The sequence below is a fragment of the Tachypleus tridentatus genome, chromosome 13 (assembly GCF_004210375.1).
Source record: "Tachypleus tridentatus isolate NWPU-2018 chromosome 13, ASM421037v1, whole genome shotgun sequence".
NCBI classification, from domain to species: Eukaryota; Metazoa; Arthropoda; class Merostomata; order Xiphosura; family Limulidae; genus Tachypleus; species Tachypleus tridentatus.
The window spans coordinates 214,960,598-215,104,776 of record NC_134837.1 but is presented as its reverse complement, the minus strand read 5'-3'; the positions used below and the strand labels follow the sequence as shown (position 1 = coordinate 215,104,776).

The 144,179-nt window shown below is 34.3% G+C and overlaps 3 protein-coding genes across 6 annotated transcripts in view; 2 read left to right on the top strand and 1 right to left on the bottom strand.

Moving 5' to 3' along the window:
* Positions 1–41,440: 41,440 nt before the first annotated feature.
* LOC143239415 (uncharacterized) lies at positions 41,441–45,850 on the bottom strand. Of its 2 annotated transcripts, none has more exons than XM_076480445.1 (3): positions 45,632–45,850; positions 41,967–42,281; positions 41,441–41,611 (listed from the first exon to the last, which is right to left on the bottom strand). In XM_076480445.1, exon 2 carries the CDS (start codon positions 42,240–42,242, stop codon positions 42,012–42,014), a length of 231 nt encoding a protein of 76 aa, XP_076336560.1. In that variant the 5' UTR covers positions 42,243–42,281; positions 45,632–45,850; the 3' UTR covers positions 41,441–41,611; positions 41,967–42,011. The 2 variants fall into 2 exon arrangements, with proteins under 2 accessions (XP_076336560.1, XP_076336559.1); XM_076480444.1 differs by lacking the exon at positions 45,632–45,850 and adding an exon at positions 42,536–43,195.
* Positions 45,851–50,110: 4,260 nt separating this feature from the next.
* Positions 50,111–127,287, top strand: LOC143236918 (guanine nucleotide-binding protein G(o) subunit alpha-like). Of its 3 annotated transcripts, XR_013019802.1 has the most exons (9): positions 50,111–50,881; positions 51,204–51,246; positions 64,488–64,629; positions 98,763–98,923; positions 115,287–115,415; positions 119,458–119,587; positions 124,677–124,830; positions 125,089–126,739; positions 126,789–127,287. XR_013019802.1 is itself a non-coding variant. In XM_076475601.1 (8 exons), exons 1-8 carry the CDS (start codon positions 50,764–50,766, stop codon positions 125,274–125,276), a joined length of 1,065 nt encoding a protein of 354 aa, XP_076331716.1. In that variant the 5' UTR covers positions 50,111–50,763; the 3' UTR covers positions 125,277–127,287. The 3 variants fall into 3 exon arrangements, 2 of the variants coding, with proteins under 2 accessions (XP_076331716.1, XP_076331717.1); XM_076475601.1 differs by having other exon boundaries at positions 125,089–127,287; XM_076475602.1 differs by lacking the exons at positions 50,111–50,881; positions 51,204–51,246; positions 64,488–64,629 and adding an exon at positions 86,163–86,279 and having other exon boundaries at positions 125,089–127,287.
* Positions 127,288–136,727: 9,440 nt separating this feature from the next.
* Positions 136,728–144,179, top strand: part of Tmx3 (Thioredoxin-related transmembrane protein 3) — a 25,423-nt gene continuing 17,971 nt past the window's right edge. The window contains exons 1-5 of the mRNA XM_076482750.1: positions 136,728–136,811; positions 137,801–137,864; positions 139,100–139,139; positions 141,156–141,319; positions 142,855–142,935. Coding sequence (XP_076338865.1) covers positions 136,781–136,811; positions 137,801–137,864; positions 139,100–139,139; positions 141,156–141,319; positions 142,855–142,935 — 380 coding nt within the window. The 5' untranslated portion in view covers positions 136,728–136,780. The remainder of the gene's footprint in view (positions 136,812–137,800; positions 137,865–139,099; positions 139,140–141,155; positions 141,320–142,854; positions 142,936–144,179) is intronic.

Genomic DNA, 144,179 nt, shown 5'->3' with positions numbered 1-144,179 from the left:
ACTGAAATGAAAATCATCTTTTAGGTGAAGTAATAGAAAAAAATCAAAGTTTAATATCGTATTTCTTTACAACTACATACTTTGATGAACATTATTGTCAAACTTCAAACAATTTCACCCAGTAGTTTTTTTATTTTGCAATAAAGTACGATGAAATTGACAATACGTTCTGTTAAAACCTAGCCAAGATAAAAACTGCTAACAGTTTTGTTAAAGTCAAAATGCAAAGAACTCAATGACTTGCAAAAGGAACAAGATGAATTTAGACCATCAACTGACCTGTTGCATTCAATCAGACATTTGCGGACTCACACAGTGTAACATCAATCTAACCAACAGTAAGAAAGACAAGGAAAAGAAGACCAGCTACAACAAGAAACTAGATCAGCTAAGGTGTCAAGAAGACCTGCTACAACAAGAAACTAGATCAGCTAAGGTGTCAAGAAGACCTGCTACAACAAGAAACTAGATCAGCTAAGGTGTCAAGAAGACCTGCTACAACAAGAAACTAGATCAGCTAAGGTGTGCCAACAAACAAAATGATGCTGACACGAGAAACTATGAACCAACACCATAATTAACTGATATGACCAACAATTGAACACTGAAGAGATACATATGCTTAAAAAAGGACGGAATTTTGCATGCAATAACACCATGAAGTAATCCATCCATCAAAATCAAAGCCTGTCTAGAAGGCTAAGCCAGAAGACTAATGATCTATTCTATAGAAACTGAAAACACCAACATAAGAACATAAAAAGCCACGACAAAGAAGAAAGGTTTGACCGCAATTTCATTGACAATCAAAGGTAGTGCAAGTTATAATGAACGCAAATCAGTACATTAAAAGAACGAATAACATCTCGTTAGATACAAACAAATATAAGCCAATACACACAAAACACAAGAAAACCAACTATACAAAATGCAATCTATAATGTCAGCCTGTGAATCATTCAACTACAACTTCACTAAATAGATATCATGGACATTACCCAAGTATGTAACATGAGCTGGCTTTTTTTTAAAAGACCCTTTTAACTTTAAACATATTATTGATCAACTAACCCATAAAGCTTTAATGGACAGTTTTGATATAATCTCTTTGTAATAATCAGATGGTCTTAACTTATATCTCCCCATTAACTTAAACTGGAATACCTTATACAGCTGTCTTAATACAGAATTGAACAGTTTAAAGCAAAAGATCAAATATAGAATGAGTGGCATCTTAAATTTAAATTCTTCGTTATAAATGTTAGAATAACAACTGATTACGCAGTAGTTTCTACAACAACAATGAATAAATCACTAGCACTAACATAAAATACTTGGACTTATTTGCTATGTAGTTTGTTATAATCAATTAAAACATACTAGTACACAATTGAGTTAAATAATGTAATTCAGATTTCTCAGAAGTCTAACATATTTAGACATCATTTCAAATGGGCAACAAACAGCAAGGACCAAATACATTAGTACTGTAAACAACGTGAAACCATAAAGTTAGTTTGAAGCTTTTAAGCTTCTTGCTTTATTGATATTTAAAGTAAGAAATACAAACTGTCAAACCTATCCTTTAAATCACATCCTGTCTTTCAAAAAAGTAGTTATCGTGTAGATTTACTTTTGTTATTTATAACCAGCAGAAGAGAAGTATTGTTTCTACTGAACTAACTAGACTAGCTTGTTTAAATAACAGGTTTGAAATACTGTTATATACGACTTTTTGTTTTGAAAGAAAAAAGATTCTTTAAACAGTTTCACTAATAGCACCTCACAATACTGAAAGTAGTTCTTATTATTCCATCATAAACAGATTATCTACATCCATCGTTTCCTGTATTAACAGACATAAAGGGTAAAATGAAATGACCAGTGTTTTGTTCTATTTTAAACTAATTCTTTATAGACTGCTGGCTAAAATCTTAAGGCCAATAAACATAAAGAAAAAATACGTATTTTACGTTGTTAGACTCAATCACTTATTTGAGTTGAGCTTCGAAAGATGAAAATAAGAAAACGGAAAATAAAAATAAAAAACTATTTAACATTTAACAGGGAAATTGTGAACACTATGAAACTAGCCTAAATACTAGCTGGTCAAACGTTTAAGACCATACAAAAAAAGGTTCTAAACAGGGTAGGAAATGCCCAACAAGAGGTCTCAGTCGTGAGTTGCACGGCCGTCATTGCGAATAACAGCAAACATTCGCTTTGGCACGGTCGATATAAACGTTTGCAGAAGACTGGGTGGAAAATTATACCAAGAGGTGAAGATGACTTGACGAAAATCATGCACTGTTTGGAATTGACGTCCATTTCTAGAGACTTCCCTTGCCATCCACCGCAAAACATTTTCGGTCGAAGACGCTGTATGGTCTAAAATAATCAAGTTATTCGCCATGAAAATGTCCTTTGTCCCACGGACATTTTGGATTGCAGCGTTGTCCTGTTGAAAGATCCAATCATTTCTACACAAGCGAGGGCTTTTAGGCTAATTTCGTAGTGTTCACATTTTCCCAATTAATTACTAAAAAAGTTATTATTTTCCCTTTTCTTATTTTCATTTTTCGAAGCTCAACTCAAATAAGTGGTTGAGTCTAACAACGCAAAATGAATTTTTTTTTTCATTGGCCTTAACATTTAGTCCAGCTGTGTTTGCATTACTACTATTCTATCTGAGTTTGTATTAACATCACCTGTAGGTATCTATAATAATGAAATGCGCAAACGTCACAACTGAATTTTTAAATTTTGTGGTATCTGTAGTTGAGGGTTGCTTCTTTTAATCTCTGATACTTCTTTCTGAATCCTCGCTCTTTCAGCCATGGGGGCGTTATAATGTGACGGTCAATCCCACTATTCGTTGCTAAAAGAGTAGCCAAAGATTTGAGGACGGGTGATGAAGTCTAACTGCCTTCCCTCTAGTTTTACACTGTTAAATTAGGGAAGGTCAGCGCAGATGGCTCTTGTGTAGCTTTGTGCGAATTAAAAAAACAACGATCAAGCACACCTAGCGTACTATTTAGAACTGTTAATAAGCAATAACTGTTATCTCTTAATATTCTTTCTCGACAGAACAATGGTGGGTTACCGGCAATGGTAAAACCAGGGATTCGATTTCCCACGTTGGACATAGCCAGTAGCCCAATATATATTTGAACTAAAAACCAAAACAGCTTCTTGAAAAGTCTAATTTATTTTTTCACCTTCAGGCTTGAAACTTCACTAGAATAATATATTATTACAATCGTTTTTAAGAATGTTTCTTCTCTAAAAATCTTGTTTATATAATCACCAGCAATTTCTTTCTTTTTATGTATACAACTTTTATTGAAAAACAAAATATTCTAATACGTAGGAATATCAAAATAGTGTTGTTTCTTTCACTAATTTTCTTTTTTATGTTCATCTATCACGTAATGAATATTTTCGAAAGTTGCATATTCAGAAGAAGATGATATATACATCAATATTTGAATAAAACATGTTTTATTTATTTGTTTTTTAATTTTATTTCTTTGCTATGATTTGTAACACATTATCTTGGGGTAATGTTCAACAACAATTGTATTATATCTCTATTCTGTTATATTCCTTCAAAATTTGATGTGAAAATGTATGTACTTAAATTTGTAATAAACGTTTAGATTCGTCTCTATAAGTTGTACGTCATTCTTTCTTTTATCACTACAAGTTCAAATGACTAGACACCTGATTTTAATTTTAATTTGTATGTACACTACTGTTCCTAATAAATAATTGTTAGAGATCAGTACTTCTGAACAATTTACAACATCTAAATGTTTTCTATGGTATCGTAGGTTTAAATTATACTGCACTAAAACTCTACAGCCAATTAAGACACAAGCAGATTTATGTTTTCATTTAAATTTATACTCATTCTCAGTAATACATCATAAACCACTCTCTTAAAGACAAGTTTTAAATCAATTTTGCTTCATTTAGTGAATACTGTTTATTAAAATTGCAATATCTATTCTCGTATTTAATTTGTATACTTCAGAAGAGATGTCCAGTTATTATTTCTTCCCTATACGGTGTTTCTACAAAGACAAAAGCTATTCTGATTTATGGCCTAAAAATGTGCCAGTGAAATATTATTCCTGATATTTTTGGTGTAAGAGTTTCTATTCTAATTTTGTAAATTATTTAATTTTATTCTACCTACCTTAACGAGTTGTGTATTAGAAACTCTCCTTCATAACTCTTTGGTAGTTCAACCATTTTCTTTTCAAAGAACTGCCAGGCAAGTTCACGCCTTCCTTTTGTCATTGGTGAAGAAATTATCACAAACATTGTATCCTGTGATCTTATTTCATCCTAAATAAGAATGAAATACATTTCTAAGGTTATTTATAGAAGATTAAAATGCAAATGAAACTAATTTAAGTGTTAAACTATTCTGGACAAAGTAATAAAACATTGTAACATCATACCATAATTAAACTCTTGCTTATATGTATGATACTGGAAAAAAGCTTTTTTATTTCCGGATGTGCAACCTTCAAAATGTAAATGTTTATCCTGTGTGTATGTAGATTTGCAATAGGGGGTCACCATTTTGCTGTTTTCCCTCCGTTTCCAATAACGGATAACTTTACTTTTCTGCATTTAAATGTACAGAACAAGTATTGGCATCTGAATTTGCTGCGTGTTGTGGAGCAAAACAAAGGTGAAGAGGTCAAACGTAAATTTGATGTTTACAGAGTTATAAAGTGATGAATAGCGTCAGAAGTAATTCCGTATTATCAGTTTTTCATGTGTCTACCGAGTATTCAAGTGAAAAACTGTCATTTGTGGCCAGAAATTGAGAAAAAATTTCGAAGCCGTGCTATTTGTTTACAAACACTGGAAGTACAAGTATGACGTCATGAAACGTTATACGCGGATTAACTTCTTATCCATAATTTACAGTGTGTGTCTGTTTCCTTACAGCAAAGCCACATCGGGCTATCTGCTGAGCCCACCGAGGGGAATCGAACCCTTGATTTTAGCGTTGTAAATCCGGAGACAAACCGCTGTATTTGCGGGGTTGTAATTTACAGAAAAACTACTAAAAGTTATGTTAAACTCGAAATATAAAAAAATAAATGATGTGCAGAAACAAAGCAATGCTACAGTTATAAAGAACACAAATGAATATATTCAAAAATTTAACATCTTATCAAATACAAACAAATTTAAACTAATAAACACAAATCCAACAAAAACTCATTAAAACCAATTTAAAAAAATACTACTGCAGATGAAATAAGACCAATACAATTTCAGAACACTTTATTCTTACTAACGAAAGAGATAATCACGCACACCAAAAATATATGGCACCACAAATCTCACAAACCCTAGGCTGTCCAGGTGATTTAAGGCATTCGAGACACGTTATCGAAGGGTAGCGGGTTCGAATAACCGTCGCACAAAACATGCTCGCCTTTTCAGCCGTGGGGGCGTTATAATGTATAGCCAATCCCACTATTCGTTGGTAAAAGAGTAGCCCAAGAGTTAGCGGTTAGTGGTGATGACTAGTTGGTAAATTAGTGATAGCCTACGTATAGTTTTGCCCCAAATTTATAAACAAACAAACACAAGCCCGATTGTCCATTATGATTCATAATATCAACCTATGAATCATTTAACTACAACCTCGGTAAATATATAGAGTGGTCATTTTCAAAATATATAACATCAGCCGGCTCCTTTTTAAAATAATTTTTTAACATTAAAAATATTCTTAATCAACTAAATCATAAAGCCTTAATGGCCAGTTTTCTTCCTCTTCACAAAAGTCCCAACGACTGAAGCCTGCAAGATAACTATAAAGCTTTATATCCAAGACTTCAACTCGTTGATACACATCTCCAGCAAACAGTTAGCAACCCTTATAGAATTCATTACCACCCAAACTATCTTTATGTTCATGACCAAAACTACCTACAAATAAATAGCCTAAGTATGGGGAATCCCGTGTCACCAGTTCAAGCTAACATTTTTCTGACACAGATTGGATCTGAAGCTATCAATTCAGCCTAACACTCACCACTATACTGGTACAGATATGTTGATGACATAACTGCAGGATTCACCTCTACAGAACACACACTTAGCTTTTGCAACCACATTAAATCGATATACCCCAGCATTAAGTTCACCTGTGAACAGGAAAAACTAGCCAAATAACATTTTTTTACCTCAAAATCACTAGAATTGATACACAATTCAAAACACAAATCAACAGAAACATCACGCATACTGGATTATACATTCCCTGGGACTCAGCACATGAAACAAAACAAAAACTCAATATTAAGAAACGAAATAAATACAGCCACAAAACAATGTTCACCAGGTAAATGTAACGATGAAATAACACAAATTAAACAACACTTCATTAACATCAACAAATTTCCTCCAAAACCGTGCAAAATATTATACGCACACACCTAGACCAACAACAAACAAACAACAATAAATCCCAAGATTCAACAAACTACAAAACCTTATACTGTTGCATACCATATGTTCCTGACATCAGTGAAAAAATTATCAACATTTGAAAATACTTATAACAAAACACAACATTCCAGTAAACACCAAATGTATTCAGAAACCAGGAACTTAAGTTCGTATTATGTAAAAACTACACTGACAAACACAACACCAACATAATTTATAAAATACAATGTTACAGCTGCCACTGCTTGTACATTGGAAAATGAAACAGAAAAATGGAAACTAGATTCAAAACACACACACACAAAAGAAACACCTTCGCAGGTTTTTGAACACTTCAAATAAAATAAACACAACATAACCGTAGAAAACTCCCAGATACTAAGTAGGGAAACAAATGTACATGTATAAACAAAGGGAAAATCAAAGAAGCCCTATTTATACAACAACTAAAAATCAAAATTAAATCAATATAAAGGAACACCTTTAAACCTATACTAATTAATAACCTAACATCCAAGTGCAACGTCCCCTACAATTCCGTACTAGTTTATACTTTCGTTCCTCAGAAATGCGTGACGGTCATTTGCAAACTCTCTCTTTATTAACTTGAAACATTGTTCTCTGCTTATCAATAAAAGTGTTAATACCAATACCAGCCTTCTGAGATACAAAATTCTACAGCACTTGGAGTTAATGGGTTAAAAAAGAAGTGTTTCTTGCGAGTGCTGTTTGATGTTAAATGCTTATTGTGTAGGAAAATTGTTTTGTGTGCAGGGTTTCTGTTAAAGGATTTCTTGCTTGTGTTTTTCTGTGGTAATTAAAAGTTAGATATTTTAATATTTCGCTGATTAATTGCATGCTGCGTGTTTTTTGTATGTAATTTTTATTGGCAAGTGTAAATTTTGGAAACCGTAAAGCCAATTTTAAATTCCTGTTTTCTACAAGTTGAAACTTCTTGATTGTTCTGCTGGACATATTATAGGTGTCATGTCACCCATATTTGATTGAGGGGCGTATATAAGCTAAGTATAGTTTGATATTGATGGCTGAGTTGCATCCTATGTTTTGTACTGCAAGTAGTTTTAGATAAGCGATTCGTTTTGATAATCAAATTGTTGATGTTTCTGATGTGTTCGGCCTATTGGTATATAACGTGTTTTCTTCAGAGCTAATTATTACTAAGTTCGAGCGTTCCGGAATAACTTATGTCATTTTCAGCAAAATCTTAAAATGGTAGTATAAAGATGATTAATACTAAATTATAATATAATAATTTAATCTTAAGTTTACTTAGTTATTAAGAAAAGCAGTAAATGGACGGATAAAACAATGCTGTATATATATATATATACACTCAATTAAATATGAAAATTGAAAAAAAGATCTAGAGAGCTTTATGAAATGTCAAGAGCTTCGCGGTCTTCAGCTATCAACAGACGTTATTTAACGTTTATTTCAAGATCTGAAGATCCTGTGGTGATGTAAGAGAAATTGTTAAATGAACTATTATGACCTACGGTTTCAGAATCTGTACGAATGGTTAAGTGGCTGGTTTTAAGTAGTGGATATTTGGTTCTGCCAAATACTTGTAAATGTTCACAGGCTCAAGTTTTTAAATGTCGTCTCGTTTTGTCCATGAACGAAGAAGTTTAGGTGCTTGATCTTTGTACCGAAATAGGTGTTTAACGCGGAGTCTAGATTTGTATATCATTCTAAGCTGTATTTCAAGAATGTAGTATTTTATTAGGGAATAGAGTTGGTTTTCAATTGGTAGCGAACCCATAAAAAGGAAATGAGATAATGAGAGGAAAGTAAGAACCTCAGACAATTGACGATCTTTAGATTTAATATTGTTTTACATTTTCAAACTTAACTCGGCTGTTGTGTAATATATATAAACATTGTTTTATCTGTCCATTACCGCTTTTCTTCATAACTAAGTAATTTAATTATTATAATTTTAGTAATAATCATCTTTGTAACAATGTTTTCAGGTTTCTCTGAAGATAAGTTATTCCAAACCTTGTAAATAAAATGTTTCATGTTTTACCAACCATCTTTATCTTCACAATTAAACTTCGGTTTTCAGTATCCATTGTTAATTGTTATTGATTTATACCAATAAATGACACTACTGTATGAACATTTTATATTTCAATCAGCTGATAATCCAGTGTAAAGGCGGAGCCTGTGTATAGTGCCATCCGTTTTACATTGATAAGCTTTCACGTGACATGCATGTAATTAATTCTCCATTTATAAGTCCTACGATTTTTTCTTACACGATTAGTCAAGCTAATATTTATGAATGCATGCAAGCCAGTCGAAACATAAAATTAATAAGAGTAAATATCAGGTCATTCCACAAGCAAGGTCCGAAATTTTAATACAGAAAGTGCATCATCATTTATGTCTTTGTAGAAAGCTTTAATGACTAAAATATGTAGTAGGACGTATACAAAAATGTTCAGACAAATAAAAGAATCTAATTCAACTCCACTTTTTACATTATTAATCAAATAAACCCTTATGAAGAAGAATGTGTCTGAGGAGTACATTAGGTATATATTGCTTTATAAGTTTAAAAAAGGTAATACTGCAGTAGAAACTACACGTAACATTCAAGATGTTTATGATACAGACTTCTCAATGAAAAAAAATATCAAAAGTGGTTTCAGAAGTTCAGATCGGGTGACCACAGCTTAAGTGATGCGCCACGTTCAGGTCGTCCCGTCGAATTTAATGATGACTTGCTGCTGGCTTCACTTGAAGATTGTTCTGTAACAGTTGAAGAGCTAGCACAGAAGCTTAATTCAACCCACAACAGTTCATCGTCATCTGCAACAACTTGGAAAGGTGTCAAAACTTGGAAAATGGGTCCTCCATCATTTTACAGAAGCCAACCTCAGAGCAAAAGTGGACATTTGCACTTCTCTGCATTCTCGTTAACGTAACTCACTTTTTTCGGCAGGTTAGTGACTGGGAATGAAAAGTGGATATTTTATGAAATTGTTAAGTGCCGCAGACAATGGATCAGGTCAGGTACACTGGCTAAAGCTCAGCTCAAAATGGATCTCCACCCTAGGAAAGTCTTGTTAAGCATTTGGTGGGATATTATTGGTGTGATTCACTTTGAGAAGCTTGTGCATCGTTGGCAAGAAGTAATTAATAATAATAGAAAATATATTATTGATTAAATAACATTATAAGCATTTCAAATCTTTTATAATAATGGAAGATATATTATTGATTAAATAACATTACAAGCATTTGAAATCTTTTATCTTTTTCTGAAACTGAAATCAGACATTACTTAAGGGATGCCTGATATATTTTTCTGTTAATAATCAACACAGAAAGATTGCTAATATTCAAATTTATTAACAAGCTACAGAGAACTGTTGTGGAATATTTGTTATTCTTGAATTCATAACATTATGGCCTTATTATCTTAAGTGTAATTTGAGTTGTTTTACAGATTTATCTTTGTAGTGTATTGTTCTTTATGATAGATGTACCCCACAAGCAAATTAAATATTCTATGGTAAAGATATTTTTGGGCTTTATATACCAAATATAAATGAAGTAAAAATAGATGAATCTTGTTCAAATTTGAAACATTGTGATGAAATTACATGCAGAATCAATTGTATCAATTTCAAAGTACATTTATTTCTGACTTCGTTATGGCAACACTGATCTTAGGTCAGCGTGGCATTGTATGACGATAAAACTCAAGTGCTCGAGCGAGTTTTCATAAAAATGCTATTCTGTGTCCGTGAAAATACTTTTGGAGTGCCAAAGATATAAGAATACGTTTATAGACAAATTAATAATTGGTTGTCACCCTTATAATGGATAAATGGCTGAATAACAGTAATAAATCTGATACGAAAAAAAAAATATTCCTAGGCCTAGGTCTAATATCAATTCATCTGCGTTTCCCTCTTGTACAAGGACTTTAATGCAGGATGATGTAAGAAGTACCGAAACAAGAAAGAAAATAAAGTATGATGAAAGTTTTATTGGATATGGTTTTACATGGACAGGTAATGAAGATGAACCTAGTGGATTGTATGTTGAATGTAGAACAGTGTTGAGTAACAGTAGTTTACATCCAGCAAAGTTAAAACGACATCTAGAAACCAAACACTCCCAATTAAAAAAATCCAGCTTCCAAGTATTTCAAAATAAAGTGTTCATAATTAAATGCAAGAAAAGCTACATTTCATTCGTTTGACTATCAGGACAACAAAGGTCCACTTATTGCTTCATATCGCATTAGTTACCGTATTGCAAGAGCAGGTAAAGCTCATAAAATTGCAGGAGATTTGATAAAACTATGTGCAAAAGTAGAGTGCATGATTGATGAAAGATTTCTTAAAAACATTATCTCTATGCACGTTTCTGACAACTCGGTTTCTCGAAAAATCAAGGATGTATCAGCAAATTGCTCAATGGAGTTAATAAGGCGAGTAAACGCGAGTCCAACTTTTTCGCTTCAGATGGATGAATCAACAGATGTCGCAGGTTATTCGATGTTGCTTGTGTTTGTTCGCTATATTCACGAAGCTGGTTTTGAAGAAGACATGATAATTTGCAAATCTTTGCCGACTCAAACACAGGCGAAGAAATATTTAAACTGCTCGATTTATTTATAGAAGAACATGAGATCTATTGGCACCTTTGCTAAAGTATTTGCACTGATGGGACTGCAGCTATGATTGGAAAATTTTCAGATGCACTAATAAAAAAGAAAAACACGAATATCGGGTTAATAGCATCCACTGCTATCTTCATTGTCATGTACTTGCAATGAAACGAAAGGCAGAAGACTTAAACGAGGTATGGATGATGTCATAAAAATAGTTAATTTTACAAAATCAAGACCACTCAATATGATGATCTTCAGTTTACCCGGTGAGGATATGGGAAGTTTGTATAAAAATTTGCTGCTTCATGTTGAAGTCAGATGACTTTTTCGAGAAAAGTGCTTGCTCGGTTTTACGAACTGAGTGAGGAGATAGATTTCCTGTAAGCTATATGCCATTTTGAACTTGCACACAAATTAAAGAACAAATGCTGAATAAAGAGGGTGGCTTACCTTTCCATCGTATTTGCCTATCTGAATGAAGTGAATGCTGCAATGCAGGGTAACAGGGTAACATACTTTAAAGCTCAAAGTAAAATGGAAGCGCTTTAAAGTAAGCTAAGATTTTGGGATGAATGTATACTTATGGAAGAACTTTATCGCTTTGAAAATCTCAGTGATTTTTTTTACTTATGAATGAAGTTTCCTTGAGTGAAGATGCAAAAATTTCAGTCTTGCTGCACATATCTGATTCGTGCACAACTATTGAGGAGACTTTCCTCCTCATTTAAATAAAAATTACTGAGTATTCAAAGTCTCTATTTTAACTTTGCAAATATTAACGATTTGCCTTTGAAAGAGAAAGAACAGCTTAAAGAGATTTCAACTGATTACACACTAATTTATTGTGTCGCAATAACCAAATGAACTGTCCAGGATATAGGGTGTACAAAGTTGGTTTGGTTTGCTTTTGAATTTTGCGCAAAGCTACGCGAGGGCTATCTGTGCTAGCTGTCCCTAATTTAGTAGTGTAAGACTAGAGGGAAGGCAGCTAGTCATCACCACCCACCGCCAACTCTTGGGCTACTTTTTTACCAACGAATAGTGGGATTGACCGTCACATAATAACGCCCCTTTGGCTGAAAGGGGTGAGCATATTTGGTGTGACAGGGATTCGAACCCGCGACCATCGGGCCTATAGCGAAAAAGCAAATATTTTTGTAACTTTTATTTACACTAAAAACATTTGATTTTTACTGGAAAAACAACAACAAACATTAATATTTTAAAGGATGATTGATGATATAATTAGATAAAAAATAATTTGTTTGACGGTAAACACACAATGTAAAACGGAAATTATAAGGGCAATGATATCTCAAACAAAACATGACAAATATAAAAACATAGGTTCAAAGAAACCTTTCAGAAAACTGAATTTCTTTGTTTTCTGTTCGATTTCACCTTTCTTTTGGCCTCAAGAACATAGTTTGATTCTAGTAAAACCGTGCTCCTTTTCATTCTTGGATCTATTTATTTCTCTGCAAATAAAACCGATCCAGTTTAGGGAGCATTTTATCGTTTCAAAAATTCCATCTCGAGGGATTCGTTCGATACTTATGTCGATAGATGTATAAATAACTAAATCACAAAATATTTTACCAGTTATATGAAGTTGACCGTGCACTTGGTTATAGTATGTATGTGTATCTTTAAGTTTCAAAGTATTATCAAGTTAAGTAGATCAGAAATCTTTAACTGACAGTGCAGCCTGTAAGGGAGTCATTCTCTTAGTTTTTAGTGGGCAATTGACTTCAATATCATTATCAAACCCTAGAACAGCAGATGGAACGGCTACTAAGTATTTTTTCTCCATATCCACTGATGGGCCACACTCCTCTAGTTTATTCCAGGTTTAGTAGAGTAATCAAGTCGTGCCCTTCTGTTACCGTACTCCATTGTAAGTGTAGAGAAAGAACTGAATGAAATTATCTTCACGTACCATAAATCTTATAAAGTACCACAAAAAATAATAAATATAGTACCTTATCTACCTTTATGAAGCTTCACAGAAGCAAATCGACATGTTTGTGTACTTACAACGCCAAAACTCTGGTTTTAATGACCGCGTTGGTCCGTTGTGTAGCTTTGTGCTTAATTCTAGAAACAACAACAATTCATAAACAACAGAGCCCCGCAACTACGTTTATTTGTGAATTTCAAACAAAGCTACTCTATGATTATGTGCGATAGCTGGTAAACAGTACCCATCGCCAACTCTTGGGTTACTCTTTAATCAACGAATATTGGAATTTTCCATCACACCATAGTCGAGTTCCTTAACCATCAGGTTCATAACACAACATAGAAGAATTAATCTAATAATGTATGTTTTCACCGTATGTTTCAATATAAATAGTGAGACTTGCGTACACAGGAATAACATTGCTCACTTGTGTAATAGGCCTGGCATGGCCAAGCGCGTAAAGCGTGCGACTCGTAATCCGATGGTCGCGGGTTCGAATCCCTGTCACACCAAATATGCTCACCCCTTTCAGCCATAGGGGCGTTATAATGTGACGGTCAATCCCACTATTCGTTGGTAAAAGAGTAGCCCAAGAGTTGGCAGAGGGTGGTGATGACTAGCTGCCTTCCCTCTAGTCTTACACTGCTAAATTAGGAACGGCCAGCACAGATAGCCCTCGAGTAGCTTTGTGCGAAATTCCCAAACAAACAAACAGTTGTTTAATAATACAGTAAACAATAAAAAAAGTTAACAAAGAAACAATACACATTGTTTAACTGGAACTTTTGCTTTAAAATTATTATTTATGATAAAAGTGCAGCTTTCAGTTTGGCCAATTTTGATTCACTTCCTTTCAAGTAGCACGTTCATTCCTTTTTTTGTCCACACTTTTTTCACACCTAAGGTGTTTTTGATGAAATACAACTGTATCAATTAGAAATAAACATGGCGGTTTTCATGTGAAAATATTGAAACATCTCATCACACATTCACTAAAATGTTGTTTCATCAATAACAGATACAAACTGTATTAGTTCACATTAATAAGATTTTTTCCAAAGCTTGAAATAATATTCGTAGAAGAAAGAATATCAGTAAATTCTAACTTTTCAAACAGATCTTGTAATCATAGTTCACAAATCAAATATGGCGTCATGAAGAACTGGAAATCTGATTTCTGAAACGTTGTACATGTGTGGCTTGTAAGTCATAGCAATATTATGTGTGGTTGACAAATGGAGAGATATGTTTTTAGGGTCCCAAGTTTGAGATCTTCATTTCTCGGTTCAATAAAAATGTTATAAGAAGAAGACAACGTAGAAGAAGTAACCTTTAAAGAAGCCTAAATCTTTAACATAGATGTTTGGTTTATATAGAAATGACATGAAACTACAACTAATAGTTTGTACTGTATGTGACTGGTACTTTATTAATTAGAACAATACCACATCGGATGATTACAGACGTTTTGTTTTATTAAATAAATATTATAAAATTTTGCAAACTAAGGATCAAAACATAAAGTATCTCTTTTTTATGTTATTTTTTTTAATCATCTTTAAACAACAAACAAAAATATTACAATATAGAAACGTTTTAAGTAGAACAATGTTGTATTGGTTAAATGGAAGATATTAAACAAATTAAAACCTAAGAACTATTTACACAAGCAATAAAATCTTTAAACAAAATATCAGATAAATAACAAATTAAACAGGAAACTTGAAGCATTTTACGATATTTAAAGAACGAAACTGTTTTTTTTATCTTAATAATATTCAATCAAATAATAATCAAAGCTATATAATGGCCACCTGCACTCTGTTCACCACGAGGAATAGAACTCTGTATTTTATCGCTTGAAGTCATTATGATTACCGTTAACCGATTAGAGAGCAAAGTTTCTAATGATTTGTTTATTTTTAGTTAAGCACAGCCAACACGATAGTCATATGTAGTATCTGCTACGGATATTGTTATCTTATTTATAGCTTACAAATCCACAGATTTACCTCTGTCCCACTGAGTGGTGGGAAAGGTTGAGTAACTGTAATTTAAAAATTAATTCTTTTACAGAAACACATTCCAATAATAGGCTTTTATATACAAAGACCTAAAGAGCAAATTAAGAAAAACGGTAAGAAATTTAAAACTTTACAGGTATTGTTATATAAAAACTATAATTGTAAGATGAACGTGGTTATGAATTTTAAATATTTGCACAAAAACAAAAGTCAGATGCGTAACTTATGTTGGTCGCGGTTTCACCCATATTAATACCTTACCAGCTGAAATGTCACTTGTCGACCTTTCTCTTGCTGTCAAGGGTCACGGTAGTCGGGATCAGAACTTGATTTCTTCAGCACACACACGTTCGAGTTCTGAACTAAAGTAAATACTTCAGTTTTTGTTTCACAGCTTAAGAGAATATCCATATTCTGTTTGTATATATATATATATGTTTCTACGATTACGTCTCTAAGCTGTAATTGTTACTCTAGCCATACCTATGCGCAGAGTAGATTAATAGCTCACATAAACGACGAAATTAATTCATTCATTTATTGTAGTGCTATCTATTGAAAAACAAACCAAACGCTATTAATCCAAAATAGATGGAAATAATTTGACACATCGAAATGTTTCGAGATGAAAAAGATTACATATATGTTAACATTTTTTCTTGCTGTTGTACGTCATATAGTACTATAAATTATAACCTTCTTTACAGGGTGTGTGAGCTGTGTAAACTTTCTGTTTTACGGAATAATTTTTTAAGTTAATTTTTCTGTACGACAATTAGGTGATATTAAGCAATTGATATTCTGGGGCAAAGGTTTAGATTCTTTGACCCCTGTATCATTAAAGTTTGATCTTTTTTCTACATTTAGAATGATGTGTAAAACAGGACGGTTCTATATGTTACCTCCCAAGACGATTGGTAAAAATGTTAAAATATCTCTTTTACTTCTCGTTCAGTTGATACAAGTGAGTCAAGTATACAACTCAACTTTTATTACACTTCTTCTTCTTCATGTGTCAAATCTGCGGCAGACATCGACGACCATGGCATGCCAGACTTCTCTGTTGTCAATCCTCCTTATCAACTCGATGTTGCTCATTGAGTTCTTGGTGACATAGTTATTGAGGCTGTCGATATATTTAGTTCTTTGACACCCTCTGCTTTTCCTCCCTTCTATTTTTCCACATAGCAACTGTTTCTCTATCCCATTCTTCCTACAGATGTGTCCTAGAAATTCCATTTGTCTCTTTCTTATAGTTTTCACGTGGGACCTTTTGTATCCTGCCAGTTCTATGACCTCTACATTTGTTTTTCTTCCAGTCCATGATATTTTTATCATCCTTCTAAGGAACCACATTTCAGCAGCTTCTAATCTCTTCTCTGTATCTTTGTTCAGTGTCCAGCTCTTACAGCCATATAAGAGAACAGACCATACATATGATTTCAAGGTGTTAATTTTAGTGACATTTGTTATGTTCCTGTTTGTGAATATGGACTTTATTTTATAGAAAGTATCCTTGGACATTGCAATTCTTTTCTTTATTTCTGTGTCACTCTTTGCATTTGATATTATAGTATATCCAAGATATTTGAAGCTTTCGACTTGTTTTATTCTCACGTCCTTGCCGGTTATGCTACATGTGGGTGTAATTGATTGTTTTGAGATAACCATGCACTCTGATTTCTTTGAGTTTAACTGCAAGCCTTTTTCTTCACTCACGACTACTGTTTTTACAAGGAGAGTCTGTAGATTTCGTTCGGAGTCCGCAATAAGGACTGTGTCATCAGCATAGCGCAAGTTGTTGATATTGCATCCGCCTATATTGACTCCCTGATGTTCATTGATGTTTCGTAGGATTATTTAGCTGTATAAGTTAAAAAGATCTGGTGAAAATACACATCCCTGCCTCACCCCTCTTTCAATTGGTCTATTTTCACTCAATTAATTTTCAATTTTGACAGCTGCCATTTGCTGCCAGTAAAGGTTTCTAAGGATTCCTCGATATTTAGCATCGATGTTCAGGTCTGACAACATGTCGAATAGGTCACCATGTCTAACTTTGTCAAAGGCTTTAGAATTATCGATAAAACATAGATATAAATCCTTTTGTACTTTCAGTGATATTTCCATGAGCATGTTTAGAGCGAAAATTGCATTTCTAGTGCCTTTATCGCCGTTTAATCCAAACTAAGTATCAGAAATATCTGGTCTTATCTTATTCCTCATTCTAGACATAAGCACTCTTAAAAGAACCTTAGTAAGATGACTCATTAGACTAATTATCCTGTGCTGTTCACAGTCAGTTGTTCCGGCCTTTTTCGGCAATGCAATAAAGACTGATTTTTTAAAATCTTCCGGTATTTCACCCGTGTCATAAATAGTGTTCAGTAGTTTTGTCACTTCCTGGATTCCCACTTCTTTTAGGGCTTATAAACGTTCAATTGGTATGTCGTCTGGACACTAATGTACACGAAACTCGGATCTACTAATCGATCATGAGGCATGTTTTCTTACATGGAAGACTTCTATTACTTCACTGATGCTGTGTTAAGACAGACATTTGTCTTTTCTTTCGGTGAATTTGGTAATGGCCCAGGACTTCAACATACCCTTGGCTGGATATGATATGTCTCTGTGCGAAGTGCAGTGTGTGAGTAATTTAACCATGTTTATATTAATCTAGTTTAGTATTTAAAGTTAAATTGATTGAGCTTCCATTATTTTACAAGTAGTATTCCAAGTTTCTTTTGCTGAGTTCTGATGATACTTTTATGACTTTCATTTTATTATTTTGCTTGTTTTAACTGTATACGTTAGCTGTCTTATTTTAAGCTTACAATGCTGGTATTTTAACATTTTTACTTCGTTTTAATTTTACCAATATCCATAATAACAGTTTTTATCACAGAAGTAACATAACACAGCTCAACAAAAATTGTCAACACGATTGTTTGAACTGTTTATTAAATATGAATAAATATTTTGATGTTTTACATACGGAGAAATAGATGTCCTAAAACCACCCATACAGCGAAAGTATTTGTAATATGTAACTTTCTGTACTCGGTGTAGTTATGTCTTCTCATGTGCTAGAAGTTATACTGCATCAAATTATTCACCAGTTCAGAAACAGTATGCAACAAACGGCAATTACCGGAACCAGTTGGGTACCCCAATATACTGTAACCTGAATCCTGAAATCTCATTGAACTAAAGAAACGTTTTACAAGGAAATTCTATGATATGACCGTGTTTTGATCATGCTAACACATCAAAGTCGAAACAAGTCTTGCAACATCTTACAACGGGAATGGTATGAACATATTCATTCCAGGATGGCTCCAGTGGTACAGCAGTATGACCGCGGACTTACAATGCTCAACATCAGTGTTGGATACCCGTGGTGGGCGGAGCGCAAATAGTCTGTTTTGTCGCTTTGTGCTTATTTCAAAACAACAACATTGTAGGGTATACAGATTAATAGTGAATAGAAGACTAAGCAAACAATATGCTTTTTCAAAAAGGGCTATCTACAAACTGATATTAACCAGAAGTCACTGCTATTATAGTATTACAATCACATCCTGTGGAATGGCTGTCCACTTAGCCTGCAAAGCTGCTGCAAGCTGAGGTAGAGTCTGCGGTTGAGGTTGTCGCCCTCGCAGACGTCGGTCCAACTCGTCCCAAAGATGTTCGATGGAGTTTAAATCTGGTGATATGGAGGGCCAGGGAAGAACGTTGATGTTGTGGTGTCTAAAGAAGACAGTGGTGAGTCGGGCTGTGTGAGGACGGGCGTTGTCATGTTGAAAAACGTCGTTGACGTTCACCATGATGGGTTGCACATGGGGCCTAAGAATCTCGTAGACGGTTGCATACAGTCTGATCGGAAATCCTACGCAGCCTAGGCAGTAGACGTTGCAGTGGTGGTCCTATCCCAAAGGTGACGTAACCGGATGTAGCGATCTTGTGCGGGCGTGATCACACGAGGTCTGCCAGATCGTGGACGGTCACGAGTTGATCCATGTTGTTGGTGACGATTCCATATCTTGTGATGGTGCTTGGGTGGACATTCACAGCTCTGGCAACATCTGATCGAGATTCGCTTGCTTCCAAGCGACCAATGGCGTTGTTCCGTTGTGCTTCAGTCAGTCTTGGCGTAACTGTATTGCGTGTCGGTGGCTTAACACTGAGCTATGGAAACCGAGAACCCGTCACTTTTATAGGGATTTTGCACATGTTGCACTTGCAGAACATGAAGATCTCTCAAACAAATTTATTGGACGCGAAATATCCGATGTTTTTCTCCGTTTTCAATTTGCCCAACTTTTATTGTCATTTTAGCCTGTCAAGCAGTGCCTTAACACGTGTAACATCACATACTCTGAGCTTGTAACGTTATTACATATATTTCTCTTTAAAATAACAAAAATATTCCTTTAGCGTTTCTTTTTTTGATAAGTATATATACTAGGACAAGATTTGACAGCAGCTTTGTGTTTCTGGATGACAATGCCACTGTCTGAAGTGCATGTAATGTACAGGGTTATCTCTACCAGAGATGTTATCTCTAACATTTCCATAGCCAGAGAAAACTTCAAGAAAAGAGCCGAAATATTGCTAATCACAACCTTAAATCAGATACTGCAGCTGAGTTACGGCGCCTTCTGGTGGCCACTTTCGATAAAATCTCGCTGTATTTCCTCTATAACATTATGGACAGCATACCACACTGCTTTGCGGAGGTTATTAAAGTACTTAATGTTTAATATGAATTGATATAAAGGTGTAGGCTTTAGTCACAATAATTTGATGTTATATTTTGGCATTATTTGTGTTTTGGTGAGGGTTTTTTTTTTTCTGATACGTGCAATGCTGGATCACACATCTTTCTACAAGTGTCTCATAAAATTGTTTTCTGTTTATTTCTGATCTCCAGAATATCGTCTAATTATACAAATTACTCGAGTAGATGATTAATATGATGTGCTTTTTCCAGTTTGATAACTTGTTAGAATAACAATTTTATGATTTTAGATTATAAATTAATTTATTTAAGAGAAAAACCCTTTTGTACTCTGTGAAAAACCAAAATGCGATTCTTGGTGCAAACATGTGGTTCACGTATTCTGTCGTTCTCTATTAAGATAAAAAGAATATGTTTTAGAAAATCAAAATTAAATTGATGTGTGTTGTTTTTTCTTTTCTTATAGCAAAGACACAATGGGGTGTCTGCTGAGTCTACCTAGAGGAATCTAACCCCTTATTTTAGCATTGTAAATCCATAGACTTACCGGTGTACCAGCGGGGGGAGAAAGATGGTGAAGGATGTGATATTTGATAAAGGTGTATATCTTCACTGTCGTGTTCATCCAACTGTACCAGATACATTCTATCTTTAATCCTATTAAGTTGTGTGTAGTAAATTATAGTATTTCTTTGTATTAGTGATAATATTTAAATGAACATTTCGCACATATACAGTCATGTGAAAAAGTTATGACACCCGATGAAATCCTGTGCATTTTTGTAACATCCTTGGATATATAGATATATAATCTCAATTTCAACAATACTGAGAGATTATAGGAATATAACTAAACAATTAAAACTGGAGAAAATGCTTTTCAAGATCTTCTGTAAATTTCGCACATATACATACACAATTTATATAAATACCTAATTCTTGCAATTTTCTATAGTTATTATTGTGTCCGCTCGGAGGCACCAGAAGATAGTGATGCAGTTATCAAAGAAAGTTTCGAAGGTAGGTCTATGTGTTCTCAAAGGCAAATACAAATATTTATGATGGTTTAGATGTACAGTAATCTAATTTCTGCCCATGCGTAAGAACAATTGTTTTATTTTCTAATCGTTACGGTGAGTGCTCTACTTCAATAGTTATGTTAGATTCTTTGTTTCTAACCACAAACCTACAGTTGGTTATCTGTGTGTTGTACGAAATTAGTTTTACATGAGGTTTATGGTAATCACGTACATGTACTGTTTACATTGTGTTCGTAACGTAGAAACAGGACCATTCCAACAATGGCTGTCTTTTAGTTTCTTGTTACTTTAAAGTTAATGTAACTGAAAAGAAACTTGCGTCAGAAGTAATCGAATCAAAGCCATTTATTATTACCTGATAATACAGCTTAGATCTGAGATGTAGAATTCTGATTCTAATAATAACACACTTTATCTAAAACTAACTTAATAATATGTTATTTACCTGAATATTGAATTATTTTATTTTCAAATTTTGACAGCCTAATTTTCGTGCTTTCTTAACGACACTTTTAATTCCATATTTTTAGTTAGTATTTGTATGTGAGAATAAAGTGAATTACCCTTAAAATATAGTATGCTTTATACAATGAAACAAGACATGTAATAACACTGTTGAAAAGAAAACCAATAGAACACAAGTATTGTATTGTATTTTGAATTTCGCACAAAGCTACTCGAGGGCTATCTGTGCTAGCCGTCCCTAATTTAGCAGTGTAAGACTAGAGGGAAGGCAGCTAGTCATCACCACCCTCTGCCAACTCTTGGGCTACTCTTTTACCAACGAATAGTGGGATTGACCGTCACATTATAACTCCCCACGGCTGAAAGGGCGATCATGTTTGGCGCGACGGGGATGCGAACCCGCGCCCTTCAGATTACGAGTCGCGCGCCTTAATACGCTTGGCCATGCCGAGCCCAGAACACAAGAGTAAGGTAGAGAAATTAAAAATTAGCATGACCATTGTTAAGGAAAACCAAATTACATTGTTAGAAGTTTATTTTGATATTTATAAATGAAATTCATTTGTAACGTACGACCTTCCAGGGGCTCAGCGATATATCTGCGGACTTACAACGCTGAAAACCGGGTTTGAATACCTGTGGTGGGCAGAGTACGGATAACCCATTGTGTAACTTTGTGCTTAATTCAAAAGAAGAACATATTCCTTTTAATTTGTCCATCTGGGATTCTACATAAAACATGTGCAAAAACAGATAATAAAACATGTGTAAAACAGAATATCAAATATACATCTTGTCTCCTTCAAACTAACTGCAGGTTACGTGATTTTTATCACAAATTTAGATTTCTTTAAAAACTAATAAACAAAAACCTGACTCTTTAACCAAGTACTCATAAGCAACCCTTAATGTTTTAAATTATAGTGTTTTGTTGTACAAGGATTCTAATAGGAAGTTTTATATTTTCAACCTGGTTGATGTAAAGCTACAGACTAGACCTAATAACTAATTATCCATTTCTTCAGAGGAGTCTATCAAAGATGATGATGAAGAAAGTTGTAAAAATTCCATGGGTAATCAAGGAAAGAGTAAAGTCCAGAAGAACTGGAGCCTAAATGTTTGTTTAAGTAATTCGTCAGTGGTGTCTAGAATCTGCAGAAGAGAAAAAGATTATGTAGATTGAAACAAATGTTTGTTTGATAGAAAATTTTGTTTTATACTCTAAACAGATGTTTGAAATTAAAGACTTTTTTCTGGACTTCAGAAAAATAAGGTTGCAGTTAAACTTTGTGTTGTGTTATTGGAAACCATATTAAGGAGCACTTTCCCCACTCTGTACCCTTCAGGTGATACAGTGATAATCTTGGATCTTCTAAACTCTAAATATTCGTTATGGCTATCATGGGCACATCACAGATTGCCCTTAGTGTAGCATCGAGCTTAACAAGAATCATACAGCTTCGTCAGTATTATTTTGTTTGTCAACTAACTCTATGTTATTCATGAGATTCTAAAAGAAAAGTTACTTTCTGTTTCATTTGTGTTACAATTAAGGGTAGACGTGCACCTAATATCCAGTTATAAACTACGTTAAATGATCTATGTTTCAAAATGGTTAGAGTTTTGATTATAATTTTTTGTATATTAACACAATCATTTCTCTAAAGTTCAATATTGAACAGTTCTAGAAAAAAAACAAAAAACTTTAATTCATTACATACATTTACAAAAAAAAATTAGTCTTATATGTTGAAAATGTTATTGTTAATAGTAAACATCATTTATTCAGATATTAAAAGTTTTTTTTCTACTAATTAATAATATTTTTTACAAAAAATATAGGATGTTTGATGCTGAAATTAAAAAAATCAAACATTAATATTAAGGTTTTGATGAAATGTAGTAAAATCCATCTAATATCTTGCACATTAAACACACATTGAGTTTTTCAACCTCAACTTATTTTCTTCAGTGTTTTATACAAGCCAGCAATTTTATCACTAAACTAGAACCTTCATAGATTCGTCTGGAGACAAAAAACTTTCAACCAATGGTTCAAAAGTGTCATAGAAATCTGTTGTTCTTCTCTGGAAAAATTTACATGTTTAACAACGGGCTTTATTGCATGGACGATGCAATTTATTTTTGTGTGAACAAGGATATATTTTAGAGTTCTGTTTTTTCTGTCATGACAGAAAAATATTGTTAAAAGTAAACACGATATATTCGGGTATGAAAAAAGTGTGTTTTTTTTCGACTAATTAATAATAGTTTCCACAAATAATGTCGGATGTTTCATGTTGAAATAAGAAAAGTTAATAATTGATAATAAGGTTTTGATGAAGTATAACAAAATGTATTTTGTTTGTTTGCTTTTTGAATTTCGCGCAAAGCCACTCGAGTGCTATGTGCGTTAGGGAAAGCAGCTAATCATCGCCATCCACCGCCAACTCCGAATAATGGGTTCTGATAAGCTCTTGTAAAACGGTTCTACGTCCCTAAAGCGCTGGAGGAGATTTATCAAGAACCACGACAGCAGTTCAGAGTAGGGATCGTCCAGGAATTTCACAAAAGTTATAATAGAACAACCACGCAAAACACAATAAAACAGAATTGTCCTTGAAACAGCATTCCGTACGTGCTACCATAATGGCCAAGACTCGATAAAATATTTATAATAGCAAAAAAAAAAAGAAAAAAGATTTTCCACTTGCTAGACAAACTCCATCTATGAGTATTATTTTTGTTTCGCAAGACCGCTGAATGAACAGCTATGAATAATTTATTCAAACCTGGACAAACCTACTAAAACAATTACCGTGTAGTTCATTGGATTATTTTTATGTTGATTCTTGAAAAAGAAGGAAAGATTGTATGAATTCATTTGTGGCCAAATTTCTCTTCGAAACCATTAAAGCACTAAAGTCCACAACACAAACGAGTTGGTGTTTTGCACCCACACGTTTTATAGAACACTAAAAAGGGTATTGAACAGGTTGAATGGTGAATTAAAAGTAGATTTGTTTATTCTGTATTTTACTTCAGCTAAAAATCTTCATAGTTATAGTATAAACGATGTTATCATAGCCACTTGTAGTTGTTTTTGTACAAAAAAGAAAAACACCTGGTGTTCATTTAAAAAGCTTAAGTACGTGGTGAAACAGAATTGTAAGCCAGTAATATATGAACATCAGGTGTCTCTTTATATATATATAACTATAATTTAATTTCTTGCAAGTGGCTCAAAAGTTTAGACGCAACGGCAGTGTGAACAGTGAATGTAAGCGATCGACCACATTTTGTAACGAAAAGAGCTGAATATATATTTCAATAGTTATATTAACCCCGGTGTCTCATTGAAAGTTTTGTGGACTTATACGCTTAAATTTGGTTTCGATTCCTCTAGCTAGCAGAAGAAAGATAGCATCAAAACAAATAAAAAACAGATTCGTGACAGGAATTCGGGTTTGATACCTTTAAAACCTCAAATTGGTGTTCAAAAATTTTAATTCCTTTCCACCGAGCGCGAAATATATTGTTGATTAAAGTCACACTAATTTGGATGGGAAGTGGACATACGTTACGTAGAGCACGATGTTCGAGGCGCATGGCTGCGTAACAGATGTCGACTCAAGCTGTGAAAAACTCTGGATGGAAGCCGTATATTTCTTGACACACTTGGAGATGACATCAGGCAGTAGTCAGAATCCTAGATGAGAGAAAGCGATTGTGTTTTATTCGCAGAGCAAAGCCGCATCGAGCTGTCTGCTGAGATCACCGAGGGGATTCGAATCCCTGATTTCAGTGTTGTAAATCCCTAGACATAAAAACTGATGAAGATGATTTAGTGTCGTGGTATGAATATATAAATTCATGTTTTCGTTATGGAATGACACCAGCCAAACCGTCAGACGAAGAAACAGCGAAGTTTCTAATGGACTTCGCCAACAGGACGATAACGAATAACAACTCAGTATGGCTTGGTCTGTCTCAAGAAGAGACAGTAAATTCCTCAGCTTTTAGTAATCTTTGGCGTGAGTTCCAACCACAAACAGTAAAACGTGGAGTGGTCAGAATGAGCAATGAAGACGGTTTTAGATGGGAAATAGCCGATCCGGGAACCAATGGTGGGACGTTCTGCGTAATTCCCAGAGATATTATCTCCTGATATACTTAAGGTATCTTTACGTGATTCGAGTGGAAACAGAACTGATAACATACTTAGATAATTCTAGACAGTCTTTAGTTTAGTTCATTGTTTAATCAATATTTTTGTTACATAGAGTATTGTATTAAATTACACTGTTAGTTTTATACACGAGATTTATGCTAATCATATACCTGTAGTGTTTATACTGTGTTTATAAGTCATAAATAGGATTGTTTTGTTTGTTTTAATTTCACGCAAAGCTACTGGAGGGCTATCTGGGCTCACCGTCTCTAATTTAGTAGTGTAACACTAGAGGGAAGGCAGCTAGTCATCACCACCCATCGCCAACTTTTTACCAACGAATAGTGGGATTGACCATCTCTTATAACGCACCCACGGTTGAGAGGGCGAGCATGTTTGGTGAGACCGAGAGTCGAACCCGCGACTCTCGAATTATGAGTCGAACGCCTAAATATGCTTGACCATGCCGGGCCTATAAACAGGATCGTTTCAACATTTGTTAACTCTTACTTTCTTGTTATCTTGAGGTTTGAGATTCACGTGAGTGTAAAGAAGTATGTTTCAAAATTAATCGAATGAATTTGTTATTAAATGTTACTACAATTTAGATTTAAAATGTAGGCTTCAGGTTCTAATAATAACACAATTCTTCTAAATGTAACTGATATAATGAGTTACAGCTCTAATGGACAGAGACCGGAATGTAATCGGTAATCGTGATGAGTGGCTTTTCAGGAAAGGAGGTTTTAGCATCTATCAGACGTGTGTTATGTTAAAATCAGGTAAACCTTACCCAGGATACTGTGATATAAAGTTCCAGTATCCTCTGTGTGAGAGTCCAGTCCCAGGTAAGATCCCAGTTTGATCTACAGTAACCCCCGTATAAAAATCCATATTCAGGAAAGAGTTAGTTTGAACTACAGTATCCTCTGTGTGAGATATTCAGATAAGGTCGGTATGAACTACAAAATCTTCTGTGTGTGAGCTCAGCCCCTGGTTAAAGTTAGTTTAAACTATATAATTTTCGACTGTAATTCTATTTTAGTGATACAGTTTATTTAAACATACATTAAACGTGGTCACTATATTACTTTGGAATTATAATTAAATATTATGTTAGTAATTGAAATTATTTTAAATCCATTTGAAGTAGGACAATTTTTCTGAGGAGGCTTGTTGTTTCAATAAGTGTATGAGTGTGAAAATAAAATAAAATAACCTGAAAATAACATATACTTTATACAATCAACAATAAGATATGTAAAAACATGGTTGAAAAGTAAACCAGTAGAATAGAAGAATAAGGTAGAAAAAATAGAAAAACAAACAATACCATTGTTATGTTAAGGTAAAGTAAATTTATTAGAAGTTTGATTTGGTATTTATAAAAAATGATCAATAACACATTTCTGTTAATTTTTCCATCTGAAATTTGATATAAAACGTGTAAAAATGGAATATAACATAATCACTTTGTCTCCTACAAGCTACCTGCAGTTTACTTGAATTTTTGTCACAAATTTAGATTTGCGCTAAAATAAATAAACAGTCACCTGACTCTTTATTCAAGTGCTCATGAGGAAGCGTCCATATTTTAAAGTATATTGTTTCGTTTCTCTAAGAATTTTAATGCAAAGTTGTATATTTTAAAGCTGGTTGAATGTGAAACTAGAGACCGGATATAACGAATTATTATCCATTTCATATTACATCACACCAGATGAACCGACTGAAAATAATGATAAATAAAGTTGTAAAAAACCCAAAGGTTGTCGTGGAAACGTAAAGGCCGGAAGGGCTGGTTACGTAGATATCGCAAAGGTTGGTGGAAGAAATTCGTCAGTTATGTTCAGAATCTCCAGAAGAAATATAGGAGTTGAGACATTTGGTAAGATTTTTTGTTTTGTATTCTAAAGAGATATTTGAAACTAGAGATTGTATTTGAACTTTAAAAAAAAGTGCTTAATAGGTGAACTTTTCGTTATTGCTAATAGAAACGCATCTTTCGATAATACAATGATAAACTTGAGTACTTATAAACTAAATGTTCGAAATCGCCGTGATGGACACACCACAGATTGCTCATTGTGTAGCTTGGGGCTTAACAAGAAGCAAACAGCTTCGTCAGTTTTATTTGGTTCGTCAATCAACTCCAAGTTATCCCTAAGATTGTAAAATAATAACTACTTTCTGTTTCATTAATACTACAGTTCTAAAGTAGGTAAAGCAATCTGTATTATAAATACATTAGAGTGTTAATTATAGTTTTAGATATTTTTAGGATGATTATAACTGTATAATTCAATGTTTAAGAGTTATATAAACATAAACAAATGTCGGTTCTTGAAATTTGAAGCACTTATTTTACAAATACATTTCAGTATTAGTTGTTAGAAATAGCATGAAAGTTGAGTGTTGTTAATAGTAAATATAATTTATTGAGGTATTAAATTTTTTTTGTTGTTGTTGTTGTTAAGGTTATAGTAATATTTCATAACCATAACAGCATGGTTAATGTTAACAATAGAAAATTTAAAGATTTATATTAAGGTTTTGATGTAATATTACAAAATATGACAACAAAGGTCATCTTAATTCTTTCATGATAACGACATATTTTGTTTATCATCCTATTTATTTCTTATAGTGTTTTGCATGCTAAAAATGGAAAACTGTAACCTTCATACTTTCGTTTTGGGACAATAATCTATCAACCGAAGTGAGGAAAGATAGCTCAAAGATATCGTAAAAATCTATTCTTCTTCTCTGGAGGCGGGAATTTATTTGTCAACTTTTAGTGTTAAATAAAAGAATTTTAAAAATGATTATTTGTTCATGAATATATTTATTTTATTGTTACCAATAACTGTTCTTTTTTATGGGACATTATTTGCGTTTTAATTGCAATTATATATCAATACTTGTTTTGTTTGGTCAGAGAACCAAGAAATTATAAAGAGCTAAGGTATTGTAAAACCAGTTTTTAATGAAATAAATCCCTTTGCTTTTAGTTTCACTGAAAGTTTCAATTATATATTTTAACCCTAACTTTGATAATTTTATTTTGTTATTTAACATAATGAATATCAGTTCAATTATGATTTTCTAAATTTCACCATTATTTCAAAAATAAAACACAATCTAGTAGCACCATCTTTCATTTAGTATGTAAAGTAGCTTTTGTTTCCAACAGGTAAAAAATGTTTTTTGAATGAAACCATATAATTATTTCCCTTACATTTAACAATCATAGATTAACTAAATTCCTATTGGTATATTTCGTGGTACACACTTCACTACAGACATAAACAAATTATGTTAAAAAATCTAGATCGTCAAAACATTTTGAGTGAAAATATACAAAGGATCAGTTTGTATGTTGCTATTGTCAGAACCCATATAAATAATGATTTATTTGTGTTTATTTTTACAAGATTAACACTACGTAGAAAGTGTACGTGATTTAACTCTAGAGAGCAGAGTTGTTAATATTTATTGAGTTTAGTACAAGACTACTGGATAGCAGCACTAATGGAATGTAATTGTTAAGTTAAAGATTATAGAAAAAGGAACTAATCAACAACATACAACGCCAGTTCTTGATACATTCTAATTGGGTGTTGAGTATTAACAGTTACTCATATAACGATATCACATCTCCAAACGAAACGCGATTTATCATGAACCATAGATCGCTTAGGAACTTCAAAAAATTTCCGATAGGACATACAGGCAAAAACATTTAAAAAAGTAGACTTGTTGAAACAGCACTCTTGGCGTTTATAATAAATAACGTAGCTGTAGTATAATAGCAAAAACAGTCGGTTTACCGATTGTTGGATAAACGTTATCCACGTGTTCTTCATATTATTATTATTGTAATTCATATTATTCTTATTTCACTAGTTTACAAAAAAACTGGTATAATCAGTTTATTTAAACCTACTGAAATAACTCCTGCACAGGTCATAGAACTATTTTTATGATAATTTTTCAAAGATAATGGGTGATTTTTATGAGTTCTGATAATAAAATTTCTGTTTCAAGTACTGAAACTTAGAACAAAAACAGCTTGATGTCTTACACCCAAAGAAACCTCTTGTAGAATACTACATAAGGTACTGTAAAAGTTGTGGGGATTTGACTGTTTCATTCTGTATTTTCATAAGCTAGAAAACATTACAATCCTATTTTTAACTTTTATCATTACCCCTTGAAGTTGCTTTTTTACAAATGCATGATATTTTTAAAGAACTTAAGTACAGTGTTTGAACAGGAAATACCAGACAATAATAAATGATCATTAGGTAACTATAACATGGACATACTTAATGCTTTGTACAGTATACAATAGGTGTCTTTAGGAAGTCAACTCCCATATAATTAATCACGATATTGTATCATAATAATAGTAGCATAGAAAAGTCAGCAAACAAGATGAATTAAAAACTGGAAAAGGGATTGTAATATACGTAAGGAAATGATACTGGGGATAATTTAGGTATTAGCTACAAGGTAACAGCATGGAGCCAAAATAAGGACAAGTAAACATAAATAATAATGTCTACAGTATCTCCAGGCTCGTTTCATTATTTTATTTACGATCATTATTTGCAGGTTTTTTTAAAGTTCCAGTTTTTTATTTATTTATATGTGTGCATAAATAAATGTTTGTACGAATGATGCTTACAAGAAAACAAACAAAACAGAACATTGTGATCTTGTACAACTAAACAAACCTAAGAAAAATTAATATCTATACGTACAGGATGTTTCTATTTATTATGAATTTCTGTTTATGTTTTTCTCTTTTTTTTTTTTTTCATGTAACAACTTTTGATTTCAATGATGATTATATTGATAGACATTTCTTGCTCAGTGAGAGAACCAACAAGTCTCCAGGAGCTCAAATAAGAAATATATATTGTAATTCGATTTTTTAAATTGATGAAATGTCTTGCTTATTTTCAATAAAGTCCGACTTCTCTCCCTTAACCTTAAATTTTGTAAGATAATTTTGTTATTTAAATATCAATATCAATTTATTTATAATTCTCTAAAACACATACATATTATCTCAATAAATAAAGACAGAATAAGTGAACCTTCTTAGTGGCGCCATCTTTTAGGTAGTTAGTTTTTTACACAGTAGAAAAAGAGTTTTTATCTTAAATCAATTGACTTATAACTTGAAATAATAAAATTGTTATTCTCACAAAAAGATCAGTAGAATATTATACCAATTACTTGACGTAAATTTTACAATTATAGATTAAATAAGGTGGAATTCTAGCAACAAATTTTTAAGCAACAACACAATGTACGTAAATGTAATAATACTTCAGTGTTAATCAGAAGTAATAATACACCAATACAGTTCACTAAACAACAAAAGTTCCAGTTAAACAATGTACATTGCTTTTTCACCTCTGTTGCTTTATGTATTATTAAACAAGTGAGCAATAATATCACTGCGTATATAAGTTTTACAACTTATAATGAAACATGCGATGAAAAAATATACGGATTATGACATTAATTCTCTATACTGTGTTATGAACTTAGTGATTCAAGCACTCAACTGCAATGTGATAGTAATTCTCAATATTTGTTGGTCGAAAAGTAGCCCAAGAGTTGGCGGTGGGTACTGTTAACCCGATGTCGTAGATAGTCATCGAATAGCTATCTGTTAATTTCAACAAACACACACGTGTAGTTGTAGTGCTCTATATACATCATATCCGTGTAAACTGTTTCATAACGAAAGACAAATTCATATCCTTAGTATTGTTTGTGATACTTTGTAAGATTTGTGGTACGTATGATACCTGAAATATTTGTTTTATATTCACTGCTGACCAAAATCTTAAGGCCAATGAACATAAAGAAAAAATACGTATTTTGCGTTGTTAAACTCAACCACTTATTTGAGTAGAGCTTCGAAAGATGAAAATAAGAAAAGGGAAAATAAAAATAGCATTTAATAGGGAAAATGTGAACACTATAAAGTTAGCCTAAATACTGGCTGGTCAAAAGTTTAAGATCATACCAAAAATAAGTCCTAAACAGGGTAGGAAATGCTCAACAAGACGCAACTCGGTAGTGAGTTGCACGGCCGTCATTGTGAATAACTGGTCTTATCCCCATCCTATCGTTTTGTTTACTTTTAATGTATTTAAATAATATGTTACTATAGATCCATTTGAATGTTCTAATTTCCTTTTTTCTAACTTTTTTGGTCTCCTATTGTCTTCTAAATCTCCTGTCATTACCATTAAATTAAACTTCTTAACGTTATGATGCTTTTCTTTAATTTTATTTGTAAAATTCTTTGTCAGTCACCTGTTTTTTTGCTTACTGATACTGTTTTCTTTCTATAAGGAATATATTTAGCTTAAATATTTTTTAAAACATCTTTAAAGATTTTCCACATTTCCTCAGTGTCTCTAGTAATTCAGATGTCCAATTCATAACAGATAATTCTTATGGCGTCCCTGCAAAATTTGATTTTTTTAAATTTGTAACCAAATATCATTATTATTTATTTCTATATGCAGCAAAACATATAACCTTATAGAACAGCGATCAGTCTTCTTACTCTCCCATGTTCAAATTCTACATCTACCTTTTTCTTAGAAGCTACCAAATCTCACAATATCACTTCTATCATTCAATGTACATAATCAAAAACTCACTTATTGTCTCACAGTGATCCTTCAAGTTCTGCTAGAGGACTAAACAAAAATTCCACAACTAACAACATTTGGTTTAGTTATGCTTCTGTTATATCCAAAAATACACCAAATCACTACCACCCCACACGTTATATTCCACAGTCTTCACTAGACGATAAATCACTTGTAAAATTACCTTCATCAGAACAAAGCAGTCTTTTTTCTGCTACCATTAACTCTGAGCAATAAACCCCCACACTCTGAAAGAGATAGGTACTTCCTTCCTCCTTCTCTTACACCAATACTGACCAACATTCAACATGAATCAAGTGACGAACCTCCCTCTATCTCCAACCGAACAAACCAAAAACACCCTGTAATCTAATACGCATAAACATTCTCAAACTAACAAATCTGTTAAAAATAACAGCAACCACTAAAAACGTGCAAATAACAATAAACAATCACTAAATATCTCTAATGTTGTTAATCTCTCAAACATAACTCACTCTGAAGCAAACTCAGTCTCCTTAGTAAAGATCTCAACTTCTGCCCAAATAACATCCATATTAATGAGTCTGAACTTCTTTCTGACCTCCATGAATTCTCCAGGAAATTAAGACTTCACGAATTTTTTTACAACAAACCTCACTTCTTTGTGTCTTTGAAACGTCTTCCCTAAGCTGTCTGAGGCAAAGGTCAAAGCTGGTGTCTACGTTAGGCCACAAATAAAAGAGATCCTGGAGTGCACAGAATTCCCCAAAAAACTCAGTGTGAAGGAAAAAAAAGTTTGGGGCAGCTTTGTCGCAGTGGTTTGGAGCTCCTTGAGCAATCACAAGGCCGAAAATTATGTGGAACTGGTTGAGACTCTGGTGCGGAACTACGGCAAAATGGGCTGCATAATGTCCCTGAAAGTTCATATCCTTGACGCTCATCTTGGTAAATTCAAAAAGAACATGTGAGCATGCTCAGAGAAGCAAGGCGAGCTCTTCTACCAAGATATACTGAACTTTGAACGCCACTACGAAGAAGCGTATAATGAAAATATGATGGGAGACTATCTTTGTGGTCTGATATGTGAAATTGATTTATATTACAGTCTCAAGTCTTGAAAAACTACTCACTTCTAAACATTTTTGGTCATTTTTGTATAACTTTAGTATAAAAACACGTAAATCTTAATTCATATATCCAGGAACAAAATTTGTGTTACCTAGTGTTATTTGTGTGTTAAGGTTAGGTGAACTTCACCCAGGTTACTGCGCTGAAAAGTTCTAGTACCCTCTGTGTGTAAGACCAGCACCAGGTTAGACTTAGTTACAGAATACTGCTGTTTTATTGATATATTTTATTTAAACTTTCATTAAACTTGATCACTATCTATTACTTTAGAATGATAATTAAATATTAGGAAAATAACTGGATTTATTTTAAATATCTTTGAAGCGGGACATTTTTTCTGACAAGGCTTAATGTTTCAATCATTGTATGTATGTCAAAATAATGTGAAATTACCCAGAAATAAAATATACTTTATACAATAAAACAATAGGATATGTAGTAACATGGTTGAAAAGAAAACCAATAAAAAAGAAGAATAAGGAAGCGAAATTCAAAAACAAACAATGCTATTGTTAAATAAAGCCAAAGTACATTGTTAGAAGTTTGATTTGATATTTATAAGAGAAATATATCAAGAACATATTACTCTTAGTTGTCCATGTGGGATTCCAAATAAAATTTTACGTAAAAATGAAATACATTTTGTCTCTTACAAGCTATCTGTAGTTTACTTGATTTGTTATCACAAAGTTAAATTTGTGCTAAAACAAATAAAAAAAAACACCTGACTGTTTAACCCACGTGCTCATAACAAACTATTCATATTTTAAATCATATTGTGCTGTTTTTTAAGAAGTCTAATCGGAAGTTAGATATTTCAAAGCTGGTTGGATGTGAAACAAAAGACTGGACATAACGATTGATCACCCATTTTATAATTGTATCACACCAGAAGAACCTGTTAAATACGATGATAAAAAAGGTAAAAAGTCTAAAAGTTGTCGTGGGAAACGTAAAGACTAAAATAACTAGGGACGTAGATGTCACAAAAGTGGCTGGAGAAATTCGGTCGTGTTGTCTTGTGTTTCCAGAAGAAAGACAGGGGTTGAGACAATTAGTTCATTGGTAAGATTTTTTGCTTTATATTCTAAACATCTATTCAAAACTAAACATTGCATTTAAACATTTGAAAAACAATATTTAGTAGTTCAGCTTTGCGTTAAGTTGCTGGCAACCATGTTAATGAGCCTCGTCACACACCCCTCTTTGGAAGATACTTTGATAAGAATGAAGACATCAATAATAAATATTCGATATTGGTGAGGTGGACACACCACAGGTTGTCCATTGTGTAGTTTTTGGCTTAACAAAAAGCAAACAGCTTCGTCAGTTTTATTTTATTCTTCATTCAACTGCAAGTTATCCATAAGATTGTAATAACTATTTTCTGTTCCATTAATATTGCAGTTCTAAATATGTAAAGTAAAATGTGTTATAAAGACATGAGATCGTTGATTATAATTTTCGATATTTTAAAACGGTTATTACTGTATATTTCAATGTTTAACAGTTATATAAGCATAAAAATGTCGATTCATGAAATTTGAAGTACTTATTTTACAAATAAATTTTAGTATTACTTGTTAGAAATAGTATGAAAGCAAAGTGTTGTTAATAGTAAACATAATTTATTGGGGTAAAACAAATTGTTTGTTTTTTCTACTAATGTAAAAATAATATTTCATTAACTTTGTGGCATGTTTAATGTTGACATTGTAAAATTTAGAAATTAATATTAGGGTTTTGATGTGATATTATAAAATATCATAACGAAAGTGATTTTAAATCTTTCACGATAACAAAATGTTTTGTTTATCAGTCTGTTTATATTTTACAGTGGATTGCGTGGAAATAGTGAAATTGCTAAACTATAACCTTCATACTTTCATCTTGAGATAATAATCTGTTAAACGAACTGAGAAAATATGGTTTAAAGATGTCGCAAAAATTAATTATTCTTCTCTGGAGGCGGGAAATTATTTGTCAACTTTCATTATTAAATAAAAGCGTTTAAAATCATTACTTTGTGTAGTAATGAATATCTATTCTTTATTTGTTGTGAATGGCTGGTTGTTGTTTTTTTTCATGGAACATGTTCTTCTTTTAATCATAATTAAATTTAAACTTTTTTTGTGTTTGATCAAGGAACCAAAAAGTTTCAAAGTGCTAAAGTATCGTAACACCAGTTTTTAATCAAGTAAATCTCTTTGCTTCTAGTTTCACTTAAAGTTTGAATTGTATATTTTGACCCTAACTTTGATATTATTGTTTTGTTATTTAATATCATCAATATCAGATCAATTATGATTTTCTAAACTTCACACATCTTATTTCAAAATAAAATGGCAGCCTAAGAAAGCACAATATGGTAGCGCCATCTTGTATTTAGTAAGTATAATATGAATTTGTTTCCACCGAGTACAAAATTAGTTCCTCTTGTTGTTGGCATACCTTTTGCAATTACAAATTAAAAAAATTGGTATTTGAACGTATTTGGGCATACACGTCACTAGAGGCTTAAACTTACAAATTTTATTTCGAAAAGAAAAAATTAGGTCCTTACAAAATTTTGAAAAAGATACAAAAGTTCACTTTGTATGTTACTATTTTTAGAAACCACATAAATAACTATTTTTTTTCTGATAATTTTTACAATATTTCTACTAGATAGAAGGTACACAAGGGGCAGAGTTGTTAATATTTATAGAGTTTCGCACAAGAGTATTGGATGGCAACACTAAAGGTAATTAATTGTTGTGTCAAAGATTATAGAAAAAGAGACCAATCAACATGATGCAATGCCAGTTCTTGATATATTTTAATCGGATAGTGGGTTTTCATAGTTACTCATTTAACGATCTTTCGTCCCAAAACACGGAACGCCATTTATTATGAACCAAAAATCGCTTAAGAACTTCACAAAATTTCCAGTTGGACTTAGGAGCAAAAACAAATTTAAAAAGGAGACTTGTTATTGAAACAGTACTCTAGACCTTCATAATAAATAACGTAGTTATAGTATTGATAACAGCAAATATAGCCGGTTTACTGATTATTAGACAAACGTCATCCACGTGTTCTTCATATTATTATTATTGCAATTCATATTATACTTATTTCACAAGCCTGCAGGAAAAAACTGTTATGTTATTTTACTTAAACCTACACAACTCATACTTGCGCAGGTCATATATCTATTTTTATATTATTTCTTGAAGGAGAAGGAGTGATCTTATCGGTTTTTTATTGTCAAATTTCTCTTACAAGCCATTCGAGCCTCAAGCTTGGTAACTTGCACACGAACAAACCTCTTGTAGAATATTTCACAAGGTACTGTGAAAGTTGTGGTGGTATTAATTGGTTCATTCTGTTTCATAAGCTAGAAAATATTAGAATTCTATTTTTAACTTTTATCATTACCCCTTAAAGTTGCTGTTTCTACAAATTCTGATATTTTTAAAGACCTTAAGTACAGTATTAGACAGTCAATAATAAACGATCATAAGGTGACTATAACATAGACATACTTGATGTTTTACACACTGTACAATAGGTGTCTTTAGGGAGTTAACCCTTATATCACTAATCACGATATTGGTTTATAATAATAGGAGCTTAGAAAACCCTTGAAATAAGATTAATTAGAAATTGAAAAAGAAATTGTAATGAACGTAAGGAAACGATACTAGAGATAATTTAGGTATTAGCTACAAGGTAACAGTATGGAGCCAAAATAAGGACTTGTAAAAGTAAACATAAATAGTAAATAATAATGTCTACAGTATCTCCAGCCTCGTTTCATTATCTTATTTACGATTGCTATTTGCAAGTTTTTAAAGTTTCAGTTTTTCTTTTTTCTTGTGTGTATATATGTATGTACATATTATGCTCATAAGAAAACAAACGAACAAAATAATACATTGTTATCTTGCACAAACTCAGAAAACGTAAGATAAATCGATACGAAGACGTAATCATGTTTTTATTTATTGTGATTTTCTGTATATGTTTTCTCTTTTTGGTTTTTATAGAACGTATTCGGGTTTTAATGATAATTATAACACATTTCTTTGTTTTATCCCAAATTAAACTTTCTTCATCGTTCATTCCGACCACTCTACGTTCCACTGTGTGTGGTTGGTTACTTAAAGTTGACAAAGTTACTGTCTCTTCTCTAGACAGCCCAAGCCATACTGGGTAGTTGTTCGTTATCGTCCTGACGGTTTGGCTTGTGTCATTCCATTACGAAGACATGAGGAATATATATACTGATGCCACGATACTAAATCATCTCTATCAGTTTTTATGTTGTAGCACTTAGTGTTTGTGTAGTCCAAGGCTGTTGGAGGGAAAGAAATAAGTTCGTAGTACAATTTTTTAAACATCACTAGAAGGATTTGAATAAGAATAAATATATTTTATTAATAATAAAATTTAAATAATGAAGTTTTTTGAAGATAAAACAACTTTTCTTACTATGGATAGAAATTAGTTTACTGTATATCTAAACCACTATACGAAATAAAAGTTTTTCCAACATGACAAATAGCTGCCCAAGCATGTACTTCACCACCTTTTATATCTTGTCTATTATAGAGACAGCCTGTCTTCAGCTGTTTTCCAGACAAGTGATTAAAGAAATGTTTACGTGTATTTGACGAACAAAGGCCCAAAACAACTTATACAAATCAGAATAACAGCTCGCACATACGCTACCATCTCTATTACCACACGAGCACTTACTCAACAACTATTTCAGACACTTACACAATAACGTTAACATAGAACAATTTGGAATCATTTCGGCCAGAACTGTATAAATAAAGTGAAACAGTAAATTGTATACTAAATTGATTGATATAATATGAGATATCACGGTGAAATTTCCATATTTTTCAGACGATGTTAATAAAAAGCAAGTTATACAAATTAAGTATAGGAATCTATGTTGCAGTATGTTAAGTGTTTACTAAATTATAAAATAATCTACTGTAGAATAATAATATAACTGTTCTCTTCTTCAGTATTTATACAAACTAAACATTGAATATGAATAAATCCTTTCAGGACAGATAAAAGTGTGAACAGTAAATTACTTGCTATGCACCAATATGCCTTATTCAAATAATGAACGAATTAAGACAGTATGTGTGTCTGTGTAATACCCTATGCTATAATAGTTATCTTTTAAAATATTGGGTTTACTTGTAGCTTTGTAGGACACGTAAGTAAATCTACATATTAATGACATGACAACATGTCAGGAAACACTGAAACTCCTCCTCTTACTATAGCAACGTCCTCTAATGTTAGCTCGCGGAGTTATGACGTAACGTAGTAACAAGCCTTCTGGTGCTACTTCATGAACGTCATGGCTCTCTAGTATCTATTACGTAGGGCTCGGCATGGCCAAGCTATCTGCGCTAGCCGTCCATAATTTAGCAGTGTAAAATTAGAGGGAAGGCAGCTAGTCATCACCACCCACCGCCAACTCTTGGGCTACTCTTTTACCAACGAATAGTGGAATTGACCGTAACATTATAACGCCCACACGGCTGAAAGGCGAGCATGTTTGGTGAAATCGGGATCCGAACCCGCGACCCTCGGATTACGAGTCGAACGCCTTAACACGCTTGGCCATGCCGGGCCCCATTCCTATTAAAAAGAGCTTTATCTATATATACAGGTTTAAATGAGGTTTGAGCCCATACCTCTACCTGTCTACCACAAACTTTCTTTGGTAAACAAAACGTATTTCTTCTGTAAAGTACACGTGTATTCAACATTCAGAACAACCATAAGACTAAAGTAAGTAAAGTTTGTAACATTTGTCACAAATGAAATACAGTTGTTAAAGTAAAGGACTTCTGTATCAGCAGCTCTAAATTAATTGCCCCAGTTTGTTTACTTTGCCAGCTAATAATGTAATGTAGTGTAGTATAAGAATTACCTATTTCCTGCTACGCCCCCAATAGTACAGCGGTATGTATACGGATTTACAACCCTAAAATTAGGGGTTTGATTCCCCTCGGTGGGCTCTACAGATAGCCCGATATGGCTTTGCTATGAGAATACACACACATCTCTTGGTGGAGCTCTACTGGGTATAAACGTAAACATCTGACTGCACGTGTTTTTCAGGTGGTTCCGAATAATACTTCCGACATTTGCCTTAACATTTTATCTACTGTATACTGTTCAACTTTACAGTTAAGGTTTTTTTCTTTTTTAATACCTGTTTCATCATGCACGACCACGGTTCTGTAGAATTAAAACATACATTCTGGTACCTTAGTTTGTTGCTAGCTTCAAATTACAAACTCTTGTCACTAGAACGTAGTACATTTATTCTGATATTAATTAAATATCTATCACATTTAAAAATACATTTGTTCTATTTCTTTCATTCAAGTCTTCCGATGGGTCAGCGGTAGGTTTGCGCAGTTAAAATCCTGGGTTAGATTTCTCTTGGTGAAGAGTTAATTAACGATAGGGATTTGCGCTTGAGCCATAACAATTGCTTCTGGAGGATCATCGTTAAGTTTCTTGTGCTAAGAACAGTGAAAATCAGTTTTCGCTACACGCTATGGAAAGAGCATGGATTAGCAATTTTTGCAGCTTTTAAATTAACAACAAAACAAACAAACAAACTATACACAATACATCTAACATTAAGAATCATTAACTTTTTATGTATAATAAAAACATACTGTTAGTTTATATTTACATTTCTGATTGTAATCGTCAAGATGTTTTATATATATGTTCTTGAATGACGTATTTTAGTCTTACCTGATGGCGTCAGCGTTATGAAACCTATAATCATGATTACATTTAGATAAATATATAACAATTGTTTCAGATATCACATGTACCATAAATATTATAAAGTATTACAAACTATACTTAATATAATATTTTATCTTCCTTTTGAAATATTTTACAAGAATATGATAACCAGAGAGCACTGGAACTACGTTTGTTTGTTTATTTGTCACTTGGACTTCACAAAATATACTCGATGACTATCTGCGATAGCTGGTAAACATTACCCAACACCAACTCTCGAACTACCATTTAATCAACGAATATTAGGCCTTACCTTCACACCGGAATCGAGTTCCTTAACCACCAGGTTCATAACACAAATAGAAGAATTAAACTAATAATCTTTATATATTTCACCGTATGTTTCTTACGAGTAGTGAAACTTGTATACACAGTAATATTATTGCTTACTTGTTGAATAATACAACAAAGGTGACAATGAATTGTTTAACTGAAATTTTTGTTGTTTAGTGTACTGTTCTGGTTTATTATTACTTGTGATTAACACTGAAGTTTTATGGCATTCACGTATATTGTACTTATTTAGAAGTTTGACGCTGACTATTGTTTAGGGTCTCCATTATCCTGTAGTATTTGTTGTACGTAACAGTACTTTAAATAATTTAGATTTACAGAGAAACGTTTCTCAAAGTTAACTAACGGAGACATGTCGATTTTTTCATAACTACTGATTCTTTATTGTTTGATGCTGCTGTATCAACTAGTGATAAACACGTCACACATATATTAATGTTCACACAACTGATTGAAATGCTGTTTAGTCAACAAAAGACACAAACCATAGTAGTTCACATGAATCTAATTATTATCAATTATTATACATACAATACTTTACCAAATAACAACCAGATTTATCTGTTATTTTTGGTCTAATCCGAAAACAAGATATTACCACAAAACAACCAAAGTTCACTGTTTATCTTGCTTATAGGATATAAGGTTTGTTTAAGCACAAAGTTACACAATGGGCTATCTATGCTCTGCCCACCAAGGGAATCGTACCACAGTTTTCAGCGTTGTCCTAAGACCTACCGCCATGATACTTGGGACGTTTCTTTTGGCCTAAGCAGGTTTTTGGACGTTAACAAAAACAACCAAATTTGTATTTTTTTGCTTTTGTTTGTTCTTTGTATTGAGTGTTGTTAGAATAAATAGCTTAAACCTAATGTAATGTAATTTTGGAGTTAAACTAGGAACATCCGTTTAAATACAGTCTGTATGTTAATATCAGGAGAGATAAAGATAATACACAAGCAATTAAAATTTATTGAAAATCTGAAAAAATACAGAGATATTTTTCCTTATAACAACAACTTTCATAAGTAATATTAATCTCTATTAAGAAACACGTATTTTGTCTCTCTCACGTGACGTAAAGTTCATATGCAGCCTGCACTGTTCTTCACTCGTGAACGGAACCTTTAAGAAAAAAACATGAAAACCTCTATCACCAAGAACAATGTATGGTTAACAAACAATAGTTGATGAAATGACAACAAGAAGATAAACAATGTTATTAAACTTTAACATGAATAATTATAGCATGATAGTATTGTAAAATTAATTGTATTATGTTCGTACGTTCACGCTTTCTCTGATATATAGATATATTGAAAATCGATTAAACCACTTCTTACAAAAACGGTAGTACTTGAAGTTATTTCAAAATATCAGATAATATACTGATTTACAAACAGTAATGTTGGCGCCTGTATACAAAACCTTTGTGAGCAAAACTGGAAGAGATAAAGTGACGCGTCCGTACATGTCTTACCTTATACGTTTGTATTTTTAATACCCGATTAAATCTATTGGTTCTTTAGTGATAACCATAGCCACCACCATGTCTCCCGTATCCACCGTAGCCTCCATAACCGTGTCCGCCATAACCTCCATATCCCCGTCCACCATAACCTCCATAGCCATGTCCACCATAACCTCCATAACTACGTCCACCATAACCACCATAACCACGTCCACCATGACCTCCATAACCACGTCCACCATAACCTCCATAACCTCCGTATCCGCCACGTATATAACCTGCCATGACGGATGCCACAGCCAACAAAAATAGAACAGCAACGAACTAGAAAAGTGTCAAAGTAAAATTATTAAACGTCTTCATAGAATAATAAAGACAAGTATTTATATTATCTAAATACTAATACTCCAAGTCATATATTTTAGTGGAATTTATTTTTAAAGTTGACAAAAAGACGACCGACAAGGAAACTAATTTTCTAAAACAATTATTAAAGAAATAACGTATCAATAAACGCTCGTGCTTTGCAAATACGCTGGTAAAAGACATGTATACGAATAGTGTATTTGAGGACTTACCACAGCCTTCATCGTGTCTTAGCTAGAGAACAAACTCGGAGAAACTTTTGTACGATGATTTTCACTTTAATATCCCAGCACTGGTTTGATATGGTCTCTGGCCGACATCACTTTTATATACACAACCAGAAAGGTGTGGTCTGTGTGAGCACACACGCTTGTTTTGTGTGCCAGTAATTAGATTAAATAAAAACGAATAATTGAAGCCCACTAAGAACTCGAATTTAAGCGAAACGGATTGTCAGCCTTGGGTAAACAGTGAGTGAATGGCACCGACAAAATAGTGAGGGATCTCTCCGAATAACCGTAAACAAGTTTGTCATTAGCCGAGTCTAGTAGTTTCGTAACTGAGAACTTCGTACCAACGTCGATGTCGCTCTAATCCTCACAACGCCTCTGGTGACGATGGAAACCCGTATTTGTAAAGTTTGTGACCAATCAGTGGCTATTATCAGCTTGATTTCATTCTTTCTTATTTAATATCTTCTGTCATAGTGTCGCGTATCAAAAAAGCAAAATCGTGTCGGTGTTACAGGCGAGATTTATTATAATTTAACGTTCTCAGTAGTTCAACGATAAGCATTAACACTTACAACACTAGAAACATTTGAGGTGTTGATCTGTACAATAAACACGTCACAGTGAGCCCTTTATGTAACCTTTAAATAAAATGCGAACATTTTGTTTTTCAAGACGTGCGTGCACGTTTCTCCACAGTTTTGGATAAAATTTATATAAAAGTTTATGTTCTTCCAAGTGAAATACGTCAAACGTCAAACTGCGTGAGTAATTCATTGTATCTGTTTGTTGAAGGTTTGTTTGTTTGTTTCAGATATTAGTGGAACTTGATAGTTATTCTTATTACGCATCAACGGCTTCAAACTGCGTAAAGTGATCATTCTTCAAGTTAACCGTACAGGAACCATGATTAATAAATACATAAACGTTACTGTGTACTAAGTGATACATTCCAAGTGACACCGAAGGGAAAATAACTTTAGATTGTAACAACTTTCCTGTTTTACATACACGAACTGTTCTTATAAATAAACTTAAACTTTTATTATTTTGCATAGTTATCTTAATACACCGATTTAGGCTTAACTGTAAGCTGACAGATCTTCATGGAGTATTATTGAAATTGTGGTCAAAAACGTTATAACAATCATTTGATGATTCAGTACGTTCTAATCAGCATAAGTAAGAGTTTTGACTTAAATCGAGGAAGGAGAAAATTGTTGATTTACCTGTTGGGAATGTGTGGCGTGTATGGAATCCAAAAGACAAAAAAACAAGAAAGTGGGGCAACTGTTCCTTCTTACCTCCCCTGCTCTCGTAACCTCACTTATAATAAATAATTATAGGTTTTACTGATTTATTTAGAACATTTCAGTCCTTTAAGAACCTGAAACAGAGATAAACAGTAATACGCACAAAAGCTTATAAAGGTAATACTGTTTTAAACCTATGAAAAAGAAAGTGAAACAAGACATAGTGAAATATAGGAAAGTAGGTTACAACAGTTATGTGTAGGACTAAAGATATATGAAGATTCTTTCTCAATACGACCAGACCTGTCAACTCATCACTGCTTCATTTATAAGTTATCTAAATCTTGAGCTTGGATCTCAAAACTGTAAACAGAAAATTTTGAAATGCTTGTATAAACTCCTGTGAAATAAAAAACAAACTAAAAACATTTTGTTTCAAGAATAAATAAAACTATAATTAAGAATAACATTTATTTTTATTTATTGCTTCTCAAGTTCATGCGTCACGCTGTATCGTTCCCCATCCGCACTACAAATTGCAACATTAGGCGTCTCTTAATATTGAAAAATATAGTATTTATAGAGTCCATTACATAAAGCGTTTAGATTGTCATAGTTTCGATATAGGAGAATATATATATTGGACCAAAACCCAAACAAATAAAAACTGTGGAAGCACAAAAAATTAACTAATATAGCGTAGCATTAATAAAACATTAAGAATACGATATTATTCGTATCATGTACTTGACTGTTGTTATGTGCAACGATACAGAGCATTCTTGCCGTATTTTTTGCACCGCAGGTATCAGAGTCCGATTTCTATCATTTTAAGCACATAGACTTATTGCTGATCCACCAGGGGCGCAACCACTTGAAGTTCCCTTAACAATTGATGACACATCCTTTGATGTTGGTGAGGTTACTACTACAGAAATAAAAACTGGGAAGAACGTAGATTAACAACGTTATTGAATAGTAAAGACTGGTTATGTAGGTAGGTACAGTAAATAAAAAGTACTTGTAATTAGAACAACGTATAAAATAATAAATTGAATAATTTTACTTCTTGCTTTATATTTTACAAATAATAAGTACTTATTAGTAGCTACTTGTTTTTCAGATTATCTTTGGATTAAAACATCACATTTTGTTTATTTTAGAACTTGTATGAAAATCTTGAATAGAATGACATATACTTTGTAGTTAGTGCCACTAGAGGTCTCACATATACGTCCGGTTTCTGATAAGACAGGCTGTATTGTTCAGTTTATAGGTTAAACAAACTTCTACCAATAAAAGAATCTTCTATAGCAAAGAGAAATGTCTAGTGTAATGTTCAACACTATGACATGATGTTTAATTTTCAAAACACTTTATAAAATGTGCTAAACAATAGGCCCGGCATGGCCTAGCGCGTAAGGCGTGCGACTCGTAATCCGAGGGTCGCGGATTCGCGCCCGCGTCGCGCTAAACATGCTCACCCTCCTAGCCGTGGGGGCGTTATAATGTGACGGGCAATCCCACTATTTGTTGGTAAAAGAGTAGCCCAAGAGTTGGCGGTGGGTGGTGATGACTAGCTGCCTTCTCTCTAGTCTTACACTGCTAAATTAGGGACGGCTATCACAGATAGCCCTCGAGTAGCTTTGTGCGAAATTCCAAAAAAACAAACAAACTAAACACTTCACTGAACACATTATTTTGTTGTTACACTAACCCCATCTCGTGACAGCCAATTTATTTTTAAATTTATTGTGGTAAAACTGTGTCACCAACAAAGCTATTGATCATTAATACGTGTGGTAACATAACAGAAGCCACTTACGTACGAAACACAACGTTAGCCTGTGACGACAGATTCTTCAGAAGTGAAAACATTTGTTGTTTTCATTTTACAAAGAAGAAAAGAGAATAGTTTAGAAATAACACTTTGTTTTGGTTCCGTAAGGGTTTTTACGTTTCTCGAGATGCTAAATTAGACTAATCATGAGTTAAAAAATCCTATACTGCAACGCCAGTATTAAGCACGGACCGCCCAGCAAGTGCTCAGTACCTTCGGGACGCAAACAACGAGAGCCATCTACCGTGAAAAAACGTTTTTTTTTTGTTTCTCTTTCTTGTTTAGTTCTTAAGAAGATCGCTTTTTTACAAATTAGGCTTCAATTAAATAATAAATTTACCTTACCTTTTATGATAACAACAATTTAATATTTGTTATTTTTTTGTCTCCTCAAACATATCCTCAAGTTTCAAAAAAAATATTTTTAAAAACTAAGAAAATTATACGATGACGTATCGGTTAAGAGAAAAAGTTGTAATTTGAGCTAGAAAGGTTACTGGAAATAACAAAGTAACACATCCATTTAAAATCCGTATGCAAGACAAATCTTCGTCATAAATACCTTGTAGCTAACTATTCTGTGATAGATAGATTTGACCTGATGATGCTGGACCAAAACTATTGAATTAATAATTAACAGATAAAATAACTCATTTTATTACGATATTATAGTGAAGTTAAAACCAAAACAAGCGAAATTAGTAAACAAATTATGGTAAAAACTTGAAATAACCGATAAAATAGTTTAGTTGGTTTCTATAATTCAAAATAAGATTTTCAACCTAGTAACACGTGACTTTCAGTACATGTAATTTACCTTTTAAATTATACAAATATAATATGATATAGTAGATGGTGGAAAGCTACAGAAAATGTGTATTTCTGTCTTTGAGATTTCAACTGGCTTGACTTTTTTAACATTGTTATCATTGTACGGATAAATACATAAATACATGTTATGGATAAAGTTAATCTTTAATATGCATTTTATCCTTAACATGTATTTATGTACTTTGTACAGAGAACTATTTCCTAATCAGTTAACAAAGCTCTTTTATATTGACATTTTATTTTAATTATGTATAGATGTCGCCACATTACTGTGGAAACATATTTGCCTCTTAAATATTTGAGGATTATCTACACAAACTGTCCATACTTTTAAACTGAAGGAAGGTAGGAAGTCAACAACAGTTACTTTTGATTCTTTGGATATTTTTTTTACCAAAAATGAAAACTACAGATTCAGTTATCTTGTTATTTGTGCGTGTGTATGGTAAAGGAACACGAATGTTACACCAAGTCTGGTGCACTGATTTCTAGATACATAGATTGAATAATATAGTTACATGTGTTTACTATCATTTTATGTACAAGAATTTGAAAGAGGAATTGTTCTTTCAACGAGAAACAAAGAAATATATATAATTCCCCAGACGTTTATTATAAAAGTATTTTCTACCAGAACAAACTAACAACGTAAAACATGGTGTCTTCTAGTTCGTGAATATTTACCATGAATAAAAATAAACAGTTTAATTATACTTATCATAATACATTATCATTAAGCCTATTGTATTTTTAACACTACTTTCCTTATGTGGTCCTTTGAGGATTTTCTGGAATTAAAAGAGAGTATAATAGTACTCTAACGACACTTTGTTCGTCATATCCATTGCCAACCAGACACTTCCTTCAATCCAAAGCATGTCAAATCGGATATAACACTAAAAGGCGTTCACAACATAACAAAAGAAAACAAAATTTTATTAAGATACGTAAAATAATTAATTTGTAATTATACCATGGAATATTGATAATCGCACACTAACACTGTTGCATTAACGAAGAGATTTTTTTTTTCAATTTCTATAAAATATGAGTTTTTTTTTCTGTTGGAACTAGTTTTCATAATACTCTCTTATTAGAATCAAACTAGAGTTGACGTCTAAAACTATCAGGTAATTTAACGAACGGAAGAAGTGTACGAGCACTGTCCCTACAATGAAAACCAATCACATCCGAATAACTGAATTTCCACGTTATATACATGATATTCAGGACTTAATAAAACAAATGAAATATAAGATTCATAAAGTATCTCTCACACGAGTAGGCCATTGAAGGATTATCTCAAATTAACTATTGATATGACAGGGCCCCGTGTCTTACACCAAAATACAGTCGCAGTATTTGTTTTATGTAATTAACACGTAATGTTGGTTGACTACATAATTAGAATTTGAACTTACAGTCTTATCCGAGTCCCGTCAAGCTAAAATTGATAAGATTTATAGCTTTTAACTGTGAATTTGTTCCTTCTTGCTTGAATAATGGTGTTTGCTGGTCTGTCAGATTAATGGTCTGTCAAAAGAGTACAAATATCTGAATTTGTCTTTTGTAGCTGTTTTAGGGGGAAAATGTTAACTTGTTGTTGATGGTGGAATTATGTAAAATATTTCTAAGATCGGTTTAAATGTTATAGTTTCAAGAAGTTTTTGTACTTCAAGTAATAATTTTATGATGCGTAATTTCATATTATTGGCGACATGACGTTTATGTTGTAAAATACAACCCTGGCCAAGTGGTTAGTTTGCTGGTCTGTTAAACTGCGGGTCCAGTGTTTATGTCTCGTTACAGCAAAAGAAATGCGCCTCGTGCTTTGGGTCGTATATTTATAACACTAACAGTGAAATATTAATACTCAATCAGACAGCAATAACACAAGAGTTGTCAGTGATGCTTTTAAGTTAGTTTCCTTTTCTCTAGCCTTCTTCAGTTCAAATTAGGAACAGCTAACGTAAATAGCCTTTAAGTAGTTGGTACCAATACCCGAAAACAAAGTAAAGCATTTTCAAAATCATTTTAACAATTTAAACTAAAAGAGCGCCATCTACAGTTAAAATTTGTCGTTCACAGAGAACATTCTAATTTGTCAGCACTTTATATCCCACACTTGATATCAATAAACTTGAATTAATTTATACCAGAAGCGTAGAAACAAATCTGAAGGGGGTATTACGCTTAAAGCAAAAAAAAAAAAAATAGAAAAGAAATGGATGGCAAAGCTTTATTGGAAACTTTGGGGATATGCTCCCCTCAAATAAAAGTTTTATAACTTTTATTACAAATGGTACAATTTCGTAGCATATGAAAGTATTTTTAAACCTTTAAAACACGTTTTTTTACATATATATGTCTACCGTCAGCTAAACGAAAAATTCTGTCGGTCTAGAACGCTAAAACTTGAGTTTTGACATCTGAGGTGAACGCAGGACAAATACTCATTATGTAGCCTTATGCTTCACAGCAAGCAAATAAACAAACTTTACACACACGCGCTCGTATGGGTGTAATATGGGGGAAGATGACTGCACACGACTCACACATCCCTTGCCTATGCACATTTATTTGGACTTAATATATGTCACGTCGTCTTACTAAACGCTCTAGGAACGACATTTATATTCGAATTTTCTACGTCTAATTTCTTAGAAAATTTGTTTTATGTCTGGGCCAGGATGTTGGGCATCACTAAATAGCTACACAACAAAACAGTCAACATTTTATCAATTTCTGTTTCTTTATATAACACTTTGTACTGACTTTTTCTGGGCACCGAACTCGCGATGTTTGGAGAAAATAATATTTTAGTTCTAGACTTTAATAATTTTACCAATAGATGGCACTCCTTTATTTTTCTGTGACAATTACGGCCTTCGATTCAACGAGAGGAGTGGGATATTTTCGTACTTTGTTGTTTTAATTTCTAAATGTTCCATTTTATTTTTATTTTACCGCAATTACACTGTATTAAGGTTTACCACATGTAAAACAATACGATAAAGGCAAACATATGGTTAGAAAGGTGGATGTCTTTGCCAGTAGCAAAAACAGTGACTGAGAATTAACACAGTCGTTTATTCAATAGTCAATACACAAGTGCGTTGTCGAAGACAGTTTCTTATTTCTTTTCTCAGTTTTAAGTACTTTATGTAAGTAAATGTTGTTTTATTCATCCCATGATTAACGTAACAGCTGAAATATTGTTGTTTTATATCAGATATTACTGAGACTCTTCAAACCGAAATATTATGTTGAATTAAGAACAGTTACAAATAAAAATACTCAAAATACACTTTAAAGTTAATCAAAGTATTAAGTTTAATCAGCAAATGAGATCTTTATCTTTTGATCGTGAAAAGTGCTAATAATTATTTCACGACGTAAACAAATTGTCTATTTTCTAAATATAAATTAATTGGGAAAAAATAGTAACAGTGCTTCCATATAATTATTGTACGTGTAGTGTATTTTATTTATATGCTAAGTCTGCGTTTAATGCAGAAACAAAGTTCCCATTAGAGATTGGAGGGTTTGTTTGTTCTTATCCTACGTCACAAAGGAAGCCGCGAACTCTTCAACGCTTGCGCATACTAGCTTTGAAAGCCTGGAACGGTTGTTACTTCATAAGGAAACAGCTGCTGTAACATCTGCTACATTGTAAGTGTGGTTCGTTAAATCCGTGGTAAAGCGTATCTTTATCTTCTTACAAACCACTTGCCGAGAGGAATTGGAGAGTCTAAGTATTATTTCCTGACTATCACAGGTGTTATTCAGCTGATATTACTTCTTTATTAATTAATCTGAATACCCGAAAACGCTTGTACTTGGTCGATTATTTAAAGGTTATCAACATCATATGTTTCTGAGTGGCTGAGAACGGATTCCTGACGTCATGTTCACCCGCTAAAGCTCATGAGGTGAGACCATGGCAACCGTAAACTGGGAACCCTATACTTGTTCGTGATTGGGTACCGCCATTTGCTATTTCTTTTCATTACTGTCTTATGACGGTTTCCCTTCAAGAGGTCGCAAGCTATTTTTTTTCATACCCATTAGTATTGCTGGTCAGAAAATTTAAAAACTTTGATTGTTATTATAGGATACCTGTGGCACCTTTGTTAAAAGAGCTTTTTAACAGGATACGTAGCCTGGTATTACTAGTAGTGATTTTAGTTGTGCTTGATCGGTGAGACTGTTTCACTGTTTAGGCACTGTGGTGGAGTCGCGATATAATTTACCAGAGCTGCGAGCTGAGGTCTGCTGCCTCCGTCATGGGATGCGCAATGAGTTCCGAGGAGCGAGCCGCGATGGCTCGAAGTAGACAAATTGAGAAAAATCTCAAAGAAGATGGAATTCAAGCTGCTAAAGATATAAAATTATTGCTTTTAGGTAAGTCCCTCAGCTACTTGCTAGCAACTTAACGTATAAAATAAGCGAATGAGTAGCTATATTTTTAGGAATAACCTAAAACAGTGCAAGTCTTTGGTATTTCTATTTCCAATGTTGAAAGCCTAATTTATAAAGTGATACTAGAACTGAGTGTAAGTAATAGTACTTTGTGTAAAAAATCGGTGTGTTAATTTTATCTTCCACGGATGAAATAGTACACACTACGTTAATTAAAGAATCCATTACAGACTGATTTGATGTGTAGTTAAACATGACGTTCGATTATCACCGTATTTATACTGTATTTCTCATAATTTTACAGGTGCTGGGGAATCAGGGAAGAGTACGGTCGTAAAACAAATGAAGTAAGCATCATTCATTTTAAATTTTAATTATTTTCAAATGGTGTAAAACTATATCTTACTGAGCCTATCACAGATATTTTAAAATATTACTATCAGCAAATCTGAGTTTTGGGTGTGGTCTTGAGCTTGAGGTAGGGCGTGGCCACACCTGTATGACGGTAGGGCTAAACATGTGTTGAGCATGTGGTGACAGATAAAATATATAAAGCACATTTTCAACTATACATATATATATAAATCATGATTTATTTAATATCAAACAAATATTTCCAAGAATTCCTTCAACTTAGTTAAACAACATTGTATTACTTCATTTAACTATTACGGTCAGTATACTAAAGGTTAAGTGAAAGACTAAAAGCGCTCTATATTTAGTTATATTTAAGTAATAACTGTTTACTACTCTACTAATTTCAGTTAGAAAAATTAAATTTGTATATATATATATAGGTATTTATTTACAATTAATTATGACGAATGTTGTTTATCATGAAAATTTCTAAAAATTGTTTATTTTTCATAATTAATTTGTATTTGTTACTGCTTTATTGGAGGAATTGTATATTATTTCATTGCGAATAAAACATTGTTAGGAAATGGGTCTGCTTCGCGCCGTTCTAGTTAAAGGTATAAGAAATACATGACAGTCCAGCTGGACAAGCTGACTCGTGAGAAAAATAGACGGGGGCGACCACTTTCCACAAGAACCGGTAATAGTGGTTTTAGTTGTATGTGTTCCAGGAATTGAGTCTGCCGTTTTGTATTAAAAATATATATATAATAGAAGAAACGTTGGATTTTTTCTGTGTGTATTACAACTTCAATACAACTTTTACACATTGCGTTAGCAAGCCTTTAAGCAAGAAGCTAGCTTACTGTTATTATGTTCTTAATTACATTCAGGTAGTACAAGGTTTATATTAGTAATCAACATTTAACCCTTAAACAGCAGGGATGTTGTAGGCAGCAGCATCAACTGATGATGGCCGCCATTTAAGGGTTAAAGGTAACTTAAGAGAAATAAACTCTAGCCTAAAACGTTTGCGAAAAAACGTTGAGATTTCAGAAATTGCGTTATACGACTTGCCGGTATATACGAATTATTCTTAGCGTCGGTTTAATCTTGTTTGATAACAAGATATTTAATTACATATTTCATAAGTCACTACATCATTTTGTTGTGATATATCTGATGGCTGGCTAGTGAGGCCTATATTGTTATCACAATTAACTTGATTGCTACTTTGTCAATTTTAATACAAAATTCCAGAAGTTTCTTAAGGTGTTTTTAGAGTACTCTTATAGTATTATCCATTAATGAGTTATTAAAATAACTTGATTAATAATTTACTTAGGTTTAACATGGTTTTTCTCCACATGCAGAATTAGAAAAAGCTTTTTAAGTTTCTTTTATTTAGTAATACTATACACATACAAAAACAATAATCAAGAAATATAGCACATATGCTTTGTAACAATTCAAAACATGTAATTGAAGTAATACTGAACGTGCGCTCTGTCACTGTTAATAAGATGACATTGAAGGGATATTAGGCCTATGCGCTTTGTTACTAATAGCAACAAAATATTGAAATATCAAACGTGATATGCTCTATTACTGTTGGTAACATAGCATTGAAGGAATATTAAACGGGTATGTCTTGTTAGTGACGGCAACGTAACATTAAAGGAATATTAAACGTGAGTGCTTTGTTAACAAATGCGACAGTAACTAATGTAAATAGAAACCACGTTCTCAATAAATGTAGAATAAGGATGGTGTTTAGTATACAGTATATGAGCATCATTTGTATAAAACGATGAATTTTATCAACAATACAGTAACAAGTCTTAATAAATAAGGTACTATACAAACCATTCCAATTTTAAACAAGGCTTAAGATAAACTGGTGTTTCGGACTTTCCACTAGTTCCTATGCATACTATCGCTAGAAGAATATCTTAAAACAACAGGAGAAACAAACGTAAAACATTGCGAGTCACAGATATGCCGTTATATCTGTTGATTTTGTAGCTCAAAGCTACTCAATGGCTATCTGTGCTAATAGTCCCTATATTTGAACAGGTATGCTAGGGGGAAGGCAGCTAGTCAACATAGCCTACCACCAACAATTGATTTACTTTTTATTAACGAATAGTGGGGTTGGCCATCACATTATAACGTCCTCTTGGAGGAAAGTGCGAGCACATCTGGCTACAGGTTTCGCTCTCACTACCAGCAGATTGTGAGTTGAGCGCCCCGAATTAACCATTAGGCGATTCATTTATGAGTAAATAAGCCAATATTGTAAAATAATGAAAACATCTATGGTCATCTTGATCGTTTCGAGTCGGATATGGTAAGCATATATGACAGCTCAATATATTTTCATATACCACTGCGAAGAATATTTAACATGTTACGTAGTATGTACATTTGTGTTTCAAAACTTCATATCCACATGTAGTCTTCTGAGTTTTGTAAAATTCGTGACCTTATCGTCACACATTTATAAACAGAAATCTATTAAATGTTCGCGCGAAACGTAGAACTTCGAAACGAAGTCTTGTAACACTAAATAATTGTTTATGTGTAATTAGAAGATAATTAAAATGTTTTGTTTCGTAACCATAACCTCGCGACCCATAATTTTATTGAAACTGAGTAAAAGATATTAATGGGAAAAATTTCCTTGCTTTGAAAATTTAATGTATAAGAATTTGTTTTAGGACACTTGTAGTTAAAAAACTATTTATTTGTGTCACTGTGTAATTAATTATGAGAAAATCAAACTAGTAACAAATGTATAAAGGAAGTGACGTCACTTCCTCGACAAAAACAACAAAGGAAAATTGATGTGAAAAAGTCAGACTAATGTTCTCTAGAAGTATGTAGTATGTTCCACTATCTGTAAAACTTTTCCATATGCTTATAAGTTATTGTTTATTTACCCGTTAGCCTCGCAGCATGGTTTTAAAAAATGTAACGCCCAGGATTTATTTTGGGAAGGGGGAATAGGTTTTTTTCGCATGTTTAGTTTGTGATTTAAAACTGCATAAGAACACGTTAGTTAGTCATGTGGCTCATGCATCTGTAAAGTTACATAAAGGCTATCTTCGCTACCCATCCACAAATTTCAACTGATAGACGAGAGGGAAGGAAGGTACCCAGTGTTTTGTCGTTACTGTACTAAATAGAAACATACATTGCCTCATCAACATGTGTGTATTGTTACCTAGTAACAGTGTTTTCTTATAGCAAAGCCACATCGGGCTATCTGCTGGTCTCACCGAGGGGAATCGAACCCCTGGTTTAAGCGTTGTAAATCTGAAGACATACCGCTGTACTAGCGGGGAGCTACCTAGTACAGACAAATAAGTAAAAGCTACAGTCGCTTAATATTCAAATCATCAGCAAGGAAACTTATAAATTTATAGAAAATATGCATCTTTTAGACTTACATAGAATTAACATTAAAAGTGTGTGCGTTATCACTATTAGCAACATGACATTGAAGGAATATTAACAATGTATGCTTAGTTATTGTTGCTAACATGGCATTGAATGAATATTAAATGTGTGTGCTTTGTTACCTATGGCAACGTAACATTGAAAGAATATTAAACGTGTGCTTCGTTACTATTGGCAATATGACACTTAGTTTAAATGTCACGATTTCTAGTTAGAAAGGCCATTTTGACGTTATGTTTATCTATATTTGTGCTACTGTGTAATTAATTAAAAATATCACACATGATTTTAGTTACCTGCTGTTATTTTATCTTGTCTTTAATATGTATTGGAAACATGTCCTCAATAATAGACGCATGTTCTACACGTGACGACTTAAAATATATCTTACAAAATAATTGACAAAATTGTTAACCGTTAAAAATACGCATGTTCAGGGGTAAAAAATTAAAAACGTACTTCCATTTTTAAAAGAAGTCATTTTTAATTGGTTAAATTAAATTAAAATGTATTCAGAAATAGCAAAATAATACATGTAATTAAGAGTAATTACGAACAAATTAATAACATTTATTGTTGTTACCTACGATGTTTATTACGTAAGCCTCGCTTTTCATTATGTTTTAAAAACGTTTTTGTCCTGGTTTAAGTTATTGTTATTACATGAATTCACATAACATATCTGTGCTCTACTACGAGGTTGAAATCGCCATTAAGATTCACAGAGGCCCCAGTGTACCGATGAAGGTCCTCCGTTGCCCTCACTTACTCTAGTTATCTGTTCATAGTATTCGAGCATGTGTGTTAAGATTATTCTCACTGGTTTGTGAGTGAGGTATAAACACAGGGGATCTAGGAACAAATAATAAGATGCAAGATTTGGTTTCCACGACCATAAAAATCCCACTCTTAGGTTCTCATCAGTCATTTTAGCCTCTCTTGTTATCCCCTTTGTAGGAGGCTAGGCCAATATAGTTTAGTACATTCCCTGGCCAACCTGAGTCCTTCTGCTAAGTTTGGTATTGATAGTTCAAGAACCATAAGAATTAGATGGGATACATGCATTCAGTTACATTGTTTTAACACTACATCATTGTTCAGAATGTTATTGTTATTAAATGGTTGTTCTGTAAGCTGTTCATATAGTGTTAATAGGTGTACCTTGTCGAGATTGTTTTATTTATATTAACGCACTGAAAACAGGAACAATCTCGTTATTTAGTGAGAAAGTGTAATACCGAATGAGATCGATGGTATTGGATATTTAACATTAAGAGGCCGGCGATATTTTAACCGCGCCTCGTAACCAAGAATATTAAAACAGGTACTTATTCAAGGTGTTTCAATTTATTTATAAGTGAATTCGAGTTATCGGTCTGTCACAGCTGTAAACACTTGGTAGTGACATTGGGAAAGACAAGGCCTAGCTGTTGTTAGAATTACAAAAATGGAATAATCAAGGTATATTGGTGCATATTTTGAATCAAGCCACTGCGAATCATTTAACGAAACTAACTTTTAATTGTTCATGTTCTTAAAAACATTGAGCAGTCACAAAATAATAAGATTTGCAGTTATAAACTATTCTTAAAATGATTCTCGTTGGTTATTTGTAAAATTTCGATCCTAATCTGTACAGTTAAACGTGTAGACTCAAAATTATTGTTTAAACTCTGTAATAAGATTCGGCTCCTCTCGGCTGTTTCCTTCGCCTCTTAAAGAAATTATACAGTGAAAAAAGATAGAATGTAAAGGTTTAAATGCTCTAGATCCCATACAAATCTCGATAGAGGACACAGAGTGAAACATGAATAAATATTTGAGTGGTTTGTTACAAAAAATATGCAGTTTCTCAACGTTTTTACGACCTAAACAAAGTAAATATAAATATGAATAGAAGAAAATAAGAAGCATTTTATTTGTTTAACAGCTCTGGGGAATCACTGTCTCCTTCTTCTCTCCTGACGGGCCTCCATAGATTTCATTTTTCGAAATACAACACTATGTCAAATTCATTATTGCTGTACACCCGCGACGCCAGTAGCCACATAGAGGTCGTTTGTGAACATTACAGAGACACATCGAGCGATAATTAATGAGTTCTCTAGCTTTATAGGAGGGTATTCTTTCATACGAGTCCCTCAGTAGCACAGCGGTATATCTGTGGTCTCACCCTGCTAGAAACCGGGTTTCGATACCGGTGGTGGGCAGAGCACAGATAGCCCACTGTGTAGCTTTGTGTTTAATTTCAAACAAACAAACTTTTATACGAGCGGATAACCACCTAGTGGTGAAGTCGGCGAATTCATTCACACAAAAATTAATTTTCATTGTGTTAATGCAGGGTTAATTTTAATGGATTGCCCCTGTATAACTTTCTTACTCGGAGAGCAGTGCTGTTACGTCAAGAAACGCTATTTAGATTGTATTTCAGATACGCGGGCAAGTTACGTAAGGGTTGGTTATCTGCACTGGTGCCCTTGCATACCGATTGACAGAGAACAGAAAAGGTATTCGTTATCAGCTCTTGGGTTAGTGTGACCGAGTTATGAAATTGAATTTTTAAGCTTATAAGACAACCAATTAGTGGAACACGGTTTTTTATTTTATTTTTTCAATTAAGGACAGTAACTATTGCTCCTTTGTTCATCAGATAAACCTTTAGCCTGTCCCACGCTAATTATAGAAAAAATGATATAATTCCACAGTTGTTTTAGTCGTTTCGATGGTTTTCAGTCACAAAATGGATAGGATGTATTTTAGACTAAAATAGTCGTTATTTCATTTCATAAGTGTATTGGCTTTCTATCCACGAACGACTGTCACATTATCACCTGATGTTGGTTAAAACGTTAACCCGAAATGTCTCTATTTAGATTGTTACTTTTCGCCACGATTCCAAACAACATCCAAATACCACTCCATGGAGCACAAATGCCAAACGTCGTTCATTTCAACGTACGAAACGCACCGGATCATGTTTTTCGGTGTTCGTAATTTAATTCTTTAATTGCCCTGTTTTAAATATCTGATTGTATTTAATTTACGTATATTTATTCATAGTACGCGAAACAGATTGTTAAAGATTCAGATTAATCAACGTTTGCTTACGCTATAGATATATTATATATTTCTACGTATTGTTATATGATGGATTGACGGGTGACTTTTTTTTTTATAGAAGATTAATTTATCTTTGAATTATTTAATGCCTCCACACCTACAACGAAACGTCGTTGGTTAAATCTTCCTGTCAAACTGCATTTCAGTATGGTTTAGGTGGAACAGCTGATTAACAACGTGATTTGACACGTTATCTTATGTGTAGAATAAACGAACCGTGTGTTTGTTTGCACCCTAACTTCTCCGAGCCTGTTGGACCAATCCCAACCAAGATTTGTATATAAACATTATGAGTTATAGAGAACGTTTTAATGGAAGAATCAGGACTGCACCCAGCCGGTGGGACCGCGTTAAGTCTGTGGACTTGCAGCTCTAAAATCAGGGGTTCGTTTCCCCGCAATAGTTTTGCTCTGAAAACAAAACACGCACGCACATACCCAAGATTGTCATGTGAAAAAGTTCCCGCAAGTCTTTGTACTTTCGGAAGTTTAAAAAACATTGTAACGTTGACCAAGGTTTTAGAAGGTTATTTTGATAGTTGCTTAGTAGTTTTGACCATTTTAAATATTTATTGTTGATATTAATAATGTTTAAGTCATGCGCCCCACGAATAACGAGAGATAGGGAAAAAATAAGCATATTAATTTATTTTGTTGTTGTTTATTTGTTTTTTTTAATTCGTAAAAACGTTTTAAATAACGTCAAATTATCCAGGCTTTCTATTCTACGCCTAGTTCAGGTGATGACAAGTTCCATACCTCTAGTTCAGGTGATGACAAGTTCCATACGCCTAGTTCAGGTGATGACAAGTTCCATACCCCTAGTTCAGGTGATGACAAGTTCCATACCCCTAGTTCAGGTGATGAGAAGTTCCATGCCCCTATTTCAGGTGATGACAAGTTCCATATCCCTAGTTCAGGTGTTAACAAGTTCCATACCTCTAATTAAGGTGATGACACGTTCCATACCACTAGTTCAGGTGATGACAAGTTCCATACCTCTAGTTCAGGTGATGACAAGTTCCATACGCCTAGTTCAGGTGATGACAAGTTCCATACCCCTAGTTCAGGTGATGACAAGTTCCATACCCCTAGTTCAGGTGATGAGAAGTTCCATACCCCTAGTTCAGGTGATGACAAGTTCCATATCCCTAGTTCAGGTGATGACAAGTTCCATACCCCTAGTTCAGGTGATGACAAGTTCCATACCCCTAGTTCAGGTGATGACAAGTTCCATACCCCTAGTTCAGGTGATGACAAGTTCCATACCCCTAGTTCAGGTGATGACAAGTTCCATACCCCTAGTTCAGGTGATGACAAGTTCCATACCCCTAGTTCAGGTGATGACAAGTTCAGGTGATGACAATCCCTAGTTCAGGTGATGACAAGTTCCATACCCCTAGTTCAGGTGATGACAAGTTCCATACCCTAGTTCAGGTGATGACAAGTTCCATACCTCTAGTTCAGGTGATGACAAGTTCCATACCCCTAGTTCAGGTGATGACAAGTTCCATACCCCTAGTTCAGGTGATGACAAGTTCCATACCCTAGTTCAGGTGTTGACACGTTCCATACCTCTAATTAAGGTGATGACACGTTCCATACCCCTAGTTCAGGTGATGACAAGTTCCATACCCCTAGTTCAGGTGATGACAAGTTCCATACCCCTAGTTCAGGTGATGACAAGTTCCATACCCCTAGTTCAGGTGTTGACACGTTCCATACCTCTAATTAAGGTGATGACACGTTCCATACCACTAGTTCAGGTGATGACAAGTTCCATACCCCTAGTTCAGGTGTTGACACGTTCCATACCCCTAGTTCAGGTGATGACAAGTTCCATACCCCTAGTTCAGGTGATGACAAGTTCCATACCCCTAGTTCAGGTGTTGACACGTTCCATACCTCTAATTAAGGTGATGACACGTTCCATACCACTAGTTCAGGTGATGACAAGTTCCATACCCCTAGTTCAGGTGATGACAAGTTCCATACCCCTAGTTCAGGTGATGACAAGTTCCATACCCCTAGTTCAGGTGATGACAAGTTCCATACCCCTAGTTCAGGTGATGACAAGTTCCATACCCCTAGTTCAGGTGTTGACAAGTTCCATACCTCTAGTTCAGGTGATGACAAGTTCCATACCACTAGTTCAGGTGATGACAAGTTCCATACCCCTAGTTCAGGTGATGACAAGTTCCATACCCCTAGTTCAGGTGATGACAAGTTCCATACCCCTAGTTCAGGTGATGACAAGTTCCATACCCCTAATTAAGGTGATGACAAGTTCCATACCCCTAGTTCAGGTGATGACAAGTTCCATACCCCTAGTTCAGGTGATGACAAGTTCCATACCCCTAGTTCAGGTGATGACAAGTTCCATACCCCTAGTTCAGGTGATGACAAGTTCCATACCTCTAGTTCAGGTGATGACAAGTTCCATACCCCTAGTTCAGGTGATGACAAGTTCCATACCCCTAGTTCAGGTGATGACAAGTTCCATACCTCTAGTTCAGGTGATGACAAGTTCCATACCCCTAGTTCAGGTGATGACACGTTCCATACCTCTAATTAAGGTGATGACAAGTTCCATACCCCTATTTCAGGTGATGACAAGTTCCATACCCCTAGTTCAGGTGTTGACAAGTTCCATACCTCTAGTTCAGGTGATGACAAGTTCCATACCCCTAGTTCAGGTGATGACAAGTTCCATACCTCTAGTTCAGGTGATGACAAGTTCCATACTCCTAGTTCAGGTGATGACACGTTCCATACCTCTAGTTCAGGTGATGACACGTTCCATACCCCTAGTTCAGGTGATGACAAGTTCCATACCCCTAGTTCAGGTGATGACAAGTTCCATACCCCTAGTTCAGGTGATGACAAGTTCCATACCCCTAGTTCAGGTGATGACAAGTTCCATACCCCTAGTTCAGGTGATGACAAGTTCCATACCCTAGTTCAGGTGATGACAAGTTCCATACCCCTAGTTCAGGTGATGACAAGTTCCATACCTCTAGTTCAGGTGTTGACAAGTTCCATACCTCTAGTTCAGGTGATGACAAGTTCCATACCCCTAGTTCAGGTGATGACACGTTCCATACCTCTAATTAAGGTGATGACACGTTCCATACCTCTAGTTCAGGTGATGACAAGTTCCATACCTCTAGTTCAGGTGATGACACGTTCCATACCTCTAGTTCAGGTGATGACAAGTTCCATACCCCTAGTTCAGGTGATGACAAGTTCCATACCTCTAGTTCAGGTGATGACAAGTTCCATACTCCTAGTTCAGGTGATGACACGTTCCATACCTCTAATTAAGGTGATGACACGTTCCATACCCCTAGTTCAGGTGATGACAAGTTCCATACCCCTAGTTCAGGTGATGACAAGTTCCATACCCCTAGTTCAGGTGATGACAAGTTCCATACCCCTAGTTCAGGTGATGACAAGTTCCATACCTCTAGTTCAGGTGATGACAAGTTCCATACCCCTAGTTCAGGTGATGACAAGTTCCATACCCCTAGTTCAGGTGATGACAAGTTCCATACCCCTAGTTCAGGTGATGACAAGTTCCATACCCCTAGTTCAGGTGATGACAAGTTCCATACCCCTAGTTCAGGTGATGACAAGTTCCATACCCCTAGTTCAGGTGATGACAAGTTCCATACCTCTAGTTCAGGTGATGACAAGTTCCATACCTCTAGTTCAGGTGATGACAAGTTCCATACCCCTAGTTCAGGTGATGACAAGTTCCATACCCCTAGTTCAGGTGATGACAAGTTCCATACCCCTAGTTCAGGTGATGACAAGTTCCATACCTCTAGTTCAGGTGTTGACAAGTTCCATACCCCTAGTTCAGGTGATGACAAGTTCCATACCTCTAGTTCAGGTGATGACAAGTTCCATACCCCTAGTTCAGGTGATGACAAGTTCCATACCCCTAGTTCAGGTGATGACAAGTTCCATACCCCTAGTTCAGGTGATGACAAGTTCCATACCCCTAGTTCAGGTGATGACAAGTTCCATACCCCTAGTTCAGGTGATGACAAGTTCCATACCCCTAGTTCAGGTGATGACAAGTTCCATACCCCTAGTTCAGGTGATGACAAGTTCCATACCTCTAGTTCAGGTGATGACAAGTTCCATACCCCTAATTAAGGTGATGACACGTTCCATACCTCTAACTAAGGTGATGACACGTTCCATACCTCTAGTTCAGGTGATGACAAGTTCCATACCCCTGGTTCAGGTGATGACACGTTCCATACCTCTAATTAAGGTGATGACACGTTCCATACCTCTAGTTCAGGTGTTGACAAGTTCCATACCTCTAGTTCAGGTGTTGACAAGTTCCATACCTCTAGTTCAGGTGATGACAAGTTCCATACCCTAGTTCAGGTGATGACAAGTTCCATACCCCTAATTAAGGTGATGACACGTTCCATACCCCTAGTTCAGGTGATGACAAGTTCCATACCCCTAGTTCAGGTGATGACAAGTTCCACTGAAATTTAAAAGAATGTTAAATTGACAACGTGACATATAGCTTCAACACACTAGTTTTAAAATTTTTGCCTATAAGGTCTGGGCGTAACGTAGGGCGTGTTGTAGTGCAGATCGGAAGATCCAGGATTTGAGCCCTGATGTTTTGCCGAATTTTTCCGCGTGTTCGCCTGGTTAAAATCGATACAAGCTGTTTTCGTTACTCGTTGCGAGGACAGAACAAAATTCCTATTGCGTTTAACAGTAAACAAACAAACACTCGATATTTTTTGCTGTGGGAAGTGTTATAACTGTGACAAGCAATCCCTTTGTTGCTACACATTCAACAGGTGCTGATGACTGAGTGCTGTCACTCTGGTTAGCAGATATAAGTTAGGAGTCTCATACACCTAATCTGACTGTTTGAAATATATGTAAATTACTTTTATACAGTTCAGAATATATGTAGATGATTTGTATGTACTATAACTTGGCCAACACCAGTATCATCTGCTAAAATATGTAGATTATACTGAGCTACAAAAATTATATTAAAACACAAGGTGGTTTGTGGTGCAGCCAAACCAACCTACTGCAGTTGTATTTTATTAACAGGAGTGATAATGCAGCGATTTTCCACCTTCAATATTTCGGACTTTGATAATCCAAACTGACACCTATTTTCAGTAGACTGGATTCTTACTTCACATATCAAACTTCAAGACAATCCGTTAAGAAATAACCTGAGATATAACACTTCCATTTTTTTGTCTCTTTGGCACCAAAAGTACAAAACCTTTATCTCACAGGAAATATATTTAACTTCTATGGGTTTTTTTTTCTAATTTGATACTCTAATAGATTTTTGAACCTACAGTTAGGGGTCTCGTTTGATTTAAATATAAGCCGCAAATGCAAAGTTATTTCGTAAAAACGCTCAAACTTAGCAAAAAATTTGCTAGCGCTTACGCAAAACATTGTATGAGCTATTTGTATAATATTTTTACTCCAGCTTCACCTAAGAGTAAAGATGGATAATTTAGAGCAGCTAAAATATAATGTGAAAGGACGTGTAGATATAAAGTATTGGTTAGGCCAAGCAAACTAGGTTAGCGATTTCTAACTCAAGTTTCAAAAGAATCATACGAGTAAACGGTTATTATTGCTTAGTAATTGTCAATTTTTCAGCACAAAGTTGCTAAATTGTTTTGGAATTATCCTAATTAAAGAGCGTTTAGTGTCACATGATATTAGCTTAAGCAGTTAGAATAGATAACGATGCTTGATACAGCTGTACCGATTACATAATGGTGATGACAAGAAACTTTTAATCTAAAGTCCATAGCGTTACTATAAAGGAAGCTATTAACACTGTTTAAGAGAGAGAAAACTGCCACTATATAGCTTAAATAATCTGGCTGGTTCTTTAAAGTAAAGGTTTGTTCCAAGTAATAGCGTTGCGATCCTAGAGGTAGTGTTGGTTACTATCGAATGTCACATACTTGGTGTGGTATGTAGGTGTGTATCGATAAAAAGTCACAATATCTAATTACAAACACCTTAGTTGTGAAAAACAATGTGACGAAAAAAGGATTGAATGTACGACGTAAAGGAATGAAATCAAAATTAGCGGTTAAACTAGTAGATACACTTATAGCATTGATAAGAATAATACAGCAAATATTCATTCAATAGTTAGCCAAGTCACGTATTTTGTTTTACCCACCATCATACTACAAATTTTTGGATTGCACATTTTTTTTCACACCCAAGATATTTTTGATTGGATATTATTTAACTGTATGTCAAAAGAAATATTCCAAAAATGAACCTGCTATACAAGGGGGAATAACTCGTTTAGCTTAGAAGAACATTGATACTAAAGTTTCTTCAAAGTGGGTTTTTATTTAGCTTTAAATAGTATAATATTTTTTCAAGTAAAATTTGGTGTTTTTTGTAAGGTGTCATGACAAATTAATTAGTTACTTATCTTGTACTTGAATCCATAAGCATGAAATCATCCACGACAGGCAGGTTAAGTTTCAACTAGTGCTATTTATATATTAAAAACTTTATACTTGCATAACCTAACAAAAAGTCTAGTGTAAAAGTTCGTAACACTTATATTTCTAACATAAATTGTTTCTTGGCACTTTTAGAATTATCCACGACAGTGGGTTTACTCCAGAAGATTTTCAACAATACAGACCCGTGGTGTTTAGCAACACCATTCAGTCAATGGTAGCTATGCTTCGTGCTATGCCTAATCTCAACGTAAACTTCGCAAACAACGAGAGGGAGGTAGGTAGAAATTCTTTACATGTAAACAACAACAAAGTGTTACAGAATCGATGGATGTAAACACTTGTACTAAAGTTTCATTTCACAGAACCGGTTAGTCATAAAATTTGTGAAATAACAATTATTTCATGGATTTATTATCCAAAGTGTCATAAACTGTTATTCACTATAACAGCGAACACTACACAGTGTTCCAGAGATACCACTGTTTGTCTGCTATTCTGCAAACCATAATCTCAGCCAAGGTTTTAACATGTATCTGATTCGGTTTGTCTCTATTATTGTTTTAAATGTTTCGCATAATAATGAAGACTGAAGGCTATAGACATTTTTTTTTCGAATTTGTCTCCTTAATTAGTTTTAAATATCACCGATTTAATGATATTGTTACCTTAATTCTAGGTATATGTCGTATCTTTAAAGACAGGAAGACATAATCCATCTTATTTGAAAACACAGAACGGCCGTGACTCGCGTGTGGTTAACTTGAATCTGTTATAATCCAACAATCCCTACTAAGACTAAATTTAAATATATCACATTGTTGTCCCCCTCTTTTACTGTCCAAATACTTATACCACTTTCTTGTACGACGTATGTTTTATAGCTCTATGCGCCCTTAGTGGCACAGCGGCATGTCTACGAACTCACAACACTAAAAACTAGGTTTCGATACTCGTGGTTTGTAGAGCACAAATATCCCATCATGTAGCTTTGTGCTTAATTCTAAAAACAAACAATAGCTCTATGCTTCTCAAGCTTTGTAATCCAGCGCCCTCTCGAATACAATATACCAGTTAATACATAATATAAAATTTATTTAAGCGGTTTATGAATACTTGTTAGCAAACAGTTTTAATTTTGCTCCACATGTAAAGCGTTTTAAACGACATTCGAATTTCCCAAAGAAATTTTCGCTGGGTAACACGCCTTCGTGAATATTTTGTCTTATCGGTGGGTTAGAGGGGTGTAGTACAAACTTATTATGACATACAGATTCATGCTGGTTGTGGCCTTGTTGTTAACGCGCCAGACTATAAATCAGTCTTAGCAAAATCTCGCTCTGTACTTTGAGACTATATTTGTGAATTATTGCAGGCTTTCCTTTATTTAACACCTAATTTACAAAATAAACATGTTTATCCATTAAAACAAACAACGGTAGAAGGACAAGAGGTTGCGAGTTCTTTTCATTCACAACCGTTTCGATATGTTTGGTTTCATGATGTTTTACATCGAGTTTTATTCAAGAACTGTCAGTTGATCAGAATGTTCCTGTAACTTGTAAATAAACACATTTCTACGTCTTATACATATGCCACATCTAGGCGAGCTTCGGAGATTACTGTGGCGCGAAAATCGATTTGAGGTTTGTTTGGCTCGATGCCAACAACAGCTAGTTTTCATATACACTCGAACATAGTTGTAAGGGCGTTATGATGTGACGGTCAGAATTACTGTTTTGTGGCAAAGAGTAGCCCAAGAGTGGGTAATAGGTGATATTGATTAACAGCCTTTCCTCTCGTTTTATACTTTAAAATTCGGGACGGCTAGTGCAATCAGTTATCAAGTAGCTTTCCGAGAAATTTAACAGATAAGCAAACTGAATTTTGACATAACCGGAAGTGTTAACTAATGCAATCGTTAAAGTAAATCATAAAAAAAAACAACAGACGAAGCTAACAAAGGTTTATTGGCTACCTTTTCAGAATGGCGTCATGATTACCTTCCTAAAGTTAAGTAATAAAATATTTAATCCATATCAGTGCATATTTACTTGATATAACTTTTTTCCATACACAACTAAATTCTTTACTTACGTGCATTGTAGGGTTTGAGTTACGAATACGTTTCTCCTATCGCCCACCCTACTTACTAACCCTAGCAGGCCTCACCCGAGTTCTTGTTATGTAAATATTTTCATACCTTTCAAACAAACATAATTTAAAACGAAAGCATTTCCATTAGTGAAACGAACGCCTAATCATAACGTGATAACAACATCCCAGGACCAGTTGTTTGTTTCCAAGTCTTTCAAACTTGACATGAGGTTCTTTTGTTCTATTCAACTGGTGGGCATGGCACAGATTGCCCATTGTGTAGCTTTGCGCTCAACAAGAAACAATTATCGGTTACTTCTCACCCCGCTTTATTTACTCTAAAATGACGTAAATAATTAATGATTTGCTCCACTTAATGGTATTTAATCTTTGTCTCTAACTATTTACAAAGAGTAGCTTTATCGGTACTTGTTTACGTTACATGCTATGACGTCATAAAAGGATGCAAACGAAAGCTTAGAAAATAGAAGAAAAATCCCGAGCAATATTCGAGGTCAATTTTGAAAGTTAGGCGACTTTTATTGTTTTTCGTGCCATGAAAATATAGTTTTTAGAGGAAGATCTGCCTTGTTTTATTTTGCTGTTTAATTTTTATTACTTCCTCCCCCATATATTTTGTTTATCACCTGACGTTAAATGTTAAACTTTTAAAACTTAAAGATAGTTTAAAGTTTAAACTTGGCAGCCATATATACATAAACGTTCGCTTGGCGTGCAAGGGGAACTTACCCCCCCTGCCAAGTAATAAATATATCTTTTATTTTTCATTCGGTATATATCTTTTTCCCTTGATTTAGACACTCCCTTTGACAGTTTTCTGTGCACCTTTATACATGTATAGATAACGTAGTGTTCATACCTGAATCTAAGGTTGAAGGATCAATGAACTTTTTACAAAACGAACACTTAGATTCATTAACTAGTTTAATTGTTTGTATTTACATTCACATAGAGAGTTTACAACCAAGGGATCAGATAACAGTACATATTATCTGTGGTGTCGTATGTAAACCATCCTAGCACGCCCCTATTGTACATATTTGTATTGTCTTATCCAACTCCAAATGAAAACGTAAGTTATATAGTTGATATAGTTAGTAGTTGATATTACATGAAATACTACGATAACAAGTGAATGTAACTGAATTATTGACTTTTTCAAATCAAGGTGTTCGTAATTAAACCTGTTCTCAATGAACAAAGTGTATAATAACTTCTGTAACATCCTTTAACACAATCTCTCCAAATAGATTAGAAATTATTGACACCAAAATAAATAAAAACTCTAAAAAGAAAAAAAAGTATGTTTATTTACCTGATAAACTAAACAAATCACATTTAATTTTACCAAAGACAGTCTAACTTTACTTTTTCCTGCAATGGCCTGGCATGGCCAGTTGGTTAGGGAGCTCGACCCGCAATCTGAGGGTTACTGGTTCGAATCCTCGTCACATCAAACATGCTCGCCTTTTCAGCCGTAAGGGCGTTACTTATGTGAAAGTCAATCTCACTATTCTTTGATGAAAGAGTTATCCAAGAGTTGACGGTAGGTGGTGGTGACCAGCTGCTTTCCCTCTAGTCTTACATTGCTAATTTAGATACAGCTAGTGCAGATAGCCCTTCTGTAGCTTTGCGCAAAAAGCGTTTGAAATAGAATTAATAATCATTTGATTTAGGTCCAATTTAAACTGGAAAATCTAAATGGTGGTGCATTTCAATATAGTTTCGTAATATTTGGATGGATATTTATATGAAACAAGCAACAACAACAAATGTTTCATCCATTGATCTTTATAATTACATAAAGAGTTTTTCATGACAAATTTTCTGGTGACTGGTGAGTTACGTTTCATATATCCATTTTTTAAAATTGATATTCCGTCCACCAGTTGTTTATCATGAAGATGTCAGGTGGCCAGTGGCATAGTTTTGAGAGCCTCAGTGCGTTTGTGATAGGTGGAGTGCCTGGTGGTTAGCGTGCCATACCATGCAATTGAGATTCATGACTCACGTCTCGTTGCTGAATAATCGGGCTTGGAGTTGTGGGTGTGTGATAGGAATAACGTTTATATCCCATTCTTCCCAGTAGCTCACGAGTTGGCAGTGGGTACTTTTTAAACAGCTGCTTTCCATACAGTCTATCAGTTGAAAATTTGGGACAGCTAACAAAGGTAGTCTTTGTATAGCTTTCCGCGAGTATATTAAATAACTATAGCTTTGCTTATGCGTCCACCTTATTTCAGCTATTTTGTTTTTTTAATATACGAAGGTTGATGTGTGAGGTCGAATGCATAGATTTGACACAATGTAATTCGTGAAATACCTTGAACATTACAGATAAATATTTCCTAAAAAGAAGTCTGTTAAAGTATCTGTCCACTCCCCAACCACCCAAAAAAATCTTCACTACGAAAAGAAATGATAACGCTCATGTTAAAAAAAATTACTTTTCTATGAGTTTTTTTATATCAACTGTACTACTGAAGAAAGAAACGTCATTTTCAACCTGGCTTCTGTCACGGCCTCATAATAATATTCGTGTGGACTGGAGTGTGTTTTGCCGTGCTAGGGTTTGTTAAAGTAACCACAGACAGGCGATATTGATCTAAAAGTCCCTTCTTCCTGTGAACTATAACATATGTAGAAGAATGTAGAGCATTTAAAATCAATACAGGATGGGCGCCCTCTGTGGGCTGTCGGAAAACACTATGGAAAAATTCTTTTATCAAGAAATAATCATCAACTTAGATGCATTGTGAGTTCATTAGTACTTAAGGACTTCTCATCATAGCTGATGTCAATATTTGATTAAATTGATTGCAGTAATTAGGAGAACCGAACTGATAAATCTAATAATCTGTTGTTAAGCAGTGGGATATCTGGTGTGTGTACCTACTGTAGGAATCGAACTCCCAATTCTGGCGTTATAAACCCTCTCTCCCAAACCGTTAACGGTACGGAACTCCATAGCTTTGTGTACTTTCGTGCTACATCAGTGTGGACTCGGGTTTATTTCAGTTTACGTACATAGCAAACAAAACATTGATTTTACTCCGTTGACTTTACATAACTTATAAAAGGAAATAAAGTGTGTTATTCAGTTGAGTTTGTTTTTTAATCTCTTGCTAATAGAACTGAATGATTAGCGCATAAAACACTTTGTGAGTTCATCAGTACTTAAGGACTTCTCATCATAGCTAAAACAAAAAAAAGCCAGCGAGGCTGAAAATATCGTAGCTGATGTCAAAATTTGATTAAATTAGGCTTAAGCGCTAATTATTCAGCTTTATTAGAAAGTGATTAAAAAAACAAACTCAACTGGATAACACTATTTCATTTTTTAAGTTGCGTAAAGTCAACCGAGTAAAAGCAATGTTTTGTTTGCTATGAACGTGAGCTGAAATAAACCCGCAAGTCGAGACTGATGTAACACGGAAATACACAAAACTATGGAGTTCCTTACTGTTAACTGTTTGAGATAGAGGGTTTATAACGCCAGAATTGGGAGTTCGATTCCTACAGTAGGTATGCACTCCAGATATCCCATTGCTTAACAACAGATTATTAGATTTATCAGTCTGGTTGTCGTAATTGCTGCAATCATTCTGTTATAATTTGAGAGAAGTGTGTTTGACCTCTAATCCCTTCTAGGCAGTTGCTTTTTGACCTGCCAGATATGATGTAATCAACCAGGGGTGGTTTGAGATGCGTCAGAAACGAGCTATTTTCCTTTTAAAACGCATACATTTCATAATTCTCTTGCTGGCTAAATATAGGTCAGCCAGTATTGATGGGTGTGTTTGTTTGAAGTGAAACATAAAATCTATGCAATAGGTTATCTGTACTTTGTCCACCACGATTATGGAAAAACTCGTTTTCTTGTGTTGTTCAGACTCCAGACGTACTACTGTGCCACTAGGGGCAGGTACTGATAAAATTTCTCCTGTTTCGTCTTTTATTGCGTATCTTACACGTATAATGTACATACTTTATTTCTCACTAGCATATTTAGGAAAGAAAAAAAACAACTCAAAAATCTAGAATATTTTGTTTATATTTCTAATTGACAAAATGTTAATTCTACAAATGCATTTCGTTTTCAGATCCCCTCAATCCTTTAAGGAACTTCTTTTTTCATATTTTGTTTATTCATAATTTCAAGATATTCAATGAAGTATTTTTAAAACAACTAGAAAATAAAATGTTATTTAGCCCTTTGGTTTGTTTGTTTTTAAATTTTGCGCAAAGCTTCTCGAGGGCTATCTGTGCTAGCCGTCCCTAATTTAGCAGTATAAGACTATAGGGAAGGCAGCTAGTCACCACCACCCACCGCAAACTCTTGGGTTACTCATTTATCAACGAATAGTGGGATTAACCGTCACAGTATAACGCCCCCACGGCTGAAAGGGCGAGCATGTTTGGTGTGACGGGAATTCGAACCCGCGACCCTCAGATTACGAGTCGAATGCCTTAACCCACCTGACCATGCCGGACCATTAGCTCTGTAGACATGGTTAATGTTATTTGTATGTTCTTGCAAGCTTTAGATTGCCACTGAAATATTTCACAGGGAAAGAAAACTTCTACAGTACTTCCTACGGGCCTATGAACTAGTAACTAGAATTATCGTCGATAGGCCTAAAATTATTTCTCGGAGAAGACTCTTTGTCATTTAGACTTCCTATATTTTCAAGCGTAATTAAATTTGAACAGTGTCTCCTGGTGTTGGTGAGTACAACTTACGAAGTTGTATATTTAACCTCACGCTTTACGACAATACCATGCAATTAGGATTTTTTCCTTTTTTTTTTGTACAAAGTGGAATTATGTGATATCTATGTAATGTTCACACTTGTATGTTTATTAATTCAAGTGGTCACATTTAATGGTAAATGTGTAAGAAATCTGAGTTATAATAAGTGTCTTTGTGATATCATGAGAATTGAAAATAATACAGGAAGAAGCGTTGTGTCCAGGAACTTGAAATTGTTTAAAATAAACACACGAGAAACACATCAAGTAGTATTCTGTTTTATATTGAATATTTGTTTTTGAAATGTCTAAAATGGGGTTACGTATCAACATTAATGTAAATATATTGTAGTAATACTCAGTTTTTGTCTCTCCAGAAAATCCACGTGCACTTTACTATCTAAATGCACATGTAAGCTCACTATATTTCAATGCATGTAAAGGAAAGGTGAGTGTAAATATGCTTTACTAGATATTTTGTGCAACAACATAGTAATAGCTTATTCAAGTTTTTAAAAAGGTCGTAGAATAACATTATAAGCTTATTTATCGTTGGTACTAAGTGCAGTAAAGTTTAGCCCTAACTTGGCTAAAACAAAAAGTGTAAACAAGTTGCAGTGTCATCTCTTTAATCGAATATAGGCTGTACTTAATAAAGGTTCAATTAATGTTAGGCCTAAGGTTTGTTTGTTTTAATTTCGCGCAAAGCTACACGAGAGCTATCTGCGCTAGCTGTCCCCAATTTAGCAGTGTAAGACTAGAGGGAAGGCAGCTAGTCATCACTACCCATCGCCAACCCTTGGGCTACTCTTTTACCAACGAATAGTGGGATTGATCGTACATTATATAACGCCCCCACGGATGAAAGAGTGAGCCTGTTTGGTGCGACGGAGATTCGAACCCGCGACTTTCAGATTACGAATCGAACGCCTTAACCTACCTGGTTATGCCAGGCCAGGCCTAAGGTAAGTGGATTTGCAGACTTTGATGTTTGCAGTTATTCCTTTGTGATGTTCTAGAATCCTGCATTTAAAGAAGTACCATTGTGACAAAGGTACTAATTTGACTGCATATGGTGGGTCTCTACTAATCATCATTATTAAGAGTTTCGGAATATAAACCAATCATTCATTGTAGATATGCTTGATAAAAAGCATTAACTGTACAGTAAAGTATTTAACACGATACAAAACTGATAATTGCTGTTTGTAATACACTTTACAAATGTTTTAACTTCATTATCTTTCGATTCCATTTCGTTCCAGAACAGCTTTCAAAATTATAAATAATTGATGGTTTTAGTGCGTGGTGGCTCATGAGTTTTATGACGGGGAGTAATTTTAATGAAAGACGCGGGGACATGCCCCCTCTTTTTTTTAGCTTGGTTATTATGCACTCAGTGGCCACTTTGTTAGGTAAATCTGCTCTTAAACGCAAATAGCCAAGCAGCTATTCATGTGACTGTAACCTAATATATAAAGCATGCAAACATAGTCAATAGGTTCTGTTGTTGTTCAACCAAACATTAGAATGGGGAAGACGCGTAAACTACGCGACTTTCACCGTGGAATGACTGTTAGTGCTAGACGTGGTGGTTCCAATTTCTCAGAAACTGCTGACCTTCTGAGATTTTCACGCACTACAGTCTGTAGAATTTAGAGAAAATGTTGCGAAAAAAATCTAGTGAACAGCATTTCTGTGGGCGAAGACATCTTGTTAATGGGAAAGGTCAGAGGAAAATGGCCAGACTCGTTCTAGCTGACAGGAAGGTTACATATACTCAAATAACCACTATTTACAACAGTGGTGTGCAGAGAGGCATCTTTGAACGCAAAACGAGTCGAACATTGAAACAGATGGGTTACAGCAGTAGAAGACCACGCCGGGTTACACTCCTATCAGCTAAGAACAGGAATATGAGGCTACAGTGGGCACAGAATCACCAAAACTGGATGATTGAAAATTGGATAAACGTTGTTTGGTGTGACGAATCTCGATTTCTGCTGCAACATACAGATGGTAGGGTCAGAACTTGGCATGAACAGCATTGATTCATCCTACCATTTTTCAACGGTACAGGCTGCTGGTGGTGGTGTAATGGTGTGGATGATGTTTTATTGGCACACATTAGGCTACTTAATACTAGTTGAGCATCATTTGACCGTCACAGCATACCTGAGCATTGTTTCTAACCATGCCCATCACATTCCTCCTTTTTCCCATTGGCTGTTTCCAGCAGGATAATGCGCCATGTCACAGAGCACGCATTATCTCACGCTGGTTCCACGAACATGACAGCGACTTCAGTGCACTCCAATGGCCTGTACAGTCTCCAAATCTCAATCAACTAAAGCACCTTTGGGATCAGGTGGAACGGGAGATTCGTAGCATGAATGTGTGACAGACAAATCTACAGTAATTGCGTGATGCTATCGATTCAGCATAAACCAAAATCCCTAAGGAATGTTTCCAAGTTTTCAGCACCTTGTTAATCCGTGCAGCAAAGAATTCAAGCTGCTCAGGAGGTAAAAGGGGTCCTATAGGTCACTGGATAGGTGTACCTTAGAATGTGATCACTATATGTACCGTAATGCATACTCCGGCAACATATATTTTTATTTTCACTGTCAAGAAAAAAAATTAGTTTGGCATGATCTGGTGGTCAGAGCGCTCGAAGCGTAATTTATTGATCGCAGGTATGATTTCTCGCCACCGAGAATGCTCGTCCTTTGAGCCATGAGAGCATTATAATGTGATGGTCAATCTCATTATTCGTTGGTAACAGTTACCCAAGAGTTGGCAATGGGTGGTGTTGATTAGCTGCCTTCCTTCTAGTCTGTCACTTCTAAATTAGAGATGGCTTTCATAGATAGCCTTCGAATAGATTTGTTTCTTTTGTTTTGAAATTCGCGCAAAACTACACGAGAGCTATTTGCGCTAGCCATCCCTAATTTAGCAGTGTAACACTAGAGGGAAGGCAGCTAGTCATTACCACCCATCGCTAACCCTTGGGCTACTCTTTTACGAACGAATAGTAGGATTTATCGTACATTATAACGCCTCTACAGCTGAGAGGGCGAGCCTGTTTGGTGCGATGGAGATTCGAACCCGCGACCATCAGATTATGAGTCGAGTGCTGGGCCTCGGGTAGCTTTACGCGAAATTCAAAAAAACTAAACCACTTAACTGAAAGCTACACTACTTCGTTCATTCAAAGAGTGGTTAGGGTTACAAAGTCTACATTTGACTAGATTTTTTAAATCCTCATAAGTACGAAACGCCAGTGGCGCGAGGGCAGTTTTTGAGTATACAACAACGGGGTGGAATAAGGTGAGAGTTTGCCTACATCTGTTGAAAATACATATTATACGACGTTAAAATTGAACCAACATTTTTTGTATTCATAAAATTATTCGTCGATCTGATGAGATGCAGGGAATGTAAAGTTTTAGGAAAATTCTGAAAACGTGCAAGAAACGAAACAAAGTGTAGTTCATGATCTAAAAAAAGGGGAGCTAGTTGTGATCGATATTTCTTGATCACATGAACTGGAAGCGACACTACTCATTTTGTTCATAAAACTACCAATCGTATTATATGTGCATGCATGAAAAATACGTTTATACAGCGGTCTGTTTTTGAACTTCGTTACAAAAAGCGCAACAGTCCTCCTCTAACGCAGATGTTTACTATCAAACCTGCCGCTTGGAGCGCTGAGGTTAACTTAATAACGATTCTTGGCTGAAGTGTACCGTCTTAGAGTCATTCATCTTCATTAGAGAGATGAGTAGCAACCAGCACAACTATCTGTGATGTGACCTACCGCTAGGAGAGCTGTGGTTAACCCAATAACACGTTTTGGCTGAGTGTTAGGGTTTTTGTGCTTGGTTAGAAAGGTATAACTCTTTTTCTTCGTAGTTGATTTGATCGTGAGGAGATCAAGATAAGTTTACCAAAAACAAGTTCAAGTATTGTCCTGTTTTATGGATATGTTTTGGGAATATAGTATAGAGATTTTGTGCCTGTCCAATCAGATAAGAGATATCCAATAATAATCGCGACCCTAAAAATGCAAAGCGGGGAGAAAAAGGAATTTTTATTATTATTTTTAAAACAATGCGTCCATTTTTTAATTTTTTTGCGCGCGGATTTCTAGGTGGCAGTGCTTTTCATACCATGTTCAGAAAATCTATTTTCAATAAATATCATTTATATATCATCACGTTAGTCAGGTTAGATCAGATTTTGTATGTAGTGTTTTAAACCTAAAATTTAGAATTAACTATCTTCTGTTTAGAATTGCCCGCCAGAAAAAAGTCAACCCAGTAAATGCCCCTCGGTGGCACAGCGGAATGTTTGCGGACTCACGCTACTAGAAACTGGGTTTCGGTACCTGTGGTGGACAGAGCACCGATGGCACATTGTGTAACTTTGGGCTTAATTCCACATAAACAAAATAAACCCAGAAGTTAGAAGCGCCCTCCACCTGTGGCTTTTATCAATATTCATTAATAGTCATTCTATCCCCAGAGCTTGTACCTTGCGCTCTACGACACAGAAGATTGGATTATGGTTGAGTTAGGTTGTAGCTGGATAATTTAGAATAACACTGTTTAGCCTGTGGCAGAAAATAGCAGCTAAATTCGGTAATAACTGAAGATACAAATTTTTTTGTTTGTTGTTAAGCACAAGGCTGTAAAATGGACAGTATGTTGTGTTCATACCACATGTGCTTAGCATTGTTGGAATAGTTGAGATACACTGGGTTCAGTTACATTTAACTACGATTCATTAAGGTAGTTTAATGTTAGTACTTTTTAGAAGAAGAAGAAAAACGTGACAGGTTCAAGTTTATCTGTCCCCAGCCAGAGCTTGGGAACAGATATTACCGGGGGTGCTCAGAAAATTTGTTTTTCTTCATCCCGCAAAAGAAACTTTTAAATCTTGCTACCAGGAAAAAAAAAAAAAAGCTCACACACACGCACACACAAGTATCAGAAGAAAAGAATCGACGACAGGCGCCGGGCAATGAGTGTGAGTATCACAAGATCAACGACTGATATGAGACTTAGGGTCCATCAGGGCGGTGGGGATCCGTAGATCCTATGCCAATTTTTGATGTGGTGGAAACGGGAGAACCCCGGAAAAACCCACTTTTCTAGCTGGCACTAGTGAAGCCAGGTATAGTACCTATGTGGCCAGCTTGAAGAGAGACTGTGAGGATAGAAATGTCTTTTGTTGTACTAGGACGTTGGTGATTGGGCTTAAATATAGAGTTCAATGTGCAGTACTTATGTATCACTTAGCAGAATGGATAACGTACTAGTTCAAAAAGTCCCTTAAGGGGACCTAGGGAAGCCATATAGGAATGCAGCCCCTTTTGTCGCTCTCTGAAAGGTTTCAAAGGATACACACATTAGATTAGGTAATCATTGTCTAGCAGCTCGCCAGTTAGTTATAGGTGGTCACATTGGTTTCTGTCAAATGATGCTTTAAATACAGTAATCTATACTATTAGAAGATGTGCAACTTTCAAACACTGTTTCCATAAGACACTGTTGACACTACACTTCTCTATAAATCTATATCATGGCGTTTATTCTTAGACTTAATAAAAACAACATATGAAACTACACTTAAAATTGAGTAATTTCATATACAGATGTCATCGTTGAACAATAAAAACTTGTAACTTGCTTCATTATTAATTAAATGATTATTCTGTTTAAAATATTTTAATACCTGGAATATCCTATTATCTTGTGTAGAATGAATAGAAATCCGGGTTACCGGTTAGTGTATTTTAATGTGAAATATGATGTTAATGTAACTTAGAAACTGCTTATGTACATACTGTTACTTATGTACATACTGTTACGTTCCCACGTCTGAACTGCGCAACGTGTTAGTACTTCATTTTATGAGCTGACGTTAAATATAGAAGGTGCTTAGGAAATCCCAAACACAGCAACAACATATATAACGTAGCGTCCACACCTGGTGCTAGAAGTAAATGATCAGTGAACTCTTTATGAAATGAACGGCGCTTAAGTGTACACATACACTCAATTCGCAGTAAAGGTGCGTTCATCGCACTGTTTTCAATCTGTTTAAAAATACTAGCAGAAAGTGTTAAGGTTTCTGACGCGTTTTCAGAGACTTGATTAAGATATTATTCATGTTTATAAATGCAGTACTGGTTTTATTAGTGCATGTTAAAGCTAATAAATGCGTTCGTACCAAACGAGGCAAGACGAATAGCACACGCTGAAACCTCACAAAAGGAAATAGGTGCTATTTTTGGAGTAAAACGAGATGATTTAAAAAAACATATATGTGGGTTCTGGGTCGTGTCTCCTCAGAAAATTTTTTTGTAATTACTGAAAATAGCACATTTTTATGTTACCTGAAGCTGGTTTTATACGTTTTCGATATGTTGTATAAACACACAAGTTCGATGCAGCAGGTACGATATACCCCACTCCCCCACTATTCAATCACATTGAACTTGCACATTAATGTGTGGTGTGACATGCCAACGAAAGTAGAGAGCTCGTGGTTTCCAGTTCACCATGGTAGCAATTACCTTTCGTGTTTCTAGCTCAAGTTGTTTCACATTTGGAAGGTTTCACTCGATACTCACTTTGACGCTAATCGCTCCCGGACTAATGAAAACAACGATTGTGAAGCGAGATATCGCCTGGCGTGACTAATCCATCGGTGCGATGCGCGTCCGCGTTGTGTGATCGGTGAGAGCGAACGCTGCCTGTTGGGAAGGTATGTATGTGAGTTGTGATATAATTGTTGTTAGACCGTATGACAATCAATACAATGATAAAATGTTCAATAAATGTTGTGAGAGTCGTTATTCCTGCAGTGTGTAATAGTCTTGTGGCTTTGTGTATGACACTGTGTATCAATATGTTGAGACATAAATTGTTTAACTTCAAGTATTACATTTGTTTTTAAAAAGTCGTTTACTGAATATGGTAAAAATAAATTATTATCGTCGAAAAATACCATGTTTAATATTTTGTTGTATTCATCGTTGTGTTATTAAAAGTGCCAAAGGGACTTTAAACACCTGCATGTATCTAAGACTTATTCAGTACAGTTATGAAGAGGAAAGCGTTTTATACAATATAGGCACCTTCTCGTACCACACGAAGTGGCTATTGTCAGAGTCGATTGACTGTATGTAGAAATGGCTAAGCGTGATAGATTTCACATTATTTTAATATCTACTTTTGTTTCAGTTTACTATATATTTAGATATGTATGTAAGTTATATTGTTAAATAGGTATTGCGCACATCCCGCATGTTCTCTAAATTTGTAGAAGATTCTTGAATATAAGAATCAGTAATATATATTTTAAATTGTTACCTACTGAACTTTCGAGAACATCGACAAAAGATTATAAATCGATGCGTCAAGAGACAGTTTAATAATATTGTTGTTGGTTTGCTACAGTTAGTATAGCATAAACTTCTGAAGCTATAACTGTGATAAAGGGTTATTAATCAGGAAACTATAGATATTTGACCAGAAATATCTATCGATTTCGAACAATACAGACCGTTTAACTTCAGATAATTAACTAACGACGTTGCTCTTTCTACAAGGACATTTTATGTCTTCGCTGGAGAAAAGTCAGCTTATAAACGGCGTGAGGCTAGCCATTAAGCGAAATGTAACAATCATAGTATTATTCGTTCATTGTGAACCGTTGGTAAAATATTCAGATAGAAGGCTCACTATTATTTTTAATTTTGTAAAACTGTTGTATGTAAATCATTATTTGTAATAACTAGTTGCAATAACCGTTATTATAAATTTTATTGTTTGTATATGAAGCTATATTTGTGTTAAAATAAAATTGTGGGTATCAATCTTGTTGACAAATATCACAAACTTGATACATATCGACATTCAATTAATTTCTAAATTCAAATTTCCGGCTATTCGAAATTGTAATACGTAACGTTGGTAACATAATAAATCGGAGACTCTTTAGGGATAAATTATAATACGTAACACAAGGAAATCAGTGGACATGACTGACACAAAAATGCATGCTAAAAAACCACCATTGACACTTAGCCTTTATTTACAACATGATTACCTCTCACTTTCATTTGTTTCTCTAATCAACAAGTCCCCTCAAAAGGGCAAGAAACCATCGCTAATATACCAAACCAGAAACTTACCAACCCACCAAGCGGTTCATATTTCTTCCTGTTACTTTCAATCGAGATAACTGTGCAACTAGTGTGTCTTTAATGTAAGCCTAAATCAACTCTACGTAAGTGCAAACGGTCATCGCTAAGTCGTAATAAGTAGTAATTATTTAAAAAATCATATTTTTAATGCAAACAGTTCTATCATTAACCCTAAAAGTATCTTTCTTACGGTAATTTAGTGTACTTTTAAAAAGCCTAGGTACAAGGTGATATAGGAATTGTTAGCCAATAATAGACGAACATTAGGTGACTGTAACATATTAAATTACATAATTATTCTCCTACTGGCAAATCAATAAACAGACACGCACGTGCACATTATACAATCGGTGAGCCAACCTCAATATTATGTATGGAGTAAAGGAAAGGAAAAAAAATCAATACACATAACATTTAGTTTTATTACACATATTCATAAAACAGACTAGCTTTCATGTTGGGCCAAAAGAATGCAAACAAAAATATAGGAATAATACTGCTATATAGATCACCACTATATGGCTTTCAATATTAACATTTAATGTTACAATGTAAAATATATACCTGACTTTAATGTTACTGTAGTTGGAAATTATATATTCGTGATTGTTGGTATTGAGTTTATTTATTACAACTTCATGATCATCTCAGAATAAACATCAATGTATTGTAATTAAAAGCCTAGGATTTAAGTACAAAGAAAAGCAACTTGAGTCGAAATATATCTTGATTATTATAAACTACAGAAAAGTACCCGACTTCGCTCGAGTTATTAGTTTGATTTATTCCAGATGAATTTGTTAATATGTACATTTTGAACCTATTTTAGCGTATAACGGGATGTGGCCTGTTTATATAGGTAACATTTTCTCTAATTTTCCTCCGATTTTACACTTCAGCAATAATTAAAAACAACTTTAATTAATGGATGGAACCGCTATATTAAAAAAACATTTTGTATAAATTTTGTAGTTTGTATATTTCCTTTTATACTTTCACCACATATCCTCTTATCAACGATATTATACATTTATTACTAAATAGCATGATATAAAAGCTATTTTAGTAACGCATCGTCACCAAAACGGAATTGTTCTTCTATATCAGATGTGGCCAAACCGCGGCTCTTTGACATATAACGTGCGGCTCGTGAAAATATGTTGGCTGTGCTCTTTTTTGGATCACAATTAATATAAAAGGTAAGTACACATTTTCAAGCTTTATAATAATTTACCGGGTATAAATTGAGAGTCTACTTGATTAAAACGTAAGTTTAATGTTCCTGGTGAGTAAATACATTTAATAATTTAAATCCTAATTTTGATTCTAGATTTGAGTCAGGGATCAAAGAAATTTCAGATCAGCAAGGATCACAAAGGAATTATACTGGAGAATCAGTAATCATACAAGTAAGGATTACAGAGAAATTGTGCTGGAGAATCAGTAATCATACAAGCAAGGATTACAGAGGAATTGTACAGGAGAATCAGTAATCATACAAGCAAGGATTACAGAGGAATTGTACTGGAGAATCAGTAATCGTACAAGCCGGTGCTAACAATGTTAGTTTTAATGGGTGTGGCTTGCGATCGCGTGATTGTGGTGTGTGTGGCTGTGTTGCGGGCAGTGAAATTAGCGGAGTGTTAGTGTGATACTGAGCGCTATAGAGTTGGGTTGCGTTACGCGTGTTGGAAATTATTGTTTCTTTTCACTTTAATTTTTTTAAGTGTTTGTGAAAGTTTTGTGAAGGAAGATTGTGTCATCAAATTGTAAAAATCGAAAGTATGAAGATAAAAACAGAAAATTTAAGCCAGAGTGGGAGGAAGATTTTGCATCCACCGTTAAAGGAGGTAAACCTTTGTGTCTTATCTGTAATGTGTTACTCAGTCATTACAAAGCAGGTAACTTAAAACGCCGCTATCAAACAAATCACAAAAACTTTTCGTCTGATTATTTACCTAAATCAGAATTACGGAAAAACAAGTTAACTGTGTTAAAGTCATCACTGAATAACCAACAGACACTGTTGACAACGTTCAGTAAGGAAGTTGATACAACGGCTAAAGCTAGTTTTGTTATATCATGGAACATTGCTCGTGCTAAACGCCCATATTCTGATGATAATTTGTTAAGAAGAATATAGCTGAAATTGTTGCAGTGTTAGATCCAAATAACACAAAACTTCAGCGACTAATAGCACAAACACCAGCTTCATGTCACACTACAGAAAGACGTATCTCCCAGATCAGTGCTGATGTTGCAGGCAAAATGCTTTAAAGAATTCCCTTGCATTCAGCTTAGTTCTTGATGAACCTACAGACATACAAGACAGCCCACAACTGGCGGTATTTGTTTGTTATGTTTCCTCTGATGTAACTGTGAAAGAAGAAATCTTGGACTTAGTTGCACTAAAAGAAACAACTCGTGGTGTTGGCATTAAAAATGCGCTTGAAAGAGCTTGAAAGTGGATAAACATTTAACATGTCAGTGTTGCAACAGATTTAGCACCTGCAATGGTGGGGAAAAATGCAGGATTAATTGCACTTATGAAAAGTGATCCCAGCTATCCAGAGATTCTCCCTATTCATTGAATTATTCATCGTGAACACCTGCTAGCCAGATACTTCAATTATGAATATGTTGTGAAATTTGCTCTTAAAATTGTCAATTACATACGCTTAAATGGGAAGACCCACTGACAGTTCAAAATTTTTATTGAAGAACTGGAGCGTGAAGATAAAACCAAGTAATGTCTTTTTCTATTGCATTGTGAGGTAGCTGTCAACCAGCAATGTTTTAAATAGGTTTGTGGATCTGTTGGAGCCTATTATTACTTTTTTTGAAGAATAGATTCTATCCTCAACTGGCAAATGATGAATGGATGCAAGATCTAGTATTCTTTACTGATATAATGAATCATCTACAAAAATGAGATTATTTCTGATCTTACTTAGACAATTTTAAGCTTTCAGAATAAAATAAGACTTTTTCAAGAAACTTCAGTTACTTTTCCAATCTCAAAATGAGAGTAAATACATTTCCTGATATTGAAATAAAAGATCACAAACTGGAAGAAACCAAAGATAAATTACAAGGACTGCTTAATAATTTTCTAGACAGGATTGAGGATTTGCAGAAGCTGAAGCCCTGCTTTGCCTTTCTTGTAAATCCATTCATGGTTGATGTGATCAAATGATGGTTGTCCAATTTTCGAACCTCTAATTACAGAATCATCTGCTGTGGAAATGGAACTAATAGAACTACAGGAGGACCTGGGCCTAAAGATGTTCCATAAATCCCATTCTACAATTCAGTTATGGTGGCAAGTTCCAGAAATAAAATATCCTGAACAGAAGAAAACCAGTGTGCGACTCATCTTAATTTTCAGCACAACATACTGCTGTGAATCACTGTACTCTGTAATGAAGTTTTTGAAATCGAAGCATTGTGCAATCCTGACGGAGTTAATTCGTATAGCCATGACAACATATCAGCCGGAATTTCAACGACTCACAACCACGATGGAAACTCACAAGACGTCTGCTAGCAGTAAATAGCCTGATAATTGTATCATTGTCTGTTTCTATTGGAAATATATTATGATAAGACTAAAATTTTGTAAGGTGGTATCTGATTAAAATACTTCTAGTTTTATTGTTTTACATATTTTCCTCCATGTTTTGACCAGATATTTACTAAGACAAGTAAATATCATTAAAAATATGTTTTTACTCCTTTTATTTTTATTTTTGGCTGTCTCATTTAATGTTAATGAAGTGCAGATTTGCATATTTTTCTTAGATGTTTTCGTAGTTCATTACCGTATTAAGTACGCTCAACATAGCTAAAACAATAACCAGCTGTGATTTTGAAAACTATTGGTACATATACGTGAACTTTGATTGTTGAAACTAATACAAATTAACAGTTTAAAAATTTACATACATGAATAAATATTATTACGTATATGTATTTATTAATATTTATATAAATGTTATGTGACATAATGTGTATGTAACAATAAAAACGCGTGTGTAATATTTGTTCATGTCTTTTGGCTCTCAAACATCTTAAGTTTATCGTATGTTGCTTTTACGTTAAGCAAGTTTGGCCACCCCTGTTCTATATGTTAAAATTTTTATATGAGGAACCGGCCCGGCATGGCCAGATGGTTAAGACATTCGAGTTATAATCCGAGGATCGGGAGTACACATCCTCATCGCACCAAACATGCTCGCCCTTTAAGCCGTGGAGACGTTATAATGTGATGGTCAATCCCACTATTCGTTGGTAAAAGAGTAGTCCAAGAGCTGGCGGTGGGTGGTGATGACTAGCTGCCTTTCTTCTAGTCTTACACTGTAAAATTAGGGACGGCTGACCCAGATAGCTCTCGAATAGCTTTGCGCGAAATTAAAACAAAACAAACAAAAAGGAGACACTCAGTTGTTCTTTGCTGCTAGATTGCTTTATTTAAAAGAAGTGTACGCACGTGCGTGTCTTTCTGTCGATTTGCCCGTTGGAGAATAATTAAGTAACTGAATGTTATGTTTGAGACGTAAACACGTCTGGCATAATTTCGTCAACGAATTATAATTAAAATAAAACAATGAAGAGAATAAAACTTGTAGTGTTAAATAATAGCTAAGTTTTTATAGGCTAGTCTCGTAAATTATAGAAACAAAATGCGCTAACTTTGTTTTCATAGTGTAGCAGTTCAGTTAAAATATACCTGCCGCTAGTGGCACAGCGGCATGTCTGCGAATTCACACCGCTAGAAATTGGGCTTCCATACCAGCGGTGGGCAGAGAACATATAGCCCATTGTATAGCTTTGTGCTTAATTCCAAAACACAAATAAACCATGTATATGTGTAATTTTTTATCAATTGTAGGAAACCAAACGACTTAAATTTCGTAATAAGTTGCTATGACATCAGAGCTTGATCGAGATACAGACTGTGTTGTATAGCTTTTTATCACACTCTCGCTACAAGGTCGGTCGAACTATTTTTTAATCGTGCATTTTAAAGTGCAACAAAAATATTAATATCGAAAGTCATGTAGGAGTGAACTATCTACACCAGTATTAACCCTAAACTCTTATTTGTTTTCTCTTTGGCACTGCCATCTCTACATAATTGTACACTTATAAATTATTTTTATTACTTGTACATTAATATACGTAGGTATTTGGTTGCTGTTTTTTGGTGTTTTTTTACATTTTTACCTTGGTTACACAAGTACTGAATCCTCTAATATTTTTCCAAGCTTACATTTATAGATATTCGACTTTTAATTCAGAACATTCTCGTAAAGTGTTAAAATATCTGTCTGTACGTCTTTCTAAACTGTACCGTGGAATGATATTATAGATTCATTGTTTTTATTACGATCGTAATTTATCCTAAGCCATTGAAAACCACGCAACAAAATTGGTTTCATTTCTAAATTGTACTCTTTTTTTACGTATCTATGTTAGTAATTACCTCGGCAATTTATATAATACAGTCTGATGTGTATTCCGTGACTCATCATTCATCAAACGTGGAGGTAAATTAGTTTCCAGGAGTTGCTATTGATGCACGCTTAATGAATTGTATGTTGGCGCCACGTCGCGAGTTTGGCGCCGAATCTGGTTTCAAAGCGTGAATTCGTTGTTTCGTCGCATACAGTATTTAACTTTTCGGCAGATAATAAAAGAAAGGGCAGGAAATGATAACAAACAAACAAAAAATACAGTGCAAACTCCAAGACAGACGAGCAATAAAGTCATTATTGCCCACGGGAACCACTAATAGCAGTGAAGTCATTAATTTAATCGTTTGTGGTAATAATCACTGCTGTCCTAACTTGTAGTAACTTGGCAATGCGCGAATATTTTTATTCAATTTTGACTAAATCCGACGGAAATCAACAGTTTTTTAAGTAATATATATATGCATGTATGTGTGGGTGTGTGCATTTTTCAGAGTTCAGAGTAATGCTCCAAGTTTTTGGTTTTCCATCTGGTGTATCTGTGAGATTGACCAAATCGCCGGAATGTTGAAAAGATGGTTTCAGAGGGTGTAGTCCCCCTCTTTATATCTGCCGAGAGGTGCGCCACGCCTTCAGTACTTCATTAACTGTGTAGCGCGTGATCAGTGATCTCATATGTTGAACTACTTAACAGTATGTTTATTTTTGTTCATCGCCTGACTCTGTTGGATCACAGATGCAAACAGTTCGGTGCAAGAGCTACTGCCCCTCCCCCCACATCCCTCCTGGTAGTCTAAGGCATATAATATGACTATTATTATTATTCTTTTAGTAAAAATTCTGGATTTAATACTCGCGTGTTTGAAACAAATTAATTTTCTGTCGCTGCGGTCATGCTCTATGAACATTACAACACATATATATAAATATATATATTAATCTATTAAGATATACATATACACAAATATTATCGGTAAGGATAAGAAAACGTTGTGGACAATGCCTGCCGTATCATGAGGAATACTTAATGCCTGCCGTATCTTGAGGAATACTTATCATTCAATGAGCAGTAGTTATGTTAGTGTACGGCGGGAATCAATAAATTCTATGCCTAACGCCACATTAGATGCGGGTGTGGAGGGAACAGGAGTACCTCGAGGGAAAACAACACTTTTACTAGGCGGAGCAGAGAATGAAAAACATACCCACCCACTGCTCAAGCTACCATGGAAAGTGAAGGAACTAAGAGGAATCATTGAAATGAAAAGGCGAAGATTAATAAAGCACATACAATATAAAACTGACCTACCTAGAACTGGTGATTCACATAGAGTTGATAGAGCTATTCATCAACTTGAAAGGGTAAGGTTTATTTTTGGTATAAGGAGGGTGGCGTAAAGGGGTGCTATGATAGAAAACACTGACGAGACAGAGGGTTTCCGTTTGGTGAGTTTTATATTTTTTTTGTAGAATTTAGAAGCCAATTTTTATTACTTTTTGATAGTTGTATTGGGTTGAGGAATAATTCGTGAGCGTTTTTTCAAGTTAAAAAATATATTCATAAATGAAACGCTTTCGCAAAATATTTCATGTCATTTGGTAGATAATTTTTTGCTCTAATAGATGGTGTGTTTGATTTTCATATGTCTTTAATTTTTGCTTTCATTTTCAGCTCATTAAATGGAATGTCAAGTGGACAAAATCGAGCATTTTCGACACCATCTGCTTTTCGCATTTAATTTCTTGCAATTTCGTTTACAACAATGCATACTATATACCTAGGTATTACATGAAATAAAGTATCATAATAAATGTTTTGGGTGTAATGTGTTCATGCATTGAAGTATTGTATAGTCTTGCATGTAATGCTTGAATGAAATTATTTAAAAACGCTTACGAATTATTCCTCAACCTAATAATAAACTAATCTAACAGTAAAGTATGGATGTGGAATGCTGTAAGTAATGCGAGGAGTTAAAGTGTTTGCATAGTTTATAGAAACTCTTATCAATCACGTTGTATGTTATATGACCGTATTCCATTAGAGTTATAGTTAAAACTTTATAAATAAGATGGGATGTGGATATTTTACAGCCGTGAAGAGTGTAACACGTAAATAAATTTAAATCCCAGGTGCACTTGCTGTTGGATGTACTATCAAGGAACGTAAATTTGTTCGTAGAAGAGATGGATGTGTTACATTGTTTAAACATCTGTGGTAAGCGATAGTCTAAACTACTCAAGAATTGAAAGCAAATCGCTATTTATCATACAATATTTTTAACTGTATTGGCAGCAAGTAGGGTCTTACTACATTGTGCTACATAACGCTATGTCATCAGCATACTGAAATACTTGAGTTAACAGGGAAAGTGGACTAATACCAGTCTTTTGGGGTATTTCGTGTTGTGAACGAGGAAACATGACATCTACCACAGAGATACGTGGGAAATGCATTTAAGTCTATTGTACCAGACAGTTTTTTTGTATTGAATTTTGCTCAAAGCTTCACGAGGCTCCTCTGCGCTAGCCGTCCCTAATATAGCAGTGTACGACAGCTAAATGGCAGCTAGTCATCACTAACCACCGCCAACTCTTGGGCTACTCTTTTACCAACGAATAGTGGGACTGACCGTCACATTATAACGCCCCCACGACTGAAAGGACGAGCATGTTTGGCGCGACGGGGATGCGAACTAACGACACTCAGATTACAAGCCGAGTGCCTTAACCACCTGGCCATGCCAAGCCCCTTAACTAAGATATAGTTATTCTTTATGATGAGAAACCCATTTGAAATAAACTGTATCTTTGTTAACATGAAGATGATCTAGGAAGGTCGAAACATTGTTCTCTGCTTATTAATAAAAGTGTTAATACCCATACCAACCGTTCTGAGATACATAAGTTACAGTTACTACTTTTGAATGTGTTTAGGATATTGGATATAGATGGCAAAGGAATATTTGAAATATTCGGTAAAAATATTATCTTCTCCGCTCTTTGTATCAGGCGTTATTATTTCAGACCAATGGTTCCCAAACCTCTTATACTAATGACGCCCTAATCCACTTACTGTGATCTGCGCTAACCTTGATGCCACGTGCAGTATTTTCTTTGTAGATTATTACTTTGTGTTTTTAATAATTCCGAGATGTTAATTAGTGTTTCAATTCAGAGGCCATGGGTACATTATATGGAACCCCGCGTTTATGATTTTTAGTTCTTGTGATTATTATAATAAGTTACTATAGTTAGGTTGTTGTTTTTTATCATTTTATCTTCCGTCTATTCTGTATGGGTTCCCTTGCCATTTATGTAAAGAACCTAAATTGTTTTTTAAATGTGTTTCAAAAATGACAGAATTCGGCATTATTTTCTAAAATGTGATACTAGATACAAAACGTAGGACTCGTGTTTCGATATTTATGTTGATTTTGTTCTTGTTACCAACCACAATCATAGCAAATATTTCTATCAGTAATTATCTCCATTTACGTTCACGTTTGTCTGTTTGCCAAGAGTTTATTTCGCTATAAGCACATCGCTGGGTGAGGCTAATATTAGAAAAATGACTAGACCAATGAGGAGAGAGAGCGATCCGTTTACTGTTACTGACACTCGACCACATAAGTATCTGTATACTGTGTTATAGCTGTCTGAATATTTATAGTTTGTTTGCAGTTAAACGTAAGGCTACACAAAGGGCTATCGGTGATCTGCCAACAACGGGTATCGAAAGGTTTCTAGCGTTGCAGGTATACTGAGAATGTTAATAATTGCAAGGAACTTGATAGATATGTTTCTGTTGTAACAAACACACTAGTTTAAAATGTATATATGATGAGCATTTATCTTGTATTAACTCGAGATTTTTATTAGAAGAATTTGTATGACATTTAAAGACTAAATAATTGTTAGTTTTTCGATGTTCGCGCAAAGCTACACAAGAGCTATCTGCGCTAGCCGTCCCCTGATTTAATAGTATAAGACTAGAGAGAAGGCAGCTAGTCATCACCGTCAACTCTTGGGCTATTCTTTTACCAACGAATGGTGGGATTGACCGTAACATTATAACGCCCCCACTGTTGAAATGGCGATCATGTTTGATGTGACAGGGATTCTAACACCCGACCCTCAGATTGTCAGTAGAGCGCCCTAACCACCTCGTCATGAAGGGATAGTATTTATAAAATATCCGTAACATTCGATGAACAGTTTTTTACTCTAGTGAAAGTCCAGAGACAGCTTCCTGATTAGAATATTTTATACAACGTTAATCCACAGAAAGCTCTGTCACTGAACTTTTATTTAAAGTATACTGTGGATCATTTTCCCTTATAACAAGGTTTTACTCCGGTTTAGAAGATACATTTATTCAATGAAGACCTTGTTCGTTTGTTTAGAATTAAGCACAAAGCTACACAATGGGGTATCTGTGCTCTGTTCACCACAGGTATCGAAACCCGGTTTCTAGTGGTTTGAGTCAAAAGACGTGCCTCTGTGCCACTAGGGAGACACACTGAAGAGCTTCACAGGACTTATACTGTTGTTTGTCAAGTAGATTCTTCGAAAATAACGTTTAAACTAATGATTATATATATACATGCATATGTTACAACTTTTTTCGTATTTAGTCTACGTCTCAAATTCTCGTTTCAGTTTGACCTTCGGCTCTCCTTATAATATGGAATAATTAATTAGGCTCACTTTGTTAATATTATTCAAACTCCTACAGTGTTGAGCAAAAGCATTAAGACAAAGTCAAAATTAAGATTTCAGGCTACTGTAAAGGAACAATGAAAGGTAAATCACAGATAAAACATCAATATGTTATTATAATTTTCATATTTAATACAACAAGCTAAGTAAATGGAAGTGTTTGATCTCCAGAAACAGTTAATATTTTGTGTGTCCTCCATTTGCTTTAATAACTGCAAACAGTCTTTCAGGCATTGTTGTAACATATTATATCAAAGTTTTCTTTGAGATTTTACTTAAAATGTCTCTAATACACTCCCATAAAGTTTTTTTGGAAGTAACTTTGGATTTGTCAAGTTTTAGATCTATAAAATCCCAGACATGCTCAATTGGATTGAGATCGGGGCTCTGTTTGAGTCATTACATCATTTTAATGATTTCAGCAGCTTATTTCTTAGCTAAATAATTTCTGCATAGGTTGGATGAATGTTTGGGTACGTTATCTTGGTAGTAAAATCCTTTACCAATAATATGCAAACTGGGAAAACCAAGTCAGATGAATATGTGATGGAACTTACGCTGGTCCATTATTCCATTTATTTTGCAAATATCTACTGTCGCCTTAACAGAAAAACACTCCAAAACCATCATACAGCCTCTCCCATGCTTCGTAGTAAGTGTTATACATTGAGGTATTTTTCACCTTACATCCATCGGACGTACATCTTTTGTTTTGAACCAAATGCTTGTACGTTTTAATATACTTCAATCTCTTTACAGCACTTGGAGATCGAAGTAAAGGTTTTTTAACTGTTACATTATCAAATATTTCACTCTTGTTGAGTTTTCTTAATACTGTAGATTTGAAAACTTTTCTACCATTTAGTAAATGGTTGTTTATCTTATGCTTGAGATCAGTGACAGTCTACATTCTGTTCCTAAGGCTGCATAAACAGAGATATTTAACATCGGTATCATTGAGTTTAGGTTTTTACTCTTACTTTCCTATTTTCAAATATACCTACCTCGGTCTCAGGAAATAGAGTGTTTAACAGTTTAACAGTCTTAACAGTGTTTAAGAAGCATTTCTAGTCGACAGTGATTTGTGGGAGAGTCTATCTAACCAGCATTGTGTAAAGCTTTTATACGAACTCTTCGCTCTAATGAAAATTCTCTACGATTTTCGTCCCTTGACATGACAACAAAACTCAATATATTGTGTTAAACACTGATTTTTATAAAGGTTTATTTGTGGAGTGTTATTAAATTGATTTCTCCTAGCATATACCGGTGCCATGTTAGTACCTTTCTGTATAATTGAGACGCTATAAGGGGTACCACGACAGTTCTTTCAGACCCTAAATATGATCAGTATGATTATTCAAAAACCCTTATGGTAATTCTAAAGAATGATGTTTTCACCTTGGCTCATTCAGTTGTCAACAGGGATCAATAAAACATTACCATAATGCTGAACTTTGCATTCTGTAATGGAATGGAAGAAAGTAGCCCCATAAAATGACACAGCGATATGTCTTCGGACTCACGTCTCTAGAAACCGGTTTCAATATTCGTGGTGGGCAGAGCACAGAGAGCCCGTTGATAAGCTTTGTGCTTAATTCTAAACAAACATAAAATTGAAAGAATGATAAAATATGCTCTTGTTCTAACATTTTTTTGCACAATCCTGTAAATTAGGTTTGTAGTGTGTGGTGTTTTGAAAAAGACTCAAAACCCCCATAGATAATGTATAAGCTGATGTTTTAACGAGATACACCATTACTGTTCCAATTACTTCAGTCGTCATTAAAAGTTCTATATAACCAGACGGTGACTACAGTAAGTTTTCAAACATATAATCTGCCAGAAATATTTTCATGATATCTTAATAATTATCACTTTAATGCATATAATTTCAGTTTGCTTTATTTTTGTTTTCTCTTCAATGTATCAATGTAACTATCCTCGATCATTTCCCTGTTGAAATGATTTCGTTTTAGGAGGGTATGTAGAGAGAGCAGTAGGTGGCGAAGTAATTTCGAATGCTAAGGTTGTAATCGATGCTCATTAATGTTGTCTTTGGAAGAAACTTCCGTAACTCCTAGAGGGTAAAGGGAATCCAGTTCAAATACCTCGACCAGGTATTTTTTGTATTGATGTAGTCCTTGTCAGCGTTGCTTATATCTTCTGTAAACAAAACTGTGAAACACTTGAGGAACATTGAGACATCGTTGATGTCAGCATGCACATCAAGATCACACCTGTTCTTCGACAGAAACACCCAGTCATTACGTATAGCTGACGTATCTAGTAGATATACCTCGTTCCAATCATTATATTTGTTTCTGGTTGTGGATGTAGATCTAGGAGATGGATCAGGTCTACCTCATCCCAGTCATTATCTCTATCTTTGGTAGTGAATGTAGATTTAGTGAGTGAATCAGGTCTACCTCATCCCTGTCATTATCTCTGTCTCTGGTGGATCAGGTCTAGCTGGGGCTCGCTTTCAGAGCCTTTTTGCACCGCTGCTTCGTGGATAGCGAGGTATCCCCATCTGATCAGCTGATGGTGAGTTGCTTTCCCCAGTTGTCTCTTCCTTAGTCAAATTCAAGATCCTAATCACTATCATTATCACTCCTTCCTTCATCTAACTGACTGAAAAGACTCGTTTCAGCAGTAAAGCACTTTGATCGACATCTCTGTTTAACAACCGATATAACAAATTGTCAGAATTCACAAAGAAAAACACTGAATAAAATCGTTATAAACATATTTTGTTCATCTGAAATTTGTTTCAAAACAAACTACAATGCTTAATGGATAAAAAGATGGTTGGTTTGGTTTGAATTTCGCGCAAAACTACACAAGGGTTATCTGTGCTAGCCGTTCTTAACTTAGCAGTGTAAGACAAGAGGGAAGGCAGTTGGTCATCAACACCCACCGCCAACTCTTCGGCTACTTTTTTGGCCAACGGGTAGTTGGATTTACCGCCACATTATAAACCCACACAGTTGAAATGGCAAACATGTTTGATGTGACGGGGATTTGAACTCACGTCCCTCAGATTACAGGTCGAGTCCATTAACCACCTGGCCATGTCGGGCCGAAGATGTTCTGGATTAGTTTTCAAACAAAAAGACAAATTTTACCGTCAGGATTTTCGGCTGCGCGTTAGAAACGTCCGATAGGGTTTAAGTTGTTAAATGTTCGAAAGTTAGTAGTGAATATATTTCAACGTAGAGCAAAACCAGTTAATTGTTTATTGAATTTTCTCATCCACATTATGAGCCTTAAAAATGTATTCTGTTATTCACAAAAATGTATGCATATCAGTAAGAGTATCAATGTAAACCAGTTTACAATTATAAATACGGTTATGTCAAAACGCTTATAATCATTTTATACTTTACTGAATTGGCCTGCCATGGTCAGATGGTTAAGGCACTTGGTTCATAATCTGAGGGTCGCGGGTTCGTATCCTTGTTACACCAAACATACTCGCCCTTTCAGTCGTGGGGGTGTTATAATGTGACGGTCATTTGTTGGTGAAAGATTAGTCCAAGAGTGAGTGGTGATGAATAGCTACCTTCCCTTTAGTATTACACATTTGTTAAATTAAGGACTGCTAGCGCAGATAGCCCTCGTGTAACTTTGCGCGAAATTCTAAACAACGATAATTTTAATGAACTTTATCATGTAGTATCCCCCTAGTGGACCAAGCGCTATTGCTGCAAAGTTATAGCGCTAGAAAGCGGGCTTCTTTACTCGTGGTGAGCGTAGCTTTGTGTTTAGCTGCAAACAATGAAACAATGTAACTACCAATGCATTGTACATACTTAATAAAATGCTTCTAGCGGTGATGATATTGAATTAGGTTATAATTAACTCTCACGTGCGTGCAGTAGTTTGTAGGTAAGCATGCAGCACTGGAGATCGTCAGGGCCAAAATCCCAGCTGCAATATGCCACCAAGAACGCGTCGCGCATTCAGCTGTGGGAGTGTTATAATTCTAGCACAAAATTAGCCGCACAGGCAGCAGGTGCTGCTTAATGAATTGGTTACCCACCTTCTGACGAACAGTTCTAAAACAGCTGTACTGTAACCTTGTTGGCTTGTTTAATGTAGGTGTCTTTCAGATTGAAAATATTGATACCTGTAGTTGATACGTTCGTTTATAGTTGTTTTTATTTACATAATAGTACTTACTAACTAGTAACCTTTATCAAGAAACTAATCCAACTACAAATATTTCTTTTATTTGAAACAATCAAAGCATCCAAAACTTTGATTGTACATTTATGTTAAAGCATAGATCAATGGCACACGGTACGTCTTGCAGGTTTTGATATCCGTGGTAGACAGAGCACAGAGAGTCCAGTCTGTAGCTTTGTACTTAATTCCAAACATGCTATAGCCTACATATGATTCCGGGTTGAAAAGGCCAAAAAAAAAAATCCGTTTCTCATCCAAACAGTTACTAAACCTTTATTGTTGTTGTTGTCTTAATGCTTTCCTGTTCAGGAACCTTGTTTCAAACATACAAATAGCTTAAATTTCTCTGTTCTCCTATGATTTGGATAAAAACAGCAACAGCAACAACAACAACATAGCACACAAATTTCTCGCAACATTTCATAAATTTTGATACAAACACAATGTCCAGTCGAAACGTCGCTAAAACAGAGAACAGTGAATCAGACTTCAAATCCCTGTCGTACCAGACATCTTCGCCCTTTCAGTCGTGAGGGTGTTATAATGTGAGGGGCAATCCTACTATTTGTTAGTAAAAGAGTAGCCCAAGAATTGGCGGTGGGTGGTGATGACTAGCTATCTTCCCTCTAGTCTTACACTGCTAAATTAAGGAAGGCTAGCACAGATAGCCCTCGTGTAGCTTTGCGCGAAATTCAAAAACAAAGACTTCTGCTAAAGCATTTGTCACGTTGAGCCCGAGAATCAATTAACTCTTAAACATTAACTCAAAATTCAGCGAGACTAAAGCTAAAAAAGAGAACAAAAATAATTTATAACGAAGCCAGAAACAAAATAGCATGTTCTTTTAAAGTATATTTAAGATTACCATTGTAAACACAACGTAACCAACCTCTCGCTATTCAAAGTTTCTGTCCCTAGCCCTGTCTGTCCAAACAACACATGCGAATGTAAACGAGGTATTAGCCAATTAGAATTGGGTTCCCATTTTTATGATATTGGTGCCACATTGGCCAATATGGTATAAAAATACCCTCCCACCGTTGAGAATCCAGCATGGAGTAGGTCTCGTAAGTAGACAGTACCACTAAATAGTATTCACGACTTTCTCATACCTAGTACCTCGAAAAACGCTGGGTGGTTGGACCCCGGATGAACGGTAGAAAGCAAAGCAGTTACATGATAAGAGTGTCTATCATCTGTGTACATGGCAGGGCACGCAGAGGTAAAACTAAACGAGAAAGTCACAGAAGAAGCATCTTTTTAGAAACCAAAATAACTCTTTTAGCAAACTATGGATCTCTTCTAAACTACAGAAAATCTATATTACCATTCACAGGGAATGAGACTGCTGGAAAAGAGAGTTCTATATGGTGCACGTAGAAAAAGCAAAATGGGTTCTACCAATTGGGCTGAATTCGGCTATAAGGCAACTGGTAACATCAGTAAATAGACTCTGTTCTATCTGCGCTGGAAGGTGTCGCTGCCTGTCGGCGCAATTTCTGGTCATGACGTCTGGTGCGCAATTTATCTCAGTTATTTGTGTTAGAGCTACAGAAACGAAAATTTAATTTTCTGTTATTATTTAATGAAACATTAGAAATGGTTGTTAACTAATTACTTGACAAGTCCGATTTTATGGTTCCTCCAAAGTTCGAGAAACTTGTGGCAATACTTATTTTAACACTGGTCTCGTGAAATACCTTTGGGCACTCAACACGTTAGAAAAAAAAATCGATAAATTACATTAGACCTTGTTCTGAATAACAAGAATCGTCGGTCAATAAAATTTCTGGCGTTGATAAGGCATTATTACACATTGCCATCTATTGTCGCATTTTTAAAACACGATTACTCTTTTAATGGATTAAAATATCAGCACTTTATGAGGAATATATACATCGACTATGAGTATTCTCACTATTTTTGTTATAATAATTCTTTTATAAGCTCACTCAGGTAAGTACCAGTCTGTGTGTGTGTTCCTTTTAATTTACTCATAGAATCATGGTTAAAAATGTGGCTTAAAAAGAAGGCCACGTGCATAGAAACCAAAACATGGACAACTGGAGAAGCCAAGCAGGAACAATCAGTATTATATTTCAATAAAAATGTCAATGAAACAATTAATATTAAATTTCTAAGGAAATGTTATAATGAAAAACTCAGAATGAGAATTTGTTATACACCTAATGTTTAATTAGAATGTTAAAGTGAATATTGAAAGCCACCTGTAGTGTTTGTTATTTGTGCATCTTGTCCCCGTCGCCGGTGAGAGCTTTTAGGTAATCGTACAGCATTTGTTCATTGGTTTAACTCCTAAGTCGTTCGGTGGTGTTGTTTCTATCTATGTATGCACAAAAATATTCTATTTATTCGATGACAGAGCAGACATGTAAACCCTACTAATGTATAGCAGTAGTATACAGTACAGTACACACTTCAGCCCCTGGTTCACTAAACCACATTAATGTAGCAGTAGTATACAGTACAGTACACACTTCAGCCCCTGGTTCAGTAAACCACATTAATGTAGCAATAGTATACAGTACAGTACACATTTCAGCCCCTGGTTCAGTAAACCACATTGATGTAGTAGTAGTATACATTACAGTACACACTTCAGCCCCTGGTTCAGTAAACCACATTAGTGTAGCAGTAGTATACAGTACAGTACACACTTCAGCCCCTGGTTTAGTAAACCACATTAATGTAGCAGTAGTATACAGTACAGTACACACTTCAGCCCCTGGTTCAGTAAACCACATTAATGTAACAGTAGTATACAGTACAGTACACACTTCAGCCCCTGGTTCAGTAAACCACATTAATGTAACAGTAGTATACAGTACAGTACACACTTCAGCCCCTGGTTCAGTAAACCAAATTAATGTAGCAGTAGTATACATTACAGTACACACTTCAGCCCCTGGTTCAGTAAACCACATTAATGTAGCAGTAGTATACAGTACAGTACACACTTCAGTCCCCTGGTTCAGTAAACCACATTAATGTAGCAGTAGTATACAGTACAGTACACACTTCAGTCCCTGGTTCAGTAAACCACATTAATGTAACAGTAGTATACAGTACAGTACACACTTCAGCCCCTGGTTCAGTAAACCACATTAATATGACAGTAGTATACAGTACAGTACACACTTCAGCCCCTGGTTCAGTAAACCACATTAATGTAGCAATAGTATACAGTACAGTACACATTTCAGCCCCTGGTTCAGTAAACCACATTGATGTAGTAGTAGTATACATTACAGTACACACTTCAGCCCCTGGTTCAGTAAACCACATTAATGTAGCAGTAGTATACAGTACAGTACACACTTCAGCCCCTGGTTCAGTAAACCACATTAATGTAGCAGTAGTATACAGTACAGTACACACTTCAGTCCCCTGGTTCAGTAAACCACATTAATGTAGCAGTAGTATACAGTACAGTACACACTTCAGCCGCTGGTTCAGTAAACCACATTAATGTAACAGTAGTATACAGTACAGTACACACTTCAGCTTCTGGTTTAGTAAACCACATCTATGTAGCAGTAGTATACAGTACAGTACACACGTCAGCCCCTGGTTCAGAACAGACATCTGTCACTAGTTCAGTAAACCACATTAATGTAACAGTAGTATACAGTACAGTACACACGTCTGTTCGTGGGGCGTGGCTCAGTAAACCATCTTAGTACAGTATTAATATACAGTACTAAACTGCGGTTAGATGCTTGTTTCAGTTTACCGTTTGATCTCTCTTTTTGAAGACTTTTAGGAATGAGGCGTTATTAACATGAGAAACAGGTCTTTCCTTTAAACAACAGTGTCCACAGCAAAATACAAATTTGGAGCTATTTGTTTGGTATCGATCACAAAAATGCACAGAGGTCTGCCTGTCTTTGCTGTATCTAAACACTAGGTTCGAACCAAGAATTTTAACATTATACTCCCTCAAGCCTACCACAGATCAACCAGTAGAGGGAGGATGTTATACACATTAAAGTGTGATATTTACTATGTACACAAATTTAAACTTTTAATAACTACAATGCAAGAAGACCTGATTTGTGTTTGAAAGGTCGAATACTAAAGTCTGATTTGGTGTCAGAAATCAAATGAGTATAGTAAGATTTATGTCACCTGTAAAAATATCAGCATGTGAACCATAGACATTCAAAACCGTTTATAGACGTCTTCCAAGATTTCCTAGAACTCCAGCCAGCGTTTCTGGATTGGTGCTGGTTGCAGTAGCTGTAATTTCTGCTAGGGGGCAATACAATACAGTCGTGTATTCTTTGACGCCAAAATCAATACTTTAAGTAAGATGTTTATTGTAGTTAAGTACAACTAACACTGGAATATCTTTTTCTGACAACCCTGTATTTATTATTTATTATGTATTTATGATGTAAATCAATACAATCAATGTTTGTTTTTTCACAAAGACATAAATTATGTTTCGTAAACACAAAGATTTGTGGGAACTATAACACCATTTATTATTGTACTAATATAATAACACCGTGTTTTTAAACAACACAGTTCAAAAGTCGTGTTAATTTAAATACATTGTTGTATTGTTAAGTCTCGTTGTTATTATGTGTGTGTTTACTTCTAGTGGAGAAATTTCTAATAAAATATTATGGATTATGTAACACATTAATAATCTGTTTTATTACCCCACAGTAATTGTGTTGTTTTGAATACTCTTGTTGTTTTACAGTGTAATGGTTATTTTTTATCCCCACATATTATCATTATGTTTTTCAAAGTATTTCCTGAAGTTAATCTATAGTGTTGTTAATAAAAAAATATTCTGAAAGTTAATTCTGGTCTTTTTGATGGTTTAGATGAGTACAGTTTTATTTTTAAAGGTTTCCGCGTGATTACCACGGCTCGTGATTCCTCTTTTCTCTCTCCCAGGCTGACGCGAAGTTGGTTTTCGATGTAGTGGCTCGAATGGAAGACACAGAACCCTTTTCTGAAGAGCTACTGTGTGCTATGAAACGGCTGTGGATGGACACAGGGGTCCAAGAATGTTTCGCGCGGTCAAACGAGTACCAGCTAAACGACAGTGCTAAATAGTGAGTAAATACATATAAAAATAACCATCTCTTTATCTCCCCCACCGTCTCTCTTTGTTATTATCTTCCCTTACGTCCGTATCTTTGTGCAAGTAAAATGATGACGTCATGAATTACGTCATTCCATTGAAAGAGCTTGATTCAACCTACTGCGACCCAAAAGCAGTATAACATGAAATATACTAGATTTACAAACTTTTAAGTGATTAAGTACACTTTTCAGTTCCTTACCTCAATCACATTAACAGTGATTTAACACCATGGATACTGATACGCTCTGTTGAACGATTTACTTTACTGACCAGGAAACTCATTTTTACTGCCACCTAGTGAGCTGAACGTAGTTAATAGGAAAATACATAAATATAATAGATGTTAGAAACCATTGTGAAAAATAAAATTCTTGCTTTCTGCTTTTCTTGTAGCAAAACCACGTCGGGCTATCCCCTGAGCCCACCGAGGGGAATCGAACTCCTGACTTTAGCGTTGTAAATCCGTAGACATACCGCTGTACTAGCGGGGAGTAAAATGTGTGCTCATAAATTTATTTGATTTGATTACGTTATAAAATGAAGTATTTCTTATATTATTATATTCAACCATTCTCTGTAAACATCTCGTGTGATCTGAATTGTGTAGGTTTTATTTTCTTATACAATTAATACTGAAAGCTTCTTGAATTTTGCAGTAAATATTCGAGTTGTTTTATTTAGTGGACCAAGCATTGTATAGAAGTTAGCGTTCCGGGCTGCACACTGTCCAATGTAGACACTTTATAATCCTAACACTTACTTCCGCCATTATGTTTGTTTTTTAATTTCGCGCAAAGCTACACGAGGGCTATCTGCGTTAGCCACCCCTAATTTTACAGTGTAAGACTAGAGGGAAGGCATTTAGTCATCACCACCCACCGCCAACTCTTGGGCTACTATTTTACCAACGAATAATGGGTTTGACCGTTACATTATAACACCCCCATGGCTGAAAGGGCGAGCATATTTGGTGTGACGGAGATTCGAATCCGCGACCATCATATTACGAGTCGAGTGCTTTAACCACCTGGCCATGCTGGACCTCCACCATCTTGTTAAGATTAGTCGTGTTGACCATGAAACAGATTTCCCTTTTTTCTGATCAGAAGTTGTGAATCAGTTATGGCCAGAATCTTAGATGCTGTTTATATTATTAATTCAAAGTACCTGTTATTTGACTCCCCTATGGCGCAACGGTATGTATGCGGACTTATCGCTAAAAATCGGGTTTCGATACCCGCTGACAGATCACAGATAGTTCATTGCGTAGCTTTGTGCTTAATTCCACATAAAGAAAATAAACAAACCCAGTAGTTAGTAGCACCCATACCCGTGGCTTTTATTAATATAATTAAATAACACCTGTTAGTTCGCCATTAGAAATAAACTGAGAACGTTAACTCCGAATTTACGGTAAATGTTGTAACATGAGTGTATAAAGTGAAAGACGTAATATGAAAATTAGTCTTAAAGAAATGTGTGTATCTCGGCACCAGAAGCTCTGGCACATCAGATGTTTCCATGAAAAGCTTTATACAATATCAATCATTACCTACAAGTAAATGTTTTAAGCATCAACTGGTGCACTTCAACCATATTCCCGAGAATCAGTGAAAAGTATTTATGTTCAAGGAAAAGAAATCGATTATTGTAAGTGTATCTGTTTATATGTCTACTCTGATTATTATAATATCTGTTTCAGTTTCTCTGAATTCTATTGTTATTACATACACCTCCTCCCCAAATAAAGAGTCCCGCTTATCAAACAAATGCTTAAGTCAGAAAACGTCTTATTTTCTGCCATTTTCACAATAATAAGATTGTATACCATCACGTCGCCGGCATCATGTGTTCGGTGCTTATATGTACTCCATCTACTCTTGGATTTCATAGTGATGGTAACCATGGCGACAAAGTTTTCTTTGTTGCTCCGGGAGTCTAGGTTTTGTTATAAAGCTGATACATATTTGATAATTTTATTACGAAATTTTCCATAATTGTTCAGTGTTCAGAAAGTCTCATACATGAGATAGAAATAGCTATTAGTATCTTCACCTAATGACTTCTGTATAAGATAATTAAATTATAGCGGGAACAATTAACATGGTTGGCAGATATGTTATCGGACTTTATTTTCTCGTATAAAAATTCTACTCTCAACTCCAGCAGAGAAACTGTTGTGTAGAGTCCAAGTCAGCTCTCAGTAAAGCAATGAACCTTCTACAAGAATTTGAGAGAAAAAACCCGACTAATATGTTGTACAATTAGATTTAAATCCAGTATTTGCTTGTTTTTAATTTCGCGCAATGCTTCACGAGAGCTATCTGCGCTAGTCGTCCCTAATTTTGCAGTGTAAGACTTAAAGGGAAGGTAGCTAGTCATCAACACCCACCGCCAACTCTTGGACTACTCTTTTACCAACGAGTAGTGGGATTGACCATCACATTATAACGCACCCACAGCTGAAAGGGCAAACATGTTTCGTGTAACAGGGATTCGAACCTGCGACTCTCGGAATAAAAGTCGAGCGCCCTAAACTCCTGGCCATGCCGGGCGAAGATTAGCTGTCGTGTCTGAATGAAACATTTTACTGTGGCAAAGACAGCAAAGATGGATGTTACTGTTTATTATCTGGAACTATTTTTTCATAATTCTTTTTTTCATTCCTTCAAGCGACATCTTCACATTGAAGAACATAATATAGCATCCATGTATTGGTTTAACCAATTTGTTAGATCAACTGTATGGTTATGTTTCCAGCTCATTCATATTCACGAATTTAGTTGATATATTGTTTCATTGTATTTTAGTGGGTCATGTTTAGAAAGGAACTCTTGAAAAACTGCAACTCTTATCTCACCTTATTCATGTTAGGCCTATGTCTTGTTACGATCCTCTGATTTCAGTGAGGGGACTCATTTTCTGTACGTGAGTCACGCGTGGCCTAGTGGTTAGGCCACACATATATATTTTAAAACCGCATTGTGGGTCCTTGAATGAGGTTTTAAATAGATGGTGAAATCATGCTTTTCGATTAGAATAGCTCAATAGTTGACAGTGGGTGTTGTTGATTGGCTGTCTTCCCTCAATTCAGAATTAGGGACGGCAAGTGCAGATATCCTTTGTGCAAACTTTTCATGAATATCTGTTTGCTTCTAGTTAATCACAAAGCTACACACTGGATTATCTGTGCTCTGCCCACCGCGAGTATCGAAATCCGATTTCTAGCGTTTAAAGTTCGCAGACATACTGCTGTGTTACTGGGGGACGCGCGCATACCTGAAAGAAAACTCCTGCATGAGATAAAATCAGCAGTTGTGATATTTGGCTTGCAATGAACGGCAGTTTTTTACTCTAAATATAGTCGAATACGAGGGCATTAAATATATATAAACTAGTTACATGCAGTTTTCTTAGTTTAAAGACCCTTCTTAATCCGAAGGAGACATGATTACATTGTAATACCTTGTTTCTGTATAGTAATGAGACATGAGGCTTGTAGTATTATACATACGTATTTCTCTACTTTACATTTATTTGCAAGTTCTCGGCCACCTTACTTGAGCCTTCGTCGGGCAACAATGTACCGAGCAATTGTTTGTTTGTTTGTTTTGGAATTTCGCACAAAGCTACTCCAGGGCTATCTGTGCTAGCCGTCCCTAATTTAGCAGTGTAAGACTAGAGGGAAGGCAGCTAGTCATCACCACCCACCGCCAACTCTTGGGCTACTCTTTTACCAACGAATAGTGGGATTGACCGTCACATTATACACCCCCACGGCTGGGAGGGCGAGCATGTTTAGCGCGACGCGGGCGCGAACCCGCGACCCTCGGACTACGAGTCGCACGCCTTACGCGCTAGGCCATGCCGGGCCGTACCGAGCAATATAAATTCGTTTATGCATGGAATTGTTCAGGCTTTCAAATAACAATAGTATTTTAATATATAGAAAAGCGCGTATAAAACTCTACGCATTAATTTAGCTACGTTACGAGCCCTAAAACACACGGGGCTCGTGTTGTTGAACGCCACAATAAATTGATAAGAAGTAGTTGAAACATTGGTAAGTAATAATGTTTATTAAAGTATTTGTTTTTTCATCGACCTAACTGCCTGTTTTTCCGTGTTATCGTTCTACTACTTCCGAACTAGTTTTAGTCGCGGCATAGTGGCTTATAGAATGACTCTTGAGTTTTTCAAGTAGAGCTTTTAGCTCATGGCTCAGTCATCTCTTGACCGATTCGAGATCTTATTACAGTTTTGGGCTTAGGAGGTGAAACCCATTTGATTGATGTGTTTGATCACGCCTAAGAGCTCATAGATTAATTTACTCTAATCCTGCTAAAAAAAAAAATCAATTTGAGGGTGGGCTGGTCGAAATCTTGATGGATAATAAAATCGAACCGAGTATACGCGCGTCCCACGCTTGGTATTGCTGGCGCACATAAAAGAAAGCTAACAGAAAGGGGAAAAGTATCATAGATTAATTTTCTATAATACTGTCTAAAAGAATTGCAAGTGCCGTGGCTGTTGAAGGTTCCCTCTTATTTTTATTGATCTTAAGCTATATTACTATGTAGAACAGATAAGGTGAAATTCAGTTAAAAACTATAAAACACAAGAATAATATACTGTTCAAAACAAGAAACGCAAAAGGGATATTTTTTATTTTAAAGAGAAATATATGTAATAATGTTACAAGCTCAGAGTATATGATGTTACACGTGTTAAGGCACTGATTGTCAGACCAAAATGACAATAAAAGTTGTGCACCTTGAAAACAGAGGAAAACAACGGATTTTTCGCCAAAACGCAAACGTGTCTAATAAATTTGTTTGAGAGATCTGCATGTTCTGCAAGTGCAACATGTGCAAAATCCCTATAAAAGTAACGGGTTCTCGGTTTCCATAGCTCAGTGTTAAGCCACCGACACGCAATGCAGTTACAATACAGACTGACTGAAGTAAACGCAACAATGCCATTGGTTGCTTGGAAGCAGGCGAATCTCGATCAGATGCTGCCAGAGCTGTGAATGTCCACCCAAGCACCATCACAAGGCTATGGAATTGTCACCAACAACATGGATCAAATTGTGACCGTCCACGATCTGGCAGACCTCGTGTGACCACGCCCGCACAAGATCGCAACATCCGGTTACGTTACCTTCGGGATAGGACCACCAATGCGACGTCTACTGCCTCAACCATACCAGGGCTGCGTAGGATTTCCGATCACACCGTACGCAACCGTCTACGAGATGCAGGAATCCGACCTCGACGTCCAGTCAGAGGCGTCATCCTCACCCAGCAACATCGTCAAGAACAGCTGCAGTGGACTCGGGCATATCGGGTATGGCCTCATCGACGATGGAGGCATGTTTGGTTCAGCGATGAATCACGTTTTATACTTCGTAGGCAGGATGGAAAGACCCGTGTTTACCGTCGCCGAGGTGAACGTTTTGCAGCAAACTGTGTGCAGGATGTTGACAGATTTGGTGGTGGCAGCGTCATGATGTGGGCTATCATCGCCTACAATGCCAGAACAGACTTTTGCACATTCGAGGGAATATTACGGCTCAACGATACGTCGTCGAGATTCTTTGGCCCCATGTGCAACCCATCATGGTGAACGTCAACGACGTTTCTCAAAATGACAACGCCCGTCCTCACACAGCCCGACTCACCACTGTCTTCTTGAGTCACCACAACATCAACGTTCTTCCCTGGCCCTCCAGATCACCAGATTAAAACCCCATCGAACATCTTTGGGACGAGTTGGACCGACGTCTGCGGTGACAACCTCAACCGCAGACTCTACCTCAGCTTGCAGCAGCTTTGCAGGCTGAGTGGACAGCCATTTCACAGGATGTGATTCGTCATCTCATCGCTTCCATGGGCAGGAGATGCCAAGCAGTTATTGATCCTCACGGGGGGGCATACTCGTTATTGACGTTGAGTGACATTAAACTTCACCGAGTGAGCGTGGACTTCGTCTTTGCAGACTTTGGATGTTTAGCAGTGAATGTGCAAAGTTTCACACATGTCATACAGAACTACCCGGAATAAACTTGTTAACAATTTGTCTCATATTTTGCCTTTTGCGTTTGTTTTTTTGAAGAGTATACATGGTCCTAAATATTCCAGAATTTCTAATAATCTATTTGAATACATAAAATTAAACCAACGAAGAGTATACTGGGAAGTAACACTTAACTAACGAGGTAAAACCTGCTACTTTTATGTTTGATTTTGAATTTTGCGCAAAGCTACACGAGGGCTATCTGCGCTAGCCGTCCTTAATTTAACAGTGTAAGACTAGAAGGAGGGCAGCTAGTCATCACCACCCACCACTACCTCTTAGGCTGTTCTTTTACCAACGAAAAATGGGATTGACCGTCACATTATAATGCCCCCATAGCTGAAAGGGCGAGCATGTTTGGTGTAACGGGGATTCGAGCCCGCGACCCTCAAATTACGAGTCGAGCGCCTTAACTACCTGGCCATGCCGGGCCGTTACTTTATGGATTTTGTAATTCTGTTCCTGAGTGTATCAGAATGTAGTATGAAAGGACATAAAATGTAAGTGAAATTTTTTAAGTGTTTACATTTTATGATGGTTATAATTTGTTGTAATTTTTAAATTAAAGTAAAAAAGTGATAGATTAATTTATTGCAAATTAAAGTTTTGAAATTAGATTTAAATCTCAAGTAGTTTTGTAATTCGCACCTAGTTGTTAGTGTGTCAAAGCTAAAATATTATATGCAATGGATATTAGTATATACTTGTTGATTGTATTGTTAGGCAGGTAGTAGCACATGTACTATACCCCTAAACTACCATTTAGATTTATCTTTACTTTTAAAATTTTCAGGGAACGTTGACTACAGATAATACCATAACTATATGACCACTACATTGTTGACTACAGATAATACCATAACTATATGACCACTACATTGTTGACTACAGATAATACCATAACTATATGACCACTACATTGTTGACTACAGATAATACCATAACTATATGACCACTACATTGTTGACTACAGATAATACCATAACTATATGACCACTACATTGTTGACTACAGATAATACCATAACTATATGACCACTACATTGTTGACTACAGATAATACCATAACTATATTACCACTACATTGTTGATTACAGATAATACCATAACTATATTACCACTACATTGTTGATTACAGATAATACCATAACTATATTACCACTACATTGTTGACTACAGATAATACCATAACTATATTACCACTACATTGTTGACTACAGATAATACCATAACTATATGACCACTACATTGTTGACTACAGATAATACCATAACTATATGACCACTACATTGTTGATTACAGATAATACCATAACTATATTACCACTACATTGTTTATTACAGATAATACCATTACTATATTACCACTACATTGTTGACTACAGATAATACTGGAACCATATTACCACTATATTGTTGACTACATATAATACTGGAACCATATTACCACTATATTGTTGACTACAGATAATACTAGAACCCCATATCACCACTACATTGTTGACTACAGATGATACCAGAACCATGTTACCACTATATTATTAACTACAGATAATACTGGAACCATATTACCACTACAGTGTTGACTATAGATAATATTAGAACCCCATATCACCACTACATTGTTGACTACAGATGATCCCAGAACCATATAATCACAACATTTTTTACTACAGATAATACTGGAACCATATTATCATTACATTGTTGACTACATTTAATACCAGAACCATATTACCACTACACTGTTGACTGTAGATAGTACTGGAACCAGATAATTATTAGGTTGTCCAGAAATAAATGTCGGGATTCTCACGGTGACATTTAGAAGCTGAATATTGAGTAACTTATCGTTGGTTGGTTGGTTTAATCCAATTTTTGTCACTTACAAGGTGTTGTAATGTCTGCTGTTTCAACTCTACTCATAATAAGTTTTGCAACCACCAAGGTAGCATGGACAAGGACTTTTGTCTGAATTTCCTGTACGACTTCAAACTTGGAGAAAAACTACCGAAACTACACGGAACTTCAACCAGGCATTCCGCCATGGATCTATTACTGAATGTATAGTTCAGAGTTGGTTCCAAAAGTTTCGACATAGAGATGAAAGTGTTGAAGACCACGAAAGTTGTGGAAGGAAGCCATCCTTAGATGAAAACATGTTAAGGGAAGCAGTTGAGACAGACCCTCGCACAACAGTACGTGAGATTGCAGAAAATCTAGGCATAAGCAAATAAGCATTGCCAACCACTTGAGTGCGATTGGAAAAACGAAAAAGTTGAATAAGTGAGTTCCACATGAGCTGACTGAAGAGCAACAAAATCAGCGTTATGAGACCTGTCAAGGATGATGCTCCATAAATTGAACGAATTGGGAATCGAGGTTCTACCTCATCCATCCTACAGGTTTTTCCACTTTTTCAAGCACTTTGACAACGTTTTGAATAATAAATGTTTTGAAAACCAGGCAATTGCAGAAGAAGCTTTCAGGGAGTTCATTGGCCTTAGAAACTGATTTCTACAGCAGGTGCATAAACAGCATCGTTACATGTTGGCAAAAGTGTGTTGAAGCAAATGGTGCTGACTTTGATTAAAACATGTTTTATAACACTGGTTTATACTTTTCCAAATTTCGCAGTTCAAAAACGACATTTATTTCTGGACAACCTAATATTACGTTGTTAAATGTAGATCATATTGGAACAACAATGGCTACTAAAATAATATTTGACTATGTTTTCACTTCTTTATTAATTAAATATTATACTTAAGTTATATTTCTCGTACGTTATCAACTATAAACATTATACCCGAATGTCTGCTTTTTAAGCCAATCTCATTTTAAAGCTCAGAATACATTCCCACAACTTTAAAGATGTTAGAGCTTATTTTTGTGGCATTGTTAATTAAAGATAATATTGGAGAAAATTTCTTTTACACTATTAGCAACTAATGTTTTATCTATTTTTTCATTATATTGTGAACACTACCTGGTACTGGAATTACATTTCCTTTATATTATTAACTCTAAATATCATTTGAGCTACATTTATCGTGCAGTTTTAACTATTAAACAGCGTTCAGTTTAAGTGGCTTTTAATACGGTACATATTGTAACTTTAGCAATATTTTATTTTGTAAGCCGTGAAATTAGATTTTAAAAGGGCTAATCAGCGCGTCGGACAGTAGAACTGAGGGTGTTTAAGTCGCAACAATTTGGGGACGTGGGTGAGTTATAAGAGATACGGTTAAGGGCCAATCGCACTATTTGATCTGACAAGAGTTGGTTGATAATGTTGACTAGCTGCTTTAGTTTTTACATTTCACTTTTATAATTGGGTGTCTGTGAGAGGAAACTTGAACAGTTTTGAGCGAAATATCCAACAAACACAAATTGATTTTATGTATCAAGGTTACGATGGTTTTAGGGTTAACAGAAATTACGCAAGACTGTTTTTCCACTTATCCCCTATAGAGACAGAATCTATTTAAAGTTTTTTCAAAGTTTTTTAGTGTTAGAGAATTGTCTCTCTCGGTTTACTGTCAGATATTTCAGCATTGTAACAAAGTGAAAAGAGAGGTTCCATGCAACGAATGTGTTTATATAGTCATATATCAAACCAGCTGCGCGCGCTAATTTTAACTCTGATCATAACAGGTGTTATCTTGCCCGTACTTGGCAGACAGAGCTACCGGCAGAACTTGGTGTTTATCTGATGTTGGTTTGGTATTGGGGTCACTGAAATACAATACCGCGAAAAGTATGTTACAAAGTATTCTTAACCATTGCTGTATTATAGGATCCATAATGGCGCCTTCATTCTTTGGATCATCTGTGAGCTCGTAGTTTGCTTGCCAAACAGCGTATCGAAATATCCATGGTTTGGGTTTCGATATGCCAATGGTCACATTCTGCTATTTAAGTTTTGAGTGAATTATAAAGTCTTATTAATTAATTCAGAACTGAAGAAAGCCCTTATGGCGGGTTTTTTTTTTTGGTTTTTTTTTTTGACTGGCTGGTCTCTCTCTGGGCAATATCTCAAGACCAGGATGATTATACGTTAATCCTAAACCTTTTAGCTCATGTACATATGATATAATGCTCAGGTTGAAATATCAGTACTTTTACTTATCTTACACAGTTATCCTGAGCCAATGGTTATGACTTATTTCGTATTAAAAAAAAAGAAGAGGGAGTGAACTTTAAACATCCGTGTAGCAAATGATTTATTAAAGTAAACACCTACTTTTCACTAAGTAGAGGAGACAACGAAACTTCTAACCGGCGACTGGGCTAGCATTCTCTATTAGTCATGTGGCTGAGGAAAGTCTGTGAACATTTCTGTGCACGAAGATTTATTCTTCATATATAATAAGGGCATCATATGAGGTTGATAAAAGTTTAGGGTAGATATTTTGGAATCCGACAATAAGGGAAAAATTCAAGATAGCTGCCAAGATGGTCGCTGAGAGGAGCAATAACCGTAACACATGTTCTAGAGCAGAGTGCACAAATATTTTGGTGTCTAGATACAGGTTTGACGTTAAGAAAACAACTTGTAACATTAAAGTCAAACCATGAGGAGTAAATTGCCATATCTCATGTTTAATAATAAAATGACTTAACGTGTCTCTATATAGGTTTGGGGGATCAAGGAGTCTATTTATGATGTAAAAAATGAAATTACTTTTTAGCTGTCTGAAAATTTCAAGATGGCCACAATCACATGCAATAAATGCCTTTTAGGAAGCAACGGTATCCGAAAATATGCTTTGAGATTATTGTTCAAGCTGTCTATATCGCTTTAATAAACATTCAAATTATTTCACAAATATACCCAGATATCAATAAATTAATACTAAAGTAATATAGAAATATTAGCACAACGATCGTCACAAATAAAATGTATTTTATTTTTTGGTCTTCTGTTATAATTACGCCTAAGGAGTAATTGCTCTGTTTGTTCTTGTCTCGAATAAAAAAAAAAGATCTTCCCTTATTAATGTCATTAATAATTCACTATGTGTAGCAAAGACAAACAGTTTCAACAATTTCAAGAAACCTAATACTATAATATAACCATTTGCATTGAAAATTTAGGGATTCCTCATTACATCAATAGGCTTATTACAGCCAGACCTGCAAGCTGATATTATGTATAGTACAATAAATGGCACAACGTATTACAGTCATATCTTGTGAAACTGTTATTCTGATCCTGGGCAGTTACTATTTCAATTTGCTTCAACGTCACAGACTGAAAGAACTTGGGATGAGATGTGGTGTAGGATACACTATAAGGTACATACCTACCTCTTCGCACCCTGGCTCACAAATTCGATACAGAAGTGTACAAAGTTTTACCTGTCCTGCATGTTTTAACTAGAAGTGACACAGCTAGTAAAGTAGTTATAACACTGCTGAACTAAAAGCAAACTAATTAGCCTGCTTGAGGGATTTTGGAAAGAACTTGATTCATATGGAGACTTTACTCACCAAAATCTAAGGAGTACCTGGTAGTGTCCCTTACAAGAAGATGGATTAGCTTTGTTATTAAAAATATTACAGTTCAAAGAACATAACATTTGCTGAGCTGCCATCAACCAGCTTTACTATAAAAGGGCATATTTTACGTGCGTTCTATGCTGCATACTTACTGTTGAATTCTTTGGACAGTTCTAATGTAAACCAGAAAGAGTGTAGCTGCGAGGAGGAAGATGAACTGTTTTTACCATATATGTTCAGAGCTGCACGTGCACAATGTGCCAACTACCACTGCTTACGTCATGATCAGGATATACAGTCTGCATTTAGTGTAAGTGTAAAGGAGTCCAGTTATTTGGAACACTTTGTAAAAGTCCTAATGTTATTTTCAAGTGACCTGAGACAATGCCATCATTAACATGACTGCTTCACTGTTGTTCAGTGTTGCTGTATTATTTAAACTGGACTACTGACCTGGGACTGACAGAAAAATATGTAATATGATATACTTTTTCCAGCACATGCACTTTTATATGGTTCATTTTGTTAAACGTACGTGTAATGTTTCAGCAGTAAATAGGTAAACTTCAAATCATCTAACACTATAAAGTGTGATGAATTTTGCTAAAAAAATATTTTCATAAACTTACGCGATTGAATGCTCGTAAATACTTTTGGGGTGTAATGTGTTGTCAGTCTATTTTCAAGTACGTGAAGCAATCCGTAGACGCTTATCCCTTGTTATACATGAAGTACTTTCTCATTATAATGACAATTCTAAATATACTTAAAAGTTCAAAATTATTTGTAGTATATACAACAGGAATAAACTCCTTTACCCTCAAAACTTTATCTTAACCTCAAAATCAATAGTTTTACTATCTGCTCTAAAACATAAGATATGGTTATTTATTCCTTGCGGCCGCCATCTTGAATAATTCAAATGGGTAAGGACGTATTTTGCTGCTAATATTTCCAGTGAGTTCCTTGCCTCCTTTACCACAAAATCTATATATATATATATATATATATACACCAACACACCAACTTTTTTGTGCTATCTGCTTTAGAACACGAGTTATGGTTATTAATCCCTCACAGAAGCTATCTTGAATGTCTTTCATATTGCCGGTTTCCAAACTGTATACCCATGATTTTTAAAAATCTCTCGTGATAGCCTTATGAAATTTACATTTAAGTAATAATTATTCGGGCATAAAAATATTGTGTTAAAGCAATATGAAAGTCATCTGAATTTTCTTCTTTACAGGCCATCAGAAGTTAGATAAGAAGGGTTTCTGGCATAGTCGCTGTATATCTGGTGTAAATGTTGCCTTTAAGCTAACCAGAGCGTCCGAAGTCGGAAACCGCCGAATAATCAAAATCGTTATTTCTTGTTTTCCCTTATCATCACCTTTCTTCAACAAGTTTAGAGCCTACTTAGTTCCAGTAGTACCTCTGATTTTATCATCTTTTAACAGTCTTTACGATCGTTGACTACCTATTTTGTTATTGTTCTATGCAAGACTTTAGAATATATTTTATAACCTAGCAACCCACGTATGCCATGTTATAAGAAAAGTAAATAAGTATAAGGAAACAAAATTGTCGCTAAATAAGAAAGCTATATAGGGTTAGTTAATGAACTTCAAAAAGGGATGGAAATGGATATATCACTTGATCCAACTAATGATCGCATAGCAGACTAATCCTTCTAGACTTTACATGGAGAGTAAAATCCCTACATATCCTCACTGGCAAAACAAATAGAACCAGAGTTTCCAATCGTAAAATGTTACTCTGTTGTAAAATATCCATAAAAGTAGTGTTATAAAGTTAACTCATGAAAAAGTATAATGATAAAAACTGGAACTCTATTCAAACACCAAGCCTTCGATAGACAAAGTGTTGAAGCCAATAATGTATGGATTTTATTCTTCAAGTAAAATCGAGATGGCTTAGTATTTTAATGTGATAATTAGTCAAACAAGTGATGTGTCCACTTCCATCCATATTTTCATTTTTTCTTTGTTTTCAAATTCAATAGCCAGCCTCACTTAACATTTTTCATTTAGTGGTTTTTTTGTGATACCTAGGTTTGACTGAAGACTTTAATTAGATCTAGCAATATCTAATTCATGATGATTTGCTTTGTATTCAAGAGGTTTTGTTCGGGGATATCAAGTTTCTATTCCTTTTAATTTATAATTGTAAAACTCAATTTTTGTCTGTCCTGAAAATGTACGAGCACTTAATTTCAACAGATGTAATATATTTAAGCAGCCATTTGTTTTAAAACATTTTCAAAGCTTGTAAAGGTTTTAATAAATGTCTAACCTAAGATCGTACAATAACATTGTAAGTTTATTTATTTATAGTGTTTATTATGGTAAATTTTAACCATAACTGAAGCAAAAAACATACACAAGGTACAGTATTAATATATTCCCTTATCAAATATGGGCCGTACTTAATAAGGGCTTAACTAATGCTAGGCCTAAAACAGGTGAAATTACGGATCTTGGTGTCTACGATTAGAATTATTTTGTGTTATTCTAGAAGTCCTGTACTTGTATAAGTGCTTATTCAGTAAAGATACGAATTTGACCGCAAGTACTTTGCGAGTCTTTGCTAGTTGATATATAATATTTGTGATGTTGGTTTATTTGGTGAAATTGTTTTTGTTAAAGTTTTGAGCAAAACTACTAGAGGGTTATCTGCGCTAGTCGTCTCTAATTTTGAAGTGATGGATAACAGAGAAAGCAGCTTGTCGAAACTACCAACAGCAAAATTATGGGCTACTCTTTATCAATATATAATGGAATTGCCCGTTACTTCATAACGCTTCGGGAGCTGAAAGAATGCAAATATTCAGTAACAGAATATATTGTGAAAAAGACGAAGATAAATGACTTGTTTTAAATTGTATGGACTGAAAACAACAACAATGCATATTAACGCTTTAAATATTAAACAGATCGACTCGTTAAAGGTTATTTTTGTCTTCATGACCAAAGATATGATTAAATATCGTTTGAAAACAAACAATGACCTTCTTTCTTTAACTGTCGTTTTGTGTTTTGTTCGCAGAATTTAAAATATAATCTTTTTATAATAATACAATAGTAAAACAAATGGATATTTTCAGTCAGTTCAGATCACCAGTACAAGAAATACGTTAAATTCTTATCTAAAGAAATTGTCTTTATAGCTTGGAACTAAGAGATACATAATACTTTACTTATTTAGCATACAGTTGTAACCAGAATTATGCAACGACATAAAACAAGAATTCTTAATGGTTAAATCATGTTGATTTGTCAGTTCGATACCCTCGGTGCTTTCTTCTGCAGTCCCAATGCCAGACCTGTTTATAGTTATTGTTTGAAAAGACTATATTTGTACCCACATTTTTTCCAAATTAGACTTCTGAGACATCACCAAGGGAGAGGACAATTGGAGTTTTATACTACACTCAAATATTTTCAAAGAGATATTTTAACAGTGCTACTGTCTTCAGATGGTCTGTTACAATTTCGTTCTTCTTGTAATCCAAATCTTGACTTCGTCATCTTCACCAAATTTGTAATAGCCTACTCTAACTTTTAATGTAGTGAGTGTGTCTTCAGGAAATTTGGATAGATTTTTAGTAAGCATTACTGTCTTTTCTTTTGTGCAAACAAATCACATCTTTTAAATTAAGTATTTATACTAAAGATTTTTCAGTGAATTTATTAAGTCGGAGTTTCACTCAGACTCTGAGTAATCTAACCACCAGATGATTTTAAAAATGCTTCGTTAATTCTAAGGTTTTCATATTCATTTATAAAACCTCTAGAACTTCATAAGTGAACATCAGAGGAGTTTTTTTTCACATAATATATTTAAGAAATTGATTGTTTGTGTTTTTGAATTTCGCGCAAAGCTACATGTGAACTATCTGCCCTAGTCGTCCCTAATTTAGCAGTGTAAAACTAGAGGGAAGGCAGTTAGTCATCACCACCCACCTCCAACTCTCGGAATACTCTTTTACCAACGAATAGTGGGATTGATTGCCATTTTATAATGCCCCCACTGCTGAAAGGGCAAGTATGCTTAGTGTAACGGGGATTCGAACCCGCAACCCTCGGATTACAAGTCGAGTGCCTTAAGCACCTGGCCATGCCGGGTCTTTTACAAATTGAAGCCGGGAGAAAACTCCCAATGTCTTTTAGTTTCCGACATCTTTTTAACATATTACTCCATTATTGCACTAATTAATTTTTAAGCTGTTACTCTTGTAATTATATTAATAGCTTTTATTACAGCTTTTTCACGTACTTAAAAAATTGTCATTTGAGTGAATCATTTAACTTTCTCAACAGGTATCTCATAAATATATTGAATGTTTTCCTTCATTTTGTAATTTGCTTATAACTAAAATAATTTTCATTATATCCTCCTAGAATACAGGGTTTTAGGTGAACTAATGGCTTACCATTTATACTGAAATAGAAAGTTGGAAAAGTTTTTAGTGTAAAGTTTGTCAGTGTTAAAATATGTATATAACACGTGCAAAACCTTATTTTCAAACACTGAATTTTATATCCATCAATCATTCATATTTTGGAGAATTTCTAAAATGTAATCGTTGTGTCCATCTTTACGTTATGGAAGAATGTTCAAACGAAGTTAAGCCACAGTTTTTAATTTCTTTTAAAATGAATTGTTGTTGAACTGTAGAAAATCTTTCTCTTCATCTTCTTTTTTTTGTTTTTTCTTTTCGCAACAGTTTCTTGGATGACCTAGAACGACTTGGTGATAAGGATTATATGCCAACAGAGCAAGACATCCTGAGAACAAGAGTAAAAACTACGGGCATTGTAGAAGTTCATTTCTCATTTAAAAACTTAAATTTCAAGTAAGTGTTAACAAATTTAATCAAAACATTACTTTTATATAAATCTTTTTAAATTTCTCTCTTCAAATTTCTCTATGATTATATCAAAACAGTCTCAAAAATTTACAAAATGTAACATAGAGTCTCTTCCTCAACCAGAAGCGGGTCTGGCATGGCCAAATGGTTAAGGCACTCGACTCATAATCCAAAAGTCGTGGGTTCAAATCCCCGTCACACCAAATATTCTTACCTTTTCTGCCATGGGGATGTTATAATGTGATGGGCAATCCCACTATTCGTTGGTAAAAGTGTAGCCCAAGAGCAGTGGGTAATGATGACTAACTACCTTCCTTCTAGCCTTACACGCTAAATTAGGGAAGGTTAGCAGAGATAGTCCTTGTGTAGCTTTGCACAAATTTAAAGAAACAAACATCAACCAGAAGCGTCTTGGTGGTAACAGTTGAACATAAAAAGTCTGGGATTTATTTGATTTTGGTGAAACTTATATAGGATATAGCATGCTATGAATTTTCTAGAACAAATAAGAACTTACACAGTTATTACCAGCCACATCAACAGAAAAACTCCATAGTTAAAAAAAAAGGTCATGTAGTGGAGCCATAGCTATCTGCTGAACGTGACTGGAACTTTGATGCTCTGTTATCATCAGTTACTGTTATGTCTTCAATTACCAATGTTTGACTTGTGTCCTGTTCTTTTACAGCCAGTGAAATGTGATAACCATAGACTATTTGACAGCCCTGTTGGGGCAAATACATGTAGCAAGCCCAAAGATGCACCCAATATGTTTGGTTCTGACAAGAACAATATTATAATATTGCTTTCAACCAGACCAAAATATCAATAAAAGGTCTTCTACCTCAAATAGACAATGACAAAAAAAAAGTCATAATCATGATTCTAGAATAAAATAAAAACAAGAGGTAATCAGTCCACAGGTGTGATAGTGTGGAGGTGTAGTCCTGTAGATTGAACATTTGTATATAGCAGATTCCAATAGTGTATGTAATGACACTGGCACTAACACAGGAATATTTTATTACTTCTTTCACCATCCAAAAACACTACTTCGCCTTTGGTTGGGAAAGGCTTATTGAAACAGAAAGTATAAAATCAAATTATTCTATAAACATTATTCTTTTTGACATGACTAAAGAAAGCACCTAGGAATCAGACACATCTGAGATAGGATGTAGTGAGGATACATAGTTCATTTCCTATCCTATAATTCCATCAAAATATATCCTGAATTTTAATTATGTCTGTAAACAATTTATCAAATACAATCTTTAATTTATTTCACATGTGAATACAAATTTGTTAGATACTGCAACAGTTGTTTAAAATGGTCAATAAATTGTCATTGATGTTATAGAATTAAATATTGATTAGAAGAAATTTTCATTGTGCAAGTGAACTAAGAGAGTTATAACAGTGAGCATAAGAGAGTGGTGCCTTATTAAGTCAGTGGTTTGTTACTGGAACAGTTTAGTAACTTTACATGTAACATCACATAAAATATTTGCATTTTGAATATTTTTGTATACTATTGACCATTTTTGCAGACCAATGAAAACTCATAAAACCAGATGATTAATTAGCATGATAAGTTATTATGATCAATAAACGTTGGAACTGTGGACATAGTTGAACTGAAAGTTCCATTTCTTGGTGCAATGTCCCTCAAGTCACACAGCAGTTTGGCTATGGACTTGCAACTCTAATTGATCTAAACTCGTTTTTGATATTCGTAGTGGGAAGAGAACAGATAGGCCTCTCCCTCCATTAATTACTGTCAACACTCAGTGTATAAGCATATTTTTCTTTCTTTAAATCACTACCAGCACTCAGTATGTAAACAGTTATTTTTTTTCTACCATCAGCTACAGTTAATATACAAATATAACTTTCTCCTTTAGTATCATAATTTGCACTCTGTATATATTCATAGCTATTTTATATATTGTCACCTTTACTCAGTGTGTTTCAACATCTGCACTAGATTTATCACCAACATTATTATTGTTATCTAGTTTCAGCAGTCTGATGCCACATCATCACTTTTGTTTATTTACACCAAAAGTTAAGAATCACACCCTCTGTTACATCACCAACTTTTTGAGTCAACTGGGAACACACATACTATAAGTACATACCATCTATTTATAAAAAACGTGATAACAGTAAGTGTTTTTAGTTTAGTTTTTTCATTTGAAAAGTTAGATTTGACTGCAGTGTTCATGCACAGTTCTGTAATGAGTGCATGGGCAGTTCTTGGGCTTAATCTTTTGGTTCAACTTTACACTCATTACAAATAAATTTATTTAGATTTCTGGTTATGCTTTCACAAGCAGAGCACATGAGCCACCAACTTGAGGAAGTCTGTATGGAATGAAGAGCTCACATTGAAAAACTGGATACATATCAAAAAATGTTTTTATTTATACACTATTGAGCATTTAATGTATATTAAAGCTCTCAAGGTTTTCTTGAAACATTACTAACTCTTAAATCATTGAAATATTTGTTTTGAAGATCTAGGTGTTCCTTAATAAGGTCTCATATTATGTTCCATAATATAGATACAGAATTAGTTATCAACTAAACAGACATGAGAAATCAACATGGTCATAATCTGTATGACTGTATTAACAATTTTTCTAAGATATTGTCAAGTAATTCCACTTTAAGCATTTTCAAATTTACAGTTAATGTTCTTCACTCTTTATACACAGTACATTTTTAACCTTAAATGAAACATCGTTAGGCTAGATCAAAAATATCATACTTACAAGGAGTTTGTGCAATTAACTTCTTGTAAATTCAGGGTCACTACCATCTTCTTCTGGAGTCAGATCAGGTCCTTGGAGCAACTTGATAAGTGTGGAGAAGTTCATGTTTAGGGTCAGAAACATGTAATTATATATGCCGTTTTTGGTGTTTGGGAAGTCTAGCAGGTCTACTTTCAAATTACATATTTTAACTTGATTGGTACAAGTAGGAGTTTTCAGCAACAAGTGGACTGTTCCATCAGACTGTAAACAAAACCCACTTTGTAACTGGTCCTTATCTGATATCTTTGGCAAAATCATTAAAGACTATTAACTTATGATGGATAAAGGCAAACCATGTAACACTGGTCTTTTAAGAGTATACACCCTAGTCTTTCATCACTGTCCCATTAACTGCTTATTTTGTGAGATTGACTCATTTTATCATGTATTTTATCTAACTATTTGGGTTTTGTCAACATACCATGTTTGTCTGGGATGAGAATTAACAGCTGTGAATTCTTGTACCTCTGAGGTCACGACTGGAACATCTTGTGCTGTTCGGTGTTATGGCTCACTAGTTTTTTATAATATTTTCAATGTGCTACTTTCTACATTATATACATTTAAAAAAATTAAACATACTTCATGAAAATCTCTAAATAAATTTATATTCCACAAATACTTCAGTTCCTTTAAAAGCCATAGTCTATAAACACTTACAAACTATACACCATTCATATACCGTTAAGAATGTCTATTCATAGCTGGAGTAGATAGTTATGTCAAATCATTGGTTGGAAAACAAACTTTTAACTAGTTATTGGAGATGCAGCATTAGGACCAGGTCATCTAATTGTCACGAGACATTTTCAGACAAGAAACATGAGCACACGCCAATGTAAAAGCGGTTTGACTGATAGATTCATGACAGTAACATGTTATATATCTTAAAAAATAAGAATGTTTATTATGTTGCTGTTGCTGCTTTGTTTTTGTCTTTTTCATGAACATAAAAACATCAATTGTTGAAAAATTGTCCTGGCATTTCCAGTGAAGTAATGGAATGATTGAAAACAGAATAATTTGCTTTAGAAATGATATTATTGTTAAATATTTCTTAGGCTTGAGTATACTTTAAGCAAAATACTAAAACAACCTGCATGTAATCATTTAACTGATTTTAGTGGGTTTTTTTTATCCCATTTGTAATTGTGATTGTGATCAATCAATAGATTAACATTTTTATTAATTTCCCTCAACCCTTTCAGGTTATTTGATGTTGGAGGTCAAAGGTCTGAAAGAAAGAAATGGATTCACTGTTTTGAAGATGTCACAGCTATTATATTTTGTGTAGCCATGAGTGAATATGACCAAGTGCTTCATGAGGATGAAACTACAGTAAGTTTGGGTTTACTGCTAACAGGGGGAGAAAACACATCTTGGCTACTAGCATACCTGTATAATTATGCCATGGAATAATACACGTTGTATTTCTATAACTTACAGGGAATATGTTTTGTGTACATTATCCAAGAACTAAAAATCTTGAAAGAATTTAGTATCTTATGCATTTCAAAAATGCAGCATTTCATCAGCTAACATCTATCTAACTCTTACTATCTTATGATCAAAAGTAAACTAGATAGACAGATAAGTATTAAAAGAGTAACTGTAATATTTGGGATCAAAATGTAAGGGTTGGATAAAATGTCCAACATTGTTATTGTGATTGTCAGGTGTATATTATATACTCCACAGAAAACAAGTTGGTGGTAATGGACCCCTCCTCTAATCCTGCCTATGCTAAAATATAATACACAAGAAAACTAAACAATATAATCATGAAATACATTATGTCATTGGTTGGTTATGCCTTTATCAAAGATCTGTGAACTTCACATGTTACAAAACCTGATTTGAAATTACAATAACTGAACAGAATGTAAAACTACAATAATATAATAGTACTGTTCATGGTGAAGTGTGTTAAAAGTATTGTTGAATACATTATAATCAGCAACTCTAAAACCTCAAGAATACTCTGATGGTAAGAAAAGAATGCAACTGATAGAATAAAGATAATAAGATGTAGTTACATGTGGTTCCTGAAATTGTTTCATTTCAATAGTTTATAAACCAAACATAAAAGAGTAGCAAATATATTTTTATTTTTTGTTATTGAAGTTAATATGTCATACTGTATTGAAGCCTACAGAATAATTATTTTCATGATTCATGGCATGTGCATGTTTTACTGACATCACAGTGGTGCAAATTACAACATTAAGATTCCCCTACATGATGCCATTTTAGTGTCTACTGACTGACTGACAGACAGCATACTACTGTATAGTAATTAAAACAGGTGATCTTTCTAGGTGGCCTTTGGCACCCCTTTCAGGAAACTAGCCTGGAGGGCCAGAGCTCAGTTAATAAATATATCTCAAGTCTATAATCTGTATGTCTTCTGTCAAAATATACTATTTACTAAGTCAACTTATATTGTAAATATTATTTCACCATGTCCAGGTTTAGATCATGTTAAAGATTTAAATCCATGATCTATAATTTTCAGATTAAGAAAGAATAAATACAGCTTACATACTGTTTTCTTTTTCCATTATGTGAATGTGTTTGTCTACATGTAGACACAATTTTTTTTTTTTCCATTACCACTCTTTGTCATAGCAGAAAATGTTTGTGTACCTAGCTCCCAGACATGTTGGAGATGCTCCATCTGTCAGACAAGGTCCATCACAGATGTTATATTAGTCAGCAGCAATGGAGAATCAGTTAGGGTTAGTAGTTGAGTGATTGAATCCAGTTGATGCCAGTCACCATTAATATCTAAATACAGTCAAACATCAATATAAGGCGCTAGTTGGGGTCCAAAAAATTCGACCGCATTGTATCTGATTGCGCCTTATACCGATTTGATTATATATTTTTTTTACCCTTGGGGTGAGCGATAATGCAAAATTTACGCGTTTTGTAGTGAAATAAAGAAAAACAAACAAAACTACTTACACCAATGATATAGCATTTTTTTATTTATTTTTATTTATTAAACTCAATTTTAAGACTGAAATTAAATGTAAAAAGCAGAATTCTAAAGAAATTTATCGAATTCATTACTTTGATGGGGGCTGATATTCTAAAAGTAGTTCCGTCAGAGCAATCATGTGATCGTTTTTACGATTAGACGCTGATTAAAATTAGTTCAATTTTAAAAAGTCAATACATATAGTAATTAATTTTGATAATTTATTTACTAGTTATTAAAATCTAAGTACAAACTGAAGTCAAATAATTACCAGATAAAAAAATGTCATGGCAAAGTTTAAAATACGAATTCAGTACTGAAACAATAACGGGCCGGGGTTTGATCACAATATGCGGTGTGAAAACCATACAAAAAGATTGAAGTGGATTTGGTTTTTGATTTTTGATCACATTAACCGGCTGATTACATTAAGCAGTGGTAATATTAAGCGGCGGCCTCTGTAGAAACCCCAAAAAATTTGGGGCCTAAGAACCCATCGCACCCAACTGATTATCGCGCTTTATCGATGCGTTTTATATCGATGTTTACCTGTATATCATTAACCTTAAAGTAGAAAACACTCTAATTTCTACATTTGTAAAACACCCAGTCTCCATCCTCTTACCTCTGTATCTAACTCCCAAATGTGTTGGAGATGTTCTATGTGTCAGACAAGGTCCATCACAGATATCATATTAGTCAGCAGCAATTGAGAATCAGTTAGGGTTAGTAGTTGAGTGCTTGAATCCAGTTGATGCCAGCCACCATTAATATTTAAATATATCATTAACCTTAAATTAGAAATCACCCTAATTTCTACATTTGTAAGACTCCCAACTTCCACCCTTTTAAGATATAAAAGATATTTGATAAGGTACAAAACCCCAACAAGTAAGCAAAAATAACCTTATTGTAGAAATAAACAGCCCTGTATTTCAACAATATATGACTCACAACTTCCTCTCTTTTTAATAATTGTTACAAAGTGATATTTAAATGAACTAAAGACTGTTTCTTAAATAGTTCTGTAATAATTATTTGAACTCCCATTCTCCTCCCTTCCTTTTGAAAACAATTATTCAAGTATAAATTGGATAAACTAAGGTTAGCCCAGCTACCTGAAGTTGGTACTTGCACCCAAGGATACCAAACAAGGACCTAAATATTTTATGATTAGTTACTTATACACTAGGGATGACCCTGAGTAACTAATAGCTTCTATGTTCTCTAGAAAATGGCTCGCATAATTAAGAGCTTGCTTTTTAATGTATTCACATATTTATTATTAAAGAGCATGAAAATGTTTTTATTTGGTAGTTTGTACAGTCATTATTGTTAAATTAACTTATCAATAGCTGTACATCATCCATAACAGAATTACTATTATTACAAATTGTCAAATATCTTTTTTAATTGAAAAATAATAATTCGTTTTAACAGTACAGATAGATCAAGACTGTTATGGGTAGGTAGACCAAAGATGGGAAGATCAAATTCCCTTCTTTTATTGAAAATAAATAATCATATTCTGCTTTTGACAAAATTAATATCTGAGTATGGTTCATGAGTATTACTGTTATTGATTTTTTTCTGTTATAAATAACATGGAATAGATATGATTTGGATCAAAATTTAAATTAATGATTGATATCACATCATCTTTAAAGTGAAAGTAAAACTATATAAATTAAGAGTTTAGTACTTGTTTCAAAAATAAATTGTCATAGAAGAAGAGATAGAATTTGGCCAAATTCGAAGAGATTTTAGCATCCAGAAGAATATTTACTGATTTTTTTTATCTGCTTGTTCTTTGAAAGTAATATAACTTTTATAGATACAAAATTTTAATATATATTTTTATGTTGATACTTAGTTAATTTAAATTTTGGAATAGCTATATGTGTATCTACAAATTTATCTATTAGATCATTAAAGACCCTTATTAAATATTTCAGATCTATTTAAATATACATATAATCTGGTAAAATTATAAATAGTAACAAATTTGACTTATCTTTAAGAATTTAAGTTAATTAAACATTCTGAATCATTTGACAACAGTAACTTTTATTTACCCAAGTAAAACATCTAGAATAATGAAACTTTATGGAATGGATGGCTGCTGCCAACTCTTGGGCTACTCTTTTATGAAAGAATAGTGGGATTGACTGTAACATTATAACGTCCCTACAGCTGAAAGGGTGAGCATGTTTGGTGTGATGGGAAGTCAAACCTGAGACCCTCAGATTATGAGTTGAGTGTCTTAACCACCTGGCCATGCTGGGCCAAATCTGAACTTATAGGGGTTTTATACAATATCATAAATGCATATAAAAACATGAGTTATAACAAGTATAATCTAAATATGTATATTCTATTTGTAAATGGCTTTCATCAAATTAATACTTGTATTTTTATTAAAGGTATTTTGTATAAATATGTTTGTTATACAAAGTTTATTAATTCATCTTTGTACACATAATATTTTGCATATAAAATCAAAATTACAACTAATTTTATTTTTAAAGATATTACAAGAAATATATATTTTATATTAGATAAGTTTAAAGTTATAACTGAGTTGTTATGGAAGTAATAAAAGATTTTTGTTCAAAAAAGAAACAAAACAGATTAATGAGATTTTTCACAGGTTTCACTAATATGATCATTAATATCTATCCTCATCTTTTAAAGTTTAACATTTTCTTTTTTTTTATTTCTAAATTTAGTACCTTTTTCAAAATCAAATTCAAGTCCATATCTTTTATAACCTCTAAATTACCAATAACAATATGATCATGAAAAGAATCAGTAAAATTTCTACCACAAGGTTATTTTTGTTTAATTTTTTGGGGCAAATGAACTTATAATACTTAAAAAGGTTGGAGGTTGGCAGTTTTACAAGTGTAGAAGATTAGAATTGTTTATTTCTACTTTAAGATTATTTTATATCTAAATACATAAGGTAACTGCCTTTCCATAACTAACCAAAAAACAGTAAGTGGCAATAGAAGCTGAGGCACTGTGGGTTCAAGTACCCAACTCCTAACCCTTAACTGATTCTCCATGACTGCTGACCAATATGACATCTGAATTTAGATCTCATCTGATAGATGGAATATTCCCAACGATTTTGGGAGCCATGGCCACATATCTTTCTGTTTGAGAGCTACTTCCACATATCTTTATCCATGAGTTAATGATGATGACAAGAAATAATAATGAGGGGGGGACTTTTTCATTCTCTCATCCTAAGTGTTTTTTTTTTTATGTGTGTGGTTATATATTACATTATGCATGAGAATAATAATGTAAAACGTAATACGTTATGATATTAGGAATGAAAGCTCAAACCTACTGAATTTATCCCTTCGTTATTCAGTCAAAAATTAAAAGTATACCAATTGTTAATGTTATGTTACATTCATTCATTCTTATTCTCAGAACCGTATGCAAGAAAGCTTGAAACTCTTCGACTCCATTTGTAACAACAAGTGGTTCACAGATACCTCCATTATTCTCTTCTTGAACAAGAAAGATCTCTTTGAGGATAAGATAAAGAAATCCCCACTTACCATCTGCTTTCCAGAGTATACAGGTAAGTCAAAAGCAGCCTGTTGTATAAAATGTAGAATGTTTTATGACTAGTATTCAGTTACAAACAAACAGAGCTGTTATAGATTAGTGTGTTGTTGTTTATTATGGAAAGTGAATATAAATACATTGTTTTACTAGTCTCGACTTTTTATTACTCCCTTTCGAACAGTTAAACGTTTTTTCTCACAAACTTCGCTCGGCTCCTTCAACAGTATACAATAAACACATCGTACTTATATTTGTTCTGTTTTCTCCGCAGGAGCTCAAGAATACGGCGAGGCAGCAGCCTTCATTCAAGCTCAGTTTGAAGCCAAAAACAAGTCCACAACTAAAGAAATATACTGCCACATGACCTGTGCCACGGACACAACAAACATCCAGTTCGTGTTTGATGCTGTTACGGACGTGATTATAGCAAATAATCTACGAGGTTGTGGGTTGTATTAAACTATGCATTTCTCCATGGAAATTGATACCAGCTACCTGACAAGCAGGCCTCCTTAAGAGCAGCGCCAAGATTCGTTTATATTTACTGTCTTGTTGCTAGGCTCGAGAGCCCTTACAAGATTACCCTAGGATCTACTCCTAGGGACCATCTTTTATTTTAATGTGCTCTCTCTCTCTCTCTCTCTATCTATCTGTCTCGTAATTTAGTCCTTTTGATTCATACGGTTCATTTTAAATTATTTTGCTAGTAATTGGTGGCATACATTATAGAAGAACCATGGAGAAGTTACATTTGAGAGTTGTTTTTTATTTAGTAGTTACCGAAACGTAGCGGCTTCTATTGTACGTTTGAAATGCTGCAAATGTATGAGAAACAAAAACAAAGTGTTCAGTTAAGATCAAGAACCCCAGTTTTTAATAGCATTTTTGCATACCCTGAAGCAAAGAACCTGCATCTAGTAATGTTTATTATAATTTGTTTATCGCCACGTAATGCTTCTGGACAATGAACTTTGAAATGTGAAGGCTGGTCATAACAAGAGTGGTCACTTCACTTCAAGGTGTATAGAGCAACAGTACGTTGCACACACATTCAAAATGTTAGTCTGCCTGTTGCATTAAACCGTAGTTCGGAAACCCCATTCTAAAAGTAAAAAAAAAAAAAGAACATTCTAAAATTTTGGTCGTCAAAAGTGATACAATGATTCTTTTAACATTGTATCCATGTTATTCGTTTACAGTTTTTTTCTCTTGTTCCTTAGCAATTTGCTTTCCACACATTCACACACAAACATTCACACTGTAAATGGTAAGTTCTGTGATGTACCGTCACGAAATATTTTTATTTTGTTGTTTTTTCACGTGTGACTTCTCAGCATAAACTGCACTCTACTTATTGCGCGAGACGTTAAGTTAACGAAGTTCCATATTCGTGAGAATCCCTACAACAAATTTTTAGACAGTGACAAGTTATGTTTCTCATAAGTTTCATTCCAGAATGAATTAATGAGAGGTCGTTATTGAGGTCTGTGTGTGAAATGTTTTGGGACCACGAATCTTCTGTTGGGTCATATGTGAAACTATTCACGACCACAAGAAGGCGTCAGGGCCTTCTCGAGCACTTTTTCTTAGGTATGCAGTATCTGCAGTTTACCGAAGTAATCGCCAAGTGTCTTGAAGAGAATGGTAATGTGGTTTCTAAAACAAACATAAAAAGTATTTAAACATTGCATTCTTAGTTCAAAGCATTACTGTTCGTTATTGTGACCCTCAGAATCACCACAGAACCAGTTTTAATCGAATTTTGATCTTTATTTATATTTTTTCGATACTTATTGATAGAAATGTATGTAAATAAGTACTGATTTCAAGGTAAACTATGAGTGAAAATGTTTTTAATTGAAGCACTTCAAAACGGCATTAAAGATTTAATGAGTTATGGTAATATGCAATTTGGCATAAAAGTTTAATGAGTGAATCGTTGTTATGGTAACAAGTAATTTGGCATAAAAGCTTTAATGAGTGACCATTATTGTAATAGCCAAATTACCATAGTTACGGTAACAATTAAATTAGTATATAATGCTTGATGAGTGACTATTATTATGGTAACGATTAAATGTAATAACAAAATGGAGTGTACTTGGTCCTCATTCTTTGTTCAAACTATTTAAAACTACCTTTGTTGCTCGCTGAAACTAATGTGCAGAAAAGTTTCAACTGCCTCTTGAGTTTTCAGTTTGAACATTAAATACGACCTGGTGCTTTTTACCTTGTGGAGGCAGAATTAACATATATATATATGTAATTGTTACTACGTGATACCTTAACTTTCATGTACATTACATCAGTTTGTGTGCAGACTAGATCTAAATGTGAAGCAAAAATGGTGTTTTGTGGATAGTTTTGTTGTTTGTTTGTTTTTTCATTTGTATATATGTTGCAAACGCAGTTGTGAGTAACAGTATTTGCGTTACGTAATTTGTGCTGTCCATTAAAAGTTTCTAACCCTCATTATTGAAGTGAAGTGTACTTTCTCAACAATTATACAGAGCTTTAATACTTTATATTGAAATGATTTTGGAAACTCACCACGTCGTTACAGTATGTGTTGTCACATTTTGTCGGATTCCATCTGATGATTATCCAAAAAGCTCCGTCGCAAGGTTAAACTTCTCCATCCAGAGTACAAGAATGATGTTTTCTGTTTGTTTTTTCCTGGTTCCTGTTTAAATAATCTCATCGCCCATAAATCCATAGGTGCTGAAGCCGGCGATTTGGCCTACATGTCTAAGCAAGGACTAGCATGAATACCCATTTCATTCATCAGATGATAAGGAATACGATGGTTGAAATGATATGTCGCAGAAAGCAACTTACGTACACGTGAATTGTTTCTTTTCCAATGGAGATCCTTCTTGAGTGCTTTGTACGCTGCTGCCTGCGGCACGTGAACAGCTTTTGCTACTGACTTTTGTGTTCGTGCATTCTTATTTGTTACAAGACGCAACACTTTGTTTACCACGGCTTTGGTAAGACTTGTTACAGCTCTCTTTCTCTATGATCTTGGTGTCCGTGTTCGATCCATATTCTTCTGTATTCTAACACCGTTAAGTACAAGGAATATCCAAGTCCAAGAAATTCAAAATTCCCGATTTGAACACTTTTTTTTTTTATCCGAGTATATGAATATTTTGCGTCGGATGAGACTATTACACACCATTCTAAAACGTGGCCAATTTTTGGTAACATCACATTATCTACATATTCCAAAAAATATCACAGTTTAATTCCTATAATAAATACCATTTGATCATGACTTTATATCAGTTGTGTAAATCACGTGACTCTCTGATTTGCATATTTAATATCGTATTAAACCCTTAGTGTTTTACCTTATTGGCTATGATTATAAGCAAAGCTTGGTAATGTACTTTGAATACGTAACATATGGCTATCTACTATACACTTCCAATACATCCACAAACAATGTTTTGTAATACACTTTGAATATATGATGTATAATTATTATATACTTTCGATACATTTATGAACGAATATTAATTTGTTGTTAAGCACAAAGCTACACAATAAGCTATCTGTGATGTGCCCACCACGGGTGTTGAAACATGATTTTTAGCTGAACTACTTGGGAGATAGTATTGCTTAATAATATATACGTGTAACTATTATTTATTATATACTTTCGATACATCTATAAATACTACTTGGTAATACGCTTTAGAAATACATTCCAAAAAATACTTGCTAAACTACCACAATAAAGTAATGGTTGATAATACATATGAAATACGTACATCATACTTGCTACAAAAAAAAAAAAAAAGCGTTTGCTATAAGTCTGATTCAGTATCGAATGTAACAGTTTCACAAGATACGGGCTTATAGAATGGTGTATACTTTAATTTTTCGGGCTAAATATAACTTCAAAATCACGTTTCGTAGACAATCTGTCCGCTTATTTTGTTCTCGCTTGTTATTCGAGTTGTATGTTTTTTATATATATGATGTAAATAAATTATAAAAACATTTTTTCTTGGCCAGATTCTTTCTTTTATAGATTTACTTTTGGTAAAAATTTTGTTCTCCTCAGTTGAAACATCTCTTCCCTATGCTGACAAAATCAAGATACGTTTCGTGATCTTTGCACTGACTTCTCATCAAAATAAACTTTGATACAACAGACCTTAATCTCGCCAACCACCCAAAGTACCCATGGGTTTAATATACAGGATGGGCAAAAATTCTGGAGACTTTTATTCAAAATGGATGTTAAAAATTGTCATTTTAGTAATGATAACGAGAAATAAACGATTTGAAGTAAAACACTGAGGTCGTCCCTAACGTGTTAAAAAGGATGTCACATCACATGCGAAGTGTTTGTGTTTTTTTCTTATAGTAAATGCACGTCGAGCTATCTGCTTCGTCCACCGAGGGAAATTGAACCTCTGATTTTATCGTTGTAAATCGGTAAACTTACCGCTGAACCAGTGGGTGATCACTCGTAGAGACCTATCATTCTGTGTCATGAGAATTAAGGCCAACAGGCAGATATTTGGATTATTAATCAAACCCTTTGTTAGTATGTGCAAGTATGATATATGCAACGAAATATTTATTTCATGTCACTGTAATAAATGAAATTAGCTGACCGAAAAATTGTTTAATTTTGAAGTATTAAGTTCAAGGGAGTTCCAGTTCAATCTACACTCTAATCAACATCCCTTATTGGGTTACATTCAAAACCAGGTAATATTCGGAATACTAAATTTATTTGTCTATTTCTGTACAGAGCTATGTGGAGAAATAAACAGTGGACAGTGGCACATTTCTTCATCTATCCAATGAATAGGTTTCTCTCATAGTAACTACAAAACATATTCACACCAACGTATTCCACCGACACTATCTTTATTTGAAGGGGAGAGTGCCCAGATTTCTTGCTCATCCTGTTCAAAGTCTGAGTGTATTATGAAGAAATGGGACGACACAAGACAACGCTTAACACATTTTACCAACGAATCAAGCTATAATTAATTTTGAAGTATTCGTTCAAAATTCAGAATGTGTTTCTAAACAAAGACCTTACCCTTGATGTCCATTAGACCCGGAATGGCAAGATGGTTAGGGTGCTTCACTTGTAATCTGAGAGTCGCGGGTTCGAATCCACGTTGCACCAAACATGCTCACCATTTCAACCGTGGGAGTATTATAATATGACGGTCAATCCCACTATTCGTCGGTAAAAGAGTAGCCCAAGAATCGCCAGTAAGTGGTGATAAATAACTACCTTCCCTGTAACACTATTAAATTAGGAACGACTTGCGCAGATATCCCTCGTTCAGCTTTGTGCGAAATTCTAAACAAACAAATTTACTAGCGGTTTAAAAATACACTTATGGTGGCTTTATTATTCCTCTTTTAGCAAATTGAAAATAAGTTAAATATCTGAGTCTTCATACGTACATATCAAGCAGGACCAGAAAGTAACTGTTACAGATGGCTTACTCGCTTCCAACGATTTGTTAACTTTAAACTGCACAGTCGGTTTTTTACTAAGTATTTTTACATTAAATTATTTTTTATTTCATGTATATGTGTGTGTGTGTGTTCTTCTATTAACGTAACAAATATGTATAACTATGTTTCTTTAATATTTTATCACTTTTTATGTATATAATTATATATAATTCGTAATGAAATTAATTTGTTCCGGAATGTTTGGAGATAAAATACACTGCTGGCCAAAATCTTAAGGCCAATTTTGTTTGTTTGTTTGTTTGGGAATTTCGCACAAAGCTACTCGAGGGCTATCTGTGCTAGCCGTCCCTAATTTAGCAGTGTAAGACTAGAGGGAAGGCAGCTAGTCATCACCACCCACCGCCAACTCTTGGGCTACTCTTTTACCAACGAATAGTGGGATTGACCGTCACATTATACACCTCCACGGCTGGGAGGGCGAGCATGTTTAGCGCGACGCGGGCTCGAACCCGCGACCCTCGGATTACGAGTCGCACGCCTTACGCGCTAGGCCATGCCGGGCCTCCTTAAGGCCAATGAACATAAAGAAAAAATATGCATTTTGCGTTGTTAGACTCAACTATTTATTTGAGTAGAGCTTCGAAAGATGAAAATAAGAAAAGGAAAAAAAAAAAAACGTTCTTAGCATTTAATAGAGAAAATGTGAACACTGTGAAATTAGCCTAAATACTAGCTGGTCAAAGGTTTAAGACCATACTGAAACGAAACGTTAATCGGTAAACACGTAACGAAATTTAGTCATTTGTGTTCGAACATTAGCGTTGTCAACATTTCCTACTGACATCTCCTGTGTTACACTGGTTAAAAACATGGCGAAGGCTAAAAATTTGACAGAGTTTGAACGTGGCAGAATTGTCAAGCTGCAAAAGCAAGGTCTCTCTCAACGTGTCATCGCTGGTGAGACTGGGTGAAGTAAAACTGCTGTTGCAAATTTCTTAAGAGACCCTGAGGGTAACGGAACGAGAATTTCAAGTGGTCGGCCCAAGAAAATTTCGACGGCGTTGAGCAGGAGGATTTGACGGGTTGCCCGGCAAGACACCAGCCGATTGTCGAACCATATTAACGCCCTTACGGATGCAGAATGCAGTTCAAAAACAATAAGACGGCATCTACGAAAGAAAGACTTTAAAAACCGTAAACGTCTTTAAAGGCCACGCCACCTTCCACACCACAAAACAGCTCGGTTAAATTTTCCTGAGAAGCACCAAACATGGGACGTAGAAAAGTGGAAGAAGATTTTGTTCTCTGATGAGAAAAAAATTAACCTGGATAGTCCAGATGGCATCCAACGTTACTGGCACAATAAGGATATCCTACCGGAGACATTTTGTACACGACACAGTGGAGGAGGTTCCATCATGATCTGGGGTGCTTTCTCCTTCCATGGAACAATGGAGCTTCAGGTTATATAGGGGCGTCAAACAGCAGCTGCAGTTGGCTACATTGGCATGTTTGAGAGAGCATTCTTATTGACAGAAAGCCCTCGCTTTTGTGAAAATGACTGGATCTCTCAACAGGAAAACGCTGCAATCCACAATGCCCGCAGGACAAATGACTTTTTCATGGCGAATAATATGATTCTTTTGGATCGTTCAGCGTGTTCGCGCGAACTGAACCCCATTGAAAATGTTTAGGGTTGGATGGCAAGGGACGTCTATAGAAATGGACATCAATTTCAAAGAGTGCATGATCTTCGTGAAGCCATCTTCACCACTTGGATAACATTCCATCCAGCCTTCTGCAAACGCTTATAATGAACATGTCAAAGCGAATATTTGTAGTTATTCGCAATGATGGCCATGCAACTCACTACTCAGACCTCTTGTTGGGCATTTTCTATCCTGTTTAGAACTTCTTTTTGGTATGGTCTTAAACTTTTGACCAGCTAGTATTTAGGCTAATTTCGTAATTTTCACATTTTCCCTATTAAATGCTAAAAAAAAAGTCTTTTATTTTTATTTTCCCTTTTCTTATTTTGATCTTTCGAAACTCTACTCAAATAAGTGGTTGAGTCTAACGACGCAAAATGCATATTTTTTCTTTGTGTTCATTGGCCTTAAGATTTTGGCCAGCAGTGTATGCTTTGCCGTTTTTTTCATTTTTTGAATCATAACGCAGGAGCTGATGCGACAGGTGCACGTGCACTTGCATCCAGCTGTTATTCACAAAGGGTTTAAGAAAATATTGGGTTAATTTTTTTTTAATTTATGCTAATAAAATTCCAACACTTCGGTTAAGATAGGGATTTTATTTATTTTTACTGGCGACTGTAATACTAATGATACTAGTAACATGGAAGTGGTGGGTAAACTGGTGGTTAGGACGTTTGAGTAGCAACATAAGTGTCATAGGCTCGAATACCATCATCAAATATAATTGCCCTTTCTGGTATGAGAGTGCTATAATGTGACGGTCCATTTCACATTTCTATGGTAAGGCCCGGCACGACCAGGTTGTTAAGGCACTCGACTCGTTATCCGAAGGACGCGGGTTCGAATCCCCGTCACACCGAACTAGCTCACCCTTTCAGCCGTGAGTGCGTTCTAATGTGACGGTCAATCCCATTATTCGTTGGCAAAATAGTTGTTTGTTTTTTAATTTCGCGCAAAGCTACTCGAGAGCTATCTGCGCTAGACGTCCCTAATTTAGCAGTGTAAGACTAGAGGGAAGGCAGCTTGTCATCACCACCCACTGCCAATTCTTGAGCTACTCTTTTACCAACGAATAGTGGGATTGACCGTAACATTATAACACCTCTATGGCTGAAAGGGAGAGCAAGATTTGACGGTGAGTGGTGATGACTAGCTGCCTTCCCTCAAGTCTTACACTGCTAAATTAGGGACGGCTAACGCAGATAGCTCTTGTGTTGCTTTGCGCGAAATTCAAAACAGTTCTTTAGTAAAGAACAGTTCAAAAGTTAGCGGTGTCGACTAGCTGCCTTTTCTCTAGTATATCATTGAAAAACCATAACAGATAGTCTTCCGGTAACAGTGCGTGAAATTCAAACAAACATCATACAAATGATGGTTAGTTAAAATTGTGCATTCCTTTACATAAAACTAAACCAGATTTGTTCATGTAACCGAATCGTTTTATTCAGCTTATTGAGAGTCTGAAACTACTTTTTATGCAAATTGTAAGCTGACGATGTGTTAAAAAGGATAAAAACACTAGTGAAATCCTCGATTTGGAGTCTCTTTAGGGTCTTTGTATAATGATGGAAGAACTTATTCTGGAGCATCATCAGGGCCTTGTATAAAGCTAGAGAAATTTGTTCTGAAATGTCATCAGGGTTTTTTTATAATGCTATAGGAACTTATTATCAGTTTTTACTAGTTACCTGACATCTTTTATTTGATGTATGTCATTGTTTTCTCGCTGGAAAATATTTACCATCATTACCTATCAACTTTTATAAAGCTTATCATCGTTACGACATCAACCAATATATTTATGTGAAGATCAGCACAGCGATATGTTTGATATCATCTTAAAAGAATTAAACCAGAGAGCTAGCTTTTCTTCATTTTTTATTTTCGAAAACAAAGTAATTTTATTTAAACGAAAGGGTAGATGATTGCATTTTTTACAAATTTCACAAAGTCTTATCTATAAAGTTTACCAAAACTCAACAGTTCTTGAGAAATACTTTGCACGGAAATATTGAGATAATAACCACCTAAAAGATAAATATTTTAAAAGGAATTGCTCCAGGGCGTAAGGTCAAGTACGAGGGCTTATAACACAAAAATTCGGGTTTACAAAGCCTTGATGGCCACAAATAGCCCATTATGTAATTGTGTGCTTAACAACAAAGAAATCTAAGGAGATTTTATAATATTTTATAAAAGAGGTTTTCCTTTTCATAGCTAAAATATAAATTTCAATTATCATAACCTCAGAGTCCATTTTTATATAATTATATATCATTTAACTGGGTTACAAATCATACTGACAATTTACTAATGTTACATATATACTCATATTTATAAATTATAATTGACACAATATTATCTTATTCAATTATTTTCACAGTAGTTGAAATAATTACAGAAACGTACAGGCGATTCATAATGAAGAATCACAAAATTTAGTTACTCGAAATAAACTGTCAATTTGTCATTGGTATACGAATTTTAAAAATACATATTTGTCTTTCATTGACTCTTAAATGCGTTCCACTCTTTGGGGCCTTGGTTGCATTATGAGAATGACAATCAAATCCAACTATTCAGTCAGATAAGGGTTGTCAATGGGTACCATTCACTAGTTGTCTTCCTCTAGTTTATCAGTTCCAATTAGTAGACATATGTGCTCAAACAGCCTTTTGTTTTGTTTTGCGCGGAAATCTAAAATAGTCAATAATATAATAATCTTAGCCCTTCCAGGTGGCTCAACAGTAAGTCTTGTTTTTATAAAAAATGGTGAGAAGAACATATATAAGATATTGTGTGGCTTAATGCAACAAAAACAAACAAAACATATTTTAAGCAAATGCCTGTTTTGATATTTTAATGATAGTCTAACAAAATGTGGCCTTTCCTGGTTGTTAGGGCGCTCAACTTGCAATCTTAGGGCTTCGGGGCTCATATTTCCTTCATAGAACATGTTTGCGCTTTTAGACGAGGGAATATTATAACGTTACGGTCAGTTCCACTTTACGATAGTAAAATAGTATTTTAAGAGTTAGCGGTAGATGATGTTAATTAACCTATCAGTGTTAAATTAGGGACGACTGGTGCAGATAGTCCTTGTGTAGCTTTGTGCGAAATTTATACAAAACCAAGACAGTCTAAAAATCCCACTATTAGGTCAGATAATGATTGATTTCGGGTATTGTTTACTTTACTAAAATGCCCTCTGAAATTAAACTTTAAGCACATCAATTCTCCTCGGTGGAATCAAAACGGATTAAGAGTTTTGGATTTTTCAGTTCTTAATCTAACACATTGGTATTGTTCAAGGCGGCTCATTTCGTTTGTACATTCAACCTTTTGTGTTTTTAATCTGATGGGCTTATAATGTTGAAAGTCGGGTCTTAATCTCTGCGATGGGCACATAACAAGTATCATCTTTTGCTAATTTTGCGCTTACAAAGAAACAGTTTGTTTCTCATCAGTCAAACAAACATTATTATTAATGAATGGGTAATGGAAATACAATTTATGAAGACGAAGAGCGGGCAAAAACAATTTTTTGTGAACCTTTGTAACTGAAGAAAAATATGATGTATGATTTCATTAGACATTCAGCTTTTCCATTAAATTATGTTTATTCATTTTTTTAAACATACATAATTATACATGTATATTTCACTATGTTTCAGTGTTTTAATTAAAGTCTAAATTATTCTGAGTTAAAATATGAACTAAGTAACTCATATTTAATGGGAGAAAGTATAAATTAATTTTTATCTTTAAATGAACTTAACATGAAATGTTATGAGTATACACAAATGTCTCACAAGTTTCAACCTTTCCAGTGTCTTAGGTATTAGATTTGGGGCTTATATGTTAAAAATCGGGATTCGATATTCGTGGTGTGCTCAGCGAAGACACCTCATAGTGAAGCTTTGCGCTTAATAAGAAACGGATATAACATAAATAAAATATTTCCATACCTAATATGTAGGCTCGGTATGGCCAGCTGGTTAAGACACTCGACTCGTAATCCGAGGGTCGTGGATTCGAATTCCCATCATACCAAACATGTTCGCTCTTTCAGTCGTGGGGGCGTTATAATGTGCTGTCAATCTCACTATTTGTTGGTAAAAGAGTAGCGCAAGAGTTAGCGATGGGTGTTGATGACTAGTTGCCTTTTTCTAGACTTACACTGCAAAATTAGAGACGGCTAGCGCAGATAGTTCTCGTTCAATTTTGCGCGAAATCAAAACCAAACCCAATATGTAAATATGCTGTTGTTGCATATCGATATACTATTTATGCATTAAATAATTACACTTTTCATTACTAATTCATTGTTAACAGATTACTGGTAGTGCTCTAAAGGCAAAAACATCTTATAATGGTACATTTTTATCCAGTTACAGTTTAAATAAAATTGTGTAAACATAAGTATATTTAAATGCCAAACCGTATTTTAAACATACTTCTGAAGGAAACATAACATCATTTCACTAAATGCAACAAAATTCATAACCATAGCATTTAATGTTACAAAAAAACAGAGTAATATTACAATTTAATGAATTTTATTTTTAAATGGTAATCCTTGAGTTATCATATTAGGTTTGTAATTTTATTTTAGAAATAAAAATAAAAATATTTATTATCGCACTAAATGGCATTTTTATAAATAAAAATATTTATTACCGCACTAAATGGAATTTTTATAAATACAAATATTTATTACCGCACTAGATGGCAGCAAGGACGTTGTTTGTATATGTTAGGTATAAGATACACTATACTCTGCTGGAAATAATGAAGATAATTGTAAAATTGTTTTACTTGGGTAAGAAAAATAAATTGTTTACCATATTTACTTAAGTTTCGTTGTTATGTTCATATAGCTAAGTTATACTTTACATTCCTAACAGAATTAATGAAGAACAGTTTACTGTTCTTAGCTTAAACTCTAAATTGTAATTTATAGTAATAGTAATTCGAAATCAAGGCGATGGAGAATTTAGGATTGACAATGAAGAAGTGACGTGACGTGCGGAAGTATTTAAGATGTTAATTTGCATATGATTTGTATTGTAGTTTTGCAATAATTTAACGCCTGGAATTGTCACTGACAGTCTTAATAATAAACTACTGTTAATGCTCATATTTCAAAATTTTACACAGAACATGATTTACTACTGTACTGATGTGGTAACTAGTATGAGATTGTAGTTTCAAATTTACGAAGCATAAAGGTACAATAAATAATATGATTAAAGGTGAAACCAGCAAAATTAATTGTACGTAAAACTAGTTTTGTTAATAAATCTCCCACAAAACTATGATTCTACCTCATCTAAGTATCTGTGACATGCTCTCTTATGGTGTTGGCAAATTGTAAGTATGATAATAATATTAAATATTTTAATAAATAACGTTATTAAACAGAAATATTTTATTTCATCATTCCTTTGTATACAGGGGTATTTCATTTAATTATAAATTATACATTTCCCCATCTATAGCTATGGTGTGTTATATTTTAACATTTCCCATGTAGTTAATATGATTATTATTTACATGAATCACCAACACCACATAAGGGGTGTCTTGTGTAGCCCAACATTGATTTAGTGAAGTTATTAAATAGTAAATTTGAAGCTTTCCACCATAGTCATAAGTTAAATGCTTTTGAGAAATTACACCTTTTGGCATACTACTACTTTGAGCCTGATCTTTATGAAAATAATATCATTAAGGTAGAACATATTATAACTGGAGGATAACAAATATCAAAGATTTATTTTTAATTGTATTTTGTTTTTTCGTACTTAGGGATCACTCTAACTTTTTTGGAAAGTTTTGCTCAAGCAAATCGTGTTTTGGAACTTAGTGATAGGTAATTATGTTTTTTACTTCTTTTTTTGGATTTCTTTTCCCCAAACTTGGTATGTGGGTATGCTCATAAGTTAACATACTTTGATGTGTAAATTATTTATTGTATATATATATATATATATATATATATATATATATGAAATATATTTTGTAATTGTTATACAGTAGGCATAACTGTGTTTTTGCTGAATGTTCAATGTAGAAAAATGAAATCGGTAAATGTTTTTCTTTTGGTGCTTTTCTGTACAAACTTACTCCATGTGTGGCCACAAGTTAAACATATGTTGGATGTATATAGCTATCATAAAATTTCTACAAATAATTCATGAGTAATTCTGGGTCATTTGCTTATTTTTTCAGTAACAACTTTTGGAAATTGTTTCAGTTTAATAACTGTGCTTGTAACTATTACACTAGCTGTTATTAGAGTATTTCAGCATTTGTATTAAACTTTGTAACCTGGGTTTAAGTGTAAAGTAAGTAGCTTATTATTAACATAAGAAAATGTATTAAGTTTTTTTTCAAATAAATCAATGGATTATTTGCTTTGAGGTCATGCAGATGTCTTGTAAGTTTAAATATCTTTCTTGATAGGCTATGTAAATATCCATTAGTACTAGAGTTAAGTACAATTATAACAATATGTTTGAACTTTTATATTAATTTTATGAAATACTAAGTTTATGTAATGTTAGGCACTCAGCAAAATATCTGAACTGCTAAAACATTTTAGGGGTCCTGTTTCAAAAACTAGTTTCAAATTGAAAAACAAGGACTCCAAAACTCTGCTAAGGTGCTTTTGAAAGAACCATTAAGAAGGAAACTACTCTTTAAAACAACTTGTGTAATTCTTCGAAATCTAATGGTATGTGGTGCTGTCTTACTGGAAAATGATTTGAAAAACTAATGTCATGTTTTATGACTTTTGCAATTTTATCAGATGACAAATTAGAATATGTGAAGTTCCAATGTTTACCCTAACCAAACATGATTGAGAATAAATCATGTATGATATTTTCATAAAAAAAATATTGCTTTATTGTTGCATTCTAAAATCTACATTTAATTACCAATTGGTTGTTTCTGGATTATTCTGTGTAGCCTTAAGCTGTACATTAGGTTTAATTTTTCATGCAAATAGTAAGTATTTCATGTGTGTAATCACCATATTTGTTGATCATACTTTTAAAACATATAATTTAAGATGACTAGTTTCATAAGTTGTTTTATCTCTAGGTTTCTAGAAGTTCGTCACCAAGGGGTTTGGTTAATAAAGGTAAGCTAGTAGATTGAACTTTGTACATGACATTCTTGTGATTTATCCTGTGTTTTATGTTTAGCAGTATATATTGACTGTAACTTTATATCAAGTATTAGTGTACCTAATTATGTTTTATAAGACACAACTCAGTACTGTTTAACATGAAAATTCAGCCTTTGTTATTCTGTATTCTGAAGTCAACTTCTATATTTTAGCAAATATTGGTCCTTCAAAGGTGTCCTTATACACCCATTATTAAGGAAAGTAAAAGTTTAAAACCATCTTTTATCTTTCAGAAAATTAATGCTCTTGCAGTTTAGTAACGTCCCAGTTTTCACTGGTGCTGTTGGTAACTCAAATTATAAGCCTAGTTATCCTTTCAGAAAAGTAAAATTGTTTCAAGTAATAGCTTAACCTGTCTTTATTCAAATTTTAGATTTGGGTCTTCTTGTCCTTTTATCTTTAGAATACAGAAAAAATTCACAGGTCTTTATTTTATTGATTCCTTGGGTAATATTGTAATAGTAAATTTGAATCCCATCATAAGTATACTTCCCTTTCAACTATAGAGGTATTATGGAGTAAGGGTCAATCACACTGTTTGATTAAAATCTGGATATTCCAAAATTTAGCAGTGAATGATGGTGACTTCCTGCCTTCTCTCCAGTCTGTTACTTCTAAGATAATTACAGTTAGTGCAGATAACCCTCCAGTACTTTTGCTAAAAAAAATTAAGCAAAACTTTAATTTCACAAAGGGAGTGGCCTCTTATAAACATTACTGAATGGTTAGCTTTTATTATTAATATGTTACTGTACTTGTGTTTATAACTTTTATACAACCTGTAAGTTTTTGTTTTATAGTTGCAACTTTGGACACATTTAATTTTAAATACTGTAGATAAAGAAAATGTTATGTGTAGCATATAAACTCTGTGTTATGCACTTGTAGATTTTTGTAAAGCTTTGATTTAAATGACAATGTCAAAAGACTGCACTTAAGAAATACATATGTAAACATATGGAAATTTAAAGTCTTTCATACACACACACACACACACACACACACACACACCTAATAGTAATTAATCTTTTAATTCAACTTTCAACAACCTCATTTCATCATCACAATTATTTAAGTATTGTATAGAAAGAAGTATGTTTTTATTAATAGAATAATATTATATAATTTAAGTTTGACTTTATGAGGTTTATAACAGTTTTATAGAAACTTGTTCCAAAATCTTTATGTATTAATTTAATTGTGTACAGAACTAATATTAACTTTGATAGAGTTTATCTGAGTTGACTCTCAGTATACTAAAACAACTAAAGAATGTGTTTCACAACCGTCAGTTGCTTTGTTCACATTGTCATCATTATTTTCTGAGTTTGTAAAAGAGTTTTGGGTATATTCCTTCATACCGTAAAACAAAATTTACCACTGTTTTAGGAACTTTTCTTTTTTTGCACCATTCTTCCTTTCAAATTATTTTGTTTCTTCTTTTAAAGCTAACAAACTCCATTGTTCCAACATGTAAAAGCAGAAATTTTACCAACAAACATAACTTTCCATCAATGGGTTTTTTATTTACTTTTTTAAAAATTGTTAGGGGCATTATAATTTGACAATCAATCTCACTATTCTTTGGTAAACGAGTAGTTAAGAGTTGGTGACAACTAGCTGCCTTTCTTTTAGTCTTAAACTGCAAACTTAAGGATGGTCAGTGCAGATGGCTCTCATGTAGCTATGCACAAAAATCAAACAAAAACAAACACCTTCCACTCCATTTTGTCTAAGTCAGGCTGATATAGGTAATTCACAGACACAGAAAAACATTTTAACACATGATATTTTGTGTACAACAAACATTATCCAATAAGTAGTTGATCCACTGAACTTATTTCATGCACACTTGGTTAAGAATCTTTCTGGTTTGTCTTTAAAGAAAAAATATCTTATGTCTGTGAGTTAGTGTCATTATTTCCAATGGAAATATCATTTTTATGTATTCTTTATAATTTGTTTCAGTTTTATGCACCTTGGTGTGGACACTGTAAGAATTTAGAACCAATTTTTAACCAAGTGGCTCAGTCTCTTGTTGATTCAAACATTCAAGTTGGACGGCTAGATTGTACACGTTTCACGAGCGTAGCAACTGAATTTGGTATCCGAGGTTTTCCAACCGTCATTTTGTTAGTATTGTTTGAAATGTATATTTTGTAGAAATTATCTTAAATTTATGGTTGATTATTCCAATTAAAGTTTTCTCTGTACAGCTAAAAAAATTGGGACGTTTTTAGTGATTGTGGGTTAAACATCAGAATTTGACTGTCTTTCTTAAAAATAAATGTTATCCATGATTTAAGAGAGAAAACAAGATAAACATCAGACTCTCCTGTATTAACATTACCATCTTAATATCGCAGTTGTTTACAAAGATTAAGGTGAGTGGTTATAAAAACACATGCATGTAGGTTCCACTTTGTTTCCAAAGTTCTCCAAGTGATAAATCCTACTTTCTTTCATTGTTACAAAATGTTCACATGAACACCAGAAAGTAAATATGCGTTCTTATAGTAATTAAAATTGGATGTGTTTTTCTTTTGTCAGCAAATACACCAATGCTTGCAAGTATATTCAAGTTTTTGTGTTCACAAACTTTGTGGGTCTTAGAAGTTAACAATTTGTGGCATTCATGCATTTTATAAATAATGTCTACTTTATTTTTGTAGTTGATTTTTTAAGTATTGATTATAATGTTCAAAATTATTCATGAATACAAATATTTTACATATTTTAGTTAATATGGATTGAGGGCTAACCTAAATTTTTTAATATGGCCAGACCTTATAAGATTTTATTGGAATTACAACATTGCAATTAAAAAATTGAGGCACTCAAATAATAACTAAGTGATATTTAAATGAATTTTAAATGTTAATAGTTTGTTTTCAGTTTCTTTAGACATTCAGGTGTGATGTTAAAAACTCCCAGTTAGTTTGTTATACAGAATTAGAGACATTACTTTATAAATTACTTATTTATTCTTGATCTGTATAGTCTAATTCTTTGTTATCACTAGTTTTTAATAAAATGCTACGCATTTTAATGTTTTCTCTTCCTGTAATATGGTAGTACATGCTAGAGCTTATAATAATGAAAATTGGTTGGGCAATACTGACAGAAAACAGAATGTAGACTGCATAATGTAGCTTTGTTCTTATCAATAAACAAACATCTTTTGATAATAGATTACTTTCTAGTTTTCATTTGCATGACTATTAGTGGTCCCAGCATATATGTATAAACATTTATTACTGAAAAAACTGATTCTATAGACATATTGTTACTTAGTAACTTGTTTCACTTGAATAACAGTAGAAGACTGTAGTTAAAGTTGGTACAACTTCAGGAAAGTGTTTGAACTCTTTAGTTTTGAAAAGTTTTGTCAGTTAACTGATGAAAGTTATAAGTTATTTTGAATAAACATCAATTAGTTGTGAGTTCTCTAAACCCATTAGTAAAAGTGCTAATGAAAATGAAAACATTCTTTAAGTTACACACAAATTAAAACTTTTTGTTCTGGGTTTGTTTCAAAGAAGAAATTGTTTTTGTACCCTATTCAATACTGATCGGTGGTTACTGTGATATGTTTTAAAGTCACTGTTTTTTCATAAGTATCATAGTTGATGAGAATGGTGATTAATTGTGCTCTTTCCTTAATTAGTGTCAAAGGTCATAAGAATATAGAATATAAAGGAGACCGGACACGTGAAGAAATTGTTGATTTTGCCAGAAGAATGGATGGGTAAAATTTATCTATTTTTCTCTTTCTCACAAAGTTCTAGATTGAAAGAGATATTTTGGAAAATATTTTACATAGAAGAGCGAACAACGTTTCGACCTTCTTGAACCTGACAATGACCGAAGAAGGTTGAAACGTTGTTTGCTCTTCTATGTAAAATATTTTCTCAACCTAAATGAGCCGTTTTTGCATATATATTTCTCTACAAGTGGGTTTTCTCGACATCACTGAAAGAGATATATTTCTCTAAATGAACATACGGTGATTGAGTTTCACTGTATGCTTTTACATCATGTATTTAAGCTTGTAATGTAAAACTGATTTGTAACAGATTTTTTTTTTTTTTTTGCCAAAAGTAAGTTAGAATTACCTAAATATATCTTAAATGTTCAGTTTAATAACTAATTATTTTTGATCACTGTATATTAAATACCAAAAAATTTAATATATTTTTCTTATTCTTTTATATATACCATATTTTTGTTGAATAAGTGAATGTTTTATTTGTATATTCTAACCTGGAAAGATGATTTTTAAATCAACAAATTTTTAAACAAACTATAAGCAGTGGTGGACAGTTAATGAATGATACCACTTTACTAACTAAAACAGATTCATTTTTAATGACCTAACAAGTTAATAATCTATTTCTTTTGATATTTTTACTTTTCTCAAGTCTTGAATTTTTTTTTTACTTCATAAATATTAATTAAAAAGTTACTAGATGAAATTATTATTACATTAATGCAAAGTTTTTTTGTCTGTATTATAAACAATCAGTGGTGTCTGGAAATTAATTCTAAACTTTGGTATAATGTAAAAATTAAACTTTAATTTTAAATTTGTTTCTTGTTTCTTTGTTTATCTTAGATATTTGTTAAAATTAATATTAATCAGATTTTTTTAAAGAATTAGCTTGAACTAAATCCAGAGGTGCCAACCATTATGATTTGAGCATAATCATTACGATTTTGGTGTATACATTATGACTATACGTGCATACAGACAAATATTATGACTTGTTGCAACTCCCAAATTATTATATATTATATAGGCCTATACAATAAAGTGATAAATTGTTCCCCTAGGGCTTGAAAGGGGTGAAAAGAAAATTTCTAGTGAGATACAAATAAATTTTGATAATAAATAAAAGACATAGTCCAAATGGCTACTTGCGATAATCATGTTTGTGCTTGAAATAATAAAAAATATTTGTATCTTACGTCTACCAACAGTTTGAGTGTGGT

Excerpts from the sequence above, each read along its gene's own strand:
- LOC143236918 (XM_076475601.1), top strand. The coding sequence starts at position 50,764 with ATGGGATGCGCAATGAGTTCCGAGGAGCGAGCCGCGATGGCTCGAAGT. Across the intron at positions 51,247-64,487 it reads ACGGTCGTAAAACAAATGAA|AATTATCCACGACAGTGGGT; the intron begins GTAAGCATCATT and ends TGGCACTTTTAG. Across the intron at positions 119,588-124,676 it reads TTCATGAGGATGAAACTACA|AACCGTATGCAAGAAAGCTT; the intron begins GTAAGTTTGGGT and ends TCTTATTCTCAG.